The sequence below is a fragment of the Rhinichthys klamathensis genome, unplaced genomic scaffold (genome assembly GCF_029890125.1).
Source record: "Rhinichthys klamathensis goyatoka isolate OS25496 unplaced genomic scaffold, OSU_Roscu_1.1 h1tg000281l_1, whole genome shotgun sequence".
Classification (NCBI taxonomy): Eukaryota; Metazoa; Chordata; class Actinopteri; order Cypriniformes; family Leuciscidae; genus Rhinichthys; species Rhinichthys klamathensis.
Window position 1 is genome coordinate 4,515,816 of NW_026606800.1, and position 117,185 is coordinate 4,633,000.

At 36.9% G+C, this 117,185-nt stretch overlaps 8 protein-coding genes and 1 long non-coding RNA gene across 18 annotated transcripts in view; 6 read left to right on the top strand and 3 right to left on the bottom strand.

Moving 5' to 3' along the window:
* The window catches only part of tpd52l1 (tpd52 like 1), an 18,362-nt gene extending 12,083 nt beyond the window's left edge, over positions 1–6,279 (top strand). For 2 of the 10 annotated variants that reach the window (XM_056269178.1, XM_056269174.1), the window contains 6 exons: positions 1,146–1,247; positions 2,247–2,279; positions 4,084–4,098; positions 5,219–5,257; positions 5,548–5,608; positions 5,776–6,279. In XM_056269178.1, the coding sequence (XP_056125153.1) occupies positions 1,146–1,247; positions 2,247–2,279; positions 4,084–4,098; positions 5,219–5,257; positions 5,548–5,608; positions 5,776–5,898 (373 nt within the window). In that variant the 3' untranslated portion in view covers positions 5,899–6,279. Of the gene's footprint in view, positions 1–1,145; positions 1,248–2,246; positions 2,280–4,083; positions 4,099–5,218; positions 5,315–5,345; positions 5,460–5,547; positions 5,609–5,775 lie in introns of those variants that run through there. The other 8 variants (XM_056269181.1, XM_056269179.1, XM_056269182.1 and 5 more) reach the window with 7 other exon arrangements.
* A 687-nt stretch (positions 6,280–6,966) lies between these two features.
* hddc2 (HD domain containing 2) lies at positions 6,967–10,527 on the bottom strand. The gene is made up of 6 exons (XM_056269183.1): positions 10,421–10,527; positions 10,224–10,345; positions 9,168–9,270; positions 9,018–9,086; positions 8,782–8,920; positions 6,967–7,433 (listed from the first exon to the last, which is right to left on the bottom strand). The coding sequence occupies exons 1-6, from the start codon at positions 10,463–10,465 to the stop codon at positions 7,297–7,299; spliced, it is 615 nt and encodes a 204-aa protein (XP_056125158.1). The 5' UTR covers positions 10,466–10,527; the 3' UTR covers positions 6,967–7,296.
* Positions 10,528–55,516: 44,989 nt separating this feature from the next.
* On the top strand, positions 55,517–59,179 carry hey2 (hes-related family bHLH transcription factor with YRPW motif 2). Its single transcript, XM_056269441.1, has 5 exons — positions 55,517–55,960; positions 56,867–56,945; positions 57,039–57,122; positions 57,276–57,357; positions 57,752–59,179. Exons 1-5 carry the CDS (start codon positions 55,713–55,715, stop codon positions 58,414–58,416), a joined length of 1,158 nt encoding a protein of 385 aa, XP_056125416.1. The 5' UTR covers positions 55,517–55,712; the 3' UTR covers positions 58,417–59,179.
* A 1,798-nt stretch (positions 59,180–60,977) lies between these two features.
* On the top strand, positions 60,978–85,996 carry pex7 (peroxisomal biogenesis factor 7). The gene is made up of 10 exons (XM_056269198.1): positions 60,978–61,364; positions 61,441–61,498; positions 62,058–62,208; positions 62,293–62,370; positions 63,310–63,418; positions 68,746–68,852; positions 70,967–71,080; positions 74,233–74,288; positions 79,691–79,790; positions 85,591–85,996. Exons 1-10 carry the CDS (start codon positions 61,259–61,261, stop codon positions 85,654–85,656), a joined length of 945 nt encoding a protein of 314 aa, XP_056125173.1. The 5' UTR covers positions 60,978–61,258; the 3' UTR covers positions 85,657–85,996.
* A 2,785-nt stretch (positions 85,997–88,781) lies between these two features.
* slc35d3 (solute carrier family 35 member D3) lies at positions 88,782–91,411 on the top strand. The gene is made up of 2 exons (XM_056269487.1): positions 88,782–89,516; positions 90,358–91,411. Exons 1-2 carry the CDS (start codon positions 89,081–89,083, stop codon positions 91,185–91,187), a joined length of 1,266 nt encoding a protein of 421 aa, XP_056125462.1. The 5' UTR covers positions 88,782–89,080; the 3' UTR covers positions 91,188–91,411.
* A 7,213-nt stretch (positions 91,412–98,624) lies between these two features.
* Positions 98,625–101,472, top strand: pbk (PDZ binding kinase). The gene is made up of 8 exons (XM_056269233.1): positions 98,625–98,694; positions 98,866–98,939; positions 99,097–99,190; positions 99,289–99,428; positions 99,513–99,682; positions 100,508–100,637; positions 100,770–100,946; positions 101,053–101,472. Exons 2-8 carry the CDS (start codon positions 98,870–98,872, stop codon positions 101,286–101,288), a joined length of 1,017 nt encoding a protein of 338 aa, XP_056125208.1. The 5' UTR covers positions 98,625–98,694; positions 98,866–98,869; the 3' UTR covers positions 101,289–101,472.
* Positions 101,473–102,249: 777 nt separating this feature from the next.
* On the bottom strand, positions 102,250–106,182 carry esco2 (establishment of sister chromatid cohesion N-acetyltransferase 2). Its single transcript, XM_056269442.1, has 11 exons — positions 106,147–106,182; positions 105,583–105,637; positions 104,610–105,483; positions 104,457–104,535; positions 104,150–104,183; positions 103,768–103,906; positions 103,553–103,684; positions 103,377–103,466; positions 103,147–103,290; positions 102,873–103,057; positions 102,250–102,770 (listed from the first exon to the last, which is right to left on the bottom strand). Exons 2-11 carry the CDS (start codon positions 105,624–105,626, stop codon positions 102,638–102,640), a joined length of 1,854 nt encoding a protein of 617 aa, XP_056125417.1. The 5' UTR covers positions 105,627–105,637; positions 106,147–106,182; the 3' UTR covers positions 102,250–102,637.
* A 608-nt stretch (positions 106,183–106,790) lies between these two features.
* On the top strand, positions 106,791–109,332 carry ccdc25 (coiled-coil domain containing 25). Its single transcript, XM_056269186.1, has 9 exons — positions 106,791–106,951; positions 107,196–107,243; positions 107,328–107,367; positions 107,458–107,509; positions 107,591–107,666; positions 107,749–107,852; positions 108,088–108,290; positions 108,707–108,752; positions 108,837–109,332. The coding sequence occupies exons 1-9, from the start codon at positions 106,927–106,929 to the stop codon at positions 108,864–108,866; spliced, it is 624 nt and encodes a 207-aa protein (XP_056125161.1). The 5' UTR covers positions 106,791–106,926; the 3' UTR covers positions 108,867–109,332.
* Positions 109,333–111,051: 1,719 nt separating this feature from the next.
* LOC130103105 (uncharacterized) lies at positions 111,052–114,375 on the bottom strand. Its single transcript, XR_008809323.1, has 2 exons — positions 113,901–114,375; positions 111,052–111,526 (listed from the first exon to the last, which is right to left on the bottom strand). It is a non-coding gene; the product is annotated as an uncharacterized LOC130103105 (long non-coding RNA).
* Between the last annotated feature and the right edge of the window lie 2,810 nt (positions 114,376–117,185).

Sequence of the window (117,185 nt, forward strand, 5' to 3'; positions counted from 1 at the left end):
GCTGTCTAAAATGTGATGGGACTCGCAAGCAGACATTTATGAAAAAGCATAGAATAGGAAGTCACTCACTCTTATCCGGGCTCAACAAGGAGGATTTTTTGTATTGGCCCCGCCCTGCCAAAATTTTCACTGGCCCGGCCCCCCACAAAAAAAAGTAATAAATAAATAAATTCAAATAGTTATTGTTTTCATTGTGACCCATGTAACCTTAAAATATAAGGTTATAACACCAAATTTCAGATACCAGTGAAATTAGCGTTATGAATCTACTGTTCCCTTTGTGGACTGTCTTCTTGTATTCTCTATATTGAAGCAGCATTTCTTCCTGTTTTGTTCGAGATCATATAGAAAAAGTGAAGTAAAGTTCTTCCTGCTTACAATTCAGAAAAGGCACCTTTTGTGCCTGTCGGCTACTTGGTTTAAAGTTTGTTCTCGTTCTCCAGTCTCCTTTGGGAACATGTTTAATTCACTGTAACATACACTAAAGATTTAACTATATAGGGTACAACGGGGCTAAAGGCACAGTCCATCCTCATGGACTGCAGCAGATTTGTCAGTTCTTGCTGTGAGATGTTACTCCACTCTTCCACCAAGGCACTTGCAGGTTCTCAAACATGTCTGGTTGGTTACATGTGGTTTGGGACTGCAAGGACGATCACCTGTGTCCCTGTAGCACTGTCAGACATTGCAGTTTATTGCTCTGGCCACATCTGCAGTCCTCATGGCATGTTCACATACCTGTCAGTAAAAAGGTCTCTTTAGTGTCCTATTGGAACTGTGTCTTTGTCTACTACCTGTAAACTGTTAGTGTCTTAAGGACTGTTCCACAGGTGCATATGCAATAGTTGTTTTTGGTTCATTGAACAAGCATGAAAAAAAATGGTTAAAACCTTTCCAATAAAGATTTGTAAAGCTTATTTGGATTTGATAAAATTTTCATTAAAACTACAGTATCCTGAAAAGGGACGCTTCTTTTTTTGCTGAGTATATATACCGTGTACATGGGGTCATTTCTACTATGTAGTGTATTTTAAACTCAGTAACGTTTAAAAAATGGATTCTGGATTAAAGAATGGATTCTGAAATATTTTGTTCTGTTTTGTTTATCAGTGACAATATTTGTTATTTTTGTACTGTTCTGGCAGATACAAAAAGACATCTGAGACCCTGACCACGGCAGGACAGCGGACCTCAACTGCCTTCAGTAACCTGGGCACTACCATCACCAGGAAGTTCGGGGATATGAGGTACAATGTCCCTTCCCCCTCTGCCTCTTTCTGCTGTCCCATCATTTCCTGTTTTTTTTCTTTTCCTGTAGGGATCTCTCACAAACACATAGTTCACACATGCTGTGTATGTTGCACAGTGAAATGGCAGTGGTCTTGAGGCGTTTACCTCGGACAGTCTGTTTGAGAGGCATGTTTGTGTTATGTAAGCCTCATTTAAGCAGCTTTCAGCGGGCCAGATTGGAGGCAGATCCAGCTGGCAGAGAAATAAGAGCTTGTGATGGCATGAAGAATTTACCAGCTTCTCTTCACTGGCTCCTGGATGGTTGAGACTTTCTGTGACAATAGATGCTTTCAGAAGTGTCATAGTCTACAACAGGGTGATAAATGATTGACCGTTGACAGTTTGTTTATAATGGTCACGCTTTAAAGATGGCCATCTTAAACACTGCAGAAAATCAGTATATTAAAAATTAATATATATTCTTAAAACAAGATATTGAGAAGCAACATTTTGTACTATAATAGAACTGTTGTCAGAATGTATGTTATGCATTTATATTTAATAATCTTGTATGCATACCTGTATATTTATTCACATAAGTAATTTATTATATATATGTACAGTATATATATATATATACTGTATATATATTATTATTATTATTATATATATAAATTGTGTTAACTGTATGCATTATTGTTAGTGCTTATCAAATGAGAGTTTCTTGTTTTAAGGATGTTTAGGTATTTTTTACTGGAAGACAAATCAAAAATATAGATAAAAAATTGGCAAAATATAAGAACTTTTGCGGAAGTGTTAAAGGATATTCATTATGTTGTATGCTCTCATTAGTGCGTTTTAAGACAATTTTATTCATTAACGAATTGCAGAGATATAAAACTGAAAATCAATGCATGAAGCCCAGTTCTAATTTATTACTCAATCCTGCCTTTGCTTTAGCAAAGTAGTGTTGATTTTACTGTAGATCCAATACCTCCTACCTTATTTTACTTCAGCATGTTTGGCCTTCAGGTACTGTATCCCATGAGGTATGTGTCGTGTGTTTGGTTGCCAGTGTGTGACGCTGTGTCTCTGCATGTGTCAGGGGGGTTTTCCACCTCATGTTTGCAGTGAACATTCAAAGAACAATGTGTAGCCTTGCATGCTCATCGGCTCCTAGCAATAGCAGCAGAGCGCATGATGATACAGTTCATACTGGATGAAAAAGTAATGCTTTTTGCTTCTCAGGATTTCATCAATATCTTCTAACTAACTTTTTATTTTGTTTAAATAATGATAAATCTTATTGTTGGGCAGTCCTGAGTGCTATGTTCAGCCTACTTCATCAGTCCAAAAATGGCAGTATTGGGAATGGTTAATGTTCATTGGCAAATTTAATATACAGTGGCCCTAAAAAAGTCACACTTAAAAATGTATGAATGCCATTGCATTATATTTACACTTTTAAAGCAAAAAAAATTCACAAGGTTTCCCATGACAAAACAATTGTTCAAAATGAAGACAAAGTATTTTGTGATTTGTGTGAACTTGAGGGAAACTGACTTCATGCATCGACCAAAAATTTACTTAAAGGGATACTCCACCGTTTTTTCATATTAAACTATGTTATTCTCTTATCTAAGACGAGTTGATACATACCTCTCTTGTCTCAGTGCGTGCACTGAATCGCTCTGTCGGGCGGAGAACTTTGAGAGCAGTTAGCTTAGCCCAGTTCATTGTATATGGGCCAAACAGAGATGAAGTTAGAAGCGACCAAACACATCCACGTCTTCTCTATTTAAATATAGTTACACGAGTAGTTACACGACCAAGTATGGTGACACTAAATAAAATGTGGCGCTTTTTATAAGCGGGTAAAATGGATAACTATAATGTATGGCGGAATAGCACTTATTGGGAGCACTTCGACTCGGCGCTGTAATATCTTCACTCGTGAAAAGTCCTCTCCCCCCTCTCCCTCTCCCTGATACTTCGTCAACTCTGCACAAAAAACTAATACTACTGCAGGCGTGCAGGTCACGTTGGTTCTATTGACGGAAATGACCGGGAGAGGGAGAGGGGGGAGAGGACTTTTCACGAGTGAAGATATTACAGCGCCGAGTCGAAGTGCTCCCAATAAGTGCTATTCCGCCATACATTATAGTTATCCATTTTACCCGCTTATAAAAAGCGCCACATTTTATTTAGTGTCACCATACTTGGTCGTGTAACTACTCGTGTAACTATATTTAAATAGAGAAGACGTGGATGTGTTTGGTCGCTTCTAACTTCATCTCTGTTTGGCCCATATACAATGAATGGGGCTAAGCTAACTGCTCTCAAAGTTCTCCGCCCGACAGAGCGATTCAGTGCACGCACTGAGACGAGAGAGGTATGTATCAACTCGTATTTTATAAGAGAATAACATAGTTTAATATGAAAAAACGGTGGAGTATCCCTTTAACACCAGTTGGCCAAAAGTTAGTTCTGAGAAAAGGTCAAGCATCTTTTGGTTTATATATATTTTCCTAATGCAATGATATTCATACATTAAGTGTAACTTAAGTGTCCATATAATTTTTATGACCAGTTGCATGGGGTTCAACTGCTGTTGAGGTTTGTATATAATTATGATACAAATTTCTCTGATTTTATGTCCAGTGAATTGACCTGAAAGTTCTGTCAGTATAGTGGTTCTTAACGTGAGAACTGCATGCATTTTATGGGTTGTACTGTTCTGGCAGAACTCAAACTGTGGTTTTGAGTCTCATATGACCAAATGTTGCATGGCCTATAATCTGTCAGCAAAAATAATTTACAATGTTCTTTCCCTATCTCTGATGCGCACCAAAGGTCGCATTCCATTGGGTAAGATATTGTGTCCATAGATCCCAGATAGAGATGAGCGATAGCTGCTTTTCTTTTAGCATCTGCATGATGCATGAGAACAGTGATGGTGCTGAAACTAAATCTGACTTAAAGACAGGACTCCCATAAATAATCAATATGGGTGTGAAGGGGTATTCAAATATCTGAGCAGTTAATATGAATATTTCAATACAATTTCAATGAGTGTCATTGATTCTAACATTGTGTGGAGTCATAAACTCTTTAGAATAGATCATGAGATCTGAAATGGTTCAATGTCTGAGACTATGGCATAGCATTATAGACTGGTCTTATTTTATTTTAAATTTTCAGCAAATCAAGGTAGATCCAAAGCCACAATCATTTCTTTGACTCCCACATTGACTGTATGTTGTTTACTAAATCAGCTTCTTTTGCTTTTCTTTGTGAACTATTTATGACAAATAATGCATACTCTTTGATAAATAGCAGAACCCCTTTCTTCCACCTGCTTTGAGTAGATGTTTTTTTTATCAAGCACGTGGTTTCGTTTCTATGCATTAACAGAAAGTGCAAAATGATCTGTACAGTTACCCAGTTCACATGCAGCTTACTACCAGTATAGCTATAACAGCAATCTTTGCCTTTATGGGATAGTTATACGTATACGGTTCAAAACCGTTCAAAGGTTTGGGGTCAATATTTTATTTTTGAAAGAATTTAATACTTTTATTCAGCACCGATGCAATAAATTGATACAAAGTGACCGTAAAAAGACATCTATATTGTTACAAAAGATTTCTATTTCAAATAATATTATAAAAATATTAAGTCTTCTGTTTTCAACATTGATGATAATAAGAAATGTTTCTTGAGCAGCAAATCAGCATATTAGAATGATTTCTGAAGGATCATGTGACACTGAAGACTGGAGTAATGCTGCAGAAAATTCAGCTTTTCCATCACAGGAATGAATTACAAAAATCTAAACGACCCCAAACTTTTGAACGGTGGTGTAGATGTAGTGAAACTTAATACAACTAGAATTATTAGCATTTTATGTGTCTTATTTGCCATGTATTTCTTTGTCCATGATGATGATTGAACCTCTCTTTTGCTTGGCCATGCTTTCATGGGACAGCTATTCTATACGCCATTCAATGAGCATGCCTGCAATGAGGTAAATATGTGTAACAGCTTGCTTTGCATGTTTTTTCTTTCATTGAATTTAATAAAACTTTTTAAAGCATCAAAAAATGTGATACCACATATATCATATGCATATATAAAACAGTACACTACAGGTTAAGTGTTTAATACAGTCCGATTTATACCGTCGTGGTTTTGTTGCATTAAAAAAATGTAAATAATGGTAATACCTGGATGTTAGGACTCCCTTTGAATGGACCAAGTTTAAAGTTAGATTAGGGTTGGTGAAATGCGTAAAACTAAATTGTCTTTATTCCACAGGAACTCACCTAGTTTCAAGTCCTTTGAGGAGAAAGTCGAAAGCACAGTTTCAAACATTAAGGTAAGCCTGACATAAAATGACCTTATTAGTGGTCAAACACTAACTTTGTTTGTCCCTTAGTTCAGTGCTGTTAATAATTGATCAGCTTATCATTGGGAGTTTTCGACTTCACTGTGCTTGTTGTCGACATACTATCCAATGTTATGAGAGTTTTGTGTTGTGAGCAGTCAAAGGTTGGAGGAACAGGAGGTGCAGGAAGTTTTGAAGAGGTCCTGTCATCAGCGGCCCATGCCAGCGCCCAGGACACCCCTACTAACAACGTAACTGAGAGCAGTGAGCGCTCATGCTGAAGATGTCAAAGGTCTACAGGTGGAACTGTGATGCCTCCTAGTGGTCTGGAGACCACAGTGAAAATTGCTCTGGGGGCCCACGACACAGTAATACATGCCTTCAGATGTATGCTGGTGGATTATCCGTGCAAAATATTTATTATTTTTGTACGGAAGGAAAACAACCAAGTGGAGCATGTTTATTCTTTAACTTTTCTTCAAAATATGTATATTTTTCAAGGAGACTGCCTTTGGTGTAGTACTGCGTTACTTTATCATTATTTATACTAACTCAACATTGTGTTAACAGCAACAAAGCATGATACATTTCCAGGACCAAAAATAATGGCTGAATATCCAATCCTAAAAGAAGTACTTGAAAGAATGTTTAACTAAATGGATGTTAACATGCTTTTTTCCTGTCACAAATCTGTTAATGCTCCTTTTCCTGCAGTATACCACACAACTAGAGCACATGATAACAGATGCAAACAGCAAATTGAGGATTTATGTTTTACTGCAGTCTATTAATTTATCTAAAATGCCTGGTGTGAATTATGAATTGGTAACAATAATTGTCACTGACCAAAAATGTATAGCATTATTATGTCGTTTTTTTTCTTCTTTTCTTCGTACATTTGTGTAAAATTTGTTGCAGCTTTACATATTTAACATTGACATTTAAGTCAATTGTTGTTTTAAGGAAGAGGATTTCATAACCGAAATCTTTCTTCAAAGTGTTGTGTTGAGCTGCGTTAGTCATTAAACGTTTTTTTGCAAAGTCACCAAGTCCTGGCTCATCAGTCATGAAATAAAGGTGAACTGAACTGAAATCATAAACCATAACATGAGGATTAATTTTACTGTTCCCTCATCATTAAGACACTAAAGTCTCTGCAAAGACCTTCGATTTTTTTGTGTTGCCCCTGCTTTATGCTTTGCTTTCCACTTTTTCTGTCAAAATTTCAGAACTGTAGAACTGATTATGTTTACAAACATATTTTGAAAGTTGTTAGAATTATTGCAGGACGAGTTGTTTACATTTCCCTTGTGTTTATGTGTTTAACATAGTAAAATCAGGTTCAGTGGTCATAAAATATGCTTTTTATTAAAGAATGTAATACAGGAAGGCAGTAAAATACTGATCAATAGAAAAGAAAAGAACTTCTGGAGGTTAAAAAACACAGTTTCACATATTCCCATTTGATTTTAATAAAAAGGTTGATTTCTATTAATAAAATTACAACCGTGGAAACAAACCATGTCCTGCAGAACATTCAAACAAATAGGAACATCACACAACCACAAACCATGCTTCTGTACAATGAAATAAGACAATAAAACAGAATATCTCGACAAAATAAACACTCTTGTGCACAGACGTGTGGAGGTAGCTTCATTGCCTGACAGGAATGGTGATCATGGTGTTGCTAGGGTGTGAGAGCTTGTGTCAGTGGTCTTCTCAGTAGCATTATCTCCTTTGGCAGCGATGTGGCGAGCTCTTTCCTCATTCAGACTCTTCACCAGACTCAACACCTCTGGGTGATGGAACCTGCCTGTGATGAGAGGGGAAAATACATCTGAGTCATATAGCTGTCAAAAGAGTTAGTGTATGTCCTTAAGACAAAGGTCTCTATCTGTCTAGATCAGGGGTGCCAAACTCGCACGTCCTGATTTTGCAGAGTTAGACGCGTTGATCCTGGTACAACATTCCGTTCCGAAATTTTAGTTTTGACCATATCCCTGACCCTAAACCTAACCCTACACTCAAGTTATCCCTAAAAGGTATAGGTGAATCACACTGATGTAGAAGCACTTAACCCTGGTTGTAAGCCTAAACTTGACATGAACTGTAAACTTGTCCCTCAAATCTGATTGGTTGGTTGGAATGTTGTTCTAGGATCAACAAGGATGTTGACCCAGGAACATGTTGCACTTGGTGAAATCAAGTTCTGTGCTACACAGTCCTGCAGAGTTTAGTTCTAAACCTGCTCAAACACACACACACACACACCTGTAGTTTTCAAATAATCCTGAAGGACTTGAGTAGCTGGATCATGTGTGTTTATTTAGGGTTGAAGCTAAACTCTGCAGGAATGTGGCCCTACAGAATTGAGTTTGACATCCCTAATCTAGCAATATAAAGTAGGGGTGAATTAGATCACAAAACTCATGGTTCGGATCATACTGTGTTTTTTGAGTCATTGATCGGATCATTTTTTGGAAAACTTTGTTTTCTATTTATTATTTAAAGAACACCTTAAGTACTTCAATACCACAGCAAAAGCCAAAAGCTACTAGCCAAACTAATAAAATTTAAGTAAACAGTACTTTCCAGGTAGTTCCAACAGTAGTATTCAGGTACAGAAATTGAATAATCAAATGAAAAATAGCACTGCAGAGTCTTCACTGTATCAATGAAATATAATTAATATTTGTTAAAGCCGATTTTCTCTTTGTCTTTTGTTGCTTTGTCATCTTCTTGTGCTTGAATGGTTTACAATTGCTTGAGTGTTTAAATTGGCAGGACTTAAAAACAAATATAAAATGTAAATGATAAACTTTCACTTAATGATTATCAAACTTTGCAATTACTCTGCGAATCACATGCGTGCCGAACGGTGGGACTGGGTAGTACAATCCGTCACACCCCTAATATAAAGCTATTGCATTTAAATCAATAATTGCAAGTATAAAAACTATAGGGCTAGGCTATTGCAAAATGGCCTATTCAAAAATATGCAAATATTTGTAGAGTGTGGTGAGAGAATCGATTTGCAGTTCTTTGTAGGAGTGAACAGCCACTGTTGAGCACATCTAATACAATTTACTTTGCTTGCTCTTCTTAGAATTACTTATCTAATTAGATCCTGAGCTTGTAGAAGTTAGAAAACAAGATCAAACCTTCAGTGGAGGTGAAGAACTCCTGGAGTCTTCCAGGTTTCCCCTCCAACTCTTCATATTCATGAGCTTGTATTATCATCTCCAGCTGGTCGAACTCTTTCACCAGTTTGGCTTCTGGACTGGACTGAGCCTCATACTCCTATGAGGGATGCAGTCCAGTTTATAATGTCATTCTGAACCCCCCCAAAAAAAGAGAGGAACTTGGTCCTGTGATTTCGTTTTGATCATTAACTGACCTCCCATAAGTTGTAAATCTCTTTCCGCAAGCCATCATCTAACAGGCCTGTGATGTGCACCATTGCCTCCTAAAAAGAAAGATTCTTAATGTTTAATGTGTACACAAACAAAATATTTTAAATGTGAAATTAAACTTAAAACCATCATACATTTTCCCTTCTGTGCTTCTCTGTTTTGCTAACATTGTCTGCAGGAGCAATATCTCCCACAATACACTCAGCCAAGTCATGAACTAAGGCCAGCTTCATGCATCTGTGAAGAGAAGATGATCAATTATGTGAATGCATCTAAATGAACTGCTCGTTATTATTTACTTTGCACATTTTAGAATTATTTTCTTTGTTTTTTATTTAAAAAAAATGTTTTTATTAAACTTTTAGAATTGTAAAGATATTTATACATTTTGTACAATTTATGTTGCTTGAAATTAGCTTTCTAGAACATTTATGCATACGCCTCAACAGTTTTTTTAATTAAAACTTTGACTGGTATGAATATGTATATGAATTAATAAATAAATCGAACGAGTGTGATTGAAACAAAATGAACCGCACAAGTGTGAACGAATCCTAAGGAATCGAACACGTGTAAATGAATCTAGATGATTCACACAAGTGTGAATGAATCTAAATGAACAGCGCTAATGTGAAGGAATCTCAATGCACTGCACAAATGTGAATACATCTCAATAAATTGCACAAATGAGAATGGATCTAAATGAACTTCACAAATGATCAATCAGTCTAAGTGAACCGAACAATTGTGAATGAATCAAAATGAACTACACAAATGTCAATCAATCTCAATAAACTTCACAAGTATGGACTCTTCTCTAAACCCCGCCTTAAAATCTCTACTAACCAATCATACTCTAGCAACTGTTGCCACACAAACTTTTGTTTCTCTCACAACGAGGATCTGTGTTTGTTTGGATAGATTTATGGAAATTATCGAAAAACACGTTACAGCGTCGTTGCTAAGTTAGCTGCTAACGTTACTTATAATCTTTAACACAAGAACCCGAGGAGGATATAACTAGTATTTTGTTCATCTTTTTCTCAACCTTATGTGAATAAGCGCGTGCTGTGGATTAAACTGTCAAAACTCATTCATAAATAAACAGAAGAAACATCAACGTTAGTTCAAAGGTAAATAGTCGACATATATGTAAATAATCCTCGATTTTATGACCCCCTCATACAAACCTTTCTTTATTGACACTGATGTCCTGTATTGTTAAGGCCATCATTGACATTCTATACATATGATCAGACACACTCTCAGGCTGTTTGATATTTCTGTACACCCATCCTGTTCGTGGTACGCGCTGTAACACAAGCCAGCGTTAATATAGCATACATGTTAACCTGCAAAACATTGTACTAATACGAATTTCACTCACTTTTAGCTGTCCGACTAATTTCATGAATTGTAACATGTTGTCCATTCCGTTGACCGTTACACCAACCAATGGAATGCCGAGTGCCGACGTCAACGACCCGGATGTAAAACCACAGCGTCCAATAGAGAAAAGTGAGAGAGTAATAACCGGTAATAACATATAGCCGCCACTAGATGGTGACAGAATACAAGCAAGTCAATGGAGTCAAGTCAAGCAAAATCTGTAAGTAGGGGAGAGGGGGGGCGAAAGTACCATTTTTCAGAAAAACATCTTTTTAAAAGATGATGGTTTAGACAGAGATATATTTTTGCTGTGGTCAGTCACTCACAAGTGTGGTCTATTAATACCAGGTGGTATTTTGTAAAAATGTAGAACAACTTCAGTATAATTTCACTTTGAACTTAAAGGAGCTGTATGTAAGATTGTGGCCAAAATTGGTACTGCAATCACTTTCAAATTACTGTAGAGCGGTGTATCCCCTCCCCCTCCCCCCTGACTCGAGGTTGCCAGATAGGCTGCAGGATCCAGCAGGAACGTAGGCTGCTACAAGGAGCTTTCAACTAGAGCAGAGCTGGCAACCCGGATGCCGAAACACTACTGACTTCGTGATTGGTAGATAGGTGGAGGGTGGGGCTTCAGGCCAAAACACAAGATGACAACATCAACATCAGTTGAGGGCTGCAACTGCACTTTTTAAATGACAATATCGTGGCCGTAGTACTGTTGTCAGTGATATAAGTATTTGAAATGAACATGATTTCTTAATGTCTAGAGACATATCAGGGCCATTTTATGATTAATTGAAATACATTTCTTACATACAGCTCCTTTAAGACTGCTTATGTTACTTTCGACCCCGTCAGTTGGGACGAAAGTAACACACAGGTGGGTCAAAAGTAACACAACAATATACAAGCTAGATTTTTTGTGTTACTCTTGTTTGTTTTTTTTTTTTTTTTTTTTTGCCTAAATATACCCGAGTATGACCTTGTTAAAATGTAACTGCAAACATATTTTAGCCTTTATCTTTGCAAAAAATGGTTAATTTACATTTTTTCATTTTAAATGTCAGTTTCATCAAATGTTTCAAAAGTAACCCAACAGTACATACTTGAATTGTTTAGAATATTTTTTTTTATTGTCAATCCATTTTAAAATGTTTTTTTTCAACATGAAAAATATGAAAATGAAATGAAATTAGCATAATATAAATTCTCAACATAATGTAACAATAGTCATGTTTCCATCCAGCTGTTTTTATGCACAGCCTACATTTAAAATGTGCATAAAAAACATCTGGATAGAAATCCTGCAAATGCATAGGTGGAGGTGTTAAAGCTATAAGGTATGGCTAAAACCTAAATGTGACTAGGGTAAATGGAAACAGATTGAGTGAAAAAAATGGTGACACAGAAATCAGCTGATTTAAATGTGACTTAAGCTTTAAAAGCCCCCTCATAAACATCTGCCATATTCTGTTGGTATAATATGACATAAATATGTTTTAATAAATGCTGCAACACACAGAAAGTCACCACATTAGAGGAGGAACAAAAGAAACATTTGTTTTCCCTATAGCGGGACAAAAGTAACGAGTGTTACTTTCGTCCCGACAGGAACTCCTGACATTTAAACCCGATTTACTTTTATACTGAAAAACTCTGACCAGGCAAACTTCAGGATGTGTTACAGCACTAAATAACCTATAGATTGATCATTACTGTGTGAAACATGAAACGAAAAACACAACTTGTAATTAAAAAAAAGTACCGCTTCAGAAATTTACTTATCATACTGGAAAACTGCTTTCCGGACCTAACCGCGTGAAACGATGATGAAATCACGTGATATTTTGCAGCTCGGTCATTGGCTGCATGCCGAAAGTGCTGTCATAGCTTGAAATGCAAATGTAGTCAGGGCTCAGAGAAAATTGCTTTGTTACTTTCGTCCCGTGTTACTTTCGACCCGGTTCTCCCCTACTTCAAAAATAATCAATTCTATGCATACGATAGATAGGTTACAATTTATGAAGATAAGCTTTCCTATATGCAAGAAAATAGTGCCATATTGAGTAAATTAAATAGTCTTTTTTTAATATTTATTGATTATAATTATTTTTAATATTTTCATGAATTAAATACAATTTTTACCAATAGAAAAGTATCAAAGCATCATGAAACAACATTTAGTTTACTCTGACATATACCATGGGATTTACAGATAATTACGTTTTAAATAGCATGAATATGGCAATCATTCGCATGGTTGGTAGGCCTATATACCAAATACGACTACTATTACCATTTTGGGAACACTTTACAAACATTAGTTAATGTATTAACTAACATAAACTAACAATGAGCAAAATATTTGTTACTGTATTTGTTAATCTTTGTTAATGTTAGTGAATTAAAATAAAACTGTTCATTGTTTGTTCATGTTTGCTCACAGTGCATTAACTAATGTTAACAATATTATAATAAAGTATTAGCAAATGTTGAAATTAACATTAACAAAGATTAATAAATGTTAGTTAGTAAATGTTAATAGTTAATGTTAACTAATGAAGCTTATTGTAAAGTGTGACCACCATTTTATACCAAATGTTGTGTGATTGGTCTATAATTTTTTACTGTCATTATATATACAGTATATATATATATATATATATATATATATATATATATTTAAACTCACTTTACAGTGTAAACAAACACAGTATCAATTCTTGTTCTTTCAAGTTTCTGTGGGAAAATATCAATGTAAACCTGAAAAACATAATCCATTCAAGATTTGCTACTTTATAATAGATTGAAATCATGTGCTTCTTAAATGTTAATCATAACCATCTTTTGACTGTTTGTAAATGTTATACAAATCATTCTTCCCTCAGTTGTTTTGGCCTTGACATATGCATTGTCTACAATGTTTCCTTTAAAGTAAGTGAGTGGGATTGACAAACGCACATTCCTCAGAGACTACAAAACTGATTCAAGGTCGATTTAAGAAATGCTTCTCTGGTATAGCTTTGTATTGCAGTATGCTTATTGATTTAAGATTTAACCACAATCATTTTCAATTTCATAAAGCAGTGATAAGATGCAAATGACGGTCGTCAGACAGTGTGGGACGGCTGACTCATTATTTACAGGATATGTCTCTTCTCTTGCATGCAAATCTCTTTTTCGGGGTGGGTCATCTTCCCCTACCTATGTCACCGATTTTTCTCATGACACCGTTTCCTGGAGGTACGCTCTATTTGTAGAGGGTTTGTAGACAATACATCCTGCTCGTTGGTGTTCTGGTTATCACTTCTTGAACATCCACCAGGAAGGATGTGCTGTGGATATTTTGCACATTGTGGGAAATCAAGATCAGTGATTCAGTGGAGGTGAAGAACTCCTGGAGTCTTCCAGGTTTCCCTGCTAATACGATTTAAAATGATTTGATTAGCTTATGCAGAAAATAGGGTTTTATAGTGAAAGTTTGTCTGCTTAACATGAATGTAAATGTAAGATTATAGTTTCAGTGTTGGTAAATACTTATTTTTTCACACTAAAAGAAAAAAAACTCGTAGAAAACAGTAGTTCATTGATATGATAAATTCAGATGACTCATCCAATAAATACAAATAACATCTCACTACCGGTCAAAAGTTTAAATTCTTCATGTTTTTTATGTTTTATGTTCACCAATGCTGCATTTATTAGATCAAAAAGTGATTAAATTTGCATTTATTAGATTTTTTTTCCCTGTGAATAATTACTCCAGTCTTCAGTGTCACATGATCCTTTAGAAATCATTCTAATATGCTGATTTGCTTCTAATTTATTTCTTATTATCAATGTTGAAAACAGTTGTGCTGATTACTATTTTTGTGATTTTTTTCAGGATCTTTTAAGAAAGTTTAAAACAACAGTTTTTATTTGAAATATATATTGATATGTCGCTTTCCACTTTTTTTTTCAGATTAATTTAATTGATCCTTAATAAATAATATTATTAATTTAAAAACCAAATATTTTAAACAGTACAGTGTACATTTCAGCATAAATATAATATATCTTAAATATAACAATATTTCTCTGTGATTCATTTCTTTCTGGATGTTTGACGTGATTTGCATTATGCAAGTATAGTCTTTTAGTGTTGTTGTTGTTATTATTATTAGATATATTACTTTACATCATTTAAACACTGAAACTGTGGTTGTGGTTTAGATCACTTTGAAAATGAAATCAAGATGTTTTCACATGAGGCTTCACGGATGTCATTTGAACCGCTTCGTCCCTTTGAGGCGAGAAACTCCAGTGTTGTTTTCAACTTCATTGTAGAGATCTTCATTTCAGCTTGCGAATGATTCTGATTCTTGACCTCTGGGCCAGTAGGGAACACTTCTTTTCACACGTAGATGTGACGACGGGTGTCAGAAAAAGAACAACATCGACGCAGTTTCCGTTGTCAAAACAATGACAGCCGCACTCCTCTCTTTATTTACAGGAAACACAATGTTCCTTCCTCTCTTCTTCTGGCAGCAGAAAATAGACCCACAGCTGACTGCAGAAAGACACTGCTGACCGCTCATCTCCCTAATTGTCTCTTCCTCTATATTTAACCATTCGGTTGTATTACATTTCAAGCGTTCCGCCGACCTTTGATCTCAGTTGACCAGAGAAGGTCTAATATTAGAAACCGAAGCTAAAAATGCTCTGGGAACTCTTTTGGGGGATTTTGCAGCTCTCTGGAAGTTGTGTGAACCGCCTCGGATGTGGAGAGTGGGTTTCTCGTGAGAATGCGGCGCTGTCCCGTCAGTGGCGCAGGGGGATGTTTACAGAGGGCACGTGGGGTCTTCAGAGCATCACTCACAGGAGTGTGTTGGGGACGACGGCAGGTCTGCTCTCGGCACCCCGCTGATACTTTAACAGGCCGTCCTGCTCAGTGCTGTGCTGTCTGTGTTTGTGATTAGATTCATGGCCCGCTCTGTTTACAGAGCAAAGAACTTACAGCTCTGACCACATACTGCTTTATAGTCAAGTGAAAGTGACGTGCTCAATTTTTAAGGTTCAGAAATCTAACTCCTTTACATGCACAATCTTTATTTTAATCCCAATTTGGTCATATTTTTATAATGTGCGTGTCATGTAAACAAGTCAAATTTACTTTTTTTACTATTTTTCTTTTGCAAGTTTTTGCACCCAGATTTTTTAAGTAAATTTCACATGTGGAATTAAGTACAATCTACTTAAATAAGTTAAGTAATCTTAACAAAGAAATAAGTAACTTTAACTTGAAGTTTGTTGAATAATTTCTACTTAAACTTTACTTTGCAAAACACTGTTTGAAGTAGATTTTACTCAAACAGTAAAACACTGAATCTTGCCATGCTTTTAAATTGCTTTACTTTGAACATCTAAATAAATAATACTGTAGATATGTGTAGATAACATGAAAGAACTTTGTTTAGATAACATGAACCTTTGTTTTTTCTGTCGTATTTATTCACCATGAATCATTTGTTAGCAGTGTTGTTTACAAAAATCCAAATTTCTAGAAATACAAAGACGTGTTGGCATATTCATGTATATTTATCGGTATAAAATTTTATAATTTCATATATTTCTGGGCAGTTTCCAATGAAAGTAATCATTTATGCATGCAGAAATCTTATTTCTGCAGCCATTTCTTTTTTTTAAAGAATGTGTATACACAAACAAAAGGCCTTTAGTAATTCTATAACTCATAGCACACTGTGCTATTTATTGTGCTTTATGTTGTAATGAGTTTATTAAATCTCAAGTAATTATGGCCAGGATCTTTAATGATACTATAGGGAATAAAAATGAGCATGTCTTAAATATACTTAAAATAAACTTATTGCCGCATGCACTACTTCGCAAAATGTGGGGGTCAGTATGAGAAATACTTTTTAAATTAATACTTTTATTCAGCAAGGATGCATTTAATTGCTCAAAAGTCACAGTGAAGACCTTAACCGTAACATCATTACAAAACTTGTACTTTAAAATGAATGTTGTTTGTAATTTGTTCATCGAAGAATCCTGAAAAATATTGTGCAGTAAAGTTGTTTTCAAAATTGATAATAATAAAGAAATGTTTAATCTAATCCACTTATTAGAGTGATTTCTGAAAGATCATGTGACACTGAAGACTGAGTAATGATGCTGAAAATTCGACTTTGCCATCACAGGAAAAAAATATATGTTAAAATATATTAGAGTAGAAAACAGTTATTTTAAATTGTAATCATATTTCACAATATTACTGTTTTCACTGTATTTTTGATCAAATATGCAGCCTTTGTGAGCATGAGAGACTTCTTTCAAAACATGAAAAAAACTTACTGATCCCAAACTTCTGATGGATCAGTATACAGATATTATCCAATAGCTGTGAAGCATTGACTCATTCGGCAGACTTTTATCCAAATCGACTTACAGTGATTCAAGGTATACATTTACATAAATAAAACATAAACCTTCTTTTCCATAGATTGCCATGGCGATGGGTAATGGATCTGGAATCCCCCCGGCTGCCTATGCCGGGTGTCAGGGGGGCCTTTCCACCACAGTCACACATTGTGTGAGCGGACAGTGCTGGGGCGATGGTGGCTAACAAACAGCACTGGCAGTGATGGCTTGTGGGTGCTTTGTGCGGCAGGGCAGGCAGACAGAGAAGGGCCTTGTCCCGGAGGGCCGTGTGAATGAGGAGAGGTTAGAGCGGGGGCAGGTGTAACACGAGCCCCGGCAACGCCACTGTTCAAAAGAACACTACCTTGAAGTGAGCAACCTCAGCCCGGCCATAAACTGAGTTCAGCGGTGGGAAGGGGGGGGGGAGGCCACGCTGTTCCCTCTCAGGGATCACATTGGGGGTTCGCAGGCCTTTCTTCCTCAGAGGGAAGAGTCTGAAGAAAGGGACATTGTCATTCATGGCTCCTGAGCTTTGATTTAGAGCCCGTGAGAGGCTGCGGCGGTGATGCACAGTGAGAGGTCTGTGCCTCCGCTCTGCTCACTTCTTGTTAAAGTGGAGATGAAGCCTTTGGCGGCCATGGAATCGATTATTGACGCGCTTTAAACGCAGTAGCACTACGTCCTCTTTGACGACAAACATGTTGAAATGCCATCATTTTGGCTCTGAAATTTAACCCCAGCGATGATGCCTAACAGAGCAACCTGCCATAAATTACATGCTGACTTGATATTTAGCTAAGCTAAACTTAAACTTAAGGCTGATCTAAGAAAGATTGTTTTTATATGCTAAGATATTTATGCCAAAATATTTAGCTCTTGATTTTGCTGCAGGAAGCGCATTGAGATACATCATTGACCATTTCTTTATCAGTCTGTCTGTCAGCCAGTCACTCGCTCATTCACTCACTTACTCATCACTTGGGATAGTTCACCCAAAAATGAAAGTCCTGAATCTTATACATGCAGGAGAAAGAAAGGCATAGGTTTGGAACGGCATGAGGATGAGTAAAAGATTTTTGATGGTGAACTTTCCCTTTAATGCTGTATAGGTTTTAAAGTGCTGCAGGTAATCACTGAAATTCAGTACAACAGCATTGAGAGATCGTTTTATTGCTTTTATACAAAAAGTATATAACCACAAAGCAATAGTAACTAATGTAACGTGAGTTAATTAGTGATTTAGGCAGTTTTTGTCTATTTTTGTTCTGCTACAGTTGCTAGCTAGTGAATAGAAATGCAGAGAGATACAAACAGTGAGTGTTTATACACTGTTGTTATAGTACTGATTATTTTAGAACATCCAAAGGACATAAAATTGTCATAATTTTCAATGAACACAAATGAGACTACAAATGATCTCGTATCAGCTCCTGTTCCCAGATTACTGTAGGCCTAAAGATTTCCCGTCAGTTTCTCATTTCATCTTTTGTAACACTTCTGATAAATTGCGTTTTGAAACGTTGCCCTGTAATCAAGGGAGTAGAGCTCATTCAGTGGAGGCTCTCAAATGTAACCGTACCTCGGCCCCAAAAGCTGACCCACTTCTCCCGCGTGAGAGATAAAGGGCTGGGGGAGAGAAGCACAGTGCCGCCAGGAGACCTGTCCTCCTCGCCGTCGCTCCCACGGCTCACCAAGATCGCCCCGTTCCCAGCGCAACACCAGCACCACGCCGCCCCGCCGTGCCCCACGCTCTCTCACACAGAGTGCCACTGTCTGCCCAGCGACGGCCCCTTTCCATTGCATAATGCAACATGGAGTCTCTTTTTTTCTCCTTCGGTCCCTCTTTTCTCCTGGGGACGCATCGGTTATGTATTTTCATAGAACGAGTCTGGTTAGGAAATGTTTGAAGAGAAAAAGGAAGAGGGTGGGGGTTCGTTCTAGCTGGCGGTTTGGCTGTCAGCACTAGAGCATGCACAAGGAGAAAAGCCTGGGAAAGAGTGTGGCGGAGTGGTTGAAATCTCAGGTCATGATGATTTAGCCAAAGAGCATGTGATGGGTAGGACCCATTGAACAGCGGCCCATGGCCATACCTTTGAATCAGTCTTCTGAAGTGCTGGCCTGCTGTCACGTTTGAACGGTGGTACTTGTAAAAAAGGAGCGTGGATCAGAGTCCAAACCCCCCGCGCTGGCCGCCTGAAAGGGTATTCAGGAGGGTTTTAGGGGTCTGAGGACCAACTTTTATCCCTAAGCTGGTCGAGCTTTTCGAGCGTTCACCGTGGACAGAAATGTGCGGGGCTTCTATAAAGGGCCAAAAAAGCACAGAAGTAGTATTAGCATTTAAGGATCACTGATCAGGAATTATGGCAGGGGGAGTCACAACATGTCCACGATAAGAGGGATTACTGATCACAAGTCATGTGGTTGTATTTTCAAGCTGTAAAAACAGACGACCTTAGTTCATGTCTGTCAATGAGACCAAAAGAAACTTAAATTGTGAAGGAGAGCTCTCAAAGGCCTCACATTTACATATGGCGCTTTTCCACTGCTGGTACGGCTCGGTTCGGCTCGGTACGGTTCGACTCGGCGCGGAACGGTTCGGCTCGCTTCGCTTTTCCACTGCGTGGTACGACTCGACTCGGTACGGCACGGTTCGGTTCGCTTTAGCTCGGTTGCTTTTCCACCGCAGTTAGTACCTCTTCAAAGTGGGTGGGACTGGTCGTTATTTTGTCCCTACACTTGTAGGTCCGGTGATAGCCGTGTGCGGCTAAGAGCTGAGCTACTTCTTGGAACACTTTTTCATTCCGTTTTGCCCCATCCAGCTCTCGCTGGATCCGCTCCTCGGCAACCAACGAGAGGAACGTCTGCACCTCGTCCACTGACCACGATTCAGCCATTTGTTTTTAAAGTTTAAAAAACAGATGCTACCGCGTTGGCTGTTGTCTACTGGTTATTTAAATCTAGCGGGTTTAGTGTCCAATGACGCTGGTAGTGACGATTCTGTCTGACCAATCAGTGATCTGCAGTGTTTTTACGTCACATTTTAGTACCGGTACGGTACGCTTGGAACCTCAACAGACCAGGTACCATTTAAAGCGAGCCGAAGCGAGCCGTACCGTACCGGACCATGCAGTGGAAAAGCACCACAAGTGAGCCGTACCGAACCGAACCGTACCGTACTATGCAGTGGAAAAGCGCCAAAGCGTGCCGTACCGAACCGAACCGTACCGTACTATGCAGTGGAAAAGCGCCATTATATTATTCATTAAGATGTAACAAACAAAAAAAATCACAGTTAGGAAAAGTTATAAAAAGGCTGGTTAAAGAAATAGCTCACTCACAAATGAAAATTCTGTCATTATTTGCTTACCCTATGTCATCCTATGACTTTTTATGACTTTTGATTAACATAAATGGAAATGGTTAGACTGTCCTGCTCTTTTCCACACAATGTAAACAGATTTTTTAATTATTGTTATTTCGAAAAGAACACCATAAAATATACAGTATAGTATAATCATGATTACTGCAAAACTAAAGATTTTCTTGCATTTTATGGAAAACTGCAGCCAAGGATAAAAGTCTTATGGGTTTGGGACAACCTGAAGGTCAATTATGACTAAATGAATTATTCCTTAATTATGTTTAACAAACTTTAATTGTCAAAAAGGTGTTTTTACGGTCATTATCAATAAAAATTGTTTAAAAATGCATGTATATTTAAAAAAACCTAACATAGCTTCATAGTTCCAGTTCAGGAAGTTCTTTTTTTTTTTACTTTAGAGCTATTTATCCTATTAATCCCATCTAAAAAGCAACCGCATCTTTTCCACACACACGCATTTGAGAGAATGTTTGCACTGCATCCTGTTCGCGTTGCATTGGACCACAGCCAGAGAAGGTTAAAGCAATGGGAAACACCCCCAATCTATCTCTTCTTATACCGATGTAGTTGAGAACCACTGTCTGTCACAATGCAAGTGACCGGCCGAGAAGGAAGGAGAGATTATATTTAGCCCAATGAATTCGAGGCAAAGAAAAAAAAAAAAAACAGGGCAGTCGCTTGATAAATAAGGGTCCGAGAGCCTGAGAACGACGGCAGGGCCTACCAAGCAAAACAATCGTGGAGTGGACACAGAGAGGCCTGTGAAAACAAACAGAGCTGATGAGAACGACGCTGCCTGTGAGCGCCTCATTAGTGACCAGATGCAGGCTTTCCCCTGCGCTTCCTCCTTACACACACCGGCAACCCCATGGCACTGCTCGCTCGCCCTCACCGTTTCCGACAGCTCTCCATTTTTCATGAAAGGCCGACACTTTTTTTCCCCTCCAGCCAGACTTCTCCACCCTGATATGGCAGCAGTAAATCATTGGTTTAAGTAATGAGAGTCATGAGGATGTTTAAGAAGGATGTTTCTCTGGCTTTGGCCACTCTTGGCCTTCCTCATCTTTAGACCTTTATTTATTATGTTGGCCTAAAGCCTTTGAAAGCTTTTTTTCCATGTTGAAATGTTTGTAGATTTGATTGTAGTTCATTTATATGGTTCAGTCCAATCTCTCAAACGTCAAACATTTTATCAATTAAAAAAATGTCTTTAGCTGTTTTAGCTGACAAACTTTAAATTTACACTACCATTCAAAAGTTAGGGCCCCTTACGATTGTTATTCAGCAAGGGTGCGTTATACTGATCAAATTGACAGTAAAGATATTTAAAATGTTACAAAACAATTATTTTCTTTTGAGCTTTCTCTATGTCAAAGAATCCTGGGGGGGAAAAATCGCTTTCCACAAAAATATTAAGCAACACAACTGTTTTCAACTTTAGAATAAAAAAATAAATGTTTCTAGAGAAGCATATTAGAGGGATTTCTGAAGGATCATGTGACACCGAAGACTGGAGTAATGATGCTGAAAATTCAGCTTTATCATCACAGGAATACATTTTATTTGAAAATCTTATCAAATTGAAAACAGTTATTTTAAATTGTAATAATATTTCACAATATTACCGTTTTTACTGATTTTTGATCAAATAAATGCAGCCTTTATGAGCATTAGAGACTACTTTCAAAAATATTAACAAATCTTACCAACCCCAAACTTATGGACAGTAGTGTATTTAAATGTGTATATAAATTACTTTATTTTTTTCTGTGGAACACAAAAAGATATTAACTATTTTGTCTATACAATGAAAGTCATTGAGGTCCAAAACAACATTGGACCCTCTTGACTTAAAAAAAAAAAAAAAAAAAAAATGTCCCCCATTTATTTTTCCACATAAGAAAGAAACTTGTACAGACCTACACTACATCTTTAGACTGATGTTTGATCTGACAGTGGCAGAATAGACCTAGCTCATGAAATATCCTCTTGTTCTTCACTCTAACCACCTAGTATTAAACTCTGCTATCCACAGTGTATCCCGAGGTGCTTAATGTCCCACTAACAGCCTGCACTGCAGTGAGTAACTGTTAATCAAATGTTAATTAGTGGAGTGTATTATGAGCAAACAACCCAAAAACAATTTAACACCGCAGTCCAACCCATCAATCTTATAAACCATGCAAAGAAACCCAAAAGATGTGATAAAACACTCACACAAAGGGATATTTTTACATTGGGACATTGCTTTAACCTCCTGCACTGTAACTTCCCTTGGATTTCCTAAGGGCATGTTGAATGTGAGGACGTGGAAGAGGAGTGTGTTAGTGCGTTGCATGCGTACGCATCAGGCCAATGTGGGAACGGTACTAAAGTGGCAGCGGTTCCAGATCTTGATAGAGACGTGTAAGGGTGGAGAGGGCACTGTTTATCAGTGAGGGGATCTCTCAGTACAACACTGGGAAGTGCTGTGAGCACACTGCTGCACAGACTCATTGTGCTGGCCCTAAAACACCAGCCTGCCTTTTGCAAGAACTTTTTTTTTTTACAAGCATACTCGTGAATCTGAACCCAATGACTTTACTTGCAGGTTTTATGAAGCAAGTGCAGACCAATTTTATTGCTATTACTTTTATCGTCAATAGGGGGTGCTCCATAAGGACTGTGCACTATACTGGAAAACATGATAAACAATAACAACTCTAAATTCACTTTTATATGATGTATGCCCATGCAAAGCTCTCAGTCACAATGCTAGGTTGTTGGGGGTGATTTAAAAGTATAGTATAGTAAAGTATTCTATATTAAACGTATAGTAATACCAGTCAATTTTGACCTACTGGGGAATTTTTTTCAGTCCCCATGGGGAAACAATCTTATAAATCATACAGAATTATTATAATTATAATTATTTTTTATTTTTATTTTTTTTACAAATCTAAAATAGCAGATGGCCTTTTGTGATGGCTAGGTGTGTCTCTGTGTGTGTTGTTGTTGTGGCAATATTGTATTCTTATACAAAACCTGTCTTGGTTAGAACTTTTTAAGTACACTGAAATCTGTTTTTAATATTTCAGGATTTCCCCCCATATTTTCTAAAAATTATTTGTATGATATTTTATAGATAAACAGTAGAAAGCACTCATTTATTTCATTGCAGACACTTTTTCTGCTATGTTGTTTTGTTTTTTTTGTTTTTTTTCACATTTTTGACCTTACAGTTAAGTTTCTCATGTTCAAAATCATGAAAATATGCACTTTAGGTGCTGAAATTCTCTCCTCCAGAGAACCAGCAGTATTTATCATTTCCAGAAACTTGGTCATTTCCCCATACGATTTCAACTGTATAGCACTAGCATCTGAGACGATAACATGACAATATCAACAGTCCATAATGTCCTGAAACTCAATTCTGAGAGAGATTCTCTGTGAGTCAGAGAGGGCCTATGAAAGCTCACTGGCTGGGCCGGACCCTCCTTAGCCCTCAGTGCCCTGGCCAAGACATAGTGCGTCCATGTAACTCATTCACACTGCATGGGAGAGTTTCAAAGAATAGAAGTCAAGAACAAAGTTGAATGGGAGGAAGTCAATCCAGATAGTGAGAATCCCAGATGGTCAAATCAGACAAATTGAAGGTAATTCCGACATACTTAATGGCTCATAAGATGCCTGGAGATAGAAGGTGTGCACAGCAGGGAATTGTCTGCTTCTGTGCTATTTTTAAACATTATTTTTGAAATGGTGAGTACTTAATTTTCTAAATCATGTTTAAAAAATAGCACTGAAGCAACATAAAGACAATCCTGTAAATGTCCTTTTTGAACATGGGATAATTCCTAAGTTCAGAAAGGAATGTACTTTATATTTGTTACTTTTTGTATGTACTGAATTAATGAGGCTTGGGAAGTGAACAATGTGTATCCGTGGGAAAGAGAAGTGTGTGTGTGTGTGTGTGTGTGTGTGTGTGTGTGTGTGTGTGTGTGTGTGTGTGTGTGTGTGTGTGTGTGTGTGTGTGTGTGTGTGTGTGTGTGTGTGTGTGTGTGTGTGTGTGTGTGTGTGTGTGTGTGTGTGTGTGTGTGTGTGTGTGTGTGTGTGTGTGTGCGTGTGAGTGTGCTTTAATGTATCTAAACGTGGATGTAATTCACAAAGGGAAGATAGAGATGGGACATTAGAGTGTTTTACCACTTTAAGTGTTTGACGTGTGTGTGTGTGTGCGTGTCAGCATGTGCGTGTGTGAGTGTGCTTTAATGTATCTAAACGTGGATGTAATCCACAAAGGGAAGATAGAGACCGGGACATTAGAGTGTTTTACCACTTTGAGTGTTTGACGTGTGTGTGTGTGTGTGTGTGTGTGTGTGTGTGTGTGTGTGTGTTAAATACGTGTGTGCCTGCCTCTAGAGACATGCTGTTGTTCCTGCTGCTGAAGGAGTTGTGAACGTGGTGGGAAGGTCACCTGATCAGCGCCCTGGGGGCGACCCCGGTAGGCCGCCACTGCATCGTGTCCGGGAGGATCGAATGCAAGTGACAGGCGTGGGCTCCCATCACAAAAAGCTCTCTGTGGTTTGTGCACAGGGGCCGAGAAAGTCAGCGATGCTCCTCTCCCTCCCTGGCCAAAGAGCCATGAGAACAACCCTGAGAGAGGGTGGAGGAGAGAGTTCTGGAGGAAAGCCATTCATTTTCCCTTTCTACACTGTAGCGATGGGACGTTCAATTCATTTCAGTGAATCGGATCTTTTGAGCGGTTTGTTTCAATGAAACAATTCAAAGGAATCAATTCAGTGGTTCTTTAATCATTCCAATAAGGCCATATACATTAGCATTATTGGGTTTTTTTTTTCTGTCTTTCAGAAAATGCTACAACTGTCCTGTCCTGTCCTGTCCTAAACATATTTCCAGTATGGTTTCTTTCATACATTATTTCTGTTCCGTTCCAACAGTCAAATCCTTGGTTCACTCCACATGATTACTCGTCCATTCCCGGCTCTTAATGAATCGAACCGAAAGAAGCGGTTCACAGTTCAGTGACTGGGTGAGTCATAAACCCGGATCAACACGAGTTGAACATGTTCGAAAGAAAATGTTCTGGTTTCACTGTTTTCAGTGAGTGGTTCTAACATGGCGAGTAGTTAACCCGGATGATTGGAAGTCGGGCATGTTTGAAACAGTGTTATTTTGGTATTATTTATATACTATAGTATTTATTCATATTTTGAATTTTGAATTGAGCTTTTATTTTTTATATTTTCTGTATTATTTTAATTTTAGTGTAAGTTTTAGTAATTTTGTTATGTGCTTTTGCCATTTTTATTATATTTTATTTAAAAAAATTCTATTTAGCCTTAATTTATTTTTATTTGTTTTTGTTTTTAGTCATTTTAGCACTTAATCTTGTCTAATTTTAATTTTTTAAGTTTAATTTTTTCATTTAATATTTTTTTTTTTTTTTTTTTTTTCTTTATTTTAATTAACGAAAACAACATTTTCCAGAAGAGAACTGTAATTTTTTCTTGAACGAATCATTCAGACTGATTATGCGAACCGGTTCAACTGATTAATTGAAAAGATTTACTCGAATGAACAATTCATTTGCGAACTGGACATTGCTACAGCTTTCTCTCTCTTCCCGTCACGGGATACACTTAACCCTGCTGTTGCCCTGCCTCTTTTCTCTCTTTCTCTCCATCTCTCGTTATTTCTCTCTAGCCTCTCTCAGCTCAAGTCCCACTCGTCTCATGTCTCTCCATCCTCTTTTCACCTTTCCCATCTCTCCCTCTCAGTTACTTTCAAACTTATTTTCATGCAGTTCAGAGATGAGATGAGTACAAGCTCTGAGGGAGGTCTGCAGAGTGTGTACGTGCTGAGGAGTGTTTTTGGGGGAGGTGGTTGGAGAGATTAAAGAAAGGGAGAGCTGTGTGTGAGACACAGCGTTGTGTGTGAAACAGGAGCATTTGTGTGTGTGAGAGAAGGACTTCACAGAGATAGTGAGTGTCTGAACATCATAGAGACCGGGACATTAGAGTGTTTTACCACTTTGAGCGTTTGACGTGTGTGTGTGTGTGGGTTGAGGGATTTTTTTAATATCCTTCCTTCATGGACACTGAGATTAGTGAGCTGCCTTGATGTCTGCATACGTAGACCAATGTGTTTATGGCATGTTTCACGCTGCACAAAAAAAAGAGTGCATATTTATTTCAGTAGTATGTGGTAATAGGCTATATGAAATAATATTAGAATATATGCACTACTGTTCAAAAGTTTGCGGTCGGTAAAATTTTTTGTGTTTTTGCAAGAAGTCTCTAATGCTCACAACGTCTCCCTTTATTGGATCAAAAATACAGTAAAAATGGTTATATTGTGAAATATTATTGCAATTTAAAATATTTGTTTTCTATTTTAATATACTGTAAAATTGTTTTTATTCCTATGATGGCAAAGCTGAATTTTCAGCAGCCAGTATTCTAGTCTTCAGTGTCACATGATCCTTCAGAAATCATCTAATATGCTGATTTAGTGCTCAAGAAACATTTCTTATTTCAAAGAATAGTCAAAGGAGTTGAGTTGCAAGGAGTTGAATTTGGAGGGGTGTTAACCTACGCTCTCCGACATGGGTGCACAACTTCTTCCTCATCACAACTTTTGTAATGTTTATTCAAATGAAGCTAACAACTGAAAATCAGCATAAAAAATGGGTTAAGGGCTGCTGGCTTTAGCTTATTAGTTTCCTTGTTGTGCAGGCTGTCTGTTACATTTTTAGTGCCTTAAAGCCGTGGATACACTTGACGACTGTAAGGCCGATTATGAATGTAATTTGATCATTTTGACTGATCATGCCCAAACGTGCAGAGTCAGACACAGTTGCGTTCAGTCGGTGTTTAAAATCTGCTCCAGTCGTTGGAAACAGTCTGTAAGTGTGTTCAGTTAAGTCTGAGAATGTTTCAGCTATAGTCGTTAACTGTGTCCACACACAGCATAATGTAATATTTCATGTCTTCAAGCCACAGAGCTAAGGACATCACGAGCAAAGCCTACAGATATAACCACAGAGTATCAGGCTGTAGATACATTAACTTAATCTTAAAGGGGTCCTATTATGCTTTTCCAGTTCTTCAACTTTAGCTATTGTGTAATGTTGCTGTTTGAGCTTTGTCCTGTAAACTTGCCGATCTTTTTTATGCTCTAAGTGCACTCCAAAGGGAGACATTTTATTTTACAGAATCCACTTTCCAAGAACTACAACGAACGGCTCGTTTGGACTTCAGTGTGATTGCTTATAAAGTCATAATGTTACTCATTTAAATAATCCCCGCCCACGGATAACATAAAAAGGGGACGAGGCTTGGTTGAGTTGCTGCCAATGTCAAAGAGATGCTTTTTTTCCCCACACCGGTTCCAAAACCCCTTTGTTTGGCCTTCTTATATACAAACTTATGCCTCGTACACACCGGGACGAATATCGGCTTGCGTTATTCGTCAGCGTTTTTCAACGCGTTTTTTGTGTTCACACCCAAGCGATTTTCGCTGACGATGAGCCGAGTGAACAATCAAATTCATTCCCTGACATTAGATGGCGCCCATTTGCTCTGCAATACCACTCCATAACATTCTCTTTTATTAAGATTTTGGTAGTCGCTGTCGCGTTTGTCATATCGTTCTTTATGTTCCGAGACCAGCAGCTCTACATTGATCTTGCCTTGCATCTTCCTCGTCTTATTTCTTCTCGGCAGTGTAGACGCTACTTGGCGTATATCTTCTTCGCCATTACGTATGTGTGCTCGGCAAGACCGTTTTGTGTTTGAGCGCCCCCAAGTTGTGTTTTACTGTTACTTCAGAAGCTCCAGACACGTGAGCAAAAGCGCCAATCTCATTGGTCGAATAGTTTTTGACGCGGCGCATCAAACTAAAAAAACGAACCCGAGGCGTTTTTTAAAAATGACGCTTTTACGCGTGGCGTTTTTCGTGTCGGTGTGCACACTCACATTGGCGCCCTTTGTTTAGTCATGAGGCGTTAAACGTCGGCGAATATCGCACGCGAAATTCGTCCCGGTGTGAACAGGCCTTTATACAGTGGTTAAAATTTATTTTTAACACTGTTCCTGAACATTTTAACCCCAACATTTATCTGTGCGCTGCACATTTTATGGAGAACAGCTTGTTTTCTGTTGCTTTTGTAAGCTCTCGCTTTTGTAAGACGGTTCACTGCTCCTTAGGAATTTTAACCATGGTTTTGTTACAATTATTTTTTTGTATTACCTTAGTTTTCTGACAAATATCACAATTAAATGGTGGATAACATAATGTATAAGAAAATTACAAAAATACATACCACTCTGAAACGTCCTGTGAAATCCGTGCTTGCAATCTCCGTGCATGAAATCCGTTCTGCACAGTCCTCTTGTTTATTAACATTGTCAGGGTCTGAATCAGGCTCGAATTGGTTTAGAAATTGACGCCATCCGTAATATTTAGATTTACACTAGGGAAGAACTCGCAGTTATGGAGGGGCGGGACGTTTTCAGAACATGCGCTAAGCAGTGCCAATCACAACACACTGGGCTAGCTATAACCAATCACAGCACAATTCGTATTTCGGATGGAAGGGCTTCATCGAAACAGGACTTAGACGGCACGTTTGAGAAAGACTTGGGAGAGAGGAGGTGTAATAATGTAAAATATGTGAAACATAATCAAGCATAACAATCAAGCATGAAAACATATGCCAGTACACCCCAAAAACAAAATCGTAAAAGGGCATAATAGGACTCCTTTAATCTGACTGTCTTTTATGTTTCACATATGTTAAATGTAGCAAATATATAAGAGTTCACAAATAACAACAAAATATCCACTGTTATTTCTGGCCTAAACTATATGTTATCTTCCATTTGGCTTTCCAAACAACCTCTCTTGTGATGATTTTCATTAGGCGAAAAAAAAAAAGAGTTTGACTTACCTCCCACCACTTTTCCTCTTGGTTTGTAAAATGAATAACTCTCATTCATAAGATCACATACAATTATCCCTGGCTCTCCAGAGGAGTTGACACAAATCCACAAAGCTTTCTTAATGTTTGCGTTGTGTGCATTTAAGTGATCTTGAAATAATCCGGAGATGAGTAAAGGCACTAAATAAATGAAACGTATTATATATGTATATATAAATTAAATAAGTTATATATATATAACTTATTTTAAAAAAAATATTTACTTATTAAAAAAATAATAGTTGTTTTATATTTCATTTTACATAAAAATGTCATATTAAAAATATAACATAAAATATAATATATATACGGTATACAGTATATAATTTTTTTTTATATATATAGGAGACAAAAATTAAGAAAGTGTCACCCTCTTTGTATCCCTATATCATTCACTTACTAATTTTACAAATGTAAAAATAAAAATATGTAATACATAAAAATAATAACATAAAATATGATATATCATTTTTTAATAGTACACAAAAACTATGATTTTATATCCCTATCTCTCACTGTATTTAAAAAAATATATATTTAGGCCTATATCAATCTTTTTATGTACATTTTTCCTCATGCAGTGTTTGGCTGGGCATAAGGGAAAAAAATTATGTAGCTAATATTTAGTATGACAGTGAGTACATTTTCCTTGTTTAAAGTCCTCGGGTGAGGAGGTACACTCTAAACAATGCTGGGTTGTTTTAACCCAAATTTGGGTAAAATATGGACAAACCCAAATGTTGGGTTAAAAAAGTAATTTCAAATTTTAACCCAACTTCAAATTTCACTTTCAACTGTAATTTTTTTAATTGCATTTTTAACCCAACATTTGGGTTTGTCCTTATTTGACCCAAATTTGGGTTGAAACAACCCAGCATTTTTTAGAGTGTATATGGGTGAAGGGGCTGTCATAGTTGTTTGACAGCTCACAATCAGTCACATATTTTTGTGCTTCTAAGCATTTGCCATATTGTTGTAAGAATGCATTTCATAAAGTTCAAGCATCCGAACACTCCAAATGCATCGAATAACTAAGATATATCATATCTGCACCAGATGTGCATGAGATTCCAGCTAGTAAGTGTGACTGTGTATAGAATCAGAGTCATTTGTTTGTTGTCTCCCACCCCACCCAAAATCTGCAGCACTCCAGTATTATTTCATCTGGTGAACCTGTAAGGGAAAAGACCCAGCCCTTCTCTGATAAGATATATTGAAAGGCAGAAATGTGTAGACGGTAGATTAATCTGGGTATTTGTTTTAAACTCACTCAATGCCAAGCAACCAGACACGCTGGCCTGCAAGACCAGAGCTCTTAAGACTGATCAGGAAATGACTGCTGTGGTTGTTATGCTTTCTACTTGTCAAGGGCCTATTATCCCAGCACGAACGTTTAGTCTTATTAGTAACCCAACGTATGCTTGAGGACAAGGGGATACTCCCAATGGGGTGCCTGGTCAGAAAATAAAACATGTTCAGTAACTCAATCATTCAACACATTCAACTTGACCAAAAAAATTCTGATTACTAAGGGGGAAAACATTGAGGACCTGTGCCAATTCACTTGCGCTGAGACATGGGAAAATGGTTGGAGAAGTTGGCCACTGTCTGAATCACCATAGTATGGCACATTCAGTATCCCACAGACCAATAACAGGATGGTAATTCAATTAAGGCCTGAAGGATGTCTCCCATACAGAGATTCAGTATTGTTCGAAAAGATGAAAGTCGCCAATATCCGTCACTTCTCATGCTTCTTATTTTAGATGTGATGGGAATCAGAGAGATGTGACATTTATGAAGGTCTTCTTTCATAGAGGATACTTTCCCAGACCCAGGAACTTTGACTGGCAGATGTTCTGCATGTCTATCCATTAACCTTATAGTTCTTCTGTAGACCATCAATTCAAAGCTCTTCAATACTTACTTTATTTTGATCTTGTTGTTCTTTGAGAAAGATTGAATTGGAATGAATGCAATATGTTTCCATCCACCTTTTGGGATATCCTATATAATTTGGGATGTGAGGTATGCGTAAACGTATAATTTGTTGTTATAAGACGGCGATGGAAACACATTTACTGAATAAATCCCTCAATGCGCAGCAAAAGCTCATGACTTTTCCTCAGCAGATGATGTAATTGATTGGATAACTGGACTAACCAGTTACACAGCATCTCAAATGTTGGTTTGATCATTCCGAAACCAAGTCAAAGTCTGTCATCAAAATGGTTGAGTATTTATCTCCCAGACCTGTCTCACGCAATTGCGTTACCAAACACCAGGCGCTCGCCTCCAAATTTTATTGCGTTTCGTCTGCACGCTCTGAGGCACAAGCCTGCATTATGCACAAAAAAGAGACACAGTGGCTTCTTTAATTGCAGCAACGTCCATTTTTATTACTGATATTTTGCACCAGTTTCCCAGGAAGAGACAATTTTGTTCTCTCGAACACATGGGATGGAATCGGTGCTTTATTTGCAAATGTTTTATGCGATATTCAAAGTTGAATTCGCAACTTTGGATGAAACATAGTTTATGAGACCCTTGTAGTTGCCTGGAAATTTGTGTCAAGTTAAGCTCAAATTGCACTCGTTTTAAGCATCTTGTGATCTGAATCTGTCAAGGCAACAAAAACCTCATCATAATTTTAAACAAAAACGTTTCCCTACTTGAGTTAACATCTGCAGCCAACTCTTTGAAAAGCGTGCACCACTGCCTGTGACAGCAGACTGGTTTGACAGGACCTCGCATGGGTGAGGAGAGGGCTAGCTGCAGGTGGCACGACGCGGTGCCAGAATCAATTTAACTGTCAGTGCGGAGCAGTGTGAGTTCGGGAGGATGCCAAATTGGCACAGCCCGAGCTCTCCGCGAAGGAAGTTCTGGTGTGGGCAGGACAACAGTTCAAAGCAGAGGTGCCCTGAAGGACTCGCATTAGCTTTCTCCAGCTCTGGTCGCTCACCCCCACAGGTACTTACTGCAGAGAGCCTTGTAACCTGCCAAGAGCTGATGTTTTGTCTCTGGTTGGGCACTTGGCTCACATTTATAGGGAAGGCATGTCATGAAAGCATGTCACACTCACCACTCCTGATGGCTTTAAAGGTGATGTGTAGGCAGAAGGACCATAACTTGTTAAAGTTGCTCACTCTTTTCATCTGTGGTTTGGAAAAATAAACTCAGACAGCTGTATGTGATGCTTGTTTGGCTTGAGCACAGTTCAGAGCTGAAAAGTTGTTGATAATTACAGATGTAAGACACTGAACAGCACAAATATGTTTTTGCTTCTATGTGATTGATGATGTGTGTTATTTTAGAATGTAAACATAGCTCTCTCTCTTTCTCTCTCTCTCTATACATTAAAAAAAAAAATCTGTAAATGTATGAGATTGATGATGTTTGTAAATGTATGTAAAACTATATATATATATATATATATATATATATATATACTGTATATATATATAGTTTCTTTAATAATACATTTTATATTAAAGCAACACCAAGTAACTTTTCCTCTGCAGTCGCCCTACAGGTTGGAAGCGGAATTGTCCATTACCGCTGTCGTAAATAATTTAGCCTGCCGCAGCCTACTGTCGCACACAGGCTCGTTGTTTATCCAGCACCGGCTTTGGAATGAGCGATGTCCACAGACAAAGTAGAGTATGTTGCATGATTTCATGAAAGTATGATGTATTGCGACATCAGAAACGAAGAAAAACTAAATAATGACTATTGTAACGCTTGACGTAAAGCAAGTCAAATTTGTAGTTTTCTTATGTCTCATTAGAACTACAGAAACTCGATCCCGATCTGGCAATCTTACATAGCGTGGTTATAGCAGATATAGGACCGCAAAGCGAATCCAGAAGTGCCTTTCACCCTGTTACGACTTAATGAACCACTGAAACGATTTTAGAAACATTCTTTTAAGGTAAAAAATCTTACTTAGTGTTGCTTTAAAATACATCATTTCAACATATATTTATGAAATAAGAAATATTGTTTAATTTGCATGTATATTTGTCTGCATAAAAACATATGAAGAGACACAATATAATACAAAATAATATTACCTTTTTTATGAATGTTATATTTTATTTTTGTTTATTAATTCATTTTTATGTCATTGTTATATACAATATAGGTCACACTTTAGATTAGGGTATAATTATCACTATTGACTAACTATTAACTATGAATTTTGCCTTAATAAACTCCTACTGCAGTGCTTTTAGTTAATAAGGCAGTTGTTAAGTTTAGGAATGGGATAGGATTAAGGGTACAGAATAAGGTCATGCAGAATAAAGCATTAATATGTGCTTTGCAAGTACTAATAAACAGCCTAGTAATTTGCAAGCTAATATGCAACTAGTGAGAATTGGACCCTTAACTAAAGTCTTACCAAAATTTATATTAAAAATCATTAAAAATTACTTGTTTCTTGTAACAACAACTAATCAAGTTTCATTAGATTGCTAGTTTCTAGCAGTGAATATGATTTTCACATTTTATTACTTTGTTGAAAATATTTGATCGATCATTGATGCACAGCAGGGGATATTGAATAATTAGCACTGTTGACTGTCTTTGTGTTCAACAAAAGCGAAATGTCCAGTGCAACATCATCACTGCAGTCTCGTTCGGGAACTCCGTGTGAAAACAATCCTAACGGATATCTGTTTTTAAACGAGCCTGTTGATGGAGGAGGAGGCGATGAGATCAACACGTAATTATAATCAGCATTAGCTCGCTCCTCTGCTGCCAGCCAGCCTAATTGTGTTGTGTTGGACCTTGTGCCTTCCAACAAGCTCTAACAATCACGTTACCACAGAAACACAGACACTGCAGATGCCATGGGGCTTCCTCAAAGTCCTCGTTCCCACTGTTAAATATTAAACAGGTGGTGAGAGCATATGCTCACCTGCTCCCCGGTCATGTGATCATTAGTTATGTGAGCCAACCACCAGAGTGACAGGGGGCTTTGTGGTTAGTGCAGTTTACATTTAGCAAGCTTTGCGGTTAAAGATCATTTATTTACAATGAGTTCATGTGCTGATGGTTTAAACATGCAGATAATAGAATTTACAGATTGTTCTTGGACTGATCTTTAAACAAAGTTTAAAAAAAATGTTTTACATTCCCAGTTCTGTCCATTTTAGTAGTAAATAAAACATTATATTTTCTGAAATAACAAAGTGTAAAATGACTTTTTAAATTAAACTTGGTTGCTGTCCAACCATTGAGCTCTTTCACCAAATTGCAATGTCACTAAATCCATGAATTTAGGCTACAACCAATAATTACACGTTGTTCTATCTTTTCAAGAAATGATATTAAAATAATGTACTGTAAAATGTTCAGAATTGTATTTGTTTTAAGGGGAAAATTGCAAAATGCTACAGAAAAAAAAGTCCAGTTAATTGGTTAACCGTAAGTTATTTTTCCTCAATCGGTGAAAAATGATATTAAGTTTACCGTGACAATAATTATACTGTAAAATACAGTAAACGGTATTACTGTATGGAAGAATTACGGTGAAAAACAGGAAAAGGATGTTCACATCAAGTTTAATGATATTTTATTAAAATATTTGTATCATTTTATTTTTGTACATTAAGATGTTATGTTTAGTTCATGTTTATAGCATAGTGTCCCGTATCCTGATTTAGTTTTTTTGTTCAACACTTTGCTCAGACTGTGGTTTTTAGCCATCGCTCATAATCCATTTTTATCTTGTGGCCTTCTATTTTACTACTTATTTTGGTAATTAGTATATTTTAGGGTGCAAAGCAGATTTTAGTCATTGAAGTAGGTGGATATATTAACTTTATCAGTACTGATGATGTCAATGTAATTTTGAAAACTAGGCTATAGCTGCCAGTTTTTTTTTTTTTTTTGTTATTGTACATTTAGCCAGATTTGTTGCCCAGAGTGCTGTCTGAGAAATCTTTTAGCTTTTGCAGTAAAATGGTTATTGCTAAATGACAAGTAGCCTAAGTCATCACTGACCCACCGCAAGCACTTTCTTTCATGGAACGCATAATTACATTCTTAGCTTCCACACAATTCTCACAGTCATTTGAGCGGCGAACTCCCTCGGCTTATTCTCGTGCGTCATTGAGACGTCTAATTTCCACTGTCACACTCTCACTCATTAATTAAAGTATAATTTAAGGATGCTAATTTGAAAAGATTCTACATTAACGCCAAAACTCAATAAACGTTTTGCGCAAATATATTTGCACACAAATTGATTTATGGCGCTGTACTTTTTTCTTCTCAATATCTATGACTTGTTTACGAACGCTGGGGGGAAAAAAGGCAGTTTCTAATGCCTTAAAAGAAATAGAGATCAGTTAAGCCCTCTCATTGACTTGTTCAGGCCTTTCTCTATAAGGCCCCAGTGATTCGCTTTGATTAGTGTGGTGGTGGTCCAAGTATATCTCTCAGTGAGTCTTTGAAACTCAATTCAACATACAAAGACCATTTTATTTAGGATGCTGCATGCATTTCCATGAGCACAATCAAAGCAATTTAGAAGTCACGGCTTCCACTGTCTGTATTCTGATCGAGCTGAACCCTGTGTGATGGAGCCAGACCCCCAGCACAAATGGAAACTGTACCAAGAATTAAACATGAGGATGAATCAGCTGATCCAACCTCAAGGTCTTTCCCACACACCCTGCGTTCCTCACAGGAATGTGCAAGAGCTAAGACTCTGCATCCTGCACCCCACTGCTTGCATCTCTGGAACGTGTGGGGTTGCAAAGCTACAATGCATGCTCTGACACGCTGAGGTCACGCAAATAAAGGGCCGAGTCGTGTAAGTAGCTGGTTGATTTTGCATAATTGTGCACTGCACTGACGGGCTTGGCCCATTGTGCCCGAAAACGAACCACCCTCTCTCATTCTATAAGTGGGCCAGGGTTTTGTACATGCCTGAAAGACAGCGATGTAGTCCATGAACTCAGATAATCGAGCTTTTCTTCATCAAACGTGACCGAATTACACACTTCTGTCATGCACTGTCAATAAGATTTAGGTTTATATGGCCGATTTAAATATGGAAATGGCAAGCAGCTAGCCAAAAGCCCTATTGCGATGGTAATTTGTAATGAATATTTCTGATTTCATTATAATAACAAATCACTGGCTTGTGAAACCCTTCCTGCGCTGGCATCGCTGTCTGCTTTTATGCCGTACTGTATAACCAAGTCTGACAGATCATATTTAACATTTTCAACTCTGCAGACTACAGAGCTTAAACCCATAAAACATTTTTTTTTTTCAAAAAGCTTTGCCAGTTGGTTCCCATAGCAGTGTGTGCTGTATTATCTGTCTGCTGATTATAAAAAATAACATTTAAAAAAAAGTTATATTCTTCAACAATTTCCCAGTCATGTTCTTGATTCCATGCAATACCACAAAATAACTGGAACTCATGATGACCAGTCAAAACAAATACAATATTCCATCATTCCCAATTACCTAATTAGAGGTTTATGGCACACAAACGTCTTTGGAAACACTGGTTACAGCAATACCTATGGGACCTGAGCGCTTGTCTGCCTCTCACCGCTCTCTCGCTTTATAAATAGAGCCAAACAATGGCTCAAAAAACCCATTGTCTACTCCGCAAAAGTGTCAAAAGCCAGAGAGTGAAAATGACAATGGAGAGAGCCAGAGGAAGAGGGGTCTGGCTCTGAAAAGCTTGTATTCAGCATAAAACAGACATTGTGTTGAAGGACATTGATACTGACATTGATGCACTGATCTCTTTGGAAAACTGACCACAATTAATGAGCGAAGTAGTTCTTATTAAAAAACAGTTACATCTCACCTCTTTTTTCCCGTCAGTAAATGTTGACCAGTCAAACACTAAAAGTCTTACTATGACAATTCTGGTTTGCTATTCAACATGAAGTACCTACTTTAAGCATCAAAATTGCATGTAAATAAATACTATATATACAGTATATATATATATATATATATATTGTGTGTGTGTTAATAAATGAAGTTGCTTATTGAAATTACACAATCACAAATCAGGTTGTAAAAATAGCAAACTTCATATAAAATGAATAAAACAAAACAGCTCTTATTTAGTTTGACCTTGATAATCATGATCTGAAGGTTTTTGGAACTTGCAATGACCATTTATTATTATAATTATTATTATTACTATGAATAATAATTAATAATAACAATAATTAAAGAATTTCAGGTTCTCTTTTGTGGCCTATTTGTGCACTGTGTCACTAAAATAAACTTGAAAAGTACTTGAAACAGACTGAGTAAACTGACTTGTTCCTAATTGCTTTTTTAGTACCCCATGGGCCTATTTAAAAAGCCAGGGGTCTAACTGACCATTGATGACCAATGAGGGATGAAGCCAAACAACCGGCAACCCTCCATTTGGAAGAGAGCACTTAGTCTAACATGCAGCATGCAGAACTGCAGGCCTACTCGTGGTTATTTCCATATGATCATGCAGTGCTTTGCTAACACTAAACCAGTCACTTGTTTTCTGTCAGACAGACTCTGTTTCAAATGCTGAGCATTGATTTAAGGCCACACACACTCTGCCCTCTGTTGATGCTTCATGAGTCAACATGCCGGGCCCGGGCTCATGAGAAAGACTGTCTTACAGACTTTATTTAGACCCTTGAAGAATGTCCGCCTCCCTCCCAGTCAATGCCACAAGTCTTTCTCCATCCAGTATTCCCAAGGTGAATGTAATGTTTTATGGAGTGTTGGAGAGGACAAGAGGGATGCTTTCCAACAACACCGCCTGCCTCGATCTTCAATTTTCTCAGCAATTTTATGTTTTTTAAAACAAAGTAAAAAAGCAGGCTCAACGAGAATAAATGTAGGGCAGGACTTTATTTTATTGATTAGAACATGAATAAAGGTACACTAGCCATTTGGGTAATATTTTAAGATAGCCAGCATGGCCCAGTGACATTAGCAGAAAAAGAACTGCTTCAGAGGAAGGGCAATTAAAAATAATAATTTGAAAAAATATTATTTCTATCTTAGATCACAGTACAAACCAATGCAATGGTTAAATTTAAAATGTTAATATTATTAGGTAATAAAGGAGCCACCGATGACTCATCAATGACATCACTCATCAATTAGCTCAGGGTCACGGTCTCCACACGTGCTTCCCGCGGGTCTGTCGGCGGCAGCTGACTTTCTCACAGGCTGCATGTCATTACGGAGCTATGCGTAACACAAACAATTCCTCGCTCCCAGAGTGTTTATCTCGTGGCACAGAGCACGGTGTGCCCACACATCAAAGTCAGAGGGAACAGACGCTGCTCAGCGGCAGCAGCTGCGCTCGGATCCTGTCCACACCCTTCCTGTTTGCCGTGGTCTACCTTGGGGCTGTTATTTTCCCCACAGAGAGACGATAACCCCCCTCTGCCTCACTCCCTTCACCGGCTTTAACAGCACCACCGACACCGGCCGCTGCAGCCTCAGACACCGCAACAGCAGCCGCTCGGTTGGTCAGACCTCTCTGAGCTCCGGCCCTTGTTTCCTTATTTACCAAAGAGCGGGATTTTGGCTAGCCGTATTTTGAATGTGGCACAGAAGCTGCAAACTTTTCAAACTGCAAGAGACAATAATGCGTTTTCACATAATTTACTTTTGCAGAAATCATTATATAAAATGTCATGTTGTAAATACAAAACCTTGTTTTTTTTTACAACATTTTAATTGAACATTTGAACATTGGTTACATATTGTATACAGTGTGTGCCGTGTGTGTGTCTGTGTGTGTATATATATATATATATATATATATATATATATATATACACACAGACAGGGGTTGTATACAGTTTTGTAATCATTCTCCTAAATATTGCTTTTTACTTGACTTTATTTTATGTGACCTTGAAGGAATCCAAAAGTAATCAGATTACATTCCTTTGTGGTGCTTGGATTACTTTACTGAATACCTTTTAATGAAGTAAATTGTAACTGGAATACATTTTGATGTAACTATCCCAAATATATACACACACATACATACCATATAGTCTTATATAATACAATATATAGGCCTACCTACTTCATATAGGCATATATAATGAGGGAGACATCATTTTTGATCATTTAAATTATTGCAATATGAAAACAGTTGTTACTTTGTTACTTCGTTGAAAGTTCAAAACAAAACCTAACATAGAATAGCTTATATCAATGTTTCTTTTAAATTTAGGGTAATTGTTAGCCATGGTATCAATGCCAAGATTATGGCTTGAGAATGCATGAACTAAAAATGTATATTGTGAATGCAATATATAAGTGAAATGTAAAAATTTATCTGTTTAAAGGCCTGTGATTTTAATATAAGAAGCAAAAAAAAAAAAAAACTGTTTAGTGAAGAGTGTCCCTAGAAGATCTGTACTCATTATCTGTCACCATCTCAAACCCCCACAGCATTTTCCAGCTCTGGGTCAAGACCTTCACAACGCTGTTTCCTCAGTCAGAATGGGTCATGCAGATTTCTCTGAGAGAGAGGGCGATTGAGTCTCCAGCTGCCATCACACAAAAACATCTTCACAGGCGTGCGGCAGCAGCAACCGTGGTGAGCTACATCAAACAGGGCTGCTCAGACACCCCATAGACTTCCAACTTCAGAGCCACATCTAGACTTTTCTTTTGACCCCCTCTGTCTCGTAGACCACCACACAGGGTCAGAGAGCACTGTTACACTGTCCTAGGGACTTTCCGTGCCAGTTCCTCTGTGATGTGTTGGCAAACAATATTTCAATGTTCCATTTAAAGTGCATTAAGTATTTTTTTGATTATTAAAAAGTTAATTATTTTGAGAAATGATTCAAATGATGTACTGTTTTCTATCTGTAAATCAATAATTATCTAATAATTAATACAGTAGACCATATTTTTGCTTTTATAAAGTGTAAAACAAACATCAACACAATGATGTGCTTTGTATGAGAGAAAACATTACGTTCCATTCAAAAGTTTGAGGTCGGTACGATTTTTTTAAATGTTTTTAAAGGATGTCTCTAACCACAGCTGTATGTATTGGATCAACAATACAGTAAAACATTAATATTGTGGAAATATTATTACAATTAAAAATAAATATTTCAATATATTTTCAAATGTAATTTATCCCTGTGATGACAAAGCTGAATTTTCAGCATCATTACTCCAGTCTTCAGTGTCACATGATCCTTTAGAAATCATCATTCTAATATGCTGATTTGATGCCAGTGTCAAAAATGCGGTTTTCAATATTAAAAACAATTGCGCTGCTTAAAATATTTGTTTCAAAAATCATAAAACTCGTAAAAAAACAGTTTCACAGACAAGGCTTATGTTTGAGCTTATGTTTTCAATGAAAGCAACTTGCACTGACATATATTATAATATGTCACTGCCATTGTTTTGTGTTAAGATGCACACCAGTAAGGTTTTTTCTAAGGCATGTTTATAAAAGCTACTTAAATGTCCTAATTAACCTGAGGTCATGGCTTGATGTAAGCCCTATCTGTGAAACCAGGCCAAAAAATATTACATTAATCTCAGAAATGTACAGATTGCACCTGTAATTACAATTAGTAAAGGCTCCTGTGATCATAATCAACCCAATAGGCAAAAATATGTTATTTTGGATGGATGATTTTTGCAGGTAGTTTCTGTTATTTCATTCACTGTTTTAAGTATGTGTCATTTTTACATTCTCATGCAGTTTATCTTCTGCCAGATGGGATGGCGAATGTAGCCTATTCTTGGGCACCAGTGAGATTGACTAATGGAACAGGAGGCATACAGACATGTAGACATCTTTGGTATGTAATGTTTTTTTGTTTGCCTTTACATTTTAATCATTGAAATATTCAAGTTAATTCAGTAGATGAAATACATTTCTAGTGTGCTGCAATTTTTGTTTAAGTCATAAATGCTATTTTAAACACTAAATCAGATGTGTCTCATACCTGTGATGTGACATCACACAAACCCTCTCATGTCTTGTTTTATAGTCTATAATTCTCACATGAAAGACCTGGCCAGCACCTGTCATGCAAAACACAACAAGCTTTAATTATCATGGAAATGTCATTAAAGATTAGCAGAAGCGTCTGTTACATGTTTTACAACCTTGATATCCAGCTAGTTTAGCTACTATGGGCTTTTTCGGTGTTCTATAGGGAAGTGCATGGATGTTTGAGTGCAACAGGACGTATCAGCTTGTCCATCAGGATGTGAGTTCTCAGAGGTCTGGAAGCACCTAGTATAATCCAAAGTAAACATTCAGGCTGAAGGAGAGAGAGATCCTTATGATAGAAGCAGCTCAGACAGTGAGAGCGTGTCAAGGGTTTGCTTCCCCTTCTTGTCTCAGTCATTAATCGTATCAGATTCACAAAGACGTGTCAGGGGTTGCAGGGATTCCCTAAACTTCCCTCAAACATTTCAAGGAATAGTTCACACAAACATGAAAATTGTCCTAAACCTGCAGCATATATACAAATTTATTTAAGGCTAATCACTGAAATAATGGACGAAGATATTGCATGATTGATGTACTTTTATGGTGCTTTTATAGTTTTTAGATAGCCATAGTCATTATAAACTGTTATTATATGCAAAAGATCTATTCAAAGACTCTTGGCACTAAATAAAAAATAATATATGGTTTGGAATTATATGAATGACAGTTTTGAACTATCCTTTTAATATCAAATCAAGAACATTGTGAAACATTGTTCCCATTTAAAATAGCTATTTTCTATTTGAATAACTTAAAATGTAATTTATTACTGTGAAGGCAAAGCTCAGCATGATTACTCCAGTCTTCAGTGTCACATTTCAGAATTCATTCTAATATGCTAATGTGCTGCTCAAGAAACATTTATTATTAGCAGTGTTGAAAACGCTGTGCTGCTTAATATTTTTGTGTAAACAGTGATACTTTTGGTCAGGATTCTAAGATACAGTGGAAAGTTCAAAAGAACAGCATTTATTTGATCAATTTAATGCATCCTTGCTGAATAACAGTATTAGTTTAAAAAAAATCACAACTTTTGAATAGAAATGTAATCACGTAAATGAAGCTGATATGTTCTGTTTTTATAGCCATTGATCATTCTTCAGCATGGCAATATATCCTCAGGATGGTCTTTGCCAGCTGCCTGTCATCACCAGCTAGTTACCCTGACTGACCCTCTCTGGAAGCCAGCTCTCTGTCTGATCTCTAACCGAACGCCAACCTCTGCTGCAGTAAAGCCAGAGTGGCCAGAGTAGCTTGACCTGTAATGTAGCTGACCACTATATTACAGGAAGAAAGAAAGTGTGGCTACAAACAATGAAAGCCACAGCTGTTGCCATTCTGTACACTAGCGCACTACACTTCCTTCCAAGATGGCATCGGCTTTATGAATGAGACTGATGTCTTTTGACAAAAATTATATTAGCACCTGGAGACATATTGTTCGACATTAAAAACATAGAGTATTTTGCAGCAGTTAGATTCCTGAAATGATCCTGTTGCCTATTCAAAAACTGACCTGCCATTTACAGTCTAAACTTTATAGTCATCATGTAAATAGTTTGCTCAATTAAAGTTGATAATGTTCAGCTTCTATATTCCTTTTATGAAGTATATACTTGAAACATAAGCAAACAATCAACCCACACAATATTTACACCACAACCCAGTGGCGTGTGGCAGACTACTGAAATGAAAAGTCAAGTCTCTCAGTTTAGGGATATTTTAGTTCTCTAAATCCATTTCATTGTAGTTAATTTAGATACTGTGTTAACATTTTTACAGTTTCTGGATTAAATGCAAAAGAATATGTTTTAATCATATAGTTGGGTCTATCAGCAAGCTTACAATAAACTATTCTAAGTTTAGCTTGTTTGTATAAAAAGACCAATTTACTAAATCAGAAGTTCATAATACATGAGGTTAAAACTGTTGCTTAAATTATCCTCCTGGTCTTCCCAATTAAATAGGTTAATTAATAGATGATAGAAATATATCTGAAGGTTGGGTGGAGAATTGCTACATGAATGAGGTAAGCAGCCATTGATATACCATTCAAAAGTTTGGGGTCTGTAAGATTTTCTTTGTTTTTGAAAGAACTCTCTTATGCTCACCAAGGCTGCATTTATTTGATTAAATGACTGTTTTCTATTTTAATATATTTTAAAATTGACTCCTGATGGCAAAGCTGAATTTTCAGCATTACTCCAGTCTTCAGTGTCACATGATCCTTCAGAAATCATTCTAATATGCTGATTTGCTGCTCAAGAAACTTTTTTTTTCTTATTATTATTGTTGAAAACAGTTGTGCTGGTTAATATATTTGTGGAAACCATAGATTTTGTATAAGTGACCACTATGTCAGCCTTTATGAAGCCTATAGCCTTCATTCAATTTTTAGACTGTGCTTTGTGTATTTACAAAATACAGTGCACATGGAAGCAAACAAAAAACCCACACATTATTTACACCAATACCAGCTTAGGCCCTCGGATAAGATGCTTTCTTGCAGTCAGTACCTATGTAGCATTCCACAGTATGTGTGTCAGTAAAGCCATTTTGCACATAAACTACTGTCAATCCCTGAAACACAGAAATATTTTCTGTTCCTCAAAGCAATCTCATGCAATTGTGTTAAACAGAATAAAAAATTGGGTATGGAAGGTCATAATGACAAACTGTTTTCTTTTTAGGTGAACCATTCTTTATGCACTTTAAATAAATTAAATTGTGGATTACAGTTGTATGAAAAGCATTATGTCTATTTCTGTACAAATAACACATTTTATTGAACTTTTTCAGCTTTGATAGACAGTGACAAGTCTTCTGCCAATGGGAAAGACAGCGGCAGAGTATCTGGGAGCTGTCGTGGACACCTCTCCCTCTGCGTCTCTCCTGGTGTGAATGCAGCAAGATTCCTGCAGCTGATCGCGGCTCTTCTGATGACAGGTATTTTCCAGGGCTCGGACCCTCAGTCTAGGTTTTCCCCTGCAGGGTGTATGAAGAATTAGCCGACGTGTTGCTGATCTGGGGTCTGCGTATGGTCAGCTGGTGGCCCTCACTCAGCTAGATAAGATGAGCTGAGCCTGCTGTTGTCACATTCTCCCCCAGATTCAACAGTGCTGTCTCGGGTGATAGCAGTAAGACCAGAAGGCCTGGGGTCAAGTATGTGCGCTACTGCTTTTCAACTGCTCGCACTGATAAGTCAAAGTGTCTGGACTTCCAATACAATGACGGGGCCAGCCAATCAGATCTAAAATAAACCACACACAGATTTAGGCTAGTTCAAAATTAGTCTGAAATTCTTGAATCTTGTACCTGAAACTGCATTATCACCTTCAGCTCCCCTTGCCTTTCATCTTAGCCCCCAAAAATCAGGGATTAGGGGAAAACAGTTGCTGGAGAAGGATATCTGAGATCATTTCATTCAGAATCCTACCTTACTAGTTGTGAAAAAACAGTAATTAGGCAGTTAAAAACATTTTTTTAAAGTCAATCAAGCACGAATTAGCTGTGAGTTCTTGCTCTTAAAGAATTTTTCTTTTTGCTATAATGGCTCATATTCAAATAAGTGGCTCAGTCCTCCTATGACTAAAACTCTAGATTCATCCATGATTACCATTGTCCAAACATTATTTTAGGATACACTACCTTTCAAAAGTTTTTTTTTAGAAAGGACGCATACAGTAGTTACAATTACAGTAAAGATGTGTAATGTTATAAAAGTTTTATATTTCAAATAATTGTTTTTCTGATCTATTTATATTCATCAAAGAATCCAGAATAAAATATATCATGGTTTCCAAAAAAAATTAAATTACATATCACACTTGTTTTTAACATTGATAATAATAATAAATGATATAATAAATGTTCTTGACCACAAAATCAGCATATGAATGATTTCTTAAGGATCATGACACTGAAGAATGGCTGCTGAAATGTACATCAACGAATATGTTAAAATGGAAAACAGTTATTCTAAATTGTGATAATTTTTCATATATTACTGTTTTACTGTATTTTTGACCAAATAAATGCAGTCTTGGTGAGCATAAAAGACTAAAACCACTGCAGTTTTCTCGTCTGCCGCTTTTAATGCATACGCTTATAATGAGCTCTTTAAAGCAGAATGGATTCTGATTGGCTGTCAATGTTTTTATCGTTCATCAGCTGGAATAAAATCGTTCTGAAAGAGATTCCAACGTGATCGTGACTCTGCTCATTTTTTATATTTAGAACGATTTTTAGAACTGTCTTTATCGTTATATTTATCGTGTGAACCTTGGTGTGAACGGGTCTTAACGCTTTTTCAGATAAACCCACCCTAAAGGTCACATGAAAACAAAATACTCAAAGTGCATTGAATTTCTCTTAACCATGATCAACTTCATTGCCATTTATTATATAAGTCCATCACTCTGTAGCACACCCATTGCCATTTCACAATCATGGGGAGTGGAAGGATGCTTGCTGATAAAGAACCAGAGGGTGCAGCCCAAAACAACAATATGCAGCATTGTTTATCACCAGGCAGTGACACACCATATCAGTGTTTTGGCTCTGTGGGGTCTTAGCCTGGTTGAGATTAGCAGAAAGCTCTTTCCTGGATCTCTCTCTAACCTTGTGCTTCCTCACTGCCTGTGATACCCAAACGTCTTAAAACTCAGGGAAAGATTGGTGAATGGCTTCGGCTACTGCCTAGAGACGGAGTTCACGGTGTTATTATATTTAGGTGTTTTCCAGAGCACAAGATAAACTGTGCACATGCTCATGTTTTGAAAAACATAATTCGCCTTCACAGATAATTGTTAACAGATAAATGTTAACCCCTATCTTTCAAGAGGGTTATATATCAACTTTGTTTAAATATTTTAATAATATATATTATAAATAATAAAATACAAACCAGTAATGATTAGTACAGGTGTCCCAAGAGGACACCCCTCCTTTCTTCTGTTTGTTTTTTACTGTAGAAGAGAAGATTATCTTGTCGGCCTTCACTGACTGGTGCCACGTGTGCAAGCATATATCTTTCTCTGACTGTGGTTGTATCCTGCCATATAGAGTAGTGATTTCACAGTGGTCAGGTCACTTAATGTGTAGCTGATGACTTCCTCTTTCTTGTCTGTTAATTACTTTAACACATTTGCCTGTCTGCTCAGACTGGGTTGTCCAGGGCAGCTGCTTCCCTGAAAGCAGTGCGAGCCAGAAGCCACTGATATGGGAGCAGAGCCAGACTGCTTATGCAATTGGATTAAACAGTTAATATTTTCACTGTCAAACAACGCTTCCCTGCCATTGAATTTTCCAGCTTTCCGTGTTTTCACTGTAATACGGTAGGGGGCACTATTAGGCATTTTCTGAAAAAGTACTTAATCTCCTGATCAAAACACGTGCCAGGAAGAAGCAGAAACAAGTGATATCATATGCAATCACATGCGTTTGTAAAATATTAACATTAAACAGCATATAAATCAAAACTGCCTAATGTTACCGAATGAAATGTCGACCCAGGAAGTAGTGTAGAACTGTGCAACCTTAGGGTTGTTGATGTTGATGATCTACTCCATCTATGTTTTGATCATCGTCTGAATCCGATTTGGATCGCTATTTTCTAAAAAATCTTAATTTCTCGATTTGCTCAATGTAGCTTTTTTTTATTAAACTTTTATTAAACCACATTCAATATTGAGAAAAAAGAATGCATTAAGCTAGAATAACAGGTGTTTTTTTTTTTTTAAGCAGAGGCTCTGTTCTTTCTTTTGATATATTGCATGTTCAGATATTCATACAACAAAATATTCTGGGGGCCATGGAATTTTTGTGAAAATGATCAAAAACGCTGGCGGTGGCTGGCAACTTTTTTTTCTTTTCTTTTTTACCTGGTGAGGAAAGTGAAAATATAGCTAATGACTGCAATGTGAGAACTGTTGATATATTATATGTATTACATATAATTGAGTTATATTATAATATATTACTGTATATATGTATATGTATGAATATTTGAATCTTGGTTGTGCGGCATTCAGAATTTAATTGAGAATGCTTTTTAAATGTAATGTAATATTTTTTATTTAATTTGTAATTAATGGAATTGTTTAAATGAAATTTAGATTGGATAGATGGATGGATGGATAGGTCACATTAAAAAAATATAGATTTTATTACATGTTTAACCTTTGTGAACCTGGATGGAAAAACACTCCATTTTCCAAGATGTTGCTTATGTATAATTTCTTTGAATTGCAAATCATAAAATTAAAAGGGAACCAATTTGAAATTGAAATCCCAATCCTGATTTAAATAAATGAAGCTTTTGACAAAAGACATGACATAAAACAAAAGACATTTATCCATAATGGATGAGTTTGCCAACTAAACTGAACTAAACTGAAAATTGTTGTATTTCTGTAGGTTGAACTCTAAATGAAGCCGTCTCAGCGCTGCCTGACTACAATGATCTACAAGCACTTCTGTGGCATGTTTAACTATTTGGATCAAATGTTCAAATGGTAAGGAAATTAAAAATGCCACAAAATGTTCATTTAGTTTAGTATTTAGCTCTAGAACTTTGTCTGAAGAGCTGACCTGTGGGTTCCAGGTTTTGGCAGTGGAAACAAAGCTATTGTGCAAATAACGAAGGTGCCACAGTGAATAAAAGGGATGCATAACAATTGGTTAACAATGTTTGAACAATGAGAGCTGAATGCATAAGGGGAAACCTATGGCTTCCTCAAGCTCATGTATCCTGACAGGAAGCTCAGGTCATATGACAGGAAATAGAGAAGGGGCACCTGTCTGTGTGTGTTCACACTCCATTTTTGTATTATAAACCCACACCAGTACACACTATAGCAGAGTTTAAAATGTCTTTTAAAGACTCATAAACTTGTTTACATGAGTATACGCTCCCTTGATAGTCATGCAAAATCACCACAATGATGTTGTTCTGACGCTGACATATTTCTGACAGACACTTTGTGTTGAGCCAAATGGCACTTGCAGTGCAGATTAGTGTGTTTCTGAGCGTAGCATGCGGGTTGATGAGTGCCGAAGCAAAATGCCAGACACAGTACGATGGAAAGCCGTGACAGAAATACTGCCCTGAATCTGAGAATGGCAGGAAGGGCCCTATTATTCTGACCCATTCTCTTCAACGTTGGCCCATACGACGCCTGGAGCCTGTCTGCCATGAACTCGCTTCCCAGGATTTCCGACTCACGGCCGGCGCTCCAACTAAAAGCCAAATATTTCACTCCAGAGACGCACAAGGCTTCCTGATATAGGATGCACTTGCTTGTCTCTCTGTGACCTTAAACACTAATAAAGCGCCTATAATATGACTTTGGAGTCAGAAGTCCACAATCCTAGGATATCGTCAGTTTGTGGCTGTTCGCTCTTCCACTGACAGGAAAAATAAACAGATGCCCATTTGTCTCGGACAGATTGGATAACAATGAGAAAGAAGTAGATTATTTACTCAGGGGTTAATTGTTTCAGTTTGGCGCTGAAATGGAACCTTCTTGTGTTTAAATCCAGAAGTCACCAAAGAAAACAATCAGGTTAGTCATAATCTTAAAATCTTTGTTGTCTGATCGGCAAGATCAGTCGATCAGTTACTTTTGATTAGCAAACATTTTTCATTCATGCAAACTTCATTCGCTAATCACAAGAGCATCCCTTGAGGAACACGAAAGGATGGAGCTAGATTATGATCTCAGTAACTTCCTAGTTTCTTTTACTTCTGTTGGTGCAGGCGTTGTTGAAACTTCTTAAAAAGCAGTTTAAGTCAGCCTTTTATAAAGGTTTTAGACCAGATGAAGACCAGTTAGGCCTGGCTTGAGGACCAGAAAACCACCTTAGACTGGTTTAAGCTGTTTTTAAGCCGGGTTACCCCGTTAGGGTGTCATAACATTAGCATAAAAGTGAATCCTGTGGCCAGTTGCATAAACATGTCCATTATGTTAAGACTGTGTCTTAAGAAGTAGTGTGACCAAGGGGAATTACCTATTTATGTTTTTATGCAACTGACTCAAAGTTATTAACTGTCTTAAAAAAATTAGATGACTAACTTTTAAGACTAGTCTTAGCAGTTTATGCAGCTAGCCACTGGTTCTCAGATGAATTTACTGAAGAGCAATAAATGCCCATGTTTTCCCAACCATTTTACTTGCACTATACTTTAATTTAACAGGACAAATGTTTGTTTGCCCTGAATCTAAAACAGGTCAGTGTACTCTCAAGGAAGAGTCGGGGCTGAGGAAGCTGCTGCCCAGGCAACAGTGTCCGTTGCCATGAAGCAGTTAACTTGGTTTTAAAAAGGCAGTTTGCGAGTGACTAAGGGCAGCCTTGTGTTCAGAGAAGGGCTTGAGATTGTGGCTGTTGCTGTTGTTTTCATTGTGTGCTTGGGACTAGGGGAGGGTAAGAACAATAATGCATGTAATGCTGATTTTGGAACGGGTCCACCCAGCTTTTCCCAGGCTGGCCAGCCTTGGGAACCACTGATAGCATGGCACATCAGGGCTGGGCCCCTCTTGCCGGGCCCAGGGGCAGGGCTGCCCGCCCGCCTTCTCCATGCAAGCATGTTTGGGATGAAAGGAATCCTTCCTCCTGCCTGGGAATAGAAGAAACACACGCAAACGTTTGCACTAAGTTGCGTCCCAAGTTTGGACCTACTTGGCCACATGCTGAGACTTCTCAGAGGTGACACTGACAAGCTTTAGCTCCACGCTGCCTGCTGGCAGACTTGGAGGAGGCCATATTCCGTTTTTTGTTTTGTAGTCCTGCCCCGGACTGATATCACTAGCACTTGTTTTCTATAAGCCAAGGATGAAATGCAAAAAAACAAAACAGAATTAGAGTGAAAACCTCTTTTCACAACATCTAATATAAAGATATATGTAATATGTGTATATTTTCTGTTTGCTTTGTTGTGTATATGTGTGTGTGCCCAGCCAAAAAACTTCCATAGTTTATTTTTTTCCTACTATGGAAGTCAATGGCTACCATCAACATCAATGTGGTTACCAACATTCTTTAACTCTTTCTTCGCCAGCGTTTAAAAAAAAAAAAATTCACAAAACTTTCATGGCCCCCAGAATATTTTGTTGCATGAATACAACCTTTTTATTCTAACCTCATGTATTCTTTTTTTTTATCAACACTTAAATGTGGGTAAGTTTCATTAAAAAAGCTTTTGAGCAAAAAACTGAGGAAATCGCGTTTTTGTCAGAGACTACGTCTGGATCAGATTCAGTACGATGATCAGTACGATGTTCAGTACGATGTTGTAGACAACAAATACGTTTTCTTGCCGCTACAAACAAACATTTTGGAAGGAAAAGTCTAAATATAAATGGAATCAGTACATAAAATGCATAATATTAAAGATGAACGAGTCCATCAACACCCCTAAAGCTTTCACAGTCCTATAGCTTGTTCACAGTCCTATTCCAGGATGAAAATGCCAAGATTCATCAGGCTAAGAATGGTTGGGAGGGAGCATGAAGAATAATTTTCATGCATGAATTGGCACCTCTGAGTCCAGACCTTAAACTCTTGAAAATCTTTGTGATGTGCTGGTGGAGACTTAACAGAGTGCTGGACTCTTTCATTAATTAGGGTTAGAAGAACTGTTGCCAAACATATAACATGCTAGAAACATAATAATCACTGAAATAATGATCCAATAGACTCTTAAGCATTTGCCTTTTTAAATCCAGTAGATATATAAATCATTATTGTAATTTTTACTTATTTTGTATTTGTCTTTAGGGTGACCCTGTATTTCATCCAGGATCTACAGATGAAAAATAGCCCTAATGCTTAAGGCCCATTCACTCCAAGAATGATGACTACTCACACCTACACAAAATAATGTTCTTTGTATTATAAGCACGTGCTGCAGTTTTAAATGCTCCAGCTCTGAAAACAGGATGGATTCTGATTGGCTGCCAAATGTGCCAATGTTATTATCGTTCATCATCTGGAGAAAAAAACGTTCTGAAAGTAATTCCAACAATATCGTTTCTCTGTGCCGCTATCGTTATTGTTGTGGTGTGGACTTCCCTATTCTCACAGAATTAGAACAATTATTAAAACTTTACAGTTACCGTTATCGTCCTTTGAGTGAACTGGTCGATTTACAGAAATGTTAAAGGGGTCATATAATGCCATTTTTGTACAAGCTAATATGATTCATAGGGTCTAAATTAAAAGTTTGTAATATACTTTAATTAAAAATTCTCATTAGTATTGTAAGAAAACACTTATTTTACCTGGTCAAAAACAGCTCTGTTTCCAGCACGCCGTTTCAGTGCATACGCCTTTAAATGATCATGAGCTGCGCTCACTCCGCCTCTCTGTTCTGTGCATACACCGTTTGTAACACAATAACACAAAACCATAACGCGTTCAGTATAAACGTGGAATTATGAATTATATTGAGAACGTCATACATAGAAAACATGCCGTAATGTACCCTGACTGAGTGTAAACCTTAGACGCATTCATTGTGAAGCGTGCAGCTAGCGATTTGCAAAGATTAATATATTAATATAGTTTAATAAAACGTTTCACTCACTTCCGTTCTTCTGGAGGTTCAGCAGGAACACGAATATCTGGTACCGATCCTTTTTAGCAAAGCTTCTTAGCAAATCCAGCTTTATACTGATCCTCGTTTATAAAGCAGTCTGGTGAGAAATGATTCGCGCAAACATGAAAGCATTGACGTTGCTCGTGTGGAATATTCCCTTCGAAAACAAAACTCAGCCACTGCGTCTTCAGCGGTTCAGATTCAGGAACATTAAAATGACTGTGTTCGTTATTACACCCAAGAACAGAACACCACAATCGCTTAGACGCCATTCTGCTCATAGACAGTGCTCCGGCACATCAACAATGACCGCGCCGGTCCGGTCCGCGCCGCGCAGACTATGATTGACAGCTACCTCATGTGCGAGGGCGGGTCTGTGTTGAAACGCTCCCGTCAATCAACAATCGTGGGAGGGGCGTCCGTTTTATTGACGTCACAAAAACGAACGTCTCAATTTGAGGCAGGGGAAACATAAGGAGATTAAAACAAAACCACTGGATGGATGTACAGGCACTGCCAACACACATTTCAGTACAATCAACTTGTAAAAGTGCATGTACCATTATATGACCCCTTTAATAATGTGCACTGTCCCTTTTAAATAAACTAATAAATGGATAAAAAAACATAGATATAAGGAGTCCCAGTCTGATTCAGCAGACCTTTTGTAGATGTGTAGAACAATAACAATATGCAAATGCAATAAATAGATTGAAACAAACTTTTAGGGCTTGGTGTATATCTGCTCTCCTGTCAATATTTTCATTATTCTGTCTTTATTTATCCTAAAAGAACTTTGAACATTCTTGAGTGGGCATATCCATCAACAGGGGAAAACGAGGTAAAGTCCGGGTCTGTGAAGCCGGACAGACTGCTTTAATTAGCCCTTATATACTTTAGGTCACACCTGGGAGAGCTGCAGCCTGGCCTGGGCTATGAGAGGCTGTTGACAGCTTGATTGGAGCTATCTGTGCTGAGGACTGGGTCTGGTCCAGGGTGTTAAAGGCAATGGGTGATGCAGAAACCCTTCAGCAGTACAGAGGTTTGTGTCTATAATATTATTAGGAGATCATAAAGTTTTTGGACAGCTAAATCATATTTAAGATTTATTAACTTTTTATCGCATTAGATAGCAAAATATCAAACCACTACATGTGCTTTAGCCAAAGGGTTCATCACATTAACTAAAGGCATGATCAGTTTGAAAATGTCCAGTCCATCATTTTGAACAGTACTGTATAGCTAGTTTTTACCATTAAAAATCTCCTTTTTGTTTTGTAAAATGTTTTTCGAGTGTGTTTTTCTGTCATTCTTTAAATGCCACTTGGTTTGATATTTTATTGTGAAATGCACATTTATATAAAGACATTTATGTTTAAATATAATACTTTTTGGAGTAAAATAATTCATTTGTATTAAAATTACTTCTGGAAAATACACATTTGCTCTCCAAACAGATCCTAACTACATTTTATTTATAAATGTATTTTATTTAAAATATTGTATTCAATATTTATTTTTAGTTATGATGGTTGTTTTTAAAAATTATTGGGTGGTAAACGTAATTTTATTGTGAAATGCAAAGACATTTATATATTTTTAAGTATTGTACTTTTAAAGTTAAAAAAATTATTTGTCCATAATGTTACATTGTAGACATTTACATAAAATTGAATATTAAGTTCATAGATATAATTAACAACAAAATATAGTTCCACACTATAGAACTTAATGTGTGAAAGGTCATAAGCTGCCCTCCTCCACAATGCCAGCTTGAAATTTCTAAGGTTTTATATCATGTTAGTTAAATTGGTCTTGCGACAAACAAACAATGTGAAGAATAGGGTTACGGGCTGCGGCCGCAGTGGTGTGGGTGACGCTTGGCTCGCGGTAACCTCCCAGTGGCAGCGGCCCTGCCGGCCCTCCCTGTGTTCCTGGCCGTCTCTCACATGGTGATTGGGTTTCAGCGCAGGGCTCGAGCTGTGGGAACGAGTCATCACACTGGCCGGCTGCCTGGGAGACTGTGCTACGCTCCACCAGGGGGAAGGCACATGACAAAGGGGGGGGTTTTGTGAGCCCAAACAATGTGCTGTCTTCACCGTTTAACCCAGGAAATTCACTACAGCTGGAGCCTCCAACTAGATGAGGAGCCCATGTGTGAAAGTGTGTCTGTCTGTGTGTATGCATATATTTAGGAGCGTGTTAAGTTTGTCAACATACTGTTTTGAGCTATATGAAATACATGAGACAGGCTCCCCATAACAACTTGAAATATTATTCTATAATCTCAATATAATTAATGTTTATTGAAACATTTGTTTGAGTATGTCCATATGTACATACTGCAATTTTTGTTTTTACACAACATTTTACCATTACCGCTTCCTTAAATATATATTTTTAAAGGTAGGGTAGGCAATTATTCGGAGCGGCTAGCAAAAGCAAGATGGCAAGTTAGCTTTGAAAGCATAAGATCCCATCCTCCCTTCAGTGTCTCTATACGGCTCCTTCAAAACACATGAACGCACACAGCAGAGTTTGAAAAGCGTCACGAGACGTTACCTCATGTCTCAAAGCACATAACTTTACATTATGTCTGCATTTAGGCAGGGTGCACGAAGGTATGAAAATGCATACGAAAATACATTCGGACCGAATCCAATGATTGGATGAACATTTTATGGTCCTATGCCTTCCACAGACGATATATAATTTAGACCACTTAACTTAGTGATTGCTATCAAGATGGGAATAGACTTTCAACCAGCATAAAGGTCCTTGCACACAGAGTCCGAAATTCGCATCCGAAATTTTCGCACGTTAAAAAATAAATACAACCTCATGTTGTCAATCACGCTTACACACTGCCTCCGAAACTTTCGTCCGCCATACATTTTTTTAGATCGGGTTCGATTTTCTGCGTTTTCGCATCCGTAGCAACCATTTTGAATGGTGTTTTCTGTTTTGACAATTTAGATCCACCGAATGACGAATATGAAAAAACGCATGCGAAAATTTTGGACTCAGTGTGCAAGGACCTTAACAAAAAATGTTTCTGGAACAAATCGCCTACCTTGCCTTTAACGGTAAAAGTTAGGCTTAAGTAATATTTAAAAAAAAAATCTTTTTTTTTTTTAGATTTAAGGTAATTAAGGTAGTTTTTGCTTCTAAAAACATGTAAAATATAGACTATGTTGTCTTTTAAAATATACTTTTTTACATAATATATATATGGTAAGGCAATATTGACCAATTTTAACTTTTTGTTGATTGTTATTAAAACGACTAGTACTTAGGTAGAAGAATGTGGTTTTGTTTTGTTTTATTTTATTTTACATATAATATATACGTTTAAATAACCTTTCAGTAACCTAAAAGTATACAAGTTTGTCCGATTGCGTAGGCTACACAAATGTGAGGTAACCATAGCAACGGAGCTTGATCGCTGTCTGTTGGATGGTAAGTGAAGTCGACAAAACATGTCGTTATGTTCATATTAATATATATTTAAAATAAATATATAACATTAATTGTTGTTCTATTTAAAACGTCTTCAGGATATTTGAGGTTATAGCTAACTAAAGAGAAGCTAAAACAATTTAGGATGCGCGAGACTGAATAAATACTGACAGGAATTCCTTCCTTAATAATTCGCGCGCTGAATATTTAGGCAAGTCACTCTGCATCCTGAAATTAGCCTTGCCAGAAACCCTTTACCTAGATTTCCTGCCTATCGGCACACTGTGTCCAAGCTCTGTCAGGCTGTGAAACACCGTCGCCTTTCTTGTGTAAAGTGTTTCTCACGCTTCTGGGGCCCTCGGGTGCAGAACGCGAGTGCTGAAGCTGGGCAGAGTCAATTATCAGGGGAATGAAGTTTGAGAGACCTCCATTCGGTGGCTCGGGGCGTGTTTTCTTTTTTTTTCGGTGGGTGTTCCCAAAGCAGGACGTGGGCGTGAATGCGAGACTGAGGCTCCAGCGGTTCGTGGGAAAGACGCTCAGAGTGTTTGGTGATTGTACCTGTGCGCACTGCATCATGAAGCGGCCTTGTGAGGACAGCACGTCCGACAGCGACATGGATGAAACTATTGATGTGGGCAGCGAGAATAACTACTCGGGGTAAGCATTCATGCAATGGGGTGCTGGTTTGTTGTTCTGTAGCTGAGGATTCACTTTTAGGTGTTATCTTAAGATCTTTCCCTTTCGACAATTTTAAATGTATAAATATAGGCCTGTAATATCATTAAATGTATTATTTAAGAACATTCTATTTCATTTATAAGTATATTAATTATAATTAATAATTCATTTTAATATTTTAATCTTAGACATTATAGATAAACTCTAAAAAGTTTGCATGACACAACAAGCTTTGGTAATACTTAATAAAATTAACAAACATTATGCTCAACAGGTGAATAGTTAGAATGTCACTGTTTAATGTAATTTAATATAGTTCATATATGGCGAATGTACATAAACTACAATAGTTAACTAAATAAAGTTTGTAACTTAGTTGTATATTGTCATGTTACCTAAATTTTTTTATTTGAGTCTAAATATTATTTAATATGACTAAATCAAACATTAGACTACATTAGATTGCACCAACAATAATTTGATGGGTTTGATCAAGTGGAAATGGATCCTAAATGTACCAATTGTATGTTTTTTTTTTTTAAGTATTGTGTACATTTTACTAAACATTATTGTAAAATTATATAGACATTTCTATCTATTTGAATTTAGGCTATAGATAATGGACTTTTATATTAATTATTTATGCTTGGTAATGAGTTACAAGTGAAAGTTTTATTGAATTGTTATATGTTATCACTGTCAAACATTTTAGGTAGCCTAACCTAAAATATGTTTCATGTGGTTCATATTTAAATTAACTGGTTTTGTTAGTTGAAAATCGAAAATATAATTCAATAGGACTTGATCAAAAAAGTCATTTTAATGGTAACTATGAACACTTTTTACAGTGTACAGTGTACTGATAAGTTTTCATTCCCCCCAAAGTCAAAGCAACGGTTCATTTATAAGATGTGGCTCACCTACTACAACATCCCAAGTCATGGCTAGAAAGAAGCGGAGAGGGGTAATTCATAACTTTTCAGATAATTTTCATATTTGTTAAAATACTTAAATATTTAGAATACTGATACATTGTTGATTATTTTATATATTGCAGATCATTGAGAAAAGACGGAGGGACCGAATAAATAATAGTTTAACAGAGTTACGTCGTCTGGTACCAACAGCATTTGAGAAACAGGTGAGTTCACATCCCTGTGTGCTTTATTCTGCTTTATGAAAGTATTATTTATAATGATAATTATAATAAATTAAAAGTAAGTGGAAGAGGATGTTGCCACATTATTTCATCAAAGCTATCATATTAAAAACATATCCTATTTCTTCTCCCAAGGGATCTGCCAAGTTAGAGAAAGCGGAAATATTGCAGATGACAGTGGATCATTTGAAGATGCTCCAGGCCACAGGAGGAAAAGGTAGACTGCTTGTTATTGGCTCCTGTTTTGCACTCCACCTAATGCCGTAGAGCACAGAGTTCCCTTTTGACCAGATTAAAGTGGAAATCAATGTTAATGGTAGGATTGAACTCGTGGGAAAGTGCCGGCAGGACAAAAGAAGCACTTGACCCTGGGATTGTGTTTGCTTTCATAAATCCATGGGAGGGGAGTGGGGCCACATTCACAGGCTGCACTGTTGGGGGTTTGTTAGGCCTTTCCAATGAGTGTTAAAACCGAAGCAGAGGGGAGACAAAACAAACATACAAACAGGTCAGGTCACAATTCTAGTCTGCTTAGGTTTAGCCTCTCCAACACAGTGGGGTTGCATTTGATTCATCATGATTAAAGTCTCACTTCTCTCTGTCTCTTTCAGGATATTTTGATGCTCATTCTCTGGCCATGGACTTCATGAGCATTGGCTTTCGGGAGTGTCTGACTGAAGTGGCGAGGTATTTGAGCTCCGTGGAAGGTCTGGACTCCAGCGACCCGCTCCGCGTCCGCTTGATTTCTCACCTCAGCAGCTGCGCCTCTCAGAGGGAAGCGGCCGCCATGACCACATCCATAGCCCATCACCAGCAGGCCCTCCACCCGCATCACTGGGCTGCCGCTTTGCATCCCATCCCCACTGCGTTTCTGCACCAGACCGGACTTCCATCCTCAGAGAGTTCCTCTAGTAGGCTGTCCGAGGTTCCTCAGAGGGGTGCAGCCCTGCTGACCTCCTCCTTCACCCACAGTGACTCCGCACTCAGAGCGCCCTCTACAGGCAGCGTCGCACCTTCTGTACCGCCGCTCTCCACCTCGCTGCTTTCAATATCTGCAACTGTTCACGCAGCGGCCGCCGCAGCTGCAGCGCAAACCTTCCCTCTGTCGTTTAGCGGATTCCCGCTCTTCAGCCCCAGCGTAACGGCATCTTCGGTGGCTTCTTCCACCGTGAGCTCTTCCGTTTCCACATCCACCACATCCCAACAGAGCAGCGGGAACAGCGGGAGCAGCAGTAAACCATATCGACCGTGGGGGACTGAAGTGGGAGCGTTTTAAGTGTTGGATTTGCTCTCGTTGCATCTGGACGTCTTCCACACTTTGTACATAAAGGAAAGAAAACAGCTATTGTGCCTGCTTTGGTCAGCACCATGGCCTTTTTTTCTCTACACTTCCTGTCCACATATGCCACATCAAATCTGGGAAAGAAAGACAGACTTTTACACATCACACTGCGTGGACACCCGTAAGGATGAAGAGTGATTGTCATTTTTAAAGAAAAATACTATTTTAACTTTGTTTAAAGGACTAGGCTATGGGATAGTGCCTGCATAAACACTGCTAAAATGCTGCAATTGATATGTATGCTTTGATATTTCTCCATAGAAAAGCATATTGTCAGATTTTCACAAACACACACACACACACAGTAGCTTTAGAGTTTAAAAAAAAACAGCTTGTTCAAAGACAAACCAAAGGTTTTGCAGATAATCACTAAAGTGATGTGTGAATCAGTTTTGTAATCTATGATTTAACAATCCAGTTTGTAAATCTGTATATGTGTAAGATTGTAACTAGAGTTTATATTGAAATAGATTACTTAATTGGTATGATGCACTTCAATCACTACTGTTTTGTTTTGTTTTTTTTGGGGGGGGGGGGACGGGATCTTCTCCACTTTACACAATAGGCCTACTGAAATTTGTTAAAAATAACATTCACTAATACTCATATGTGAGATTTTCTACTACTGTAACTTTGTGACCTTTTTAATAACCCTACCACGCTCTGTAAGATGTAACCTTTTTCTATGCAAAAAAGAAAAAAACTGATGTCCCTGAAGAAACTGAGTTTTTTCTTTCATTCTGGCGCATATGCCATAAAAAAATCATTCCATTTGCCTTCACCACAACAGATCGTGGAATGTTATGAGAGAAAGTAATTGTTTTCCCATAGCATAATTTGAGTTCTTGAAATTGTATGGTCGAAAAAAATATTTGCGTTCTTTTATGTGTTTTTCTAATAATGCAAAAGAAGCCACTAAAGTCAAACAAACAACTGCAATTATAAGTGCTACTTCAACAGTTATAAATCTGTCGACAAACTTTAAGTAAGCTGCAAACACATTTATTGAATAAAACGCATACATCAACAGTCAAAGTGTTTACAGTCACCAGCAATTTTTCTAAATATGTTCCCTTTTGTTTATGATATGTCTCAATGCCATTGTATATTGACGCTGCAACAATGTTTTAAAAACAAAAGCAGTTCTCATTTGCTGTTTACTGTTATTTGAAGGCATGGTCCCAAGGTCCCCCTTGGTCCCTCAGGGACAGCTCAAGTCAAAACTTATGTAGCTGTTCTGGCGGGCGTGAACAAACCGCCGGTCGGACTGCAGTGGTGTGCACCACATGAAAGCACAACAACACCAGTCACTCCTCCCCAAGATGGGTCTTTATGCCGGCCTAATCCAGTCCCTTTATGCCAGGGTCTGTTAGACAGATTTACATTAGTAAATCACTGTCACACCATTAAATTCCTTAAGAGAAAAAGTATCAGCATTTCCAAGTGAATGGGGATTAAGGCAAACAGCGCCTGCTACCCACCGGCAATCATGGGAAAAGTGCGAGGCCATAAATCCGCCGGTTATCTGCTTTAGAGCGGCTGGTTCTCACGCCGGGCCCCTGCCTTTGAAGTGGCCCTCATATATCAAGGCCACACATGATCTCCCCAAAACATCACACAGGCAAAGAGTCAGTGGTGTGAACGTGGTCAGTAAGCCTGTCAGCTTCATTACTTTCCACACATGAAAATGGTTTAGCTACTACAAGATGTGCTTCATAAACCAGCCCACAAGATAAAAGCAGCATATAGATATTCACAGCTCAGACAGGTCATTCTTGGCTCAAGGGCACAGTGAGTTTGCACACAGTCATTTAGACTTTTTAACCTCAACTGTTTGGGATTATCTGGAGTATTTAATATTTAATGTGTGTATATATATATATATAGCATTACCTAAGTCCTAACCCTGAACCTACCCCTAAACCAAAACTTAACCCATGGGTTACCTTATATTAACCAGTACTTTCTTAGGTAAGTGCATGTAGGCTACTGTAAAATATTACTTAACAAATTATTTGACATACCTCGGAATACCATGTAAATACTATACATATATACATAACGTAAATGCACAAAATATTGCATCATTTAGTCCTATAGGGAATCTATCAGAGTGCCATAATTATTATCATAAAACTAAATTAAGTGTCATTAGTAGTGACACTACATTAATGATCACACTCCAACAAAATGTTTTAAATGATTAGATGTGTGAAGTCTGAAAAGGCCCCCAAAAAAGTGATCTTTACCAGAGAAATGCTGCCATCTGGTGCGAGATCATTTTAAGCTGTAACTTGTTCTAAATTCGGTGGCTCGTTTTTTTGCAAATACGTGCGAATGGTATTTTTTTAATATTTTCTGATCGAGTTTTCATTTTAGAAAACCACATTGAATAAAAAAGTAAAAAATATTATATTAATGTAAACAGTCATAACTTAACTAATAACCGAGATGGCGTCATTCTCACCCGACCAATCACAGCTTTGCGTTCTTCACGCAGTCAAAACACGGAAGTAAACATCTGGTACTTGGGTACACACATGTTTTGCACTAAATTTGAGTTTACCTGGCAAATGTATTCATTTCTTGATGTACTGTTGTATTAATTGTTGGGAACTTATCGAACTTTCGCTGTTGTTGACAAGAGCTTGGCATTTTACCTCAAACAAAAGAGGTTATTGTTACATGTGATTACATATTTGATGGACTTTAGAGTCAATAGTACAATGACCTAGGCGCTGTTATTTCTGTATTATAACGTTATTTATTAGAGAGTATGAAGTCGTTTAAATCTCCAGGACGTCATGGATATGCGGTGGAGGTTTCACCTTTTGTCGCTTCTACTGTCGCCTGTGCTTCCTCTCAGTATTATGGAATAGCAGGTAATATTAGTTTGCATGACCATGGTTAGATGATATTGACGTAAATGCCACTGAAAACCTCTTTTATGTCTTTTAGGATGTGGGACACTTCTTGTGCTGGAGCAGAGAGAAGCAGATGTTTCACTTGTGAGGAGGTAATTTCCTTTCTTTTAGGGAATTAAATAGAGCATCTGCAAATATGTGTGTGTCATAGATCACCAAAACCACAAGAAACAAACAACAGACTACTGTTTAGTTTATGTATTTATTTGTTATTTGTGAAATTATGTTGCTTTAAGGTAATGAAAATCATCCCACAAATATTACTATAATAATATTACTATGATATACAATTAAAACTGTATTTTACAAATGTACCTTTTTTTGCATTACGAATTTAGAATATTGTGGAAGTTTTCGTAATTGCCATGAAAGTAATGTTCCAATGCAACAAAATTGTATTGGACCTGAAAATGGGTTCTGTTTTCTTTGAGCAAAATATAATGTATTATTATCATCATCATTATTATTTATAATTATTCAGTAAACATCTAGAATCATTTCTTTGCAGATAACACTTTTGTTTTGTATTTTATTTTGAATGCATTGACATTCATACGTGTTTGAGGCCATTGTAAATCCGTGTCATCTTGCAGTGATATGAGGAGTCAGTGATGTGACTGATCGTTTAGAATCTTTTTGTCTCATCTGCAGTTTTGACTGGAATAATGGCCTATTTGATGTGACGTGGAGCGAGAACAATGAACATGTGCTGGTGACGGCAGGAGGTGATGGATCTTTGCAGATCTGGGACACGGCCAACCCGCAAGGTCTTCTCCAGGTGCTGAAAGGGCACACACAAGAGGTCAGTTCACAGTTCACACAAAACAGCATGTTAAAGCTTCCTGCACTTCATAACCTCTAGACTGCTAAACATCTGGGCTTATAGGTGTATTCAGTAGACTGGAGTCAGGCACAGGGAGAGAACCTGGTGGTATCAGGATCTTGGGACCACACGGCAAAAGTGGTAAGTGGAGTTTTATGCCCGGTTGACAGTAATGTCAAAACACACAAGTGTCAGTAATAATGTTTTTACCATGTGTCACTATTGCTTTGTCTGTTACAGAAGGCACTCACTTTACTTTCACTTTACTGAAATTATGAACGATGAATATAAGAATGACAGTGCGACAAATTTACATGAAACACCGCTAGTTATCCTGTCAACTATAACTATAACTGTGTTATCAAAACCAATCTACACATGTATCGGGGAGTGTTTCAAAGAGAGGGTCAAAACAGGATAGGAAATAGCCTATTATTCAAAATGATGATGTTTTTTTAATGTAAAAATATTTCTAACATTACAAGTGGACCTCAAAGAACATTAAATCAAATTTACATTTATTTTAAATAAATGCAGTTCATGACCCCTTTAAAGTCACCATGGCAATTCTTATTTTTTAATGCAATACCGCAGTATGTATTATAAATTATTTTTCCATGCACATCATTATTATATAAAAAAAAAATACAATCATAATAATTACTATTATTATAATTATTAGAACAATTAATCATAATAACTTCCCTCCCTCTTGCAGCAACATCTTATGGAAGCTTGTTTCCACCTCTTTTTATGCACGAAAAAAAGTTAGAATTGAAATAGATAAAATAGATAAAAATTAATTTCCGATGGACAAAATGAAGTCCTGTCCTACAGTGTTTTCTTGTTCGAAAAGCCGTTTCACTCAGATATACATCACAATATGGAAGAAAAGACTATCGCAACTTCCGTTTCATGCCGAACTAAACAATGCTAAATACAAATAATTAAATGCAACTAACCATATACTCATGCATTGTTGGGATACCAAATTAAATAGATTTGTTCAACCTTTGAAAGTGCATTGTTGCTCAAACATACTGCTAATGAGTTTACATGGTTGTCCTGTTTTCCACACAGTGGGATCCGGAGCAATGTCAGTTAGTGAGCTCCCTGCAGGGTCATGAGGGTGTCATATACAGCACCATCTGGTCTCCTTATATCCCAGCATGCTTTGCTTCAGCCTCAGGTAGGATAATGAGCTGTATCTGTTCTCCCATGAAGCTTGGAAGGATTGCTGCTTTCCTTCGGAAAATTGCTGTGTTGGGATGCAGACTAGAAATACTATAAAATTTAGGGGTGATCTGACATGCATATGCAAGTTTGTAGAGCATGTGGTAGAGCAATACCAAAGTAAACTCACACAATGGGTTTGATTCCTAAGGAACGCATGTACTGATTACATTTTTTGGGAAATATGCTGTGTATTATATCAGTACAGGTTACCAGTTCAAGGGTCTTTTTGCTAATTATATTTTGAGGGATGGGAGAGGACAGACAATTTTGATGAGAAGAGGAGGTATGGGATCTTGAAACAGTTGTTTTACTATCAAAAAACTAGAAAGTTTTTTTTAAACTAGATTTTATTAATAATTCGATATATACACATATTGCCCATTTTTATTTTATATAAAGTTTTAGTATTTCTTGTGTTTTTGTCATTTATTAGTTTTTTTTTATGTGTCCATACTTTTTGTTAATTTTTATTTCAGTTTTAGTTATTTTAGTACATCAAATTAAACTAAATGACAATGTTGCCTTGGCAAATAGCTGAAAGAAAACAAGTTTGTCTATTTTATTTGATCAGTTGACATTTATTTTATTTCAAGTATTTTATTTATTTATTGTATTAATAATTGGATCATTAAAATGGCATCACAGGCAAATTATACACTAGAGAGCAACTTATAAGTTACAATATATAAGGAAATACAGTTTGTGTATTGAGACATGTAGCACCATTTCAAAATCTCATTCCCCTCAATATAATTAACAGAAAAAACGAATTGAGGTGCAGACTGAGCTTGAGTTATTTAATTATGTCTAGTAGCCAAATGATTCACCTCATCAGTACCATCATTCACCCCATGAGGTCAGCAGCGAGCTTTCATCATCCTCTTCAGCTCGCTTTTTTTGTTTAGTTTTGAATTTGAATTTAATGTGTTAATTTAGTACAATTAATTATGAGGAAAATAGCCCAAAGTAAACGTAGTTAAAGGGATAGTTCACCCAAAAAATGATTGTGATAAAAAAATGATGAATCTTTTACTCACCCTCAAGTTGTTCTAAACCTTGAAAGAAGTTCTCTCTCCTACTGTTTGGTTACCAACATTCTTTTGAAATAGTTTCCTTTATGTTCAACAGAAGAAAGAAATTCATGCACATGAGTGTGAGTAAATGAACAGATTATTCATGTTTAGGTGAACTGTCCCTTTAGCCATGCCTCCTAACATGTATCTAAATTCCCTTATTCCGTTTTCTCAACAAAAAAATATTAATATGTGCCTCTTTTTTTATAGATTTAATATGTATTAGTAATCTGCTTTTTGATGTAGAATTTAATTTCCAATCGACTGAATAACCCTAGTTTTGATACATTTTGTGCTGGGAAAATGTACAATACATTCATTCATAGTAGAGATCTGCATAGTCATGATTGCGTAATATTGGATATTTGCCCTTTTTTTTGCTTGTACTCTTGAGTCTGCACAGTGATCTGTATATGTGTGTACGTGTGTAAGAAGACTCACAAGGTCACGAGCACACATCTTTTTTCAGATGTAGGGTTGGTGACCACATTGCAGCTCTAAACCAGCAGGCTTTGCCATCAGAGCGCAGGGTTCATCAGCTCCAAACAGCTCTGTCGTGATCTTATCAGCAGCACATTGGGCCTCCAGCACCCACTCACTGCTGATGTGATCACAGAGTCTCAGTGTCTAAAACGAATAGTTCATCTAGAAATCAAAATTGTGCCATCATTTACTCACCCTCACATCGTTGCAAACCTTAATTACTTTATTCTATGGAGCACCAATGGAGATATGCATCCCTTTATAATGCATTTTATGCATGAACGGTGACGAGGAGTCAAGCACCCTTTATTGTGCATCAGACATTAAAGCCTGGCCCTGAATGCATTGCACATACATACACACATGAAGCCCATTTATGGTTCCTTGGAAGATCATAATGCATAAAAACTCATGTTCATTCATATTGAGTTGAGCCCTCTTCATGAGCTGAATTAAGAATAGCACACTCCTTTGCTGATGGAGGACCCTTTTCTTTTGCTATTAAATGTTGACACCATGTATGTAATGAGATGTGTCTGAAAATCAATACTAAATCCCAGTACCTAATGCCGAATGTGATCATGGGAGAAACGGTTTCCATGAAATGCCGCCTCAGCAAAGATGTTTAAGTTATATATATGCTGGCTTTTCTCATCACAGAAACCACTTATGTAAGCAGATAACATAAAGCCAACATCAGGTTTTCACGTTTCATGTATGTGGCAACTTTCCACAGCTTTCATGCACAGATTTAAGAGGGCCGGTTGTGACTCTGAAAGAGTTTATTGATAAACATCAGGCTTGCAGAAAGTTGCATTCCTTATGTCTCTTCAATATGCAGATGCCAAATTGGTATTTTGGTATTTCAGTCTGACCAGTCTTTGCATGGACACTGACGTCAGTACCTCCACATGACTCATAGCTTGCAGGTCTTTGGTGAGACAAAAAATACACCGAATTTGCTAGTTCATGGTGTGTGATGTAATGTTGGCATATTTCATTATATGAATATTTAAATAAATATTAATGATACAATTCTCTCTTAATCTTGTCTAAATCAAGTTAATTTTTATATATATTAAATTAATTGTATTAAATGAGTTTTGGGGTCAGTCAATGAATACTTTTATTCAGCAAGGACACATTATATATTGATCAAAAGTGATAGGAAAGGCATTTATAATGTTATACGTATAACGTCTAATCTTTTGAACTCTATTCATCAAAGAATCCTGAAACAAAAATGTATCACAACTTCCACAAAATTATTAACCAGCACAACACTTCAACATTGATAATAAAAATTAAATTTTCTTGAGCACCAAATCATCATATTAGAGTGACTTTTGAAGGATCATGTGACACTGAAGACTGGAGTAATGATGCTGAAAATTCAGCTTTGTCATCACGGGAATAAATTACATTTTAAAATGAATTAAAATAGAAAACAGTTATTTTATATTGTAATATTATATATGTATATGTACATATTGCTTAAATTGGATTGTGTATGTATATAGTAGTGTAAATCTTTTTAATCTTACTTAGATTTTCTATTTTGTTGTCATCTGATAATGTATTCAACAGGGCCTAGAAGTGCCTTGAAGAGACAATTTCAGCACCTCTCTTATCCGAGATTTCACCTCCTCCCGCTCAATGCAGTGATAGCAGGAGCCCTGGCTTCTCTGACGGGGATGCCAATGAAATCTTTAATGCAAAACGCTTGCATGCCGACAATCTCAGTAAGAGATCTGTTCCTCTATAATTAAAATAAAAGTGCCTAAAGCAGACCATATATCAAAGTTATTGTTAAACTTGAGCTCATTAAAATATTGACATAATTAATCTTCCTCAAAACCTTGAAACAATTTTTATTTCCATCTACAAGCTCCCTCCTACACATTGAGGCCCTGTTTGTGATGTTTTCTGACATATTCTCATCAGCTTTTGGAGCTGGAGTGTGGAGCCTTGTGATTTAAAGATCTTAGTTGAGGATTTGAATCAATTATTTTCACACAATATTTGCTGAAAAGGTTTACTCATCGTTAACATTTTCATAATTGAAAACAATAAGATTTGTATGGTGGATGTTCATATTTTAAAATCAAAGTCTGCATCTGTCACAAGGGTAAAATCATAAAATCTATACATAAAAGGATTTGAAAAATATTTTAACAATAGATGATGTAGGCAATAGGCATAGCAAAGTTTGGTAATACTATCGAGTTACAAAAAGAAAATCATAATCATATCTATAGGTCCTATATTTTAGATTATCTGACACTTTTTCCTGATGCTACAATGTTAAAATGGAAAATGGAACCATGTTGCAGTATATCGTGATACAAAAACACCACTCTGTTTAAATCTTCCTAGAGTACTTTAAAGTGTTTATGGGATAGGCTTAATTTATTGTGACTGCGCAGCTCAGGCAGGAACTCCCTGCGGGTCGCACTTCAGAGTGACTTTTATTTATTCCATCAGTTGCAAATCACCAAATCAATAGGGGTTACAATAGTCATTGGCATAAGTCTCCTGAGATGTAATTAACTAGAGTAGGGCTATTCATTTAAATGGCGATCTATTGGATCGTCAATAAATGCAATGTATTTTGATACCGTATTTAGGATTGGGACATATTTTTTTTAACATGTTTACTCCAGACTTGGTTTGTGTGCTACCGAGCTAGTGTGCTGCTATTTGAGTTATCATTCATGTTCGTGCTGCAAATGGTGCAAGATGAGATGCATACCAAAATTGTAATACTTTAGGGGTTTGTTCTTGCCTTAGCACACTTTTAAATGGTCACCACAAAATCCAAACTGACAATTCTTATTCTTTATGGAATATTGGATAAATGACTTATATGTGCATATCATTTTCTTTTTAATTCATGTGCCCTCATAATCTTTAATCAAAATAGCTTCCCCTCCCTCTTGCTGTGACATCTCTTCTTTTCTCTTATGACGTGTTTGCTGGCATGAGGGCGGGACAACCTGTCACTCACATGACATCACACCAATAGCAAACCACAACCATCCAATCAATTCCCTATGAACAAAATCAAGTCCCGCCCTACAGTTTTTCTTGGCTGAGAAGCCGTTTCACATTTTTACGTCACAATATGGAAGAAAAGACTATCGCAACTTCAGTTTCATCCCAACTTTAAATATTCATTATTGTCTGTGAGCTTTCCAGATATGCATTAATATGGTTATGATGTGTTTATGTGGTGCTTACTTAATGCTTTAAGCTTCTGCTTGATATATACGGTAGTTATTTATGTTTTTTTGGAACATCCTAGGTTATTCAAAGTGCGACCTGTGGTTTTAGGGATCATATGAAAATGTTTCACCGGGCTGCCTGTTAGTACTACATTTATACTTAAAAAGTGAGTGATTGGAACATTTACTGCTTACTTCAGAATAGAAATTCTGTGCTTCAAGAAGGTAAGATAAAAGGCATAAAAAGAGATATGACTGAAAAAAATAAGAAAAAATCTGTGGCCTGTGCAGCGTACAGAGGACTGGCCGGTGACATTTCCCTCTGCGCCCTTGCCCTGGGTTCATTCATGCTGAGTGCAAGTGGCCCTTGAAATGAATGTTATGGTTCAGAGGATTCTGCTGAGGTCGCAAACTGGGAAATTATATGAGAAATTTTGTGGCTTTTTATAAGATTTAAAGCTCTGACGCTTGAGAATTGATGTTCATCTATGTTGCTATAGGGGATGGGACACTGCGAGTTTGGGATGTGAAAGCGGGATCCTGCAGGCTGGCCATTCCTGCACACAGGGCTGAAATCCTCAGCTGTGATTGGTGCAAATACGACCAGGTGATTATTTCCTTTATTCAGTTCATTCACTGTCTGTGGGCACAAATGGGATTTGAGTTTCAAAACACAGTTTATAAAGCTATATTGAAGTGTAATTGTACAGAAGTTTTTCAGATCACTTAAAGGAGTCATATAATGCTATTTTCATACAAGTTAATTTGATTCTTTAGGGTCTAAATGAAAAGTTTGTAATATACTGAATTAAAAATTCTCATTAGTATTGTAAGAAAACACTCATTTTACCTGGTCAAAAACAGCAGCTCTGTTTTCAGCATGCCGTTTAAGTGCATGTGTCTTTAAATGGTAATGAGCTTCGCTCACTCCGCCCCTCTGTTCTGTGGGGCGTTTTGACACAACACACGTGGAGTGTTGCCTTGACAACAGTTGAGGGTATATTTGGGAGAAAGAATGGCAGCGGGAGTCTCTGAGGACACATCTGTGCAACCGTATCAGTTTGAACCAGAGTTGGACCCGGAACAAGATGACGGCCCGAAGAAGTTCGACAATTAAGGCTCGAACAGGACGTTTCTGAATGGTTGGTTAACGTAATGTCACATCTATCTTTGTATGTAATGACAGGGTAGAGTAGTGAGATACGAATGCTGTGTTTACTATATACGTACACAGTTTGTAATAACACAATAACCATAACGTGTTGTTCATTATAAAGTGGGATTATGAATTATATTGAGAACGTCGTACATAGAAAACATGCCGTAATGTACCCTGAGTGTAAACCTTAGCCGCATTCATCATGAAGCGTGCAGCTAGCGATTTGCAAAGATTAATATAAAGGTTAATAAAACTTTACACTCACTTCTTCTGGAGGTGCAGCAGGAACACGAATATCTGGTACCGATTCTTTTTTCAGGAGCAGCTTCTTAGCAAAACCAGCTTTATACTGATCCTCGTTTATAAAGCAGTCGGTTGTGAAATGATTCGCGCCAAACATGCAAGCATTGTGTTGCTCGTGGGGAATATTCCCTTCGAAAACAAAACTCACCCACTGCATCTTCAGCGGTTCGGATTTAGGAACATCAAAATGACTGCTGTGTTCGTTATTACAGCCAAGAACAGAACACCACAATCGCTTAGACGCCTTTCTGCTCCAGTATATCAACAATGGCGGACTATGATGACAGCTCGCTCAGGGCGGGTCTATGTGGAACATAGACAGTAAAAGAAATGGACACAGCGACCCCATAGACTTCAATGGAGAAAAGTGAAGCCCATTAGAAGCACTCACTTCCTGATTGCCAAGCGCACTGCGCAGGCTCAAACTGAGCTTGATGACGTAGATGTGACGTGAGCAACCTGTCTGACAGTTGTACGTCTTCTAGTAGCTGTGCCAAGAGGAATCTGAATCATTTCCTTCCGAATCTTGCAGAGACGGAGATCGTGAGTATTAGCTGTCCACGAGCTAGCAGAAGGATCAACTTTATGACTCTCTATGGGCTTCTACCTTGACTTTATGCCTCCACGTCCCCCCGATTACGCGCGAGCTTTTACTTCTGTCTATACGGTAATTTCTCTACTGTGCGACAGAGAGTCGCGTGTTATGACGCAATCGTTAGCCTATTTTTACAAAAACTGCTTCTACGTGGCCATAACGTAAGATACAAGGTAATGGAGCCTTTTATACATTGTCGTGTTTCTTTAGAAATAAACAATGGACAAATGGAGTCTTTAAACGCCTCAGATGTAAAGTTATTCGCTGTCAAAGTGACGCCAAAATGAATGGGAGTCAATGGAATGCTAACAGCAGGTGAAGGCTTGCTAGCCAATGGCGGCCCCCGGGGAGACTTCAGTTTCCGGCTGGTGGATTACCCCCTTGGTGTGGAAACGCTGCTGTCAATCAACAATCGTGGGAGGGGCGTCCGACCATGTGACGTCACACGGTCGAAAAGGCCCGATTTGAGACAGGGGAAAACATGGAGATTTTAAAAAAAATGTAGCATACTGTACACTGCACATACTATTAAAAAAAAACAAAAAAACTAGTATGCTGTATAAATTAAATGGTGCGAAGTAGTGTTTAATTCCATTTATATTGTCTTTCAATTATGTAACAGGATCTGAAATGACATTTTCTCTCATTTCTATTCTGTTCTCAGAATGTTCTGGTCACTGGAGCCGTGGACTGCAGTCTCCGTGTGTGGGACTTACGGAACATCCGAAATCCTTTAGCTCAAATGATGGGCCATTCTTACGCCATCCGCAGAGTAAAGGTATTTTTAGTTGGATGGCCAACTAATTTTTAGTATTTTAGATCAAAAGCTGGTCTTAATTTCTTCCAGAAGAGTGTCTTGAATCATGTGATTTCAAGGGCCATGCAAACTTTGTGTAAAAGGAGCCATAACAGTTTGAAATATTCAGCTGGATAAAGGGTGAAGAATCTTACTACATCTGCGTTCAATGTTACATTAGTTTGGTCATTGCTTTGACTTAAATTAACTTAACAAGTCTGTTGAACATTAATGAGGCTTGCAGCAGCTTCTGTCCGTGTGAAACTCAAAGCGTATTTCTGTACTGTATTTGACAGCTATGGATTTCCGTATATAAACGGATTATCTTTAGGGATCTGTGTAATTGATTTGGAGAAAATGTGAGCGCGTGAGTGTCCAAACAGTCAGCAATTATGTCGATTAAAGAGTTCAGTGCACTTTGCACCTGACCAGCCTGCTGCCGAACCTGTGAAGAAAACACACACAAATAGTCCTTCCATCTGATTTTATGCCACTTGAGGATCCTTGTATCTCCAAATGGAGCTGTGGGAATAAAACCCACTCCAGCTGGGTCAGGGTGAAATCACAAGCTGTTTCAAGTTAATGGTTTTGCTCTCAGCTTTCAGGTAATGTTGAAATGTGTGAAATAAGGAGCAAAGAACAAAGAGTTTTGCTATTACACTGGGAATAGAGGAGGGCTGTGAAGCATGAGATTGTGTGTTGCAGAATATAATGATATCAAATAGCTTTGAAATGAACACTTTTTATATTATTATTATTATGTCATCTTATACTGTATCAGTGATGAAGAAGTTCATTCCTTGTCTTTTACATTAACTGTTCTGAAGATTATCAAAAAACTCTTCCTGTAGGGTAATGACAATATCTGTGCTGTGAATATAGATATAAGATCTCCAAGACCTACTGTAAGTTGATCAAATAGTTTTAGCTTGCTAGCAAGTATAGAATTTGGCTGATTTGAAGGGGAATGTCTGATGTCACCATTTCTAGGAAATCACTGACCATTGTATTTTAAATAATAATAAATTCATAATCATAAATTACGTAAAAAGTCTGTTCACACCTCAAACCAGACTGCTCAGCTCTGCTTTTCTGCTCAAATCCATTATCATTATTATTATTATTTATAATAATTGTATATATAATAATTATATATATATATAATTGTAATATATATATATACACTCACCGGCCACTTTATTAGGTACACCTGTCCAACTGCTCGTTAACACTTAATTTCTAAGCAGCCAATCACATGGCGGCAACTCAGTGCAGATGGGCTACAACAGCAGAAGACTCCACCGGGTACCACTCATCTCCACTACAAATAGGAAAAAGAGGCTACAATTTGCAAGAGCTCACCAAAATTGAACAGTTGAAGACTGGAAAAATGTTGCCTGGTCTGATGAGTCTCGATTTCTGTTGAGACATTCAGATGTTAGAGTCAGAATTTGGCGTAAACAGAATGAGAACATGGAACCATCATGCCTTGTTACCACTGTGCAGGCTGGTGGTGGTGGTGTAATGGTGTGGGAGATGTTTTCCTGGCACACTTTAGGCCCCTTAGTGCCAATTGGGCATCGTTTAAATGCCACGGCCTACCTGAGCATTGTTTCTGACCATGTCCATCCCTTTATGGCCACCATGTACCCATCCTCTGATGGCTACTTCCACCATGTCACAAAGCTCTAATCATTTCAAATTGGTTTCTTGAACATGACAATGAGTTCACTGTACTAAAATGGCCTCCACAGTCACCAGATCTCAACCCAATAGAGCATCTTTGGGATGTGGTGGAACGGGAGATTCGCATCATGGATGTGCAGCCGACAAATCTGCGGCAACTGTGTGATGCCATCATGTCAATATGGACCAAACTCCCTGAGGAATGCTTCCAGCACCTTGTTGAATCTATGCCACGAAGAATTGAGGCAGTTCTGAAGGCAAAAGGGGGTCCAACCCGTTACTAGCATGGGGTACCTAATAAAGTGGCCGGTGAGTGTATATATATATATAGAGAGAGAGAGAGAGAGAGAGAGAGTGGGAACATACAAATTTCATGTTATTTATTTAGTACTGTTCTGAATTAGCTATTTCACATAACACGTTGACATCTAGTCCACAAGACAATATAATAACGGAATTTACACAAATGAACCAGTTCAAAAGTTTACATACCCTTGAATCTTAATCTGTGTATTGTTACCTGGATTATTAACAACTGTTTTTATGTTTTTTGATTGTTGTTCATTAGTCCCTTGTTTGTCCTTAGCAGTTAAACTGAGCACCGTTTTTCTGAAAAATCCTCCAGGTTCCTCCTGAGGGGTGCGTCTCAATCAGTCCCCTAGCTCCCTTCTAGGTCATGAATCAGTATATCAGTTTATTGTGTACATGAATTCGGCTGTGGTAAGGACCGTGGCTCACTACACATTGGGACACTGATGACTCTGTTTCCGACGACAGGACAATGTCCTCATTGTACAACATCACCACTGGTATTTATGATCAACAGCAGAACGGATATCTTTCTGACATTATTTGTTTATGTTATTTAAAATACATTATAAATACTTTGCTTGTTACATATACTTGTAACATTTCAGCAGTAAATGAACTGGCAACTAGATTATGTTCATTACCTGTCTAGTGATCTGTTTATGGTGAAATATCATTAAATAGTGGTTTGTATTTTAATAAAATCATCATTATGTGTAGGGGGTTGGCTCACGTGATTTATGTTTCATGCTTCAAAACTTCCGTTAAGGGAACATAGTGAGCTGGATGCTCCCTGGTTTTCATGGGGCATTGTGGGACGTTTTTAGGCAGCAAACGTTTCAGTGCACATGATGAGACGGCCCTTAAAATGTCCGACTCCCTGATCAGTGCTCTGATCACTGAACTGGGGAGCTGATTGAGACCCACCCATTGACTGAAAACTAAACATGACCGTGACACTTACTGCATACTCTGAAAACTGAACAAATATTAAAGCAGAAATTTAAACACATTCTGAGTGTTTTTTGTTGTTTATTCTATCTACCAAATGATGAGAGGATTTGGGCCACATTCAACTTTTTTTTTTGTCCAGCAGCCACTGTATATTAATTCTTCTTTCATTTGTCCATCCTTTCTAGTTCTGCCCTTTTTACAAGACCGTCCTCGCATCCTGCTCATATGATTTCACAGTCAGGTAAGCCAAATGTTTGACCACTGTTCTGTTCTTCTGATTATCAACACAACAGCATGTTTGCAACTTTTTTTTATATACAGTTCTATAAACCTAGTGCAAAATTGTCCTATCAAATTGGAGGACTGGAACTAACTTGTATGATTGGATTAATTAAACTCAGCCACAATGAGTCATTTTTTGGATATGTTATTGTTCTCTCTCTTTCCTGTGAGAGTTTCCATCCTTCACATTTTTTACTGAAATGATGCGTCTTCCATCAAAAACACAGTAAGATTTCTAAAGAACCTTTCCACAGTTTTCCCTTCAAATCTACTCGTCCATGTTAAGGACAGATGATCTTTCCTAGTGGCCTTTGGATGAATGGTGAAGCATTGCTGGCACTGTTGCAGAAGAACTGATCCCTTTGCCATCAAACGGGGTTGTAAAAGCCATTGATTTCATTTCAGGGTAGACTGTTTTATTTCTTTTTGCAGTGGGTTTATTCTGTTAGTGCATGGTTGTGTTTTTATTGAGTGTGGAGATTATTGCATTTTTGCACAGGGAGAATTATCTTTAATAGGACAGTCAAGGACGTATCAGCAGAAATCACTGTTGTAAAGCAAAAGCCAATTTTTGGTTTCATTATTTCCAAGATTGCTGGCTGCCTAGTCGCTGTAATTTGATAAAGGAATCACAAATTAGTTTTATACAAATATACCCTTGGAGTCTTAATAACTGTTAATTGTGATAAAGTCTGATGGATATTTTTAGGCCTTTGAAGAACATACTAAGTATAATACTATAGTTAACAGAAGACTGACATTGCATTTCATGATTTGTATGCCTTTATGCTCCTGCCAGACATCTAGTAATGTTCCAGGTTCAATGAAGCTCTACCACATAATTGTATAATTTAGATAACTCTTTGTGTAGAAAAATTAAGTGCTTTAACAAAAATACTGCTACACATTTCTGTTTTTTTTTATATATATACTAAGGGACATGTGACTGTTGTAATTGACAGCCTGTCAATAAAGCTTGCCTTAACCTGTTTTGAAAATGGAAAATACCATTCCTTAGTTAGTCTATTCTGTTGTGAGAGCCCCATAATTGATAGAGGGATGGATGGTTGTTGTCCCTAAAAAGTGACAACTGATCTTTGCTGTGGCTGTTGGAGAAAGATTGCAGAGAGTACTTTATCTGGGCTGACAAGCTTTTAAAATGAGAATTGACTTGCACATTGAGCAGTGGTCTTATTAGAGGTGAGTTTGATTTTCCTTCCATTGATGCTAGTCACCTTATTGTTTAAACATTGTGTTTATCTAAGCCTGGAGGCTAAATGTGCCGGCCAATCTGTAAATAAACACTGCGAATTTGTGTAGTACGATAATCGAAACCTTTTTATACCACCCAGATCCCAAGTAAAAACAAGAGAAAGAAACCTGTATTAAATTATTCATGCATCCAAAAAGCTGATATAACAGTAATAAATGTATGTTTATGTGTGTGGTGGGGACAGTCTGTATGCTTAAATTTAATTAACATCTATATATATATATATATATATATATATATATATATATGTGTGTGTGTGTGTGTGTGTGTATATGTATATATACACTCACCGGCCACTTTATCAGGTACACCTGTCCAACTGCTCGTTAACACTTAATTTCTAAGCAGCCAATCACATGGCGGCAACTCAGTGCATTTAGGCATGTAGACATGGTCAAGACAATCTCCTGCAGTTCAAACCGAGCATCAGTATGGGGAAGAAAGGTGATTTGAGTGACTTTGAACGTGGCATGATTGTTGGTGCCAGAAGGGCTGGTCTGAGTATTTCAGAAACTGCTAATCTACTGGGATTTTCACGCACAACCATCTCTAGGGTTTACAGAGAATGGTCCGAAAAAGAAAAAACATCCAGTGAGCGGCAGTTCTGTGGGCGGAAATGCCTTGTTGATGCCAGAGGTCAGAGGAGAATGGCCAGACTGGTTCGAGCTGATAGAAGGGCAACAGTGACTCAAATAACCACCCGTTACAACCAAGGTGGGCAGAAGAGCATCTCTGAACGCACAGTATGTCGAACTTTGAGGCAGATGGGCTACAGGAGCAGAAGACCCCACCGGGTGCCACTCCTTTCAGCTAAGAACAGGAAACTGAGGCTACAATTTGCACAAGCTCATCGAAATTGGACAATAGAAGATTGGAAAAACGTTGCCTGGTCTGATGAGTCTCGATTTCTGCTGCGACATTCGGATGGTAGGGTCAGAATTTGGCGTCTACAACATGAAAGCATGGATCCATCCTGCCTTGTATCAACGGTTCAGGCTGGTGGTGGTGGTGTAATGGTGTGGGGAATATTTTCTTGGCACTCTTTGGGCCCCTTGGTACCAATTGAGCATCGTTGCAACGCCACAGCCTACCTGAGTATTGTTGCTGACCATGTCCATCCCTTTATGACCACAATGTACCCAACTTCTGATGGCTACTTTCAGCAGGATAATGCGCCATGTCATAAAGCTGGAATCATTTCAAATTGGTTTCTTGAACATGACAATGAGTTCGCTGTACTCAAATGGCCTCCACAGTCACCAGATCTCAATCCAATAGAGCATCTTTGGGATGTGGTGGAACGGGAGATTCGCATCATGGATGTGCAGCCGACAAATCTGCGGCAACTGTGTGATGCCATCATGTCAATATGGACCAAACTCCCTGAGGAATGCTTCCAGCACCTTGTTGAATCTATGCCACGAAGAATTGAGGCAGTTCTGAAGGCAAAAGGGGGTCCAACCCGTTACTAGCATGGGGTACCTAATAAAGTGGCCGATGAGTGTATATATACTCACTAGCCCTGCCTTAATTCTTTGTGGCTTAGATGTTACTTGATTCCATATTGACATTCACACATTTGCTGCAGATTTGACGGCTACACATCCATGATGTGAATCTCCCGTTCCAGCACATCCCAAAGGTGCTTTATTGGATTGAGATCTGGTGACTTTGGAGCCCATTTGAGTGTAGTGAACTCACTGGCATGTGCTGATTTGAGCTTTGTGACATGGTGCGTTATCCTGATGGAAGTAGCCATCAGAAGATGGGTACAGTGGGATGGACATGATTAGTATCAATACTCAGGTAGACTGTGATGTTTAAATTACCGGTATGCTCAATTGGTACTTAGGGGCCCAAAGTGTGCCAAGAAAATATCCCTCACACAATTACACCACCACCAGGGTGGGATGGATCCATGCTATTATGTTATTTATGCCAAATTCTGACCCTACCATATGAATGTTGCAGCAGAATTTAAGACTCATCAGACCAGGCAACGTTTTTCCAATCTTCTATTGTCGAATTTTGGTGAGCCTGTGTGAATTGTTGCCTCAGTTTCCTGTTCTCAGCTGACAGAAGTGTCACCGGTGTGTCTTCTGCTGCTGTAGCTCTTCTGCTTCAAGATTTGATGTGTTGTGTGTTCAGAGATGCTCTTCTGCAGACCTCAGTTCAGTTGTAACGAGTGGTTATTTGAGTTGGGGCCGGCTCACACAGAACGCGTTTTTCCATTCTACTGCGCTGATTTTCTATTGTTTCTTTATATAAACACACGCTAGACAGACCTGTTTGACCATTGCGTTTGCATCTCTTGTCTTTTGCAGTGGAGCACAATTTATATATTTGTTGTAAAAATCGAATATTTGTTGGAATACATCTCATTTCTGATCAGATTTTCCATAAAATTGCAGTCAGTGTGAATGGCCATATACAAATTGCACAAGGAGCTATATTAGTATTACTGTACCTAAAAGAATTTGGATTGAAAATGTTATATTTGTTCAACTTTTAGTTTGTTGTCATTTTCTCAGTTCATTTAAGATTTGCTTTAGAACTGGTATTTGTGGTTTTGCTTTCATAGAAATCAATTCTAATGATTACAGGAAATTTGCTATTTGAATAGGACAGGCACTCATACTTGACCAAGGTGTCATTTAATTAGTTTTACATTCAGAGTAAACTGTGATGATACCGACCGTGAGGTAATTACCAGAAGTGATTTCCGCAGGAGGAACAGAACAACGTGAATCTTTTTTTGTTCCCTTGCATTAAAGAGAAAAGTGTGTTTATTTAAATACAAAGCCTTTTTGAAGGGTTTGTGTTCAAAAGAACATGTGGGCCACCTGCTGCCACACACACCTAGCTGTTTACTTAACCCAGTCTCCTTTAGATCTGTCAGGTCTCGTTTACGGGAGATAAGGTGTCCTCTTTCATACATAACAGCTGGCTTTTCTGAGTTGCTATGATGGCAGTTGCTAATACGGGGTGCTGTACAGAAGGACAATTGTCTTTCTGTGTGTTATTTAACAACTAATTAGGCTGGGATATTGGTTTCGCTGTATTGTTCCCTGCTTTCTTTCTTTCTTTCAATGACGACAGTTTGTTTAGGTTGATGCATTGCTTTAAACGAAGTACGACAGATATCAGTGTTCTGAATATCAAACTATACTCAAAATAAGAGACTGCGATTTCCCCTTGATTCTGAATAGACATCTAAACTAAATAACATGTAAATTACTAAAGGTTCTGACAAATTTTAATTGCTGCAGTCTATATAAAAAATATTTAATTATTATTGAATTATTATCTTCTTTTTTATCAGTTTGAATGAATGATTCAATGACTCACTCATAAAGACTTCACTCGTTTCATCACTGGTTTTTTGAACCAATGTCGTGAATGATTAATTCAATGACAAACACATAGTCACATGTTGCCACTTACTGGTGTAACGATGGAATTGATGCTATCTTTATTTGAAGCGTCGAGTTACTTTCAAAAGGTGATTTAATCTATACTGAACGCTACCATAAACATCAGTATTTCCGAACTATAAACTTTTATCCCAGCACTTCTGTGATCATTTGAATTATGGTTACACAGAAATAATAATACTGTGTGGCTATTTTATACCTGACAACTGCAATGCAGATTTGGCTGTTCGCTGTGATCGTATTTCTCAAGCGTTTAATAGACATCTAGCGGAATCAATGTCATTTAGAAATAAGATGGGTGTTTGAATCGAGATTGCGTTCTTTTAACGATTAATTGTGCAGCTCTATATGGTTGTATTTAATTTGGATTTGGTCATCTGCATTTTTCTGCACTGACTGTGGGTGAAAATCTGTGCTTATAAATAATATCCTTCACTTCTGCTCTATGGCAATGTTAGTATTAATGCCTGCCTAATGTTTTCTTTTAGACAGGGAGTTTTTTTTCCAGAGAGGTGATTTAATTACATTTGCTGAATGGATCAGTCGGGGCCTGGTGAGCCAGGGCTGCATCAGGGCTTTGAGCCGCTGCCCCGTCAGAAAAGACAAACGGCCGTTCAATTAGCATGATTGCCTTCTGCTGCTTCGCGTCCACAGATTCTGGGACTACTCCAAGAACCAGCCACTGCTGGAGACACTGGAGCACCACTCAGAGTTCGTGTGTGGCCTGGATTTCAACCTGCACATCCCCAACCAGGTAAACTCGCCAAAACACACTACTGGGCAACACTTATTGACTTCACTATAGTGCTCATATACTGTAGGCAACTTGGGTTCAAATCCAGTTTAGCTCCCATTTTCATTCCACCTAATCCAGACGTATCCTCCCATGCTCTCCTTTCAATAAGTGGCAAAAAGGAAATTAATATTAGGAGAAAGTTTAGTAATGCAGCAAAAAAAAGACTCCAAGCAAGCTTGGACTGTAAGCTTAAGTAGTCCAAAAATGCCACATTGTAATAAAGAAAAAATGTCATGTGCATTTTAAGTGATAAACAAATTATTTCATAACATGTATTACAATAATCTATTAAAATATATCTAGGTAAATATTGCTGATTATTGACAAATTTTGTTATATTGGTAAATATAAATGAAAGTGAAATATATTTTTTTCATAAAGAGTGTTCATTTAGTTGTTTTTGACTAAATATTTTTATTTTATTTTATTATTTTATCTTTTTTGTTTGTTTTTATTTTTATTTATTTTTTAGTTTAAAGCTCCAGTCCGCAACTTTTTTGGGTTAAAAATGATCCAAAATAAATTTTTGAGCAAGTACATAACCAGCCAGTGTTCAAAACTCTCTGCTTGCCGTAGCTCGATTCAAAACAGTAAGCTTGTAATAATGTTTTTAATTCCAGTGGTACTGGTGGATTTTCGCGGGAAATTCGAGCATGTCTTTGCGTCATTACGTCACATCTGTACACATAAAGAAGGAGTCTCGGCTAGTAGGCTATTATGTGTGTGAGGATGTTGGAGGTGGAGATTTATAGCCTTTTCTCACAGCACTTGATATAATTAAACTTTTCAATTTGATGGCGGATCCAGAAAGTTTCAAGCAACAATCACCAGTGACAACTGAAGATTCACCTGTTGTAAAATGCAAAAGACTTCGGACTTCGGAGTGGCTACAGAAAAAAAGAGACTGCAACCGGACCCATGCGAAAACAAGGATAAATATCGGAAGGGCATTAAATGTAGTCACGCAATGCTGATGTTGAACATGAACAATTTGAGAACAAATTTGCACGGTTTGACGTGATATGATAAGCGATCGTTAGATTTAAGCAGCACGATTTACTGCAATTATTTTTTTCTCTTAGTTGGTCAGAACAAAAGTGGATGTTACTTACTTGTTCAGATGACAATTTCCGGTGAAAATTCTTATGTTGGTCATACTTCCAAAAAGAATAATCTGTGATTCTGAATGACAGTATCCACACCGGTGCGGTGACTGACACTTCTCCTTAAAACATTGGATTCATCCGCGCAGTGCCATGGCGAGGCACAGCTCACGTAAAGTTGATAATTCCGTGAATAACTGCAATTGCAGATTTCGAACAGAGATGGCGACAAAGAGGAAAAACTACGGACTGCAGCTTTAACTTTATTTACCTTTTTTGTTCGTTTTAATTTATTTTTTTATTTTTTTGTTTGTTTAGTTTAACTTTTTTTTTAAATAAAAAAAATCTACTTGAATCTCCAGTGGGTGTTTAAAATGTATTTCTGATCAAATAATTTTTTTTTTAGCCATTTCATCAGAGCAAATACATAAATATAAGTTATATATCAAATATTGCCAAAAGGCTGAACAATATTGAGATCTGCTTGTTTAATACTATATATTCCAGTCTTGCTTTCTGTGATCTTTTGTGAGAAAAAAGTACATGTTTAAAATATTTTTTAAAAAAATAGAGAAGAGTTAAATTGTAATAATATTTCACAATATTACTGTTTTCTGCATTTTTAGCCATTTCAGATCAAATACATAAATATAAGTTATATATCATATATTTCCAAAATCATAGTATAACTTTCTGTGATCTTTTTGTGATCTCTGATGATTTAGATTTTTTTTTTTTTTTTTTTTTTTTGCGAAACCTTTAATTTAATGACATCTGTTCTGATGGACCAGTAATTGAGAAACTTGAATCAATATTTCCATGACTCCATCTGCAGCTATTACTTTTTATTAACCCTCACTGTAGGGTCTGGTCTGTTGACCTCACTTCACCTGAGATGTCTTGTCTGTCGCGGAAAACATTCATCCGTGTAGAGGTTCTATGCGATGCGCACATTGAATCGGTCACGTACAGTAACCGAGCACTCAGCTCATTGAGATGTGGGCCGCAGTCCTCTGGGGAGCTGGTCCTGTCTGACGTCAGCACTCACAGTGATGCAGTCGATGAGCCATCACTGAGCTGACACGAGATGTCTGCAGCAAACCTCTCCTCAGCTCCACCGGGACATTATTCTCAGATTTAACATTCAAGCTCTTGCAAACTATAAGTCACCTCAGACCCTCTTTGAAGCCTGTAAATATAAAGGTCTTTCTTTCCATCTGTTTACATGGAGCATGATGCATTAGATTTGTTTGATTGATTTTCAATAGCTGTTATATATCTAACTGAAAATGCATTGTGTCACCTAATTTTTGCGTGTATTTTTGTGCCTATTAGAGTATTCTGTCAAATGTTTGGGGTAAGAATTGTCTTTTGAAAAAAAAAAAAGAATACTTTTATTACAATAGGAAGCTTTAAGTTAAGACATTTATAATGTTACAAATGATTTCTAATTCAAATAAATTCTGTTCTTTTGAACTTTCTGTTCATCAAAGAATCCTGAAAAATGGATCAGTTTCCAAAGTTTTCAACAATAATAATAATATATTTTTTAATATAATAATAATAATAAGAAGAAGAAGAAATGTTTTTTGAGCACCAAATCAGCATATTAGAATGATTTCTGAAAGATCACGTGATACTGAAGACTGGAGTAATGATGCTGAAAATTCCCAGGAATAAGTAACATTAATACATTAAAATACAAAACATTTATTTCACAATATTATTGTTTTTACTGTATTTTGATCAAATAAATGCAACCTTCACCAAGGCATAAGAGACCTCTTTTAAAAAAATTATATATATATATAGGTTTTTTTATTTATCACAATCCACTTCTCAGGTTTGAGCTTCTATTTCAAGGCCTACAGATTCATTTTTGCGCTGTCAAAGCATCCTGAAAGTTATTTACATTGTTTTCAGGATATAATGGGTTTGCCATTACCTTCACATCTCATTTTGGTAATGTAGAGTTTCCTGTCAATCAGAATGCAAATTTGGGAAGCTTTTAAGCTCACTTAGATGTCTTGCCCATTTTGTGAGTTTCTAACAAGACGTGATTTGTCTCTTATACTAATAGCGCGCAACTAGAGAAATCACAAAAAAGGGAGCGCAGTGTGTCAGCCAAATTGCAGGATTGGAAAATTCTGTATGTAAGGGTTCTCTCTTATTGTTAGTTCGGCGTGGGGCGTAAGTGCTGCTGTTGGCAGGCTGCAGGTGCTTGGGTTGTTCCTGCAAGACGAGGGCAAGAACTGTGAAGTGCTTTTTCTACCGCAGTCTCCCTGTTCTCTGCCAACCGTACACACAAACGCACGCACATACACACCTTGTGCTGCTCGTAGGTGCTGTCAAGGCCAATATCCAAACCCACAAATCAGTCTGAGCCATTGTTAAATACTCACGCATATATACATTTTTAACACGACCAGTGTCCTTTACTGGCTAACCAGGCCTGATTATAGGTCAATTTCAATTATTTCAAATAGCTGATATATCAGTCTATCAAAAGTTTATGCACATACTTAGACTTAAAAACACACATTCTCATTGAAAATATGGTAACTATACTCATACCTTACTATATTCATATCAGTTGAGTTTGATTGATCACCTCTGCTCAGATTTGCTCTCTGCACTGAACATCTGTACATCTGCCTTTGAACAAAGTGAAGTATAATTATACTGTAACCGGTTCTTGAGGAAAAAGCCCAGCTCCACCTTCATCTACACCCACAGCAGGTGATGCATCATACTTTGCACCTTTTGACAAGGAGCTAGAACGTTTCTGCCAAAGAGGACATGTATTCTGTGCTCAGATATTGTTCCTCAGATGAGAAGAGCGGAGCTCCGAATCACAGTCTTGCTCTCTTGCCTCCAGTTCTATTGAACGTTGTGTTATCAGCTGACCGGCCGTTCACTCCTCGCGCCTGCTCCGCCTCACTCTCTGCATCTGGTTTTTCTGCACTGTGGGCTGCTCTCTGGCACTCGGTCTCTGTTGGGCATTTTGCAGTTTAGTAATTAATGAAGGACTTTTCTCCCTCAATGGGTGAGTCACAGGCTTTCTGCTGGAGCGCTCTGGAGAAAAGGACTGCAATAAAGGGAGCGGAACTTTGCTTTGGCATCACTATATCACTTTCATATTGTCTTAGGACACACTGTGCCTTCTATTCTATTCCTTAAAATCTATTCCAGTCCATTCTATTCTAGTCCAGGGAATTATTTTAGTTTTCCTTTTTAGTTAGAGAAATGAAAGAAAAAAAAAAATATATATATATATATATATATTAATCATAAGTTCATATCCATGTTACGTCAGCTGCCCTTATTAAATTTGTCTTGATATTTCTATTATGGTTTTTAATGAGGAAAACATAACAGAGGTTCTTTGTTGAGTTGTACATGGTACAGTAGCATTTTTTTTGTGCACTTGTATTCCTTACATGCTCAAAAGGAGAGGCTTTTAAAAGTCTTTGAAGCAGAATCAAAAGAAACAAACCATTCCAAGCAAATCATTGGCTGAACATCATTACTGTGCATTTCAGTAAAGCAGCATGTGCATAGAAATCCCTTTGTGTTTCAATATCAATGCTCACTGCTTGTATAATTTATTTTCTCTCTCTATATATATATATATATATACATTCATTTTCATTTTCATTTTGTATTTAAACAGTGGTGGATTTTTTTAGCTTTGTCATTCTTTATAATCAGTCATTCTTTTATCCCTGATGTCCATTTGTAATATTAGTAATGTTTGTTGTGCCAAAAAGAAGTCATAATTTATCAATGTTATTTTCATAGTACATCAAGCACTTTTATCTAAAAAGATCAAGAATTTCAGAAGTTCTCATGAAATGACCCTTTTAAATTGAAGGGCTTGTAACCAGTTATGCAGTACCATCTTAAAACCTCAAGTCCAGATATTACATCCACAAACATCCATGTCACAATGTGAAATATTAGCATAATGCCTGCCCAAAAGCGCCCACGAAGAAAGAAGGCAGCTTTCAGTACATTAAAACTGCTTTTAATGCAAACAGCTTTTGTTCTCAGAGGTTACGATTTATTAATAAAGCTGTTCCTGAGTACAATCTAAATGTTTGCTTGTGCAGAGTTCATTTTACAGAGGACATCTTCCTGAACCTGTACCGGGGAGTACACAAATGACTATCACTGTCAAATGTTCTGCTCAAGTCGTGCTTGCAAAGTTGGTCCCGATAGATCATCCGCATTTTCAGAATCCGACTCACGCTCTAAATTATACGGTCAAACAGACGACATAATTATTAACGGTGTGATTGCAATTGCTTTAGAAGCCTTGGAGGGGCTTTGTAGAAATCAGTGCATTTCAGACAGACTGGGAATAGAGGAGCTGCAATAATGTACAGCATGTGAAAAATAATGTGTTTTTTTGAACATTAAAGCATGTTAACCTTTTATATGACCTTATAATCAAATCAATGAAATACCTCACGAAATATTTTGGGGGCCATGATAATTTTGTGAAAATAATAAAAAATGCTTCTTTTTTTTTTAAACGCTGGCGGGGAGATTAATGTCCTTTGTTAATTATCAGATTTTTTTTTTTTACATTACATGGATGCCATTCTATTTGTGTGATTTCCCTTTTTTTTTTTTTTTTTTTTTTTTTACAGGTTGTGGACTGCTCTTGGGATGAGACTGTAAAAGTCTTCACCCCTTCATGCCTGGCCGCCCAGTAGGAGTTGATGCACCAGAAAGATGGGTCCGCAAGGCACGGGGGAGTCACGGCTCTGTTTTAATCACAGGTGCAGACTTTGCCAAGATTTCACTGCAGTTTTCCTAATGACGCTATTAAAGGAGAACCCGTGGGACGCATCGGGATCATTGCATCGGGAGCGCGGTACAGAGGACGGGGAATCTCGTGCTGTCACTGAGTGTGAAAACTGCTCGCTTTCAGGAGTGTGATGTTATTATAGTGTTTCTTAAGTGTAAAATCAAACTAAGTGAGTTTACCTTGAACAGTGAGTGCCTTATTGTTGTCTAAAGCTCAGTGGTAAATTATGTAGTACGTATTGTTGTTCCAGTTTGTTAAACTGATATTAATAAATCAATGCAAATTTTCATTCTCAAAATGATGAACCTGGTTTGTTAAAAATCAAATTAACATTTGTATTATTGCCTCCAGCACTGTGTTCAGTTTAGATTGCAGCAGACAAATAGGTGAATATTATATAAATGTTTGAGATTGTTTGTTATATTTCACCTGGAGCAAAATATAATAGAAAGGCCAAGTATACAAGCATTTAGAGGTATAACAGTAATATAGTGTTAAGAAAAAAAGAAATGTAGCGGGAACATGGTACCGTGATGTTATCAAGTAATACTATGGTACTTTAGTATATACCGTTGTATTGAATGAGTATCATATTCATGTATAAATTTTGTAGCATTTTATCAAGTCTATTTTTTTTACAACCTTTTACAACTACAGACCAATGGACTATATAGTATGTAAAGATACATTTGATATTAAAAAAGAAAACATCAAACATAACAATAAAAAAAGCTCCAAATATCAATAATTAAAATCCATATTTGATATTTAAATATTTCAATGGAGAAAACGCATCTGATGTCAGGCATTCCACAACCTCAAGCCGAAAACAGAAAAAGCCCAATCCCCTTTATTCTTCAAGTGAGTTATGGGCTTCAACAATAAAAGACAGTTTACTTTCAGAATATATATTAATATAATCCCAAATTGTATAGTGGCTGTCAAGGATTTTCCAATGGCTTGTTATCCAAATGACCTTGAATCGCCAGAACTGATATGAAGCCTTTGAAATTGTAAACAGAAAGTTGTGAAGCTCAAACTGTGACTTTAGATATCGCTTCCATGTTCAGAGCTTAAGCTGGTGTGGCAATTATATAAACACTTTCAGGGAGTTTGACTATACAGAAAATTTTAGATGCGCAATCTGTTCTCGTACAACCAAACAACCTTTCTTGAACTTAATAAAAAAAAAAACACACAAACATTTTTTTAACCCACTTAATTAAAGGTTTACTTCAGCCAAAAAGGAAAATTCTGTCATTAACTACTCACCCTCATATCAAAAGATAGAACTTTTTCACATTTTAAGTTAAGAATTTAGATAGGAAGATTCTGTAATACACTCTCAGGAACGGTTTGAAAACCCCCGTCCTAAAAAATGTTTCTAGGGCGTACTGTTCCTATGGTTACCTCCTTTGGCAAACTCGATATCTTCCTGAGCGTCCCTGTAGTCTTACTTTTATATTGACAGAAATGTTTTAAAACCCAGGTGAAATGCTTATAGCCTGTGTAGATTTAAAAAAAAAAAAAAAAAAAAGTTTTATTTGGGGGGGTTAAAGGCCCACTGAAGTGCCTTGAAACGCACAGCATTACCAAAGTCCTTTTAGGCAAGTCGTGCCACTCGGCCGCCATCTTGGCAACGCCTCCGGGCAGCTATTTCGGACTAACAAGACCAGGCTCCTATCTAAATGAATGGGCAGAGAGTCAGAACTGCACTTTCACTGGTCACCGGGACATAAAAACTGCATGTATAGAAACAGCAGTAAAATATGATAAAAATCGCTGAAAAAGTTTGATGACTTTGCCCCAAAATAAGGTTTAAAACGCCTTTTCCCCCACAGGTTATACTTTACTACGCATGCGCAAGGGTTCTCTCCCTCTGACGTGCGCGCGCTGCACGGTTTGAAACACAGTATGTGTGAGCTCTCGCTCGCTCGCTCGCTCTAGTTTCCGGGAGATTTGAACTAATTTTGGGCATCAGGGAGCCGCTATAAATATGCGGTAGACACTTGGGATGTCTGATATTTACACAACGCACACATACACTGCATATCAAATCTGCCGCCTTTTCAAACAGTAACGTATTTTCCACTGTCGCAAACCTCAACTGTGCGCATGCGTCAGTGGAACCAGACGATAGGCTTAAATGTTTCCCGGCTTGACTGTTAAAGGCAGACGATTGGCTTTCCAGCGGGAGGGGCGGGACATGTGCATACAACCGGCGGCTTTGGCGTTACGGGTTTTCCCTATATAGTTGTATTGAGGATTGAGTAAGTGGCATGTCTCTATATAAATAGTCTCTGGCATTACTCAATGTGTCGACGTAATTTCCACATACATTGAACAGCTCCTCCCCTTTTTTAAATTAGCCAATGGCGTTTCGTTTAAATATCACAGCTTGGCCAGAGCTGTTGAGCTCGGTAAAGCTGCAGTTTCCTCCTAATCTCTAACCATATCGCTTTAAAATATAGCATTCTGTGCAGAATGTAAATGGGTCCGATACGTTTTCTGGTCTGTGCCGGCTCGCACATATGATCCGCTTTGTGCTATCGTGTCTCTGGATCAGAGCAGAATGTGTGCGCACTAGCAGTTCGCGTGACACAAACATGAAACCAGACTTCATTTACCCCAATGGAAATCATATTTACACTGTCTGAATCATTCCCTCTCCCTAGTGCACCATGTGCCATTCACCATGTAGAAAATAGTAAATTTGTGAACAAGACAAGTGACCATTTTCAGATGCAGCTTCAGCATCTATTTATAGTGTAGGGGGCGGGACACTTAAGATTCTAGAGAGCATTTCATTGGACAGAAAATCTGTCATCAAAATCGCTGATCCATATTGGCAGAAGTGAGAGACTAGTTTTGAAAGCTTATATCTTCTAAATGCGAATTTGTGTCATTATTTTGGATCATACTAGCTTATAGATAACAGTTAGGCAAACATATTCATACTAAAAGTAAAAAAACCTTCCATTTTGATTTCATGGTGACTTGATTTAACACCTTATACTTCGCGCATTGGTTTACAGATCTAAATTGCACACAGCTTGTATTGTTTACAACTGTAAACTACCTGGAAGGAGAAATACAGTACATCAAAGTAAATGGATTGGCTGCAGTTGACTCCAATTCAATCATTGTACAGAGGAGACAGTCGGAGCTGCAGCGCGTGTCGCATTTATTCAGCAGCGCTCAGCACCAGCGCGTGTGTTGTGTGAATTACGCGCGAGCGAGAGGAGAGTGCACGTGAATATTCAGCAGTGAACTCAGAGCTCAGTGCGTAATACGGAGACGCCGGGAACCCCCAGTCTACGAAGGAAGACATGGAAGTTTGCAAAGGACGTTTGTTGGGCATTTCGGTGGCAGTTGCTCATGGATTCTTTTCGGGGTCGCTAAATATTTTGTTAAAATTCCTCATTACGACCTATAACTTCACGTATCTGACTTTAATTCAGTCTCTGACCAGCGGCACTGCGGCTCTCACATTAGAGGTTCTGAGGAGACTGGGCAAAATAGATATACCACCCTTCAGCCTCCAGTTAGTGAAAGTTTTTGCGAGTGTCTGTATTTTATCAACTTTGCAATCCACGCTAACCCTCTGGTCTCTCAGGGGACTGAGCTTACCCATGTATGTTGTGTTTAAGCGATGCCTGCCATTGGCAACGTTAGGGATTGGTGTGTGTGTGCTGAAGAATGGGTTCCCATCAGCTGGGGTGGTAACAGCAGTTCTCATCACCACTGGAGGAGCAGCACTGGCTGGTAGGAATATTTTGGACATTTATAGATAATATATTAGGTCTTTATTTATTTTTATATTAAACTTGTAATCACAGTTTTTATTATTAGTATTGCATATACCTTAAAGTCTTGGGTACAAAAAAAAGGCTTTGAACATCACCACTATTGCCAGGGGAAAAAAGGAGAAATCATTTACCACTATAGGGGCACGTTGTCACACTATATGGGAGTTTGAGTTATATGAGTTTTTTCAATGGAACCTGTCATTAAACAGCTTATCAGGGTTTCAGCTAAATGTAAACAGAATTCATGAAACAGCAAAAATAAATATTGTAATTAATAAAGTAGTTAATAAAGTGGCCTATATATCTGTAAAACAAACATGACCACATAAATGTGACATTTATGGACAAACAAAATCCCTAGTTTTTTTTTATTTGTTAACCAACAGCTACAAAAATATTATATAGGCTAATGATTTTTATTTTTTTTATTTTAGGTTTGAGGATGAAGATCGTAAAGACTATTCTAACTTAAGAAGGTTTTCTAGATATTTTTTTTAGATTCATATAGATTTGCATGCATTTGTGTAATTGGTCCTCTGAATCAAAACACCCAGTGTGACAACTTGCCCCCGTTGATAACTAGCCCTCCATAAAGTCTAAAGATATAGAATCCAGAATAGAATTAAAAGCAACTACACTAATCTTGCCTAATTCCTGTATTGCCCATAATATGAAATTCTATGCATGTGGTGTCTGCATGAAATATTTCTCTCACACAGAGTTTCATTTTAATGAACATAAATCATGTATGGCGCAGTCTCTTTAACTTTGCACCGTGTCGCTCTGTTCTTGTGCAGGTGCTGGAGATCTAACAGGTGACCCTTTTGGCTACGTGACTGGCGTTTTAGCTGTGATTGTCCACGCCACCTATTTGGTACTCATCCAAAAAGTGAGTGCAGACAGTGATTATGGGCCACTCACGGCCCAGTACACCATTGCAGTGGTGGCTTCTCCTGTTCTCTTCATCTGTTCCATTGTAAGCATGGATGCCATTGACATGTGGACATATGAAGGTTGGAAGAACCCGTATATCACAGGAATCTTCTGTACCTGCATCCTCATTGGCTGTGCGATGAACTTTACCACTCTACACTGTACATATATCAACTCGGCCGTCACCACCAGTTTTGTGGGGGTGGTCAAGAGTATAGCTACTATCACCGTGGGCATGCTGGCCTTCACTGACGTGATGCCAACCAAACTGTTCGTGGCAGGCGTGGTAGTGAACACCGTCGGCTCCATCACCTACTGTGCGGTGAAGTATCACGAAACCAGAAAGAAGCTGGCCTACCAGGATATGGACGAGTCTGCTGAAAATGCAGAACTTCCAGGAGAACCTTATGTGGAACCAGCCAAGCCTGATGGAGATACGGAAACTGTTCCAAATGATCTGGAGAACGTTCCCAATGGCAGCCTGATGCCATCAGCTGATGGCAATGACCAGGGTCCCATTCATGAGAATAAAGTGGCAGAGTCCATAGAATTAGAAAGGCCGGGGCTCCCATCAGAGGATCCTACGAGACAATCTCTGAGCGACAGTTATGTAGGGGTCTGGAGATCCGTTCGCACCTTAAAGTTCTTTAAGAAAGACACTTTACTTGATAATATGGAGGTCCAAAGTCCTTGATGATTGGTTTCACGAAGTGCATGATAATTGTTGAGGTATTGTTGATGGTGTGAACAATGTTTGCCTTTTTCTCTCCTGAACATGATTTTATGAAAAACATTTATTTTTTATAAAAAAGGTATGGTCTGTTTGTACAGTAGAGGGAGTATAAACATATGACAGATGAGCCAATTTATTGACTTAAAATAAAATATCCTTTTATTTTAGGATCAGTTTGAAATGACTATTGAAAAAAATAAAAAAAATCTTAATAGGGATAGTCCACCCAGAAATTTAAATTCTGTCATCATATACTCACCCTCATATCGTTCCAAACCTGTGTGACTTTCTTTGTTCTGTGGAGCATAAAGATACTTTGAAGAATGCTGGTAACCAAACAGTTTCCGTTCCTATTGACTTCCATTATATGGACAAAAAATACAATGGGAAGTCAATGGGAACCAAAACGGTTACCAACATTCTTCAAAATGTTGGTAAGAACATTTTCCGCAGAAGAAAGAAATCCCATGAAGAAAGGAATGACATGAGGGTAAATTATAGAATTTATTTTTTTGTGTGGAGTATCCATCCCTTTAATTTAATTGGATTGCTTTTATTTTGAATGAGTATTTATGTTTCTATGCACGTAGTGTCTGTGCCTGTATAGTGTGTTTTGTCTACGAATGCAATTCTTGAATAGGAGGCATTGAATTTTCTCATTTGCATGTAGTATGCGGAATTAATTTAAAATGATTTTACTTCAAAATTGTGTTCTTTGTGTATCATCTTTAAAAACATGTATAATACAAGCTACCCACCAACTGCTTTAGCTTGATAAAACCGTGCAATTATTTAAAATCCTCTTTAACTTCCAACCATCTAGGAGACCAACCATCATTGGAGATACTTTATATCAGTGATTCACAATTGGTGGCTCACAATCCAGAAATGGATTGCAAGTCTATTTTGACAGGGACAAAACAATTTTTTATCCAATAATAAAATTCAACTAAATCTATAATTAACTAGACAGAAATAATTAAAGCAAAATGAATAGGGAAGGGAAAATGCTACTCATTTTTGTTGTATTTTGCCAGATAAAGCAATGTCAACTTTGAATGGTTGTGTGACGTGCCTTCAATCTCGATAACCATTAACACAATTATGCAAGGTAAAAGAAAAGATGACCAGTCCTAGACTATATTAAATACAGTTTCTCTTGCAGCAAGGATAGATAAGGTTTGAGCCGTCCATCATGTGTTTCGTGATTGTGGATGATTGTCGAGAATATGAAATCAAGAGACTTTTGGGGATCTGATCACATCAGAACAAATAATCAAAATTTAGTTCAGTGTTTGCCATTTTTGTGTTTACATTTGATACTGTGTTGGGTTTCCACTTGTTGTTCAATCTTAAAATCTGAGTACTGACACAGCTGAGAACCACTCCATGATATTGAAGTCAATATCTATCGATCTTGTGTTAGCTGACTTCACTAAATGTAATGTTGTATGCATTTGAGTGGGTTTCTATCAGCAAAAGCAGACCACCTTCACCACCGGTTCTTTAGGGACTGACTACTGAAAATGCAAAACATAGAAAGAATTGTTACAGTGTGAATACACATTTTTACAGTGTAAATATAATGTAATTATACATTAGTTACAATCTATTTATACATTTGTTACAGTGCAATTATACATTAGTTACAATGTAATTATACATTTGTTACAATGTAATTACACATTTTTACAGTGTAATTATAATGTATTTATACATTAGTTACAATATAATTATACATTTTATAGTGTAAATATACATGAGTTACAATGTAAATACACATTTTTACAGTGTAATCATACATTAGTAACAATGTAATTACAAATTTTTACAATGTAATTATACATTTGTTACAGTGAAATTATACATTAGTTACAATGTAAATACAAATTTTACAATGTAATTATACATTTGTTACAATTTAGATACACATTTTTACAGTGTAATTATAGTGTAAATATAATGTAATTATATATTAGTTACAGTGTAATTATACATTTGTTACAGTGTAATTATACATTAGATACAATGTAATTATATATTTGTTACAATATAAATACACATTTTTACGGTGTAATTATACATTAGTTACAATGTAACTATACATTTGTTACAGTGTAATTATACATTAGTTACAATGTAAATAAAAATTTTTACAATGTACTTATACATTTGTTACAATGTAATTACACATTTTTACAGTGCAATTATAGTGTAATTATAATGTAATTATACATATGTAATTATACATTTGATACAATGTATTTACAATTTTTTAAGTGTAATTATACGTTTATTACAATGTAATTGTTTTTTCATTTTAAGGAAAGTAGCGATTCTTTTTGAAAAGTAAAGATTATTTTTTTAAAAGTAGCAATTCTTTTTGAAAAGTAGCGATTCTTTTTTTTTTTTAAAGTAGGGATTCTTTTCTTAAAAGTAGCGATTCTTTAAAAAAAAAAGAATCACTACTTTTAAGAAAAGAATCCCTACTTTAAAAAAAAAAAAGAATCGCTACTTTTATAAAAAGAATCGCCACTTTTTTAAAAAGAATCGCTACTTTTTGAAAAAGAATTGCTACATTTTGAAAAAGAATCGCTACTTTTTAAAAAATAATCGCTACTTAAAAAAAAAAAGAATCGCTACTTTAAAAAAAAATAATCGCTACGTTTTAAAAAGAATCGCTACTTTTTGAAAAAGAATCGCTACTTTAAAAAAAAAGAATCGCTACGTTTTAAAAAGAATCGCTACTTTTTGAAAAAGAATCGCTATTAAAAAGAATCGCTACTTTTTAAAAAGAATCACTTTAAAAAATAAATCGCTACTTTTAAAAAAAAATCCCTACTTTTAAAAAAAAAATCGCTACTTTAAAAAAAAATAATCGCTACGTTTAAAAAAAAATAATCGCTACTTTTTGAAAAAGAATTGCTACTTTAAAAGAAAAGAATCGCTACTTTTTAAAAAAAGAATCGCTACATTTTCAAAAAGAATCGATACTTTTAAAAAAAAAATCGATACTTTTTGAAAAAGAATCGCTACTCTTTTTTAAAAGAATCGCTACTTTTTGAAAAATAATCGCTACGTTTTGAAAAAGAATCGCTACTTTTTGTAAAAGAATCGCTACTTTTGAATCGCTATTTTTTTTAAATCGCTACTTTTTAAAAAAAATATTTTTTTAAAAAGTAGCGATTTTTTTTGAGAAATGTAATTACACTTTTTACAGTGTAATTATACATTAGTTAAAATTTAATTATACATTTGTTACAATGTATTTATACATTTGTTACAGTGTAACTATACATTTGTTACAATGTAATTACACATTTTCACAGTGTAATTATAATGTAATTATACATTAGTTACAACGTAATTATACATTTGTTACAATGTATTTACACATTTTTACAGTGTAATTATACATTTTTGTGCATTTTGGCACATTTACGTAAGCGTGTATTAATGTGCACTGTCCCTGTAACTTTAAACTGATTAAATAAAATAAATAAAATATAATTTGTTACAGTGTAACTATACATTTGTTACAATGTAATTACACATTTTTACAGTGTAATTATAATGTAATTATACATTAGTTACAATGTATTCACAAATTTTTACAGTGTAATTATAATGTAATTATACATTAGTTACAATGTAATTATACATTTGTTACAATGTAATTACACATTTTTACAGTGTAATAATGTATTTATGCATTAGTTGCAATGTAATTATACATTTGTTACAGTGTAATTATATATTTTTTACAGTGTAATTATACATTTTTACAGTGTAATTATAATATAATTATACATTAGTAACAATGTAATTATACATTCGTTACAATGTAATTACACATTTTTACAGTGTATTTATAATGTAATTATACATTAGTTACAATGTAATTATACATTTGTTACAATATAATTACACATTTTTACAATGTATTTATAGTGTAATTATACATTAGTTACAATGTAATTATACATTAGTTACAATGTATTTACACATTTTTACAGTGTAATTATAATGTAATTATACATTAGTTACAATGTAATTATACATTTGTTACAGTGTAATTATACATTAGTTAAAAATAATCGCTACTTAAGAATCGCTACTTTCCTTAAAAAGAACAAAATAATTAAATTGTAAAAAACGTATAATTACACTTTAAAAATTTGTAATTAAATTGGGTTACACTTTATTTTAAGGTGTCCTTGTTACAGTGTAATTATATATTTAAGTACAGAGTAATATTAAGTAACTACATGTACTTACTATAGGAATAGGGTATGATTAGGATTTGGTTGAGGGTTAGTTGCATGTAATTATGCATAATTTACTGTTATTACTACAGTAAGTACATGTAACATATGTAACAAGGACACCGTAAAATAAAGTGTTACCTTAAATTGTTTCAAAATGTATAATTACATTGTAACTAATGTATAAATACACTTTAACAAATGTATCATTACATTGTAACTAATGTATATTTACATTATAATTACACTGTAAAAATGTGTAATTACATTGTAACAAATTATATTTTAAGAAAAGTATCGATCCTTTTTGAAAAAGTAGCGATTCTTTTTGGGGAGAGTAGCGATTCTTTTTGGGGAGAGTAGCGATTCTTTTTAAGATTAATATAATTTATATAACTAGATTGTAGATTGTAATTGTTAATCAAACATAACACCTAACACATACACATTCTATATCAAATTACTCAATGAATCAAGCTTGTAAGAAAATAGTGACTGCAATTTTCTGCAACTTTACAAATGTGACAGGTTGTGCCCTAACCTATTCACCCTCAAGTCATTTCGAACTGATAAGGAAAACATTAAGCCCTACAGCATTTCTTTATGTAACACACACACAGACACAGTGAACATGTCTCTTTACTGTACTTGCTAAAACAAGAGTACATCGGTTGCTTTCACAGTCAGCACTTTACGGTGGGATAATATATCCAAAGGTGCCTTTCAAAACTTTTTCAAAAGCAAATTTTTTTGGTTTGCTATAGCATTCTTAATTTTCAGTCAGAGAAGCATCTCCTTCCCAGGAACATTATCAGAACTTTGGCTAAAGGTTGGTAAAGGTTTTCTTAAAGTTGAACAGACGTTCTTCCAGTAACGTTAATAGATTGTGCATTCAAAGTTATCTTTAATAATGTTGAATATAATTCTTTACAGTGTATACATTTTCCTGAAACATTTTAGTTGGACGTCCATGTAAAGTTTTTTAAATGTCACTATTGTTTCAGAGAACATTCAAAAACAGCATGTTTGCAAAATGATAACAAATCATGACAAATGATCCCCTTAATGTTTTCATAACCAAAAGTTAAAAAGATTTTTTTTTTTTCAAAACTGAACGTTTGCAAAATCAATAGTTTACAATTTTTTCTCAAATTAGCTGGGTTAATAAATAAATGTAAACCTTGAATGAAGTAAACTTCAGGCCTCTCAGAACAGTATTATCTGTTGTTACACTAGAGCACATTCATGTTAAACTATAGTTTTATCCACGCTTTCTTCCATTTAAATTCATCTTAGCCTGACAATGAACAAGTGAAAACAAATAAACTTCTCATGAGTACCAGGTGTTTTTGTTATCATTTTTCAGTAGCACAGCATGGCGTATTATCTTCTTCATTTTGCTCAAGGCATATTATGAAAAGACAATTTGCCAGACAATATAGCACAAACCCTCAGAGCCAAACGTATAAAAAGTTAATGTCATGCTTGAAGCTATGTGTGGGAAAGATGTGCTTTGTGGTGTTGTACTGATCACATTTCATGCTTTTCATGAAGCATTTGTTTGGTTTTATGTTCCCATTCTTAATATGATTTATGGCCAGTGGAAGTTTAATTTAAAATCCAATGGTCAAATAGATATGTCCAGGACAGATTGTTCTTTAGATTAATGGCAACAGCTGATTTACTCGCTAAACATGCAACATTACAGTAATATAAAGTGCAGGACATCTGTATTTTTTAGGTATGTTTTGAACAGGGATTTGGGTCATTGCTGTTTTAATGGATCATTCTTCTCTGATCTTTTTTTTTCTCTTTAATCCGCACATTCAAATCTTGAATGTAAAAGTGATTTGCATATCTTTACCTAATCAGGCTGTTCATTTCTTTGCCTTGAAGTGGGTTTTATTATCTCTCTTCTTGAAAATGGAACTGCAGTGAAACACAAAAATAAAATAAAAGCATGTTTGTTCAAAGGGCCACTTGGTTATCTAGACTCGGCTTTGGCATAGAACATTTAAGAAATATTGTTTGCACAATTTCAACTGGTTCACCCAAAAATTTAAATTCTGTCATACCCTCTCAAGTTGATCCAAGAATGAATTTCTTTCTTCTGCTGAACACAACTTCAAAATATCTTCTGTTGTGTTCAGCAGAAGAAAGAAGTTCATACAGGTTTGAAACACCACGAGAGTGAGTAAATGATGACATAATTTTAATTTTGGGGTGAACTATCAGTAAGCATGCATGCATATTGCCATCTAGTGGACAAAGGTGAGTCCATTGCATCTGTTTACATAATCATGGTGTTGCAGTTTTATGATACAAATAAGCTGTTGTGTAGCACTTTAAAAATAGGCTAATCATTCATAAGTATATGTTTAAGAGACCAGTTTATGTACTTCACTTATATGTATAAAAATACATATTATGTTTCTATTTCAGTTAATCTACATTAAATGTGCACAATTTTTCTAGTTTTTAAACCAAAAGAAATAGCACAAAACCCTTCTGAAATAAAAGGCGTCTTGTTGTTTAAAAATATGAATGAAAACGAATAATAGTATAGAATTAATATTGAAACAACACTGCATGCCCTTTTTAATTAGCTTTTATTTTATTCTTTCCTTTTGTAATTTTTTTTATTCTTTAGTTTTATTTTTTATTTTATTCTTTTATTTTTTATTTTTTATTCAGGTTAATTTATTGTTCTTTCAGATTTAGTTCAGTTGTAGTTATTTCAGTTATTCATTTTTAGTGCTTCAACTTAATCTCATTTAAAAAAAAATTCATCTAGTATTTATATTTTATTTAAATTTTTTTTTTTTGATTAACAAAAATGTTTTAATAGTTTTATTTAACAATAACAACCCTGAATAATGCTAATTATATCCAGCGAAACCTATATGCAGGCTAATTATGATGGGAATAATAATTATTATAAATCATGGAATATGTCATTATATCTTTCTTTTTTAAAATCTATTTAGTATGAAATAACGGTATAACAATGTTCTAAAGTGATTAACAAATGTTGAGTAACACTGGAGGAGAATAAAATTAGGGAAAGGATCTGAAATAAATAAACGAAAACCCACGCAATCAGTTTTGTCCCTCTACGGACACTGTTGCTTGCTGTACGTACGTTTGACGTCAACCAAACCGGTGAATTTTGAAATACGGGCGCGTTTTTCAGCATCTCTATTGTAATTAAAAAGAAATGTTTTACATTATCTATATTGTTATATTACGAATTGTGGTTTAATTTTTTTGTGTTTAATTGGTTGTGCATAGCGTGACTAAACTTGTGTCTAACGTTTGTCGTACGGATTGTGGTGTTGTTAACAAAAATATTATCTTTTATTCTTTAATTTTAGACAAATGGAGGCCAACAAAGAATTATCTGGTGCCTTTAAAACGCCTTGCAAGCCTGCAAAAGTGAAAAGTCCAGGTACAGTGGTCTTTAAACGTCTGACACTATAATTACGCTACATCTATATTTACACGTTACATTGGCTTTCTCATCATCGAGATGGTTTTGATCCAAATGTGGTCGTTGGTTAAAGTAAGTTAGTTAATAATGTCTTCAATGTGTTGTGTGTTATCAGTCGGTGCATGTGGAACCCCGGTCACCATTCCTGCCTCTCCCTTCATGAAGAAGCTCGGCTGCGGGACTGGAGTCAACGTCTATCTCATGAACAGGTTCATACATAATATTTGATGCATAACGTTATTTGTTCTACCTACTCCATGTTAATGTAATGGACAAGTTTAAACATCTATGTCAATATTAACATCAGGATGGGCAAGCAGACTCATTCACCATGGGCCATTAAGAAGATCAACAGCAAGTGTGAAAAAAGTCAAATGAATGTTTATCAGAAGCGTCTGAGCGAGGAGGCAAAGGTCTTAAAAGACCTGCACCACCCCAATATTGTGGGCAAGTATTTCTTTAAATATTACAGGTAAAGGTAAATATAAGGATTATAAGTCAAATATCTTTTTTGTAATACTTTTTTTTAAGGCTTCAGAGCTTTTACCACAGCAAAGGACGGCTCTAAGTGTTTAGCGATGGAGTACGGTGGAGAGCAGTCTCTGAATGACCTCATTGAGAAAAGAAGTGAAGAGGGTCTTCAGGCATTTCCAGTGGCCACTATTGAAAAAGTGGCTCTTCACGTCGCACGTGGTTTACAGGTGTGGTTGAGTCATTTGTAAATTTACTTTTAAGTCCCGTTCACACCCAGTACAACAACGTTGATGTTTTAAGGCCTTTTTGCAAGGACGATTACTATATAACAATAAAGATATAGTTTTAAAAATCGTTCTAAATGTAAAACAATAGCGGAGCCCACACCACAACAATATAACGATAACGGCACAGAGGAACGATATTGTTGGAATCATTTTCACAACGATTTTTTCCAACTGGGGAGTATAGAAGCTTTATTCCGCAATGGAATAAAAAATACAAATGCTAATTGTGACTTTTTTTCCCCCTCAGAATTGTGAGGTATAAACTCACGAGTTATAAAGTCAGAAGAACTGCGAGATATAAACTTGAAATTCTGAAAAAAATAGTCGCAGTTGTGAGGGAAAAGAGTCAGAATTGCTAGTTATAAAGTCCAGTTTTAAGGGGGTAAAAAAGTCAGTTCACAATTCTGACATTTTCCTGCAATTGCGAGTTTATTTCTCAGAATTGTGAGTCTACATCTCGCATCTCACAATTTTGAGGGAAATAAGTGAATTGCGAGATGTAAAGTCACAATTACCTTTTATTTTTTATTCAGTGGCAGAATCGAGCATCTATAGAATTCATCCTGATTTTAGAGCCAGACGATATAACTGCAGCACATACTTATAAATACACAACAATATTGTGCGTAGGTGTAGACACTAATATTGTTATCGTTATAATTATCGTCCTTGTGTGAATAGGCCTTTACTACTTTTTCCATAATCAAATGTAATTATTATGTAATCCCAAGCTCCTACAACTGTTTTATTGTTGTTTTTCTTCAGTACCTGCATAATGAGAAAAGGCTTTTGCATGGAGACATGAAGTCATGCAATGTTGTCATCAAGGGCGACTTTGAAAGCATCAAAATCTGCGATGTTGGTGTGTCACTGCCACTGGATGAAAACATGCAGGGTATGAAAATATTTAACATGATTATTTTTCCTTCATTTGTTAATTAAAAACATTTTTTAATGTTTTCTTTTACCTTCTTTTTTTTTAAGATCCACTATATTAAAGTATAATTTCAAACCTATCTTTCTTCAGTGAGCGATCCAAAGGCCCATTACATTGGGACGGAGCCGTGGAACCCTAAGGAAGCCTTGGAGGATGGGCTTATCACAGACAAAGCTGATATCTTTGCATATGGACTCACACTGTGGGAGATGATGACACTTTCTGTTCCTCACCTGGAGTTGCTGGACACTGAGAGTGGTGATGATGGTAAAGTTACTGTAATCAAATCCATGTGCTATTTGTAATATCCTATAACGAGTAGATTTAGCACTTTTCATACTTTTTCAAATCATCCATTCGGTCTTTTTCTTAGATGACTCCTTCGATGAGGATGGTTTTGATGAAGATGCGTATTATGAGAGGCTGGGAACTCGACCGGCTTTGGACGCAGCCACTCTTGGAGGGTCTTACCAGAGGATGGTGGAGCTCTTCTGTCTCTGTACTGAGGAAGACCCTCATAAAAGACCCTCTGCAGCTCACATTGTTCAGGTGCTGGAATCCAACAACCAGCTTTGTGACAAAAACAGTGAGGTCATTATAATTGATTAAATTCTCTAACCCATTCCCATCAATGTAAAATATATTGGTATGTTTACAGGGTCTGGTTTCTGCTCTGCTTTTCTGTCTATGATTTTACTTTGTGAGCTGTTTCTGTCACATTGTAAATATTTTTCTGTTGAGGATTTTGTCATGTTACATATGTTCGTATGTACTCTTTAGACATTTTCTAGATACTGTAGTTACAGTGCAATTCGAATTAAAGTGTCTATTTGAACTCGTCTTTCTTTGTGTATAAAATCTGCACACCTGACTCATTACTTGATGGGAATATAAGTTCTTACTGACAAAATACTTAGAGCTGACCATAAAGTAATTTGTGTTCAACTTAGAAATGTCATTGCACGTTATTTTACAGTATGTGTACTTACCTAAGTAATGGTTAAAAGGTAAATACATGAGTTAAGGTAAGGTTTAAGACAGTTCCTCAAACTCGGTCCTGGAGGGCCACTGTCCTGCAGAGTTTAGCTCTAACCCTGATCAAACACACCTACCTGCGAGTTTCTAGTGATCCTGAAGACCTTGATTAGCTTGCTCAGGTGTGTTCGATCAGGGTTGGAGCTAAACTCTGCAGGACAGTAGCCCTCCAAGGCCGAGTTTGAGTAACCCTGGTTTAAGAGGTGGTTCAGGGGTTAGTACCTTGTAATTACTACAAGTACACAATGGAACAGGACTAAAGTAAAGTTCTTGATTTAAGATTTTATTTTTTTACAATTTAAGTTTGAAACCTCTGCTCATTCTAAAGCATTTAGCTAATTCTTGTTGAATGAAAGTTTGTATGGGCAGACTAATTGAAAAAAAAACTATTAGAAATATATTTTAAAATGTCTATATAAACTATATAAAATGAACTAGAAGGCAAAAGGATAATTACAAACTTAAAACTTAAATAGTGATGATCAGTCACCTAAGCTGTATAACTCAACTTGATTCACAAGTACAAGACAAAATATATGAACAAGACCATTTATTTAAAAAAAATATGTACACAGCAAGGAGCAGTTCAACTGAACGTTTTTTTGCTCATTTTACAACCAACTTTTAGGAAATATGACAGCCTAATTTTCCAAACAGGAACCTTTAGGACTTGCTAGCTTACAATAATCAGCCAGTATTTGTGCTGAAGTAAACCGTGCCTTAAATATGAATTCGTGAACTCAGCATTAAAGACAAAACATCAGTCTCTAAAACACAGTAAAATGAGAAGTTTATCATATTAGGCTGAACTAGACTTGAACGTATAACAATTTTTTTTTTTTAATCTATTAAAAACTCTGAAAAAACTTACAAAAGCATTAACAAATGCAGTCAACCTAAAACCAAGTGTAGTTGTTTTTCCTTTAACTGATGAAGTTGTACACCAGAAATGTTGGTGTCTGGCAGTATTTTGTAGCAAACTGCTTCCCCTCTGGTGTTGGGTCAGAAAAGGCGATTTCTTCTTTGGTCAGATGGCTCCCGTACATGAAAGAATTCCTGATTCAGTAAGAAACAATAGTTTTATATACATAAAGTAATTTATGCCAACTCCCACTATAAGATCTTTCATCTTATTAATGCACTGAAAATGTTTGGTACCTGACAGTGTCCAGAAGGCGAGTGGCGATGCCCTTCCTCCTCATCAGACTGAAGACCCAGATGCGACTGACGCCACAGAGGGCTTTTTCCGGCACGGTAGAGCAGCACCAGGCTCTGTGGCGCTCCATGAAATCCTCCTTGTTCATGTCTTTGGGTTTCTCTGGCTGCTCCAGCACACGAAAGGCCTGGAAAACATTGGGTTCAGTAAGATCAGTTTTACTTTAGTTCATCACTGCCATTCTGAGGTAAAGGCTTCAGGTAGACAAAGACTCGCCTGTCTAATACTCTCAGCCACCAGACATCCCACAACCATCCTGTCACTGTTAATGAACAGGTAGGTTTTAGCCGAGCTCGGGCTACTGAGTGTGATCTGCTGAAAGCCCAACTCGCTGTCTGCGATCCGTCTCACGTCCTCTGCCTGGAACAAAGCAGCACAAGTTAGAAAATACTGATGATTTAGCTCACCAGAAGAAGTGTTTAAGCTCTAACCAACTACCAGCATACCTTTTTTGTGGCATACTTTGGATCCTCAGGAAGAACAAGAATAATCTTTCCATCCCAGAACTCTGCCACAACCCTCTCCTTTTTCCAACCCTAAAACATACAAATTGATGTGAAATTGTAACATTTTTGTAGCAGAATCGGTAAACTGCATTGATGACATCATCATGACGGCTCACCACAAACTTAATGGTGTCCAAGAAGCGCTGATGGAACTGCGTGTGCTGGAAGTTGTCCTCGGGACTATCTGTACTGTACAGCATCCCACAGGACCCGCATGAAGTAGCGCCAAACTGCTTTTGACCAGCATCCTAAAGAGCAGACACATTAACCATTAACAAGAGGTGAAGAACCACTCATTTATTTCCATTTAACAACTGCACCTTCTACTCACAATGATGAGCTGGTTATCCGTTTGCTTCTTCATCTCTCTTCTCAAAGCACTTCTCTCTTTGGCCTTAAAAGCAGGAGTGCCAGTCAGCGCAGGAGTGCTGGTGTTCAGTGGTGGTGACAAAATTCCTTTTTTATGAGATCTAAGACCAAGAAAGAACAACTAATAAGGCTTAAACTAAACGCATTCAATGAAAAGTTTACCGACTTTACATGGTCATGACATTAACTATGAAAAACCTGGCAAAAACAAGGTCATAAGTTATTATATCACACTAGTTTTATGGAGCTATACATTTGAAAATGTTAACGTGTATTGTACCCTTCAAAATTCAATATTTTGCCACAACTGCATTAGGGGAAAAATTAGTATATGATGGACTTACCTTTTAGTGCCAAAGATAGGATATACAGTTGACTCTTCTGAACAGAGAGAAATAATAATAAATCATCTTTTAAAAAATAGCAGATATTATTGACTGTTAACATATACACACACATATTTGTGATGTAGATGTACATGTAAACAGTCAATAATATATATATATATATATATATATATATATATAGAGAGAGATAATTAGAAAGTATTTTTGATCATATATATATATATATATATATATATATAGTAGGCAGAGACAGATAGATTATACATTTTATAGATGGATTGATAATTTGTGGATGTTAAGTTACCATCATCGTCATGAGAGCTGTTGTGTTCTGATGGAATGTCACTCACATCAAACACTGAATCAGTTTTTGCGGGTGAGTCCTGGAAAACATTTTCAGTTTGAGAAACAGATGATGAAAGCTTTTTGAAGTTATTAGCAGATAATTCAATCTTACCTGGCTACCAGCTTCAAAGGATTTGTTTGGGCTGACGGATCTCCTCAAAATCACCTTTAAATCTTTGGTAATACCATGCAAATCAGCCAGGACCTGAGGAGACATATTCTCGGGACTTATCAGCACTTGTGTTGACTCGCTGCTCTCAGCATCTTCATCATTGGTAGCTTTGGTTGTGTTGTCCACTTCCGGGTGTTTTTTTAAGAAGACGGCACGGCGGACTGGGGAACGCTCTCCTGGTGCTGACGTCACTTCCTTCTTCACGGGTTTCTGGGAGTTGGGTTTCTCGTAAGTTGAGAGCTGTTTAGGCTTTGAGTTCTGTGCAGACTTCTTGTACAATGAATTGGCCTTTTTTCCAGTGCTGAAGAAAGCTGCTCCCACAACAAGCTTGGGTTTACCCTTGGATTTCATAGAGCTAAATGAAATGGGGGGAAACGTGACCTTTGACGACTGATCAGTCTGTGTGTCAGAGGGACTTTTCCCTTTGGGTTTAGCAGTAAAGTAACCTTTCAGGTTAGACTGTGGACCAGTGACGCTGCTTTTCTTCTGAACCCTCCTCACTGTTTTTTTAACAGGATTCTCAGCAGTTGAAGGGGGGTGTGATGGCTCTTTGCTAGGGGCTGACTTGGTTTCCTTCAACAGTTTCCTTTCAAGAGGTGTGAGATACAGGGGCTTCTGCTTGCTGTAGAAAGATTTTGCTCCTAATACTGTTTTGCGTGGCGAGATCCGTTTTGGAGGAGATTCTAGTGAAGAGGTCCTCTGCATCTTCTTAGGTGTACTGAGAATTTTTTGGGGTGATGTCAGCGAGATGGGAATGTTCTCTTTTTGTCGAGTTGTCCTTCTCGGGCTTATTATTTGTTTCTTAGATGGGTTACTGTGGAGGGTTACAAAGGAAAAAATCTGGTTCGCAATCTGAGTCATAAGAGCTAAGAACATTTCACGATCTAATATCAAACAAAATTACATCACATACCTTTCAGCATCAGGAGAGGCATGTTTTCTTTTTCGGGATAACATCTTCAAATCACCTGAAATGAGAAGACAGGGAATCAGAGCATGAAGTGATTTCTAACAATTCTATAGGACGCCACTGTTTGCATTTCTGGAACATTCTTATATTTCTGCAATATTGTTTTTTCTGCCATTATATCACATTGAGATGATATTGAGTAGTAGTAAGTAGTAACATGAGCAAATTTAGTACACAATATTTGAGTAAGTTAGTACACAAACACTCAATTGCGTCAGTAGACAGTGAGAATATTATTTGTCATTAAATTTAAATATTTCAAAGAATCAAACTGAATGTTTTCCTGTCAAACTTATTGCTATGATACAGGACTTACAGGTATATGTAGTTCGGCCCAGAGTATAAAGCATATACAACTTCACATCTCACTTGTTTTTACCGCAATTATTTTCTAGGCGCCAAGTGACAAGAATCAAAATCTCCCTAAAAATGCATGCTGGATCTGATCATCATCACAAATTTAATTTAATACTGACACTATAACAATATTTGTAGTTGGTGACTTACCAGGTAAAATAAATCGCTTCTGTTTTTTGATTTGTGTGAAAACACTGGAACAAAATAATCGCGGCAAAACTCCCCTCACCCGCGATCTGCTTTGAACACCGCGCCAGAGTCAATTGTGGCGCACACGGAAGCGGAAACAGCGTGTGTTGCATGACAACATCCGGTTAGTAATGGGAAGTCCGATTCATCTCTGTGAATCGATTCTTTTGAACGGTTTGTTTTAAAGAACCGGTCCTGTCGACTGTAAGTTCAAGCAAAGCCCGTCTAGTTCAAGTTTCCTAATTCAGTTTATTGCTGCCACTTGGTTATTCTAAAAATAAAGTAATTTAGAATCTAAAAAAATGTTTGCATCTACATCAAACACAAAATACATTTAAATCAGTCTGCATTTTTATTTTATTTTAATGATTATTTTAAATCAACTCTGATTCGTGTCTGTGTTGATAAAAGTATCTGAATGCGGAAGCGCATACTAGTCTCTCTTACTACTTTTACCACATCTTTGTGGCAGAACCCTTTTTTACAGTCTATGGGCAGAACTATGCAGTTGCAGGCTTGAGGACAGTTGAATCAACCAATTCATTGAAAAGATCCGATTCAAACGAACTATCCTGTCACGAATCGGGATTTGGAATCGCTACTTCATTGCAGCGATGCTTGGTTCCTGTTGTGGTCGGAATGGATGGTACACATGACATGTGCCTCTGATTCAGATGATTTACCTCTGATGTGCTCACTGTTTTGTTGAATACATTTCAAAGGTTGTGTATTTGCGGAAAGATGGTGTTTTACTTTAAAAGCGACGGTGAGTAGTGAATTGTGTGCCCAGGGAAGACCATGTTTATGTTGTCAACAAAGACAGTATGAATACGAAATAATGATAATGCTTGAAAATAAATGCTACAAAATATAGAGCATACAACAAAAGGACTGCAATATATGTAGCTTGACATGGTGAGATGTTGGCGGTTCAGAGTGTCTTCAGTTTTATAGCAAGAATAAACAGTGCTTTTTAAAAGTTGCAATACGTTACATGCTATCTTTCACAGTTGTCTCACCGCCCTATACCATCTACATGGGCAAAGATAAATATGAAAGTAAGTGCTTGTTTTATCATAAATAATACTTTTCAGCCTTCTGTGCTTGTCAGACCGTTTTTAACTGTTTTTGTTTTTCAACAGATGAAGATCTGATAAAGTATGGATGGCCTGAAGATATTTGGTGAGAACATTTATTTGGTGCTTGACACCACTAATGAAGTATTATTTTTCTTCTAGTTTTGATCTGCAATGAATGTTTCTGTGATTCCAGGTTCCATGTGGACAAGCTTTCGTCTGCTCATGTATATCTAAGAATGCCAAAGGTATTTTGAGAAGTGAAACGGATTTTAGCCTACAGATGTATTTATAATATTTCTGTGTTGACAACTGTTAATTGATTAAAGGGTGTACCGATAGAAGACTTACCAAAAGAAGTCCTGATTGACTGTGCCCAGCTGGTCAAAAACAACAGTATTCAAGGTACTGCTTCTTTACGAGAAACATCAAAACTTGTTTGTTAACAGTGTTTTGAAGGTATGATCTCAACTGTATTTTTTTACAGGATGCAAAATGAACAATATTAATGTTGTCTACACACCATGGGGGAATCTGAAAAAAACAGCAGACATGGATGTCGGTCAGATAGGCTTCCATCGGCAGAAGGAGGTATGATGAGAGAATTATGCTTCTTTGATAATAAGCACTATGATTGTGTGCACACTGCAACCAATTCTTGTATTTGTACAATTGAAACTATAAGAAAGAAAAATATAAAACTTTTACTGCCTGTCTGAACAGTTTATATGATTTTGAAGTGTTCAGGGATTACCATTGTACTATGAAATCTTGTAAATAATTGCAAATTCTGTATAAATAATCAACTGCACTTCAATATCAACAGGTGAAAATTGTGACAGTAGAAAAGAAAATCAACGAAATTGTCAACAGACTAGAGAAAACGAAAGAGGAGCGCTATCCTGATCTGGCCGCTGAGAAGGAGTCTCGGGACAGAGAGGAAAGAAATGAGAAGAAGGCTCAAATACAAGATCAGAAGAAGAAAGAGAAGGAGGAAATAAAAAATAAAAAAGAGATGGAAGAATTAAGGTGCTGCATATTGTTTAAGATGTTGAGATACATTTTTTGGTAAAAAAAAAAAAAAGACAGAAAATACACTGGCATCCAAAGGTTTGAGACCATTTTATTTAAAAAAAATATATATATATTATTTCATTACAAATTATAATATCAGCACAACGATTTGAGAGAAAAAAAATTAATCTCTTTTCAGAATTTACATTTGTTAAATCAACTATTTTTTACTTCAGTTACAGCAGCATTTGAGCTTCACATGTTTGTGCAATATTTTCAATGTGGTCTCAGACTTATTCACTCCACTGTATATACAAAAATGAAAACGTCAAATGTAAGAAAATAACATTTAATAATCAGTCCTTTTGAGAGCTGTTATTTACAGGTACAGGCATTCATTTTGTGAACATGTAACATCTACTTTCCTGCAGGAATTATTCAGCGCTCATGAAGAGTGACAACATGACCACAAATGAGGTAATACGTCCTCAGAGTTAAATATACATTGCTGAGCATTGACATAAATTCTGTTATGACTTGAAATGATCATTTTCTCTGCAGGATGGCAATGATTCAGATGACTTCATGTAAAATAAATAAATGGATCTGCGATAAAGAAGAACCACCATCTTCCCCCCCACAGTATCTTAAGTTTGTGAAAGGACGTCATAGCAGGCTTCAGAAATAAGCAATCAAAAGGACAATTCCAAGAGCGCTCTAGATCATCTTGCTTTGTCATTCCTTTGAAAATTAAATGCAATATGTAAAGTATGTAAAAAAAATACTCTTTAAATGATAAAAGAGTAGATAGCTCATTTAACCAAAAAGAATTTGAGAATCTCTGCTGATTCTGTACTTCAAACTGTTTTTTTGTTGATGTTTTTGAACGAATTAAAAGATAATCACAGTGGAGATATGTTAATGGCTGTGTGTACACTAAAACCTAGAGGGTATTTGTGCTTATAAATGATGCCTTTCTGGAATGATAGCATTGAGCGACACGCTCTTAAACGTTTCCTTTTTTGATGATCTAAAATAAAAATCTTTGACATTCTCAGTTCATTTCTGTTTGTTTGATGTTTGTATATATATATACAGTATATATCACACTTTTTATCTTAAATATTCAGGTCTATGAATGAATGTAGAATTACATTAAAATTGTGTTAAATGATTTAGAATATAAAATCAGTTGACTGAAAACTACATAATATTATGTGTTTTACTTTAGGTTTTCTTTTCAGTAGTGTATTTTGCTCTCAAGTCAAATTGGCAATCTATTCGATTTTTGGAGAAATACGTTGCTTTATTTTGAACTTTATTGTGACTGGTAAAAGGCTAAACGTCCACGAGATGGCAGCATTTTACCGCATAATTTGAAAACGACAAGATCAATTTCTAGATTTTTTTTTAACTTGGTTTATTTAAAGCAATTTCCACAATTGGACACAAAACAGGTCCTGAAGCTCTTTTTAAAAATTGTCATTTATTTTTCAAGAGGTGCTACCAGAAAATCAGAAAATTGATCATCAACTTCAAACTATCTCATGTTAGATAATGACATTTATCTTACATGTCATAAACGTTACCGTTTCCTTAATTATTTGTTTAATGAGATTTGCAATTTACCTTGAACCCCGATTTGTTTGATTTTTCCACAAGAAACATTAAAATTTATTTTAAATCATTATGCCAGAATTGTATTTTGTTGTATTATTTTATTTAAATAAGACCCATCCAAATCAATTTAGTGGTTCAATAATAATATTGACATTGGTATGCTGCGAATATAAAAGCTGCTGACAGACCACATACCCCTAAAGAGCAAGCACACTTGTTGCAGACAGACAGACACAAAAGAAAAAGAAAGGAGTTATTGTGGTAAGGCGTCGTCTCCTGTCCAAGGCAGGGCTGGAAAATATGACCTTGGACTGCCACCTCAGCTGTCCTTCACTGGCGGGATGTTTCTGCTCTGTTTATAGGAAAGATTCAGTCACATTCTTTTCAAGCCAGTGGCATTGCACTATTAAAACACAGGTCTATCCAGCGACACATTTACAAAAAGCGTGGCTTTGTAGCCTATTAAGCGAATTGGATTTAAACCTGGAGTTACAATGTCTAGATGACTAAATCATACAGGCACATACACTTTGGTGTCATTTTGTGTAAAAAAAAAAATTAAAAGACAAAAAAGATAACCTAAACCTTTCAGGAAGCAGCAAGATCCCTACACTCTTAAAGGGATCGTTCACACAAATATGAACATTTTGTCATCATTTACTCACCCTCATGTTGTTCCAAACCTCTATGAGTTTTTTTCTTCTGCTGAACACAAAAGCAGATATTTTAAAGAATGTCATAACCAGACAGTTGATGGCACCCATTGACTTCCAAGTTTTTTTTAGTTTTTTTTTTCTACTATGGAAGTCAATGGGTGCCGTCAACTGTCTGTTTACTGACATTCTTTAAAATATCTGCTTTTGTGTTCTCATGCTGGTTTGGAACAACTTGAGGGTGAGAAATGACAAAATTCAGATTTTTGGGTGAACCATCCCTTTAAAAATAAAGTTTCTTTATTGGCATTGATGGTTCCATGGAGAACCTTTAACATCAATGGAACCTTTCCATTCTACAAAAGGTTCTTTATAGTGGAAAAAGGTTCTTTAGATAATTAAAATGTTCTTTACACAAAGAAAAACAAATTATTTGAAGAACTGTTCACTTAAAGGTTCTTTAGGAACCTGCAATATTTCTTCTATGGCATCGCTACGAAAACTCACCTTTGGAACATTTATTTTAAAAGTGTATGGAGGATTTCTTTTGGACTATCAGACCGTGTATACACATACCTGCTGCATGGCTGAAGTTAGCATCAACAAAGCAGAGAAAACTTCCTGAAATCCTAACAAACACGCGTTTAGTCCAATCATCCACCGTCACAGTTAGACCTCCACTGGGTGGATGGCCTGCCACACATAACCTGTCTGCTCCATTAACCTCATGTTTAGGAAAAAAAGTCTCTCTAGATGTGGCTGTGGGGCACAAACCAGACCCTGTCAGCTATACTTCACATCTTCACTGGCCATTAGCACATGCTGCGGCCAAACCTGTTGGCAGGGACCACACACGTACACTCACACTGAAAGAGTGGGGATAAAGAGGCAGGAAAGCAGTGAGAAGCGTGGACCGCCCCACAAAATGAAAAGGGATGTGCCTCTGTGGTCTTCCGAACCGGTCAGGCCAGCTGGAGCCTTCAACAAAAGCAAACAAGGTCATAAAGTGGGTGCAGAAAAGAACGGGCCTGGAGAAGAGCCACTGTGATGTGAGGAAATGTGTGGTACACATGGGTCTGATTCAACAGTTCCTGCACTGTCGGGGAGTGAGAATACAGCAAACAATGTGATAAAGTGCTGCTTTATGAACCACTGTGAAAAACAACTGTCAAAGGGTCATGATTATGAAGCATTAACTTCATTTGAAAAATAAAGTAGTGAAACCAAATCAGTAAGACAGTACAGGCCTTCTCATCATTGTATCATATATGCAATGCCACTCTTTCAAAATGCAAAAAGGTCAAGACGTACCAAGTTTTCTGCATACACATAAACGTTTAAAAAAAAAAAATAAAGTTAACCTCAAGGATGTATTGAATTGATCAAATGTGGCAGTAATGATTTTTACACTGGTACAAAAATGTATATTTTAAATAAACATGACCAAACACATTTGTTTTTCTACCACGATGCAGGCTTTCCATTGACTTCTATTATTTTTATACTGAGCTAATATTTTATATGCACTACCCCTAAACCTAACCCTCACACACAATCCATTTTAACATGTTTATAATGACATCATTTAGCTATTCCCCACCTATGAATTCTACAGGAGAAATGTTAAATATGCACAGTTAAATTAAGTTGTGAAAAAGCCACATTTGTAAACCATAAATGCATCACTTGTTTGACTATTTTAGCTCTTCTTTACAGTAACATCTTTACAAAATCCCTACACCCATTTCCAACCACATTTGCTTAACTATGATAATTGTTTCAGAAATTATGAACATTAACGTTTACTTGTGAGGTCAGAACCCAGTGGAAAGCGTCTCTGCTTCATTCTTCATAACACATGAGCGCTCCCCATGGGTACAGTTAGAGGTTTATTTTGTGCTTGACTTATCGACAGCATACTTCATGCTGATGATTCACTCCAGAGGCCCCTGACACAGTGATTGGACAAGATCAACAGAGACGTGACCCACTGATCTATTCAACCCATCCAGCTGACAACACAAATTCCTCTGGCACGTATGCAAAGCTTACACCAGCATGAGATTTCCAGTCAAAACCTTATCTCACCTTGCTATTTTTTTTTTTTTTTTACATTGCTAGAAAATGCAGCTAAAACCAGCTTAAGGTGGTAGCTGTTTTTCAAAACATTGTACCTGGTTGGTTTCCCAGCTGGTGGAGAAGGACATCAAAGGAACATTCATCATCGTGTGGTGTGTGATCCTCCAGTGTACACAACCTGCTTGCTGTCATATTTGCTCATTCGCACGTTTTGGAGATCATTGCAATGGTTAGCATGGCCCAGTTAACCCCTGCTGCATGCTAGATGTTGTAACTACAGCATCTGACTGCAAAATCTGCTCACTGCAGAGCCAATGGGTGGAGCTGGACATCCAGCCACGCCCTCTCTGAATGCAATGGGTGGAGCTTGAAGATCCAGCCACACCCTAGCCCTGCCCATATCCCTATCCCTAAACTTGAACCTAATTAGGTGAAGCTGGACTAGGTCTCTGCAGTGAGCACCACTTGCAGCAAAAAGCATCTTTCTGCATTGACGGACATTCAAATATATCATAATAATAAATTGCAAAAATTGACAGTAGATTTTTTTTAATGAAATATCTGTGATATATTGCTTGCAAAAATATTTATTTCTACAGCTGAATACATACGCCTATTTGTTATTTGTCTGTTATTTTAATTCAAACACTGTCAATTTTCATGATTTATCACACCTTTTATCTTTTGTCAAATCAACTTAGATAATTAATGTGGTTCAGATAACATAATATTTGGAGTTTCTATTTATTAAACCAATCTCCAATGTATTAACTAAAAATTTTAATTTCAATGAACTCAAAATTTTAAGGCGACCAGGTAACTAACTTTTTTTTTAAGTTAAACCAACAATATATTTTTTTTTACAGTATAAGTGTATTATAATATACATTTATGTGAATGCAATTAGCCACAGTTTATGGAAAACAAACATTTTAAAGACTTGAAAAAATAAACAAAAATAAACTGAACTAACTGAAATAAACAGCTTTAAGTTGAAGTACTAAAATGACAAAATAAAACTGCAATAAATTAAAGTTAAATACAAATATTTATATTTATAAATAATAAAAATGACAAAAGCACATGACAAAATACTAAATAACACTGCTGTTCCAAGCTAGCTTAGCTTAGCTCACACACACACACACACACACACACACACACACACACACACACACACCACTGCTAAGTATTTTCCAAAACACCTAAGCTGATTTTGAAAGCAGACACAGCTAGTAAAGTTATTTGTAATTCAACATTCATATCAACTCACAGTGTTAGAACAGCATTTCCACAGCATATTTGGGTCAAAAGTTTAACAATCCTAAGTAGGGCAAAGCAAAAATTCTTTCTTCAGAGACATTTCTGTAGAACGCACAGAGCAGCTCAGCCATGTGTGGAAAGCTGGAGAATGTGCGAGGATTGCACCAGAGGGAGCCATTAAATCAAGGTCATGTGACGCTCACCATCAGTCCAAAAAACTCTTGGCACTGTCATGCACTGAGATTCACTTGGGAGTCCAACCATATGATTCTGGATCTTTGAATACAAGCCCAGGAGGAACCATGGAGCACAACAGCAAAGGATATTAGCATTGCATCTGAAAACTTAAAACATCACTTATACGAACATGCCATATGGAGAAAGTCTCCTCTCTCAAAACTGTCCCACAGAAGAGTTCATGAGTTTAGATCTCTTGAGTCAATGAAATCATTGGCAAATGCAAATCAAGTATTTTATACATACAGTCCCTCCGCTTTCTCGATGACACTTACAACAAAACACGTTAAGGAGGGGGCTGCAGCGGTTTCAGTCCCAATGAGGCTGCGGTTGAGGGTTTGCCAGAGGGAGGCGTCAGTGTAATCTTTGTGGTCTGGAATGTAGTCATTCTCTTTATGTCCAACTGAGCTTGTTTATTTTTATCTATTGTGAAATAAAGCTGCTTTATTGTGGTCCAGTTAAGTTGCCATTTCGTCTCAGTAACTGGTTCAATGTCTCACTGCATGAACCTTGTCAAATCTCAGCAACAAAGCTACAATGGCCTGTTTTAATGACTCAATACAGTCTGTATTTTTATTGTTTTGCCTGTTTAACCGCATTGCTTATAAAGGGTTCTCATTTCAGGGTGACCATACAAAGCCTGTTAAATCATTTCTTGTAATTTTGGAAAAAATATTTAAAATAGACATGTCTGATGTTTATAAATCATGTCTGCATCCTTTTACATTCTTTATGCAGAATGCTTTAGAACTGCAGTCACAGCCTCACCATCTTTGTTTTTGCAGAAGGCTGAACAAATTTGACAGCTGATTTACTAAAATGTCCATTACACAATGTGCAGTGCTTGAATGCAAAGTCACGTTTGATAAAAGTGTCTGCAAAATGCATAAATGTACAAAAGGGGCTTACTGCATGGTATCCAACAATACAATATACCAAAGTCCTTTTGTGTCTCTATATACCGGTAAATTGTCTCTGAATATACTCAGTTAAGACTAGAAATTGTATTAGCTATAAGTTTATGATATCTCCTTCCAGATTATTTAAGACTGCCAAGTTATGTCAAAAGTGTGTGTGTGTGTGGAGCATTTAATCACCCGAAAATCAAACATAATACACCCCTTATGCATGTTATCACGTCTGTCAAAAACTTAGACTGGCTGTCAGTTTGAATATTAGAATTAAAAACATCGGCATAACACACTTATTGGCATGAATCCCTTCACTTAATGGCCTTGCCGGCCAAGAAATAAGCAATTTTAACCTTACGATCCATCTGTTTTCAAATTCACATCATTCGAACATCACAACATCGATGTCTGTCAAAAATAACGTGCACAATACACAGTAGTATTTACGAGAAGCAGAGGTCCAGCGAGTGTATGCATTTCCTGGAGAACCCACACTAGCGGCTGACAGGATTTCAACATGCGGTCTCAACGCATTCTCATCCCAAGGCGTCATATACTGACGCTTTTGCCAAAGCGTCTACATCCGACGCACATGGCTGTACCAGTTACTGTACGTTCACACCGCCGCCGACTTGAGCCGTCAAAGAAGCTCTGGCCGCCCTGTCAAGGACGCTTGTCAAAAAGTACGGGGAAGCTTGTTGACGCTTTGGACGCTTTGAACGCTCTGACGTTGCAGGGAGAATAGAAGTGTCACAACATAAAATGTAATAAACAGAAAAAAACTAGCAATACATTAAAGAAACCTTTTATAATGACAGCATTTTTATAACCGTTTTGGTCACATTTGGTCGGGGAAAAAAATAATAGAACTATTATTATTATTATTATTATTTGCGGTCAAATCGGTGTCACCGTGAGCAAATGAATTGCATTCCCGCTTTAAAACGAGCGATCGTAAATATTTCAAATAAAAGTTGCGCTCTCATGGTCCCTATAAGCAAACAACGTCATGTCATAAATGATAGGAAACCCAGCAACGGCGATTATTGGCTTCTCTTCCATTTTCTCGGAACTAATGTTTTGGTAGGAACGAAAGTTTACATCGTGTGTTTCTCCGGAATCAGCCAGCGCCAGGGACGTCTATATTCCGATTGGTTGCTGGCGTTTTGCCGCTGCTTGCCGCTGAACCGCGTCACAGCTCATTACCATAAAGTTGAGCTTCTTTCAACTTTCTGATTGACGCTCAAGACGCTCAAAACGCCCAAAACGCGACGCCGAGGGATTTGACGCTCCTTGCAGCTGAGAGAAGCCAGTGTGACGGTCTTGCCTGGGCGGTCTTTCTGCTGGGTGGAGCTGCACAATGGAGATATAAACGTGGAAATAGGGGTTTCACTTTAAGGAGAATGAATCAGTTCCACAGCATGTCTCGTTATCTCTGCTCTGTTTATTTAAAACAGTACTCTTTCTTTTTTTAATCTTTTTTTGTGTTGTGATCGTATAGTGAGTACAATTTTGCAGACTGACAATTATAATACATTTTCACTGAATTAATCACAAATCAACTCAATGAAATGATGAACATCTCAATTAAAATAAATGTAAAGAGAAATATTCCCACCTAGTGGTGAATATACACAATACTACAAAAATTAAACAATTAATCCATTAAACACATTATAACAACATATTTTATACACATTACCTGCACAATGGAGATATAAACGTGGAAATAGGGGTTTCACTTTAAGGAGAATGAATCAGTTCTACATAAAACACAAGACAATGCACAAATTAATTACGATTGTGCCTCGTAATACAAAGTCGGAATAACTCAATATAAAATAACACACTCGACGCCAAACACATATCAAAGGTTGCCTAACAAGTTCATTGTAAGATCAATTCACAATAAAGCAGTTTTTTATGTGTTTTGGACACTTTTAACTGATAATTCTCCGACTGCTCGAAAAGTGCAACTTACCCACAGCATGTCTCGTTATCTCTGCTGTGGGCGGTCCCTATTCCGTGCACTAAATGCCATCACGCATCAGCCAGATGGCGCTGTCCCCATTTATGCAGTAATTTAACATTTTACACTCCGTTACATGCACCCCCCTTAAATTATGCTAAACTGGGGAAGCGCCTGA

Coding starts and splice junctions, on each gene's coding strand:
- pex7 (XM_056269198.1), top strand. CDS start 61,259: ATGAAGTCGTTTAAATCTCCAGGACGTCATGGATATGCGGTGGAGGTT. Junction 63,419..68,745: donor ATGCTTTGCTTCAGCCTCAG/GTAGGATAATGA, acceptor ATGTTGCTATAG/GGGATGGGACACTGCGAGTT. Junction 74,289..79,690: donor TCATATGATTTCACAGTCAG/GTAAGCCAAATG, acceptor TCGCGTCCACAG/ATTCTGGGACTACTCCAAGA.
- ccdc25 (XM_056269186.1), top strand. CDS start 106,927: ATGGTGTTTTACTTTAAAAGCGACG. Junction 107,368..107,457: donor GGATGGCCTGAAGATATTTG/GTGAGAACATTT, acceptor CTGTGATTCCAG/GTTCCATGTGGACAAGCTTT. Junction 108,753..108,836: donor ACAACATGACCACAAATGAG/GTAATACGTCCT, acceptor TTTTCTCTGCAG/GATGGCAATGATTCAGATGA.
- pbk (XM_056269233.1), top strand. CDS start 98,870: ATGGAGGCCAACAAAGAATTATCTGGTGCCTTTAAAACGCCTTGCAAG. Junction 100,638..100,769: donor ACTGGATGAAAACATGCAGG/GTATGAAAATAT, acceptor ATCTTTCTTCAG/TGAGCGATCCAAAGGCCCAT. Junction 100,947..101,052: donor CACTGAGAGTGGTGATGATG/GTAAAGTTACTG, acceptor TCTTTTTCTTAG/ATGACTCCTTCGATGAGGAT.
- slc35d3 (XM_056269487.1), top strand. CDS start 89,081: ATGGAAGTTTGCAAAGGACGTTTGTTGGGCATTTCGGTGGCAGTTGCT. Junction 89,517..90,357: donor TGGAGGAGCAGCACTGGCTG/GTAGGAATATTT, acceptor GTTCTTGTGCAG/GTGCTGGAGATCTAACAGGT.
- esco2 (XM_056269442.1), bottom strand. CDS start 105,626: ATGTTATCCCGAAAAAGAAAACATGCCTCTCCTGATGCTGAAAG. Junction 104,536..104,609: donor CCTTTGAAGCTGGTAGCCAG/GTAAGATTGAAT, acceptor AATGTTTTCCAG/GACTCACCCGCAAAAACTGA. Junction 103,058..103,146: donor TGGCTGAGAGTATTAGACAG/GCGAGTCTTTGT, acceptor AATGTTTTCCAG/GCCTTTCGTGTGCTGGAGCA.
- hey2 (XM_056269441.1), top strand. CDS start 55,713: ATGAAGTTTGAGAGACCTCCATTCGGTGGCTCGGGGCGTGTTTTCTTT. Junction 55,961..56,866: donor AGCGAGAATAACTACTCGGG/GTAAGCATTCAT, acceptor TTCCCCCCAAAG/TCAAAGCAACGGTTCATTTA. Junction 57,123..57,275: donor CAACAGCATTTGAGAAACAG/GTGAGTTCACAT, acceptor TCTTCTCCCAAG/GGATCTGCCAAGTTAGAGAA.
- hddc2 (XM_056269183.1), bottom strand. CDS start 10,465: ATGGACAACATGTTACAATTCATGAAATTAGTCGGACAGCTAAAA. Junction 10,346..10,420: donor AATTAGTCGGACAGCTAAAA/GTGAGTGAAATT, acceptor CTTGTGTTACAG/CGCGTACCACGAACAGGATG. Junction 9,087..9,167: donor AGAAGCACAGAAGGGAAAAT/GTATGATGGTTT, acceptor CTTTCTTTTTAG/GAGGCAATGGTGCACATCAC.